The sequence below is a fragment of the Eulemur rufifrons genome, chromosome 1 (genome assembly GCF_041146395.1).
Source record: "Eulemur rufifrons isolate Redbay chromosome 1, OSU_ERuf_1, whole genome shotgun sequence".
Lineage (NCBI taxonomy): Eukaryota > Metazoa > Chordata > Mammalia > Primates > Lemuridae > Eulemur > Eulemur rufifrons.
Genome location: NC_090983.1, coordinates 23,958,479 through 24,102,657, shown reverse-complemented (window position 1 = coordinate 24,102,657; position 144,179 = coordinate 23,958,479). Strand labels below are relative to the sequence as shown.

General features: G+C 35.6%; 1 protein-coding gene across 1 annotated transcript; it reads left to right on the top strand.

Annotated features, from left to right (window-relative positions):
• Positions 1-24,802: 24,802 nt before the first annotated feature.
• CPS1 (carbamoyl-phosphate synthase 1) lies at positions 24,803-141,831 on the top strand. Its single transcript, XM_069482737.1, has 38 exons — positions 24,803-25,046; positions 40,676-40,785; positions 43,684-43,828; positions 44,341-44,430; positions 46,258-46,314; positions 48,871-48,963; positions 53,952-54,041; positions 55,739-55,867; positions 56,452-56,558; positions 57,426-57,564; positions 58,446-58,523; positions 60,092-60,190; positions 61,128-61,223; positions 64,520-64,709; positions 65,702-65,859; positions 70,833-70,961; positions 74,235-74,379; positions 75,891-76,101; positions 77,481-77,679; positions 81,096-81,272; positions 84,586-84,704; positions 103,010-103,151; positions 104,486-104,551; positions 105,000-105,063; positions 107,181-107,362; positions 112,180-112,374; positions 112,812-112,879; positions 114,723-114,798; positions 119,534-119,611; positions 122,061-122,168; positions 123,835-123,924; positions 125,682-125,852; positions 128,040-128,114; positions 130,668-130,766; positions 137,660-137,719; positions 138,519-138,631; positions 139,861-139,990; positions 140,725-141,831. The coding sequence occupies exons 1-38, from the start codon at positions 24,921-24,923 to the stop codon at positions 140,821-140,823; spliced, it is 4,503 nt and encodes a 1,500-aa protein (XP_069338838.1). The 5' UTR covers positions 24,803-24,920; the 3' UTR covers positions 140,824-141,831.
• The last annotated feature ends 2,348 nt before the right edge of the window (positions 141,832-144,179 follow it).

Genomic DNA, 144,179 nt, shown 5'->3' with positions numbered 1-144,179 from the left:
ACCCTAAATATAATTTTCTCGGTTATTTTCTGGAAAAATGTATGCTCCTACATTAAGTTAGCAGCTCAAGGTCCCTCAGTCAGTGAGACCAAGGTTTTCTGATTGATTCACAGGACAGCCTTCTAAGGATGCAGAGTTCCGTTAACTCTGAAAATCCCTCAATTCTTTGGCATTCTTATTTAGTTAGGTCTCTGATTAACATTACATTTCTGCATCATGGTTTTTATTTAGGGTCCTTGCAGTGAAAATTTAAGCATTTCATTAGTCTTGACTAGGTCACAAAGATCTGCGAGGCATTTTAAATAATTTTGAAGGGTTATAAGAGAGCTCCAAACTTTAACATGAGGCAACAAGGTCTGTACCATTGCCAGATTTCAAGAGAAAAGGTTAATTAGTCTTTGACCTTGGAGTCACTTGGAAGCAGAATATGTTACTTGGAAAGTATTAGATTAAAAATTATTCTGAAGAATGAAGAGAGAATCTGATCAAATACTAAATGAATGGGTTTATACTTAGCAGTCCTAAATTCTGAATTACTCTTTTGTTTTGAAATAGTCATACATAAATCTGAAGCAGCTGTAGATTTTTCTATTTCTTTACTGTATCCTGTTAGGACTAGGGTGGCACTAGAAAGGGAAACCTGTGCATAAGTAATAGCTATTATCTACGTCTGGCTTTTTAAATTGAAGTCTGTTAGGACAAGAAAGATAACCGAATGCTCTAGATTTTCATGTCGTAGTATATATCCTGATGCCCAAAGTTCTGAATTGTTCTATTAAATTGCTTAAGTTTAGTTTGAAAAGATTCATTTAAAACTTTGGTTTAGGAGGTAACCATTTCTAAATCAACATATGTGCTTACCAGTGAATTCAGTGCTTGTAAAACAGTTCTTATTTATGTTGGTGCCTTATGTATGTCTAGTCAGCAGTTCTACCAACCTGAGGGCTAACCCATGATCCAAATGGGAAGTTGTTTTTTTATTTTTGATAACACACAGTTCTCAGTTTTAGAGATCATACTCTGATTGTGATTGACAAAGTCTTCTAGGTTAAAGAGGTCCTCAAGAAGGTGATTCGGTAAGAATGTGGACAGTGGGTAACACCACGAGAATGAATGGCCATTTAACTTGGGAAATGTGGGGAGGAGCAATGGCGAGAGGAGAAGAAAGTCACTTTTCCAGTGTAAGATTTTCTTGGAGAGTAGTGTGACCATGAAGGACAGGGAACTGCCTTCTGGCGCGGCCTACCACCATCTTCCCCACGCTACGTCGCTACTTCACATGGATGAATCTTATGGACTCAAACAAGACCTTAAGCCATGGAAAAGGTTTCTGGCTCTCTAAAGGCTTAAATTTAGGTACAGTAAGAGGTTTGGAAAATGGAACTCTCTCATGAATAGAGGGTCTTGAGAGTGCAAAAATAATAACAACAATAAAAATTAGTGGCTAATAGTTCTTTGATACTATATGCTAGACACTGATGTAAGTACTATACCTGGAACTCACTCATTTATTCTTCACTACCACCTTATGACATAGATAATGTCATAATTCTAATTATATATCTGGGAAACTGAGGCACAGAGAAGGTAATTAGGCAATTTTCCCAAGTCCACACATTTAGTAAGTGGTGGAGCCAGGATATAAACCAGGTAATCGGGCTCCTGAGTCTGTGTTTTCAGCTAGAACCTTCACAAAGGAATGAGTTTCCTAAGACATATATGTACCAACTAAAGCTGTGCATGTCTAGATTCATAGGGCTGGAAGTGGTGGTAACAAGTTATATATCTGGCTCCACAAAATGGTAAAAATTCATTTATTTTCTGGAAATGAATCACTTTGAATATTTCCTAGCTTTGCAATTTAGAGGATTCTTGAGTTATCTCTCCACCTATTTCTGGAAGGAACCTGAAGGATCATGCACCAGACTGTGGCCTACCAAGGGGGATGAATCAAATGATCATTAATAAATACTGCAGGAGCAAGTCCATTTCAGAGTAATCGGAAATGATCCTTCGTTCCTCTTTCTCTTCAAAGGAAAGCTGGTGAGAAACAGGGAAACCAACCACTAGAGCTCTCTCTGCCCGGTTTAATCAGACAGTGAACTGTGAGATTAAGGCAGTGTCCTTAGCTGCCCTTTGTTTACTGCTCCTTGATTAGTCAAAGTGTGACTTGAGTGACAGAGCCACGTTGGATGTTCCTGCCACATGTTCTGATGAGTTAGCACTCTGCTGCTGCTGTCACACAGCTTCTTAAAAGAAGCGTTGAGATACCCTGTGGGGAAATAAGCAATGTTTCCACGGCAAAGAGACTGCTTGCGGAGGGGCTGCCCGCGGATGCACATGTTGCTCAGGCGTGCGGCCAGCCCTGTAGTGATTGATAGATACTCTGCTCCCTTCTGGTGTATCTTTACTTGTGCTGGGAAAGGGATGAAGGGCACCTTTGAAAGAGGAGGGACCGTAATAATCACTCTATCTTTCTTCTGCTTAATGCAGACTCACTCCGAAAAGATAAATGTCCACTCTTGTAACAGCTACCAAAAATCATTACTATATATTGCTGTGGGCCAGATTTGTACATTTCTAGGATTGTTCCACTGTGGCAGTTATTGACTTCGGTGGGTAGCATTGCTTGCATGTTTTTGTTAACTTAAAAGTATCTTAGAATCAATAGGCAGTAAGTTTCCAAGTGGTCTCGGTGGATCTGTTTTACATGGAAATACATAATTGAGAAAACATTGTAGTGGGTTTAAAATTTACAGTCATAGCTCAGGTGTATAGAAATGGAACTATTTTTCTATTACTGAACTTAGCTCAAGCCCCTGTTTGTTCAGTTGGCTGAAAAGTGTTACTCTTGTCCACTTCAACTTAATTTAGTCACTTCCAGTTTATGCAGCCGAATTCTAAGTTCTCTTCCTGGCCCCTTGTTTGACTACTTGTAGAGATGACCTAAGTTACTGGGTGGCTCATTCATAGTTCATCCTGGCATTGGGAGGAGTGTCTTATTTCTTGGGTCTTCCCCAGTCTTTGCTGGCTTCTGGTGAGGCATAACAGTTCTCTTCTAGCTCTTGGGCCTCATGTGCAGCATCTGGGCTGGATGTTCAGACTCCACACCTCATGCCCTGACTCTTGCCCTCTTCAGGTGACAGGCCTTCTGAGCAGTGTCTGTCTTTCCTCAGGGGTTGCTCAAGAAGTCATGGCTGCTTTCTGTGCAGAAAGTGGACTTCGACACTCTAGGAGTCTTTCTCTGGCTCATCTGTCTAAAATCTTCCCCAGCTATCTTGGTGGCCCTTGGTGCTGTGCTGAATGAGGAGTTTTCCTAAGAGCTTGCAGTGTTCCCTGGCTGTGCATTGAGAACAGGTTAGGCAACCACCATGTCTGTTTGCTACAATTTGCTCAACCCCTCTGCCCCTCCCCTCATTAAAGCCTTTTATCTACTTTTTAGTATTTAAAAAACTTCATGTTTCAACCCTTCTTTACGTTTTATACTATAAACACTATGCTGAGTCATTTAAGCTCTGTTTCATTGGAGCCCATAAATCCTTTTTCTCATAATAATACCTGAAAGCCTTGGTTTCCAGACTCAGGTCTTTGCTACTGGCTTTAAAAAAGCCAAATTTGTATAACAAAGCTGAGGAATAATAATTCGATTCTCTGTTATATTTACTCTCTCCTTTGGAAATAAGGATTGTTAGATTCAGCAGGTAGGATAGGAAACAGGAAGGACTCCTGGGGAAGACAAAAATCAGTTAATATTTCAGAAATATTATCCCAGCTATAACTTTTTCTTTTTATAGCATACACTTAAAAAAATTCAGTCTTTCCTCCTTTTTTCCTTCTCTATTCTTTGATAATGACATTGAAACTTCCTGATTATTGGGTGAAGTCCCATGCAACCACAGCTTAACTCTAGCTTTTCCAAGTCAGATTGCTGACCACCTATAGACCATCTAGAGTGGGCACTAACTGTGAGGGAGGTGCTGTTATGATCTTCATTCCTCAGATGGGGAAACTGAGTCGGAAAGATTATGTCCGGGTTTACTCAGCTAGGAAGTGACAAAGCTGGGATTCAAGCTCAGGTCTGTTGATGTCATACTGCCATTTCCAGTGCAAGTCTATTTCAGACTTAGACACCCATTAGCAAATCCATCCTAAATAGACTACATGAAGATTAAGTCCCTATGAAAATATTTCATGTGTATACAATTTTTAAAAACTCTATACAATTTTTAACTTTGAAAGAAAATCAGTTCTCTGGTTACTAATAAACTCAAAGTCTTTTTCTGGATCATTTTGAATATATATATATATATATTCCGACTTAAATAGTGTTTAAGTGCTTCTTTGGATTTAAACCCAGTGGATTGGCAATCCCAAATGAGCCAGTAGATCGTCAGAGAACATCGGAACTACAGATACCCACTGTGGGTATCTACTGCTATAACACTCTGTAGAGAACAATTTAATTTCCCTGACAGATCTTATATCCATTAAGAAGGAAGTGAGAGTAGGGAGAAAGAACATAAGAATAAATTGTTGGCTGGAAACCCTGACAAATTTTTAGATTACTTCTTAAACTAAAGTTAAATAGTACAAGATAAATAAACATGAAGAGAAAAAAGCCCATGTGGTGATTTCACTGTTTCACATGGTAGAAACATTAGCAGTTGAAAGTCTGTGACAAATTTATATCATATTCATGAATACACCAGAAACCCAGAAAGATATAAAGTTCACCCTTCCCTTCCTTAAAGATATCAGATGTATTTTAATAGGAATTTCTTAAACTTTTGTACTTTGAAATGCTGATAAGCTGCAGAAGGGTATTATATATTATCTAAAGATGAATTATCTGTTTTGGATTTCTACTTCCCCAAGTCATTGCCAGGTTCAGTTATAGTACATTGCTAAGGGGTTAATTTTCAAACCATTGAGTGGTGAGAAGGGCTAGTGATAAGAGGAGGGGGAAAAAACCCAATTATAATTGGTAAAACTCTTTCCATGTGTATTTTGTTGCTGTGTTCTTCTGCATTTGCTGTGTCTTCTGGCAGAATGACAATTCAGTCTGGTTGGAATGACAGGCACAGGGTTAGTAAAGACTTTATGCCCAGGATGGTGAGATCACCCTATCGTGAACTGCCATTCTCCTGCAGTGGTGTTCTGCCACACATAAATAACATAAATAACACCTGCCAGAACGGCCCTCTGAAGTGAGCACTGACATACCCAAATGTTTCTGAGGTGTTACAACAGGACTGTGCAGCTGCTGTTCAGTTGCAGTCTTAATCAAATATGATACCCTAATTCCAGGGTGGATGGATGTCTTAACCATCCGTTTGTAGTAAGCTACCACATTTCCCTGAAAAGTGTGCCATTTTATATGGAAATTATAAAATAGCAGTGATTATTTTAAGATCAGAGATGATGTGTTTCATCAGGTACTACTGATGATGCGCTTGTACTTAGTCTAGCCTCGAACAGAGACTAGTTTGTTATCCTACAAAACACGTGGTGTTTCCTCTTCCACACTCCTCCCCAGTGCTACTAATATTTTCAGGCTGAAAGAATAACACTGTATTAGAATCATAGGGTATATACAGTGTGATTATATATATGAGTTCTGTGCTATACAGACCAGGTACAACGCTAAAACTTAAATGTATAATTCTTAGTTAACTGCATTTTTCTAGTAATGAACAATGGATTCTCTTCCCATAAAATATGGATCCTTTGATCCTTCTGGCCTTGGTGATAGCAGCATCATTCATTATCTTTTCTATGTTAGCCATTTTTATTTGTGGCAGGATTTGAAATATGAATAGAGATTGTATAATTACATAGTGAAATTATCTTCAAAATTAATAAGGTGCCATTTTCAGATTTTCTATCTTGTCCCAAAATGTTATTCAAGTTTAAAAAGCCATTAGTACCTTTATAAGGGCCTATATTTCCTTTTGTAATAAAGCCTATGTCCTTATTTCTTTCAATATATATGCATATATGCACATAACTATAATACCACATCTATTTTTTATATTACCGACTGCACAATATAGCCCAAAATGGAAGTTCAATTTGTTTTTAGAGAAATCAGGAAAATCCAATTTTATAATAGGTGAACTTATTTATTAAAGCAAGATATACTTATGCATTTTAATTTCAATAATTTACTTCCCACTCTTATTTTCTAATAGAAATTATCTTGTTTACAGAAACTAGTTTTGTTTGTGTTAGTATTCTTGAGATAATGACATTTATCCCTATTTAATTACTATTGCATAATTAAAACTCAGTCCTTTGACATCCAGTGGGATTGTAGGGCTGCAGTGTGCAATTTATTAACTTTCAACATTATCCAGTACAGTTACTTACACTTTCTTATAATTTTTGTAATACAAGCGTATTGCAGATAAAGTAGAATATAAAAAATATTACATATCACCATACTTGAAGGCCACCATTTTTTACCATCATATATTTTATCAAGTTTTAGTAATATGAGTAGTATATTGCTATATTCTCAACGTGAAAAAACTAAAACACTACAAATAAGGTTGAAATCTTTTCCCTATGATAAAAAAAAGAATCATTCCCCCTACCAGAGGAGAAATTTATTACAAACTTGATAATATCCCTTTATACCTTTTTCTGGTCACAGATAAAAATGGTATAGTATTGGTTTGTGCATGTGCTTAATTAGTGTTATGCTGTGAATATTGTTCTATAAGTTGTTTTCCTCACTCGCCAGTATGCGTTAGAGTTCTTTCTATTCAGACTCCATCACTAATCATTAGGGGAACCTTAAGAAGATAATTTATGTGCCTCGGTTTTCTCATATGTGAAATGGTAGTAATAGAACCTGCCTTATAGGGCTGTTGAAGGATGACATAAGTTGATACCTGAAAAGCACTCAGGACAGAGACTGTTATATAGGACATGCTGTGTCAGGATTTGCTCTTATTTTCATTACATAGAGATCTGCCTTAACCTTTTAATCTGCTGCAAAATAGTCCACAAACTGGCATACTGCTCTTTGTTCAGTCATATCACTATTAATTACTTTGAAGCAAGGTTTGGAATTACCCATAGGAGGCTCAAATGTGGAAAGAAAATGCAACTGATTTTTTTTTTTAATGACTGATCTGATCTATTTCATCTATTTAAAACTGAACTTCAGTCTACTCTGGTGAATGTTGTCTTGAGTCCAATGCTGCAGTTCAAATACTCCCTTTAGGTAACTCTGCCCCTGGTTGGTTGACTTGGTCAGATGCTCAATTTTTCCGAATTCTGTCTGCTCGCCCTATTCCTCTTCAAGATGGCATCTGGTTGTTTGGCTTACATGATTTGGTGGCGGAGAAGGGTAGGGTGCTCAGACTGACGTAGTGTCCTTTGGACCTTCCCTGATATCTACAGAGGGGCTGAGCTGCTCTGCTATCTACGCTGGTCCCTGATGTAGTATTGTGTCCCATCTGTTCTTCGAGGTAATACTGGCTCTGGCCATTTGTCCCTGGTGTGAAATTATCTGTCTGCAGTGGTCTTTTCATTTTGACTCCCAAGACTCTTAATTCCTCTGGTATTCTCAGAACCTCTGTGTTGTCAATGTGAGGACTTGGGCCATTCTGGGTCCCCAGTTTATTTCCAGGCCCTGGAATGCCATGGGCTCTGTTTCAGAGGTGTATATATCTGCTGGCCTGCTGCTGTCATTTCTGCTACACCAATTCTTTACTTCCTTCAAGAGTGGTCCTGAGGCGAGGACTGGGAGTGGGAGTGGAAATAAAAGATGCTGATCTGACTCCTGTGTTTCCATTCTTCTTCCTACAACCCCTCTTAGAAGTGCTGGACTCGAGGCTGTCTACTTCTATGCCCCATCTCTTTCTACCTTTTACCTCAATGCCCAGCAATAATACTAGGAATGGTTGGCCTTATTGTGATGTGGAAGAATGCTATAAAATCTGAATCCTCTAGGTTGAGTTGTGACAAGTTAATAGCAATTTAAAATAAAAAAAAAAATGTCCTTTCTCCCTGGACAAATCTTGCTTTTTAGGACTGCTGTCTTATTGCAAAATCTCATTGGCATGACATAAAGATGAATATTAACTTTTTCTTTCACTTTGCATTCCTGTTGTAATAATCCTAAACCACCCTAAAACAAATAGGTGTGTTTGTGGAGAAGGTCGGTAAAGAGAATTTCAAAAGAGTAAAGAACATTAATACACTTAAATATTATTCCCACTGGTTCATTTATGCTGCAAGGAATATCTATCACTCTATATATGTATCTATCATTTTGTACACATTTTAGTATTTCTCTAAGTTACATACTGAGAAATGTAATTGTCACAGGGTATGCACATTTTACATTTTACTGTATAATGACAAATTGTGCTACAAACTGACTAGACCAATTTATACTCTTGCTATGAGTCATTGAGAGTATCGTTTGCTCACCAATGCCAGACACTTTACATAACTTATTCTATTTAAATTCTCTCAACAACCCTCCACAGCAAATGCTATTATTCCCATTTAATATATGAAGAAACTGAGGCTCAAAGAGTTAAAGCAACTTGCTCAAGATCACACAAATAGAAAGTGGCTAATTTGGGAACCTTTTCTAACAAAGCATAAGAAGCCTACTATTTTATTGTTCCATTCCAGAAATATGTCTCTATTTTGAGTTAAACTTTATAATATTGACTACTATTATTTTCTTCGCATTCTAGTTAATAATCTAGGATAAAACAGAAAATGATATTACAAATAGTGGACAAGTGATGCTGTTTCCTTAGTTAGCTCAAACACCTATTTAATCGTGGGGCAAATAGTTGGCCTTACATTTTTTTGACTCACAGTCATTAGTTACACAGGAAAAGAGGAACAACGCTCAGCTAGATGAAGGGCTGAGCATGCAAGCAGCTTTAGCACTAGGACTTGTGAGGCCTGAGGCATGGCCCCAGGACTGTGTCCAGAGGGAAACGTGTTCAGTCTGCATCACCTACTATTACCAGCATCTTTATTGAGGCTGATAGAAGCGAATTTCTCAGGTCAGAAAACAGAACTCTTTCAGCTGAGTTGTGATATTTAAAAAATTCTCTTTTTGAGTCTCTTGCCTGGCCAATCAAACTGTCCTCCCAGAACAAATTGCTGGGTAATGAAATGCAGACACTGTAGCGGGAGAGAGCTGTCCTATTTGCAGCACTGGCTTCAGCTCGAGGCACATCTCTGGCTGCTCCTTTCTATCTATAAGTTAAAGCAATGGCCTCGGCAAGCAGTACACTCTGTACAGCAGCTGCAACTCGTTATCGGCTTTGTCCAGAATAACAAACAGAACAAACACATTTTGCAAGGGCTTTTTCCCCCCTCTTATGTAGAGAAGGAGGAATTAAGCAATCAGTGAAATGCTGATTGATCAGTTGTGCTGACTTAGAGAGTCCAAGGCCACATTAGTACTATTAACCCCTGAAAAACAAAACCTAAAAAAATATTCCTAGGATTTTACTTAAACCAATATTTTTGGGATGTGAAGGTGTAGATTTTCCCAAAGGGAAAAATGGAAAAATATTTGTTGTGCTTCATTTAGTACACTTTATTCGTCCAGATTGCTTTGTAATGGAATGACGGTTAATTATTTTTCTAAAGATAATTCACGTTATTTGGCAGATGTTGGTTGACCTCAGAGTACCAGAGTTATGTGAACCAATTGGTGTGATGCAAAACAGCTTTACTAAACCATCCTCTTCCCGTGCCTCAGCTTTGACTTTAGCCACCAGCTCCTGTGGCCATATCAAGACCTCTCCTTACCAGAACTGTACCACCTTCAAAATTCAAACATCTTTCTTTCTGCCTAGCCCTATCCTTATTTTTTGACCTCATATACTCAAGTCTTCCCACTATAACAGTTCTCTGAGCATCCTTTTTTATCTAGCTTAAGATCCAGGGTCTACCATTATAATCATTTCCTTTCTAGATACCCTCAACTTCTACACCCCAATTGCTCACTAACTAGACTGGCAAAACTCAAACCTTTAATGGCCTATCCTCCATCAGCATTTATATACTTGAATATGGCTGGAGAAAATGACAAACATGGACATTCTGGTGTCACTATAAATTCATAGTCACTGATCTCAAATGTGAGTCTAATACTACTGGCTCTCCGGCTGTGGCACTCTAATGAGAGCATGATCCTACTCATCAAAGGAATTATTTTAAACTTTCCAATCTTGAGTTGAAAAATATGCGTCCTACTTTATTATAAAGTAGAAACCATCAAGTGGCCATGCTCTCGTCTTCACGCTACCATGTCAACAAACCTTCGGCAGGAGAAGCCATGTTTCATGCACCTACTCCTATCCTCCTGTTTCAAGGGTGCAAACATCCTCACTGCTATCAAAAATCAATCCTTTTCCATCTCTTTAGATCCCGTCTTGTCTCACTTTCTCAAAGTCTTCACTTTTTTATTATACTCTTTGTCATGCAAATTTACCTCCCCCTGTCACATAGAGCAGTCTCATCAGCCTACAAATATGCCCTAGTCATCTTTCATTTCAAAAATAAAAAAATAAATAAAAAACAAAAGACCAATAAACGAAACCCTTCCTGGCTTCACAGTCTCATCCAGTTTCTATCCTTTTATTTAACTGCTTTTCTTCTCATGTTTTCTTTACTTTTTAATGTCCTATTCAGTCTTTGATCCACTTCAATCTGACTTATACCTCCATCACTTGAATACATTAAATATGTGGTCTCAAGTAAATTCTAGCCTGGGCCTGACCCACAGGGAGGGATCTGGAGCACAAATCACATGGCACAGTTGTCTGCTTTCGAGATAAAGGAGTTCGGCCTTTCATGGCCCTATAAATACAGTAAGGAAACACGTCTCAACCAGGGAAAGTCTCTGGAAATGGTGTCAAGTATGAATGATTAGTCACCAGCACTCACAGTGGCTGTGAAATGGGAGCACTGACCTAGTAAATGGGACCTGGGCAGGGCACCCAAACAGGTGTACCACAGCTGGCTTCTTACGTGGACTCACCTTATATGCAGTGCGTCTCCATACAGTGATTAGCTTCATCTTTTTTGTAACATAAATAAAATTGTTTTACTTTCCATCCCTCAATGACTTCCTGTTGAACTAGGAATGACAAATCAGTGTCTTAACATGTCCTACCAACCCCTCCCTATAGGATCTGGGATATGATTGCCTCTCAGATCTCTCCTAGTAATACTCCCTGCCTTGTTCACCTTCCTTCTGCCCCGCTAGTCAGTTCCTGGAGGGTCCCATCGATTCCCAGTTCAAAGCCTTCACACATGACGTTCCTTCTGGCGGGGATGCTTTTCCTCCCACATTACCTGTTTAATTAATATGTATCAGTCACATCTCTGCTTCCTCAGACTGTCCCTAACCACCCAATCTAAATTTTGTTCCCCCCGGTTATTTTCAACAAAACAGCTCATCTTTCCCCTGCAGGATTTGTAATCATATATTGTAATGAAATTTGTAATTATATATTGTGAGATTGATTACTAAGCTGTCTTAATACACTGTTAAGCATCTCTCAAGCGGTATCATGAGGTTTGGGACCATGTCAGATCATTTCACCATTGCCTAATGGAGTACCTAGTATGTAATAAAACTCAACTTGTTGAATGAAAAAAATAAATAAATGGATAAATAATGAATACATTAGACATATGAAATTAGGGTGTCAGGAAAACAATCACCCTAATTTCCTAATCACCCTAATTTTCCTCTAAGTTATTTCTTAACAATTCTATGAAGGCTATTAACGTTGGGCCACTAGAGGTTTAATCAAATTGGTGTTCCTTTCGTGCTCCCTTCAGTGATCATAGGGCTTGATGGATATTCTCTCATTAACTCATACATATCTCTGCCATTTTTGTGGCATTGACTTGCCCAGTTTTTAGAGAAACTGGGAAGTAGGAAGATTAATTGACTTGGCTAAGGATAGAATGAGGTTGTGACAGAGCCAGGGAGAGCGTTTGCTTCTACTTCTTGACTAGCTTAGGAGGCTGCACAACTTGTTAGTAGTTAGAGAAAATATGCATATATTGGGAATAAATCCATGTCAGTAGGTTTGTATTACTGGAAACTTCCTTCTGAAATGTAATACTGTGACTATTCCTCCTCTACACATAGCACATTTGCTGAGAAACACCTTTAGGCCAAGAACTCTTTTCGTAACCATTAATCTTTCTCAATTTCCTTATGAGAAAATGAAGCACACAAAGGTTAAATAACTCAGCCACTGTAATTGAATGAATTCATGTCAAAACTCAGCTCTAGGGTTCCTAGTTGACTTGTATAAACATACAGCTATGTTTTTCATCCTCATTTGAAGAACATTTTTGTATGTTTAATATTAAAAACCCTTAATTCTGCTGATTGCTAAGATTTAAACCTATCAAAGGAAGATTAATAGGAACCAGGATGCTTTGTAGTCTTCTAGGGAAATATTTATATAACATTTTACTTAACTGTTTATATATTATTACTTATACATGTAAATATTACTTAAAATAGTTTTAAAGCCATAAATTATTTTCAACTAGATTGAATTAATTTTCCTTCTACAATTTTGAGAGTGTAGGTATTCCTTGAAGTAAAAAATTATATTTGGCTTGAAATACAAATGCAAATAAAATTTGCAGCATATTGTTACAGGTTAATTTAAACTGGGGTATGATATTTTGAAGTATAATATCTTAATCATGTAAAAGAATGGTTGTCATCTTTAATCTTAAAATGTATTTCGATATTTAAGACATGTATTTACTGAGTAAATATGTTGATTTGGGGGGATTTTTTAAAATTGAAGTGTCCAGTATATTTTTTCCCCTCATACTAATTCTAAGTCAGGTGATCTGACAAGGCCTCTAATCCTATTGGTATTATAGTATGACCTGTCTCCTGGACTTTGAAGCCATTTCTTTTCTTCAAAGGAGATAAGGAAAGGTGTCTTATCTTAGGTCTGGAAGAAACACGGAGCCCAGTATCAAGGTAGTGGAGTAGTTATTTTCCCAGACATAGTAAGGGTTTTCAAGCCTGAAGAAAAAGATTAATCTCCTTAAAAAAGGACTTTGCTAACTTGGGTCTGGACATGGCAATCCTCTTTCCAGCCATCCTGTCTATAAGCTTTAACAGTCAAAAGTTTGTTTGCTTTCATTTTTATGTGGCTCATCTTTTTTTAGCTGCTCATATTCAAGACTTGGAAAAGAAGTAACGGTGGTGAGCTGAGTAATTCATTGGATTCTGATGAGGAGCTCTTGAGAAATTTTATTATTCCTGAGTTTTAAACCCTTGTAACTTTAATATAACATTGGTATGAACTTTACTTTTTTCTCTGCATTTTAGTAATTATGGTATTCCTATTGAGTGTGATAGTAGCTATAGATCATATAATTTATAAATTATAGATTTACAATTTCATAATTTGGGGGAATTTTATTTATTTTAAAGCTCGCTATTTTTGTATTATGCCTTATATATTTGTAGCATTTAATGTTAATCTAAATTCATTTTAAAATGCATTTTATCATGTATTTATCTCTCATATGTTTTTAGAAAGCATTTGATTTTTAAAAAATACATTCGTGTGAGATTTCACAATTTATACTTTATCTTTGTATTTATATGTGTAGTGAATATTTACAATTTTATTCTAGCTAGTTTGTTCAGTGTTGATCACTAGACCTTTTAGCCAATATTGGCTGGCAAACATGTGTGATTCCTTTTGTTCTCTTGAGAAGTTGTTGGATTTGAAATGATTCCCAGAGGGCGGGTCAACTCCTTTGGGATATGAAAGGTGACATGGAGGCTTTTTATTTTGTAAAGTGCATTAATAAGTGATCACATTTCATCCCGGGAGAGGGGCTGGAGAGGAATATGAATTTGCCTGTTATGTTTGGGTCTTGTGGGTCTTGAGCTTCTTAGGTTTTCAGTTCTTTTTGTTATTCTTTATTGTTCAATCTTAAGAGAAGAAAATGTATGTTGTCTGTTTCCAAGAATAAACCTGAATGGCTTTTCAAGAGTGAACTTTTGTGGGGGCAAGTCTGTATTCCAGTTTTATTTTTATTCTCAGGATTTAGCGCCATGTTTGGCATGTAAAAGGCCTTCAATAAATGTTGATAGAAGGAACTGGAGAATTATTACTTATGGCCTATGAGAGGTCACAGTTATTACTATTTCTAATTTTTTGATATGAAACAGAGACAATGAAGAGACTAATTTAGGATCACACAACGTGAATGAGGCAGGAAAAAAGCCTACAGCTTTGGAGAAGTGAACATATTGTATTTTTAGCTTCACACTGTAGTCAATAAGCAGTGCATTTAATGATTTTAACCAGGAGAGTATCAGTGTGCGAAATAAGAGTATGTTAATAGCTTTAACTGTATGATACAAACGAGATGTACATATGTTCATTAAAAGAGTATGATTTCACATGGCTTTGAAAAATTGACAGGATATAGACAAATTGAGAATATTAATTTAATAAGTATTTGGCTTCAAATTTCTTCATCAGGTAAAATATTGTATCATTTTAGTTTGGCTTAGTGATTCACAATCTGTTCTTTTTTTAATTATTCCTCATAGTTTTCTCCATCAACTCCGTTTTATCAAGAGAAAACTTCAATAGACAGAAGTTGTATGGTCTTTGACACTATTGGCTGTATGTCAAGCCACTGTGCGATTCAGTTACATATTTTAAATGTATTGTTTTATAATCACACATTCCTCCTTGGACCCCTCTCTTATCTGCATGCCTTCTATCATGTCTTAAATAATTTTGCTGGTGAAATTTGTATGGCAGGATGAGGAAAAGAAGAGTAAGAATTAGTCAGAGACTGGGACTACTAAGATACCCTGGATTCTAGCCAGCTGCGTAGCTGAAGGGGGTGGAAGAACACCCCAGCACAACTGGACCTTCCCGTGGCCCTAGTTCGTGCCAGGACTTAGGTTTGACCTTCAGTGTTTAAGAGCCATCTCAGCCTGTTACTATCCCTGCCCCACACCATTGTGTTTGCCTGGAAGCTTAGCCAAAGAATTTGCATGCTTATAAATTCCCAGGACTGAAAATAGCTGTAAGAAATGGTGCTAAATGGACATATTTCCTGGGTTTATTTTGTTCAGTTAGTGTGATAAACTTTTATTTAAATGTAAACATTATTTTAAAAAGCACTTTTTAAAAGACTGATTTTCATTGAAATTGATTCTGGCCTCTAATCAGCGAGTTAGCTGCAAAGGCAATTTACAAAAATACAGACAATTCAGAATTTAATTTGGGGTTATTAAAAGTTAATTCCCGTATTTGAATTCTGTTTTTTTCAGTTCACTGTAATATTTCTATTTGTTTTTAAATATTATCAAGACATACTATCATACTGGGGATAAGAAAAAAATATTTTCAAGACAAATATTGGTATATCTTCACAACAAAGACATTTTTCATTTTTTTACCCTGTATATTAAGATGGAAACTAAAATGAAAGAATTATGTAGTCTAGTGGGTATCAGTTCTTTCTGTATAGTGTTCACAGAATGATCTTTGGAGGTGCTCTGATTTGCATGTGAATAAAATCTGCACTCCTGAAAGACCCTTAGTTGAAAGTATCAGTAACTTTCATTAGGTTTTAAGTCTTCTGACTTTATCATATAATAGAAAAATAAGAAAAAATTATGTCTTATTAAAAGGTCTTTTAAAGTATTTTTATTTGTCTTTTGTTAAAGGCTTATAAACTAATCTAATTTACCTAGAGAATGTACAATTCTATCTATTTGCAAATTTGGAGAAGAGGTACGTATATTTTTAAAAGAAGCCTTAGTTTCTGTTGAAAGTGGCAATATTTTATCACTGGGCCTTTGTGTTCCTATATTATAGCTCTGTTCTCTGAAAGTCCTGTATGTAGCTTTGTTTCAAATGTATGTGGCTTATAATAAGAGAAATGTTGATTAGTCAATCAAGTACAAATTAATTATTTTAATTAATGACAGAAAAACAGACATTTATGGACAAGTGTATTTTTGGGGTCAGAGTCTCCAATGATTTGAAGAACACCATTGCCATTTTTAGTACAAATATTCTAACCTGGAAAGTCTTTCTTTTTCCAAGTTGCATATTGGTGTGCTATCCAGAGTTACTAACGTAGTACTAATAATACTTCTATTGTGCAACTTTATTTCTCTCATTCACCTTACATTTTAGAATGTGTTTAATCAGCCTTTTCATAAGATTTTTATTATTACTGCTTGACCTCAACTTCTAATCTGTCCAATTAACTTTTAAAAACAAATTTTTGAAATCTTGGCATAGTTTTTAACTTTCTGATACTCAGTACTTTGCTTTTTTAGTTCACAAAGTTTTCAGAATGTTCTCTTAAATTAATCAATTCCCTAATCCAAGATCAATTAGCGACAACACTATGTATTTTCCTCTTCCTATCAGCTGAGAATGATCTTGATGAGGGCAAATATAGGTTAAAAATAAATGACATCAAATAAACAATACCAGAATAAAACATTTAATTCTTCAACCCTCAAAGGCATGTCAGCGATTGAAATCCAAGGATGCACTTTTTACTAATTGTTAGTAGTTTGTAGAGTTCAAAGATTAGGAGGTTGGCTTTTTTTTTTTTTCTTCTTCTTCTTCCTCCCCTTCCCCGTCTCCTTCTTGGTCTTCTTTGTTCCCCTTCTCCAGAGCATGAGTTTTCTCCAAAAATTTTAGCCTCTATAAAATAAGAAAAGGCACTCCTGCCCCTCTGTGACTCAACTCAGAAATCTACAAATCTGGAGGAAGAAATAGCTACGTGGTCCATTCACAGGGAATTGCAACAAAATTTTAGGAAGAGGGAACTGTTTGTAAAAGCAGTGGTCCTATTTCCAGGGAGGGTGGAAAACAGCTTCCTGGACCAAATTCCCCTGAGAATAGGAGGGCATGGAAGAAATCAGATTCAATATAACAAATGTACTATAAAAAGGGGGTGGAGTAGGAATGTGCGTAGGTGATTTGTTAACAAAAAATTCTCTACGTCATTCCAGCGTAAACTGCTGCCTCTTACTTCACGAAGTCGGTCACTTCAAGACAGGTTGCTCAACATTTGTGATCCTCAAAAGTGTTCAATTTAAAGGGAGTCCAGTACTGTCCTGGAACCTAATCTGGGTTACTCCCCCCATCCTCCCCATTGCCAGGGTTGCTCTTTAGAATCTTGCAAAATCTTTGTGTTTACTCTTGACAAAAGTTAAGAAAACAAGCCCATCAGGCATGTTTGTTCAGTTCAGCATGTTAAAAGATGGTTTTGTTGCAATGATTATTATTGTGCAAACGAGGCTGCTGATGAAAATTTTTTACTTTTTCTTAGAAGTATTTTACTATTTAGAGTGAACAATCGTCTAATGATTTAGTCATTCTATTTTGTAAAAATGTATGATGTAGGCATATTTAGGCCAAGTTTTACGAAAATGCTTCATCCATGATTAAGTGTAGGGTTTGATTTGTGTAATTGTTAGTTTCTTTACTACTTATTTCATCATTTACCAAATTATTTCTATTTGAAATGTAGTAATTGTTCAGAACTTAGGTTTCTGCACTGATGTCTACTGAACTCTTTAGATCTAGTATTAAGTAACTCAAATATAATGAAATGACCTTGGCTCACTTAGATATGTTTTTTTTATATCTATAAAACAAAGGAATTTAAAAAAGATTTCATCCAATCATATAAAACTATCTATATAATTTTTGTATTTTCTGTTTGATGAGAATTTAGACAATACATTTGATAGGTTTCTGATTTCCTTCAAAGACTCTTTCAGCAGAAAACAACTCCTATTTCCAGATATACAATGTCTGATATATGGAAACTACTCAATAAATACTTCTTGAATTGGTTATCCTTTTAGCAACTCTAGATTTTATTTCTGAACAATCATACATATTTAATGACATTAAATTACCCAGACTCTATGGTTTTGGAATAAGTAACTTCAAGCAATAGGGTACAAGGTAGAAAAATATAAAAAGTATCCTCTGATATTTTAGGTGAGTCCAGTTCGATCAGTTAGCCAGCTACAAATGTGGCTCCCGGGCCAATTAGTTCTGCTAGGTAGATCACTGAAAAATTGATAGTTTTATTTTTATTTAACCACCCTCCATTTTTATATTTTAAACACAATAATAAATCAGAGAAATTATGGTTACTTTCTCCTCTCTCATTGTTTGATTTTTACTGAAGTTGTTACATTTTACTCATTTTCAGGAATGTTATAAATATTTCTGAGCATCAGAAATCTAGCCTCTGGTACCTCTACACTCATATATTCTTCCTATCAAGTTGAATCTTGGCTAGCCCACTCTTTCCAAAGCATTTCATGCTGTTGCCTCTGTTTTTCCCAGATACAGCTGACCTGCTGGAAGAGGATGGATATTGGCTAAGAGTTGAGTTCTGGTCTCGGCTTTGCAATTTATTAGCTGTGTGATCCTGGACATGCCCCTTAATTCTCTGGGAATCACCACTATTATCGATAAAAGAGGGGTGGCATTAGCTACTTTCAGGGGTTGCTTTAAAGATTAGCAAATAAGGCATGCCAATGTCTAGCTCAGGAAATCAACAAATGTCAAGTACCTCAACTTCCAGACAGGATTATATTATCATCATTGGAGCCATTAAGATAGATTTATTTAAATACCTATTTGTACTTGATGACATAATAGCAAGTAGTGTATATATCTATATATTTTCCTATATAGATATAGACAATATGCTAATATATTATGGTTTTAAATTCCAATGTTTTAGCTTCTCTTGTAGGATCTCTCTCATTTATTACTTAAAAATTTCCTCTTTTTTATTTTTTTGACTTTTGGGAAGAGTGAAAGACTGCTCAAAAATGCTACATGACATGATTTTAAATTCAATAGTCATCTCATGGTCAAAATTCCATTTTTAGAATTTTAATTTAGTCAATATTTAACTTTCTGATGAACTTTGAGTTTCTTTTCTTAAATTCTACTCTAAATTCTACTTTCTATATATGGCTTTTATAATTACAGCTTACTATGAATAACTTTGGGCCTCTTGCTATGCTTTATGGTTGTTACATATGTTTTCTTGTTCATTTCCATATAATCAATCTTCCATAACTTTTATTTGCAGCTTGCTTTTCTTCCTCTTTTTGGATTAATTTACTCTTGATCTCAACTTTGCTTGAACTTTGTGTTTGACTGTCTTCAGTTTTCCAAGCTCACCGTGAATTCCGAATCAACTTTCTGAGGGATAGCCCACTCCTCTTCTCATCCCACAAATACACAAGAAGCTTGGTTAATTCACTGACTAATTCAGTCTGATGTCTTACATTGGTATGTACCTAATATTGGTCTAGAATATATGCTCCATGCTCTTGAATTAAGGTGGATTGCATCAAACATTTCTACTTGGTCTGCTAGTAATGTCCTTTTTAAGGGCAGTATGGCAAGATTCACTCTTTATAAATAGATGCTCCTAGTACTGACTAATCTCTTCTCTTTAAGGTGTTTTCAAATGGGGTCTTATAAATTATACCATTTTTTTTATTATCCTAAGACATAAATCACATGTGCCTTGAGTTGTAATGTGTGAAACCAATTTTACAAGGTCTCCTTTCCAGCTTCATTTTTCACTTTCTTTTATATCATTTCAACCTTTATGTTATCAAACGTTAGATTGATAAGGACATTCATCATAATTGGTTCCTCACTTTCTATTTCTCAAAATGCCAATTGGATCTTAATGAACATGTCTTACTTGATTGGATTTCCAAAGACATCTCGTTACTTAAAAACACCATCATCTAACAACCTGCTATCTGTCTATTGTCATTATCAATCATTGACATATTGGAAAAGGTTTTCAAACAACTTTAAGTCTCCTTCCTGGCCAAACTTTATTTGAGGAATCCTTCTACCAGCTTGTCCTACTTTCTATGATAGGAGAAAGTATGTGCCTTTTATTAATATGGGAACAACCCACACCATTTTCCCTCAAAATATAGCCTTCTTTGTCCATATCCTTACTTCTGACAGTGTTCCTTGATATGTTATTCAGGCTAACAAAAATCATAGAATAGAACTTAATTAGTTTGCCTTTTATATTCTATTTTCATGAATCCCTGCTCAAACACGAAACAATAGAAATTTCTTCAGGGAGCTGTTGCATCTTCTTTTACTCTGAATTTATTTTCTCTCCAGTCATACCTTGCTTCTTGCTTTAACTTACCGCTTAAAAAATAGACTTTATAGAATTATTGACAGTTCTTTTTTTATTTATTTATTTTTTTTTGAGACAGAGTCTCACTCTGTTGCCCAGGCTAGAGTGAGTGCCGTGGCGTTAGCCTAGCTCATAGCAACCTCAAACTCCTGAGCTCAAGCGATCCTCCTGTCTCAGCCTCCCGAGTAGCTGGGACTACAGGCATGCACCACCATGCCCGGCTAATTTTTTCTATATATATTTTTAGCTGTCCATATAATTCTTTCTATTTTTAGTAGAGATGGGGTCTCGCTCTTGCTCAGGCTGGTCTCGAACTCCTGAGCTCAAACGATCCGCCCACCTCGGCCTCCCAGAGTGCTAGGATTATAGGCGTGAGCCACCGCGCCCGGCCGCTTTTTTTATTTTTAAACTTCTTTATTTCCCCTTATGTTTACCTGACATAATTTTATTTGTTCCTGCTTAAATAATCATCACTGATCAGGCAGGAATCCAGCATATATGAATCCATTTGTTCATTCAATCATTTTTCCAGAAGCATCTCTTGCATGCTTGCTATATTGAAGACTTTTTGATAGATGTATCACTTTCTCAGAGTTGTTTCTGATTCATTGCCTAGGATGACATACTTCAAAAGGACAGTTGAAAATCTCTGTACCTTTGAAGAAGGAATCACTAACACCATTATATTTTCTTTGTTTCAAAATGTGAGGCCTTTATACTCCAGAATGTGCTGTTCTCATTTTTTTCAATTGGTAGCTGGGCTTCCTTGCTTATGTCAGTGGACTGTCCAAATGAAGGAGATACTTGAAATCAGTACATACACAAGCTGTCAATCATTATTGCTTCATGTTTCCTTTAAAGGAGTTTTTTTGATTATTAATACAAATTGATTAATGGGAAAAAAAGACGGAGACAGCAGTTGACAAAAGAAGAATAATGCTAATTAAAACATATGGAAGTGCTCAACCTCACCAGAGATTTAAAACTTAAATGAAAGCAAAATACCATTTTCTATACTAGTGCAAAGAAAAGATAATACCTAATGTTGGCGAGGATGTATTGAAAGGCGCATTTATGTATTGTAATTGGTATGTAGATGAGTAAGCTGTCTTGGAAAGAAATTTGTCAATATTGATCAAAAATGGCAATATTGATATACATTGTAGTAGTAATAGAAGCAATGAAATGGAATGTTTGCAGCCATTTCAATTAAGGTTTAAAAGGAACTTTGTAATAACATCAAACATACTTTTTATATACTGTTACCTCACAAAAGTGCAATGCAAGTTGATGACAGTTTTCAAAACTATGGTCTGTGCATAGACATAAATGCTAGAAGAATATAATGCACTAAAATATTAACAGAGGTTATGTTTGTGGGGTGGGTTATTATCTATTTTTCTGTATTTTACAAATTTCTTTAAATATCAAATGAAAATAAATACAACTTTAATACTTGATATGTTAACATTTTCGATATCAGATATGTCAATGACAAACTCATAAAATTAAGTACTCTGAGGCATTCTGAAGGCTAAATGATTCTATTTCTTTTAAAAAATGATAAATATTTGTATTAGTTAAGAATACTTTTCTTTGTCTCTCTGTATATTTATTCCAAAGTATGTCTATCATTCATACACATACACCACGCCCCCACACACAGACTCTACATATACACACATACATACATATTAATACAAATTCAAGGCATTTCCAATTTATGGAAGAAATAAAACACTTTCTCAGCATTAAATGTAAAGGTACTAGGATGTTTCTTACTCCATCAAAATTGAGAAGTGTTGAGTTTTTAATTTTCTACATGGGATTGTACAGAGGAAAATAGCCCGGTGTTGTAAACAGTGATAACTATGGTAAATGTATCAATAGAAAGGAGGGCTAAATCCATATCAAATATTTTGCTTTTCTGAGTGAGTGACACAAATTTAGAGGACCCTTAATGACCTGGCTCACAAAGAATGTATTTTCAAGTGCGCAGACGTCCCCAGACCCTGTGTGTGCACACACGTATGCCCGGCACTCTGCTCACTCGTGTGCAGAGAGCTTCTGTGTGGCGGAAAAAATCATTTCAAACTGAAAAACACTTTCTTTTAAAATGCTTTGGAAAAAAATGTCTTTCATAAAAGTGTAGTATTTCCACTAAATTTTTCTTACGTCTGATGTTAACGTTCTGTACCAACCAACTCTTACAGCCCCACTCCTTTGATCTATTCTAACATAAATGCCCTCGTTAATGTAGTATTTTTTTTCCAGTTCAGTTGTAGATTTCAGTTTATCTTGAAACTCAAATCTGACGCTACTCACTCTTATTTATTGGTCTTTCCAATCTCTAAGATAATTATGCAATCACAACAGATGGATTTTCCAAGTCTTTAATTCAGAATAATTAACCAAATTTTCCAAATCTCCTGCCCCCTCCCCCTTCATTCTAATGACTAAAAACACTGACCCTATCCTCCAGGCAGGACCCTTTACTGATAAAGGTGAAAGCCCGTTAAAACTCTCATGTCCATGTTTCTCTCTAGACTTTAGAGTCACAGAATTCTGTCTGAGAGTTGCTGAGGTCTCTCTGGAAAACCATGTACGCTTCATCAGGCTTTTCAGTCAACTGTTATAAATGGTGACAAAGTCTTTTCCTTTGTCAAGCTCTGGACTGCTCAGTACTCCCATTGTCATATTTAATTAAAACACAAAGAATGAAATATACTACAATGTTCATTGCATGGCACTTCTGGGTAACGGGACTATGGCTGATTTAAATTTATTTTGCATCTTAAAAATTTTCCATAATGAGTATATGTCATTTTTTTTTTTTTTAATTAAGGAAAGAAAACATGCTAAGCAGTGATTCTAAGTCCTCAATTCCTAAGTTGGGAGTTTTCCTTTTGCCAGCTTCATCCTCCTCCAATCCATTTCCTATCAGCTTTCTTTGACACAGATTTCACCTTTATTTCTTGTTCAAAATACTTCTGTGACTATCATGAACACCATTTATAGATAAGGCCAATCATTTTAAGGCACACAAAGTCTGCCGTGTTATGGTGCCTGCTCATATCCAGGCTGTTTTTTTTTTTTTTTTTAACATGCCCCATGATTTCATGCCTCTATGTTATTGCTCATGCCATCCCTTCTGTTTTTTTCCCTCCATCTGATTGACCTACTTCCATACTTCAGTATAATATGGTCCAACATATCCCATACTTAAGCTTTACTGAACATGCATAAGGAACTTGATCATCCTTTATTTATTTTTCTGCCCATTCATTTATTTTCCCATTGCATTTGGGCACACTTCCGTGGCATTAGTTATTTTATTAATTACCTATATATACTAGTATGAGACTATTTTGTTTAGCTTTCTATTACCAGGAACTGTGAACTAGTGGCCTCAGAGAATGTTTATACACGGATATATTAAGTAAGACAGAAGATTTAGCTTAAACTTTGTTCCTCTTAAAAAACAAAGCAAAGCAAAACAAAACAAAACAAAACACCCATCCCCACCTTCATTCCAGTACTGGTTCTAAATCAGTGATGTTTACAATCTCTCTGTCATTCTATGTAATCTCTTCCGTTATGGGAAGCCTTAGGAATGAGTCTGTACTGCCTATATTGCTAGGCCCCCTTTGTAAGGGTATCAAAAGATAATGCTGCAGTGAGTACTTCCTGTTCTACACAGACACAAGACTCAAGAGTGAGCTTCCACCAGCTGATATGACCCTTTGTCTGATTAAACATGTGATTGAAGGGTTAAGTGAATCAATTTTTCTCAGGTTAAAACATGAATGCTCAAGTTTTGAAAATTTTATATGTAATATTTTAATGACAAAAAGTCTTGACAAGAATAATTCTTATATTAAAATGAGTGTTTGGCTTTGTTTCATGTACTTTTTACAAATTTAAGAGACGTAAGAGGAATATAATAGACCACTTTCCTCCAGTTGTGTTTTATGTGATATTATTGATTGCTTTAAAATTTGGAACCCAGAACAATGCATTGGTTAGACTGTCACATGCTACTCTATTAACCCCCAAAATAATGTAGATAGATTTACTGCATATTTGTAGAGGAAAGTTTATTCTGATGTCCTTTTGACTATATGTGGTTTCCATTGTCTTCTTCCAAGCAGAGAATGGTGAGGGTTTAGGTTTCTTTGGGAATCCAAAAAATTTTTTTGAGGCAAATTGAGCAAAACATGTAACATAAGTAAAAGCCTTTGATCCTTGGCATTGTTAGAAAGTTGCTACTCTTCCAGGTAAGTGATATTCCTAAGGTTGTCCACTATGTCTAGGTCATTCTATTGAGCTGCATAAGCAATTCCTTTGATAGATGACAGGTTTTCTACAACACCAGCATTATTTCAGCAGGAGAAGGTAGTATTTGATGTGTTGCAATTTGTATGACAAGTCAATGGAACATGCCTGGACATTACCTCAGGAGGAGGGGTTCAGGGAAGGAGGGGCTGTGGCTGAAGACATTTAATGGCAGAATGAATGGAAATTCAAAGACCGCTGTGTAGTCAGCCTTAAACACTGACTGCACCCTTTAGCTTTCTTTCATATTAATTAATAATCTTATAACAAAACTCTCATAAAATATATATAATTTTATTTAATCTTAGTGACAAATCATCTTCAAAATGACGAGGATTTTGACAGCTTGCAAAGTGGTGAGGACACTGAAGACTGGTTTTGGCTTTACCAACGTGACTGCACACCAACCATGGAAATTTTCAAGACCTGGCATCAGACTTCTTTCTGTCAAGGTAATACCCATATTCATTGTTTCTGTTAAAATCTCATGGGGTGTGGTTTAGCTGTGAAGCAAAGGCTTTCCTTACAAAGCAAATACAGTTTTGAACATAGTTCTGAAGTGCTAATTTATCAATATTTGCTTTACTATAGAACCTACTGATTCAGCAAATGCTCATTTTTATCTTCTCCGAATAAAATTACAGTAATTTTTATCTAATGTAAAAAATGGTCACAACTCCTGTGAACATGTAAAATGTCCATGTACTGCTTAGAAAAGAAACATTTTTAAAAGCCATCATAACTCTTTCTGTGCTCAGACACTACTGCTGATAGTTTGGGTTCAAAACATGGAGTGGCTTAAACGTGTGTGAGCCACATCACAATATATAGTATGTTAAGCCCTTATTCTGTAAATAGGGCTTGCTGGAAAGTTTTCTCTTTTAAAATATTGTTTTAAAAATTTAGAAAATATATAATTGAGATATTTGCAGGTCATCATGCAGACACTGCTTTAGCTTTTCATTTTTCCTCTTAGCTTCTCTTTTAGAAGGCCATATTTGTTATTTTCCTTTGTAAATTAATACACTGAGGAAAATAGCAGTTGATAATTCTGTCCCTCCAAGTGTATCTATAACCAAAGGGGCAAGTCCAGAAAGGAACATCAATCGCCCTTCTCCTGCCCCCACCAATGAATTATGAAATTCCTGTGGGAACCTCTGTCCCTTCCTATGACTTTATGAAGACATTTATTACCAGGGAAATCTGAAAGTACTCCATGGGAACTTTGCCAATGAATATCATCTTTAGTGAATATACAGTTTAAGTAATCACAGTAGCTTTATAAATACTGCTTCTTTAGTAGTGAAAGCCGTAAAATGTGAAGTAGAAAAAAACTAAAACCTCTGTTGATGTAAAAATAGGCTCTAGGAGTTTTGAGTGTTCTGCTTATATTTTGTATGTTCACTGTGTTGACTAAAAATCTTCCAGGTGCTTCCACAACTTCTAGTGCCTAGATTGCTCAAGGCAGAATTCAGAGGGGTTTTAGCCCTGACACCTGCAGGGCTAAGCAATGCCACATATTCTTGTGGCCTCCAGGGATAAGCATGGGAAAGGGATAGGAGTAAAAGGAAAGGAAGAGAGATGGAGACACAGAGAAACAAGGGGAGGGGAGAAGAGGGAGGAGGAGGAGGAGGATGAGGAGGAGGGCAAGGTGGAGGAGGACGAGGAGGAGGAGGGAGAGAGTCTAAAGATCCCAGGAGAAAGGAGAGAATACATGCAGTAGCATCAGTGGCATGTTAATGACTTCAGCCTTTCACGTGGAGAAAATTCTAACAGGAGTATAATAATCTATCATTTTCAATTAAAAAATAAGTAGGAAAAACATTTTCTCGGATTTAGTTCAATTATAGCAAAAGAGCCAGAAAGGAGAACATTTAAAATCATCATCAAAGATATAGTAACTTGATATAAACTATGAGAGTGAATATTTGGTTTTAGTTTAGTGTTAGTAATACCTCAAGAGTACTCACGAATTAGCTCAGAGAGAATAAAACAGTAGTGAAAATAACATCGCCTATGGTTACATGTGCCTTCTAATACTTCAAAGTTGAGTCACTCAGAATATCTTTTTCTTCTCACTGAAGTAGGTGGGCAAGGATAAGTTTGTCTCCATCAGATACCAGAAACAGAGGAATTGAGTGACTGCTTAAAATGGCACAGACATGATTGAGATTAGAAGCCAGTTCTCCAAGATCACAATAAGTGCTCCATACAACACAACCACAACCACAACAAAATGGTCTAATTATGTGGACAGACCACTGGGAAAGCAGTTCTTTTAGCTCATGGTGACAGATCTGTTTCAAGGGTCTGCCACAGTGCACAGCTAAGAATGACAAATTTGTAGGAGGAATAAGCCATCATTTTATGGTGTAAAAGCCATTACTCACACACCATCATTATTGGCCAGAGTTTTGGAGGAATGCCAGGCACAAAAAATAGTTCTTGAACTTCACTATAGTGAATTAAAATTCCATAGAACAGTCCAAGGGGACTTGTGTTATTATTCACTTATTTTGAAGTAGTCCTCTATCTACTTTTCTTCCTGCCTTTACATTTAAAATTCAACTCTCTTAGAAATACATTTATTTATATTGCCCTGTAAATCAGGTTGTTTTTTCAAAGTCTTTGGATGTCCCTTTTCCTCTCTCCTTAGCAAAAGACAGAGAGGGTGGGTCTGATGCTAGCAGTGACGCACTTGTATTTTTTTTTTTTTTTTTTTTTTTTTGTGGCTTCCCTGCGTATTTGTTTGTGGCTAATATTTAAAAGAGTGTACCTTGCCAATAGACACAGTTACATTTCACTTATAGGAAAGAATTTCAAGGTGTTCTACTTTTAAAGGAAGTTGATATCAAGGGTATAAATGATCAACAACCATAAAATATGAAAGTTTTAGAGACCATAATCTTTTTCTATTAGTATTGAAAATGTTCAGTGCTCATCATTACATTCAGCCAGTTGTAACGGTATGGTGGAAAATACTCTGGATGGGGAATAAAAAGATCTGGATCCTAACCCCTGTTATGCATTTCTAAATGCTCTGACCTTGATCTAGTCACATATTCTCCCAACCTAAATTTTCCCATCTGTAGTGTGGAAATGATTACTGATTTACTTAAAGGATTATATGATCATCATACATGATTGGTGCTTAAAAACATGTAAACACTTTAAAGCAAAAACTGGATAGTTTAAAAAAATTCCTGTTATATATATTTTAGTAGAAGGACTTAGTAGAGGGTTAGATCAGGGAATCCTCATGTTTTCCAGGGACTACAAATTATTACAATGACAAGATATTTGATAAGAATTCTCACATATTTATAATGATGATTCTTTCACCTTTACCTTTGTATTAAACCTATTTCTAAGAAGATATTTACTATAATGAATCAAACCCAAGTACCATGAAACAAATAATCTTCTTTTAAGTATGGTAAATTCAATTCTAAAAGGCAGGATATGCACCATATCCTATTTCATTAATTAATTAATTAACATGGAAGCTCTACCATGGGAGTATCCAGGAAGAATAATAAATAGAAATAAGTGGATTATAAGTGGATCATGTCAGACTTTAAGAACTTACAGATATAAAAATTCTAAGTTCACAAGTCTTGGAAAATCACCAAGACTAAATAACTTTATTTTTACTTGCAAATGAATTTGGAAATCAAAGGTATTAAACTGAAAAGGTTAAGTTTTCTATGAATAGAAAAGTGTGCAAAAGGTACTGCTTCTAACATTAATCCACTCATTTTTAAAAATGATGACCTCTGTTATAATTAAGTCAAGAACCGAACAGTCCAACTGTCTTCTCTGGGACTTCAAATACCAATGAGCCCCAGGAATCATTAGTTTGTTTGAAAGACTTTCATTTTGCAAGATTTTATATTCTGATTTCAACATAGAAGTATCTATTTAGCTCAATCTTGAGGAGCTATTGTCATTTGATTAGAAATAAGCTACTACAAAATCTCCTATAATTAGAATCATTTAGTTATATTGTAGTAGCTTTGAAGACATTCACAGGAAATAGAATTCATTATCATATTGAAGCCTCTTTGTACGTATTAGGTAGGAGTAGGAATAGGGTTACCACGTACTTTTAAGAATAACTATTTTGTTAGACTTTTAGTACATATAGATACTTTTAGGGCTGGATTTCATCATGGTAGTTCAAGTTTTTGAAACGATAAATTGTGTTCCAGTACCAAATTAGCTATTGCAGAATTAGTTTGGATGATGGACCACTTTACATATTTTTGGTGCACAGTATTTCTCTAATTGGGAGGTGGCCTCTCTCTTGAACATTTTTGTTTATGTTCTCCATTTTTCATATCATCCTTTTTCTAAAACATAGACTCATTTGTTTGTCATCCAGAGTGCCTTGACATTTCTTGACATAAAACCCTTGAAAAAACTATAGGTCAAATGGCCTAGACTAGTGTGAAGGGTGTGCACAATTTAAGGAGACTCTCACTGTCGGGTCAGGCTGTGCCTCCCTCAGTGTTGTGTCCCAGGTGCCTCGCTCGCCTTACCCTAGTCGCAGCCCTGGGTCAGAAGCTAAGAATTTTGGCTAAGGAAATTGCCAAGAGATTAGCACTAGTCTTGATCTGTGCTGCCCTCTCCCTCACCTTCTCCCTCAAGTCCCAATTTGCCTATACTTAGCCAGACTTTCTGATGGTCTAGAGGTAAAATTAGGTCTTACTGCTATGGAAATGGAGAATATTCCTCTGCCCTTATGTCTCCATTAGACATATTCTTTATATTTCTGACTTGTTCAAAGACTGAGGGGTACCGTAGAAAGTTTTCAACATCTCCCATGCAGTGGTCATGGCAGAGGTCACTTCAGGGATTCAGGAGGAGTTTGCTGTGCTACAGTGACTGCCCTTGATCTGACTAATATTTCCTGGGCCTTGGCAATGACTGAGGCCTGACGAAAGCTGCACAGGCCAGGGTCCAACTTGGCTTTGGGCTCCTCAGCCCTAGTGAACTTTGGCTTACACTTGCTTTTCTTCCTGTGGTCTAAATGAGTTCATTTTTCTCATTTCTCCTAAAAATATTTTCAAGGCTATTCTATTTTCTTTTTCTTTTCTTTCAACTTATTAAATGCCATACATTCATCTTTTAAATTTCATAGGGAGGTTAATTGAATAATGTGAAATTCTTATAAAGGACTCATCAAGATTACTACTTCATTATAGAATTTTACTGAATAAGTTTCTTCTATAATGTAGAACTAAATATAAGACCATATTAATTTGTTACCAGAAAGTAAAAATTAGCTTAAAATATTATACATCCCTCCCAGATTCGGAACAACTTGCCACAGAGCAGATGCTCAGTAAGTGCTTATTAATAAACCTACACTTTGTGAACATATTTTGTAATGGAATTTTTATAAATGCTATATTTTATTTATAATGAGAAACATAATTAGAATAAAAATTACTCATGCATCTGGATCCTTTGTTTATAAGTGTCCAAAACATAGAAGTATTCAAGTAAGTTAACCTTGTGATTTTTTTTTTTTTCCCCTCAAGGTTGGCTTATGTTTAACCAAAGGCTGCTGACTTAATATTAACTTAGGATGTTGAAAGGCTATTAACTTAGAATGTTGTAAGCCTTAATTGATTACTGCTGTTACGGTACTTCAAAATCTTGACGTGTTAGGCCTTATAACTGCAGAGAAATCTCATTAAATATTTTAAAGACAAATTGTGCTGTAATCCTGAGTTTCAAATATCCATATTTTAATAGTATAACTCCAAGAATGAAAAATAAGATTTCATTTACTAATAAAGAACACGTTATGTATGGTTTTAACTTTTTACCATATCATCTACACAATAATTATCTGAAATAAATTCTGGCTTTAGTCTTCCTACTTTCCAAAGCTTAGTCCAGATTTATTTCTTAAGAGGATGAGTACTGGGGTGAACTAATAGCTAAGAAACATCAGGTAAGCCAGAAATCAAATATATTATATAGCTTTAGGCATTGGTGAAAGTGGAAATATACATGTGGGGCCTCTACTTGTCCTGATATGCAAATAATTTACATAGATAAATGATTCTATTGAATCAATACAGTCAGATTCCCAGAGTAAATCATTTTTATTTTCATTACTAGCTTGAGGGGATTATTGTCTCTATAATGGTTTTATTTTCTCTAAAACTTGTGTGGAATTTATTGCTGAATTAGCTTGAAGCTTTATATACAGAACATTTTACTGGTAAATTTTCCTACCCAGGAGAAGAAACACTGCCATTCTTCCCATTTCACAGATGTGTCAGTGCTGTAGTTCATGCAAGGACACATGTCTGCTTTTGTACACAGAATGAAATATACGTTGGCAAATCTGGTTAGAATTTTAATTAGGTCTTAAACACCCTATGGATCTTTTTAATTCAATGTTTTGTTATTGTGCTTATATATCTGAAGCCACAGTTGCTATTTAACCCGGCTTCAGAAAGTTCTGAATAATTTCTTCTGCTGTTATTTTATTCTTGACTCAAGAGTCATTTATACACTGAACTTATCTCAGTACAACTCAAATTTGATTTTTCCTTTCCTTTCCTTTTTTTGTTGTATTTTGAGAACAGGTAGTTTAAATCAAAGGATCAGTGAGGGTGTCTGCTTTATATGGCTGTCAGCAATTCTACAAATAGGACACTTTAGGGCAATGCTGTTTACAGTTGACATATTTCTTCCACTTCAACCAAAATATTGTCATGTGTTTGTAACAAAACATGCTGTTTTTCAGTTTTAAATTTATTTCTCATGTAGTCCTATAAGCTCCACATATGCAAAAGTTTAATGCAATTTAAGACTGCAAGAAAAGTCTCATTTTGACTTGTTTCCAGTCCTGAAATAAAGGATCCCAAGAAAACTGGTTCAAAGTAAAGCATCAATATCCTCAAAATTAGTTCAGAATGATGCTGGGTTGTAGAACAATAAATGAACAAGATGATGTTTAATAACATAATACTGAATGTGAAGGAAATTCCTAATAATCATAAACATTAGGCTATTTCAAAAACTATTATAGATTAAATGATAAATTATGTTTGAATTTTAACTGTTGTTTCCTAAGACTAAGCCCTGTAAGTCATCATTGCATAGCGCCAGGGACACATTTTCAGAGCTTTTTTAAGGGAAATGTAGCTGTGTGACTCCCATTAATAGTTTCATTGTTCTTATCCTGGAAATGCTTTGAAATGTCTACCCTTTCAAACTTGATCTCAAACTGAGAGTATTAAAGTGCAAAAAATTCCAGTCATTTATTTGTGTTTCCATAAAGCTGATCAGTCACCTTACTAGGAAATGAAAATAGACCCATAAATGTAACTTTACAATAAATTTTAATTTTGAAGAGAAATTAAAAGCCTTAGCTCTAAAGAGATGAGATGTTCAGAGAAATGTCAGATCTTGCAGTATCCTATTTTGTAATGTCATTAGAAAAATAAAATATTTTATCACATGGTGAAATAATACCAATGTCCACAGCAGACAAACCGACAAATAACTATGGAGAATTTATTAGACTTTCTATTTATAGGCAAGCCCCTTTAGCACAAATATATTTTCATTAAAAATTACTTACCACTAGTGAAAGAATCCCCAGGGTTTACAAATATTTAAAAAAAAAAGTCAGTTAAGAATGCCCATTATAAAAGTAATATAAGATGGGGATCATATAGATATTTTTGTAATTCAGTTTAATTTAGAGAAAGGAGTACTAAATAAAATTATAAAGTAAGAGATTATAAATAGCATAATTATACATATATAGAAAAATCTAGTTTTAATCCATTTAAATATTGTATATGGAAAGAATCTATAGTATTATGGATGTTCCTTCTATAAATTTTCAGATAAAAGTAACATTTAGTATTATTAGGTCATGAAGACTACTAATTTCAATCTTTCAATTTTTAAATTCATGTAAAGTAACAACGGAACACATGTTTTAACTACTTATTTTGTAACCTGACTGGCTCCCAGATTCACAATACCTGTGTGCTCCAGTTTGAAGTGTCCAACTGTGAGTAGAGACTAGTTTCAATGTATTTCTCTTGATAGCCATATTGGCTAAAATCATTGGCTTATTTTTTTTGGAACTGGTTTCTATGTTTTACAAACATAACTACTTGGATGGGAGAAGAGAAACATATAAACATAATTCTGAAGAGGTGGAGCTAATGTTACTAATTGCAGATACAATTTAAACATTGGTTGAAGGTCAATCATGAGATTTTTAGAAAATATAGAAATATCTCTCTCTCTCTCTCTCTCTTTCTCTGTGTGTGTGTGTATGTGTATGGATTTTATTTTACTCAGTTTCATGCTGAACTTGTGTTTAGTGGCCTAAATAAGGTGAATGTCCACATGTGGCGTCCACTCTTAAACACGGGGCAACTTAGAAGTAACATTCGTTTTGGCCTAAGGATCTTGGCTGACTTGGCTGTAGTGCCTATTATGAGTTAGATTCTTTGACAACAGACACTGAGATGGTGTTCCAAGAGCATGATGTTTATTAGGGATCAACTGCAGTGAAGCTTCCGGAAGTAGGATTGGGCAGAGAAATAAACTGTGGTACAGGTTTGACAAAGGCTTGGACAACCTGATAGGAAACTCTTGTCCATCAGAGTTTCCTGCACTGGGCCTGGGTCTTGGTATCCCGGCCTGATTCAGTCACCAGGTATAGAATATTCCAGGAAGGATGTGGAGCAAGACAGCTGTCTGCAGCTGAGATAGTTCCTGAGGAACTGACAGCAGGAGAAAGTCCACTCACCTCACTCCTCACAGCAGGGCAGCAAGTTCTTCCTGGAGGGGCCTGGGAGGTGGATCTCCTTATCTGTCGTAGCATCTATAGTCCTAACAGTCTTGAGAGCTTGAGAACTCACGGGCTTGCAATCTGTGTGAATAACTCTCAAAACCTGCTGGTTCTCCTCAGATTATAGAATATAATTAATGGCTTGACATTTCACTTTGACAATTTACAGATTTATAGATAGATAATTCTTGGTTGACCTGGGCCTGTTGTGGCTTATCCATGGCAATTTCAAATTAAAGTTCTTATAAATAAATTTAAGTAGAATTCATGATTGAATTGGTTTTTATCCCCACTTAAAAAAATTGGAAAGCAGAAATAGAAGCAAGATTAGAAAAAGAAAAAGAGGTAATAAATAAGTCAAGACTGACTGGGTTTAGAAATTGCTGCTCCTCCAATTGCTAGTGGAATGAGCTTCACTTCTCTAAGGCTCAGTTAGTTCAAGTGTAATATGGAGATCTTAACATTCCTACTTCATTGTTTTTTGTGAGGATTAGATGAGAAAATCCCTTAATGGCTTTAGGGACAGTGCCCAGCACATGTGTGCCAACTATTATTAATGTCATAGGGAGGAAATCAGGGTGGTGTTCTCAGTGACACAATGTGTTCCCAAATCCTATTTTTCCAACATAGCTTTATAAATCTATTTGAGATAAGAGGCCTTTTCCAGAATAGTAGAAATTTAGTATTCAAATCTAAATATTCAATTTATTTGTACAACTGCATATAGACTTTAATAAACATAGATAACTATATATGCAACCTGATTTATGTTCTAATAGGTTCTCATTAAAGTAATGCCAAAAGGTAGAATTAGGACGGTAACGGGCCATTCAACATCTACAAGACAATATTAAGAAATGTTAATGCTTTACTTTTTCTCAAAAAAGTGTTATTTCAGTTTTTTTTAAGGTGGTGCTTTAACATATAGGCTTACGCTGGAGAAAAACTGAAATATACCTTATCTTTAGTTACTATTTTCAAAATTAATTATATCAGTATTTATTGAATGTCAAGGATGTACCATCGTTATACATAAACCTCAACAATAGTAACAATAAAAATATAACACCCTCAGTTTTTTTTGGAAGGGGAAATACAGACTAGTTATTAGTTATAAAATATTTAGGAATTTGCTGTAGAAATGTGATATTGTAAGTACTGAGACCACATCAGCAAATTAAAACAAATTTATTACAGAAATACAGTAAAATTGGGCAAGTAGTTTAGATGAGAAATAAAAAAAGAGAATGATTGGGTTATGTATGCTGAATCCAGTTTTGTTCCTTTTCCCTAGTGATGGAGGATTAGAGTTCTAGATAATGTAGATAATTATTACTATCAATAATAGAAACAGTGAATGAGGAAACCTAAAGAATGAAATTTAGAAATCGTCTTCTAGACTCTTTTTCTGGAGATATTACCTATATGACACCTGGTTGGTATGTGAAAGCCCGAGGGTACTTGCTGGGCAATAGTTGTCACCCAGCCTTGATCAACTCATTCTTCACTTTCATCTTCTATCTTTTAGCATAAACAATATACAGGCAGAATATTTCTCTTTGCTTCCAAGAGGAGAAGGTGGAAAAATAATCAGAAACCAGTGGACATCAAAGAATTATGTTGTTATACCACAGTGTCAGCATTATAACATCCTAACATGACATACTAAACCATATTTCTGTGCATTCACCAAGTATGTAGTGATCACATTACTGTTAGAACAACAGTGGGCTATTTCTGTGGGGATGTGAAATTGAGTTAGGCATTGGGCTTTCTGTTCCAGAAGTCACAGTCTAGTAGGGTAGATGAATACCTTGAGCAATTAAAACAAATGGTGATACAGAATACACTGAATGCGGTGGGAGCACGGGAAAATCAGTGATGAATTCTGACTTGAGGGATCTTTGAGGACGTATCATGGGCATTAGAAGAATAATCAGTATGAAAACAGGCAACAAGGAAGATGCTTATTCACAAAAGACTGACAAAGAGAGGTGGGAAGTTTAATGTATTACATATAGAGAATGGGCCAGATAAGGGAACCTTGAATACTAATGCAGGAATTTGGAGATTAGTGTCATTCAATAAATGTTTAAGAAATGTAGCTTTGCCTGCACTAAATAGGATGGGTAGAAGTAGGGAGAGATTGGAGGCAAATGGAACAATTAGGAGGCAATAGTAAGTGATGATGGAGATTTTCTCTTGGGCAGTAGCACAACTTCATGTAATGTGCAGTTAATTCTAGAAGCAAATATGAGACTATTTTTTCATTGTTATTAATTGTTAGATACTGTGTGATGAGGTAGAGATATTTTTAATTGGAGTATTATTTTAGTTGCTTGGTTACTCAGCCTGTAGGACCAGATATGACTTGCAAGTTGTTGCTTCCAAGAGATGCTAGGAAAAGATGCTAAAGGGAGAGAGACTGAAATTCCAAGGAACTTAATGTTTGTAAAGACTAACCACTCCTGGAAAAATAATGAATTAGATAGCTACATTTTAAAAAATAGTTCAATCGAAAATAAGACAAAATGAATTAAGCATTTGAAACATGGTTAAAAGTAAAAATTATGTTAAGTATAATATGAAAAAAAGTGAATGTTTAATATTTTCAGTATTGAAATAATGGGGAGGATGGGAATGGGGTAGGAGAACATGTGCTTGTATTTTTCTCTGCTGTAACTTTTCCTCTTTTACCAACTTCATTATTTAATCATTTAGCAGTACTCTGCTAAACAATAGATTCTCTGACTAGAGTAATTTCACTGAAGTGTGAACAAAGCTTAACTGATTATTTACACTGTGCTAGGGACTGACGCAGGTTGGAGGCATGTTAGTGAATGAAACAGACCCGATACTCTGCCCACATGAAGTTCACTTTCTAGTGGTCTATGGCAGATAACAAATAAGACAGCAGATGGTGTGTTAGAAGAAAGAGCACACCAAGGAGATGGGGACAGAGGGGACTATTGTAATTTTAAACAAGAGGTCAAGGTAGGCCTTGCCAAAAAAATGGCATTTGAACAAAGATGAGGGAATCTTTAAATTTTGGCCTTTAAATTCAAAATTTGACAAGTTTCTTCATTGGAAATTTTTATTTTTTTATTGCTTAAAGCATGGATGGAAAAGAAAGGGCAAATTCTTTTATTAAAGATAAATCTCCCAAAAGAAAGGATAATATTTTATTTATCTTTGAATTTTTCAGGTGTTTTGGTGATGCTTCAGTGATAGTGTTGTCAAAGTTTTCTCTGTTTTATAACCCATGCACGTATCTAACCCTTTTATTAAATGAGGGGACTTAGGGACATTCATTCGTGTGTCTCCAAAGCCTAGAAAGGTGCTTGACACATGGTAGGAGCTCAATGATGTTTGTGCCTTGAATGTCTAAATGGTCTTATGGACATATATATTTTTATTAAACACATACAGATTGTGTCATGATAAGGTCCTTTATTTTATAAAACTCATATGTTCTTTTTGTTACTTTTCCTGACATTCTACAAGTGTTCATACTTCTCTTCATTAAGGTTTCCTTTATCCTTTCAGCTTTCAAAGTACCAAAGTGCTCTTGCTGGAGGCACTGAAATTATAATTTAATGTTCTAATCTAATTCCTAGACCATACACCTCTCTTCACTAGGACTGAGCCTACTGAAATATCTTATGATGGTAACAAAGTGATTTCTTTTGGATTCTTTGGAATGAAATAGCACTTGGGGAACTGCTAGCTAGAAGAAAGGATTCCAAATAATAGCTCTTTGTTCAGAGTTCCGCCATCAATTCACGGATAGGTCAATTGGCACTCATCATTTTAAACTCATCAGAGGCCACTGTAGTTAAGAGGAATATGAAGAGTACTACAGGCAATAAACAGAGGCCTTGTAACTACATAATGTGTAGTGGGAAAGAGGATTGGAAGATCTATAAAAACTGCCAAAAGAACCAAAAATATATTTAAAGGAGCAAAAAGACATATTGAACACAAGCTCAGGGACTATTTCAGGCAATGGTAATTGTCTCTTCAAATATATCTTTTTTTTTTTTTTTTTTTTTTGAGACAGAGTCTCACTCTGTTTCCCGGGCTAGAGTGCCATGGCATCAGCCTAGCTCACAGCAACTTCAAACTCCTGAGCTTAAGCGATCCTACTGCCTTAGCCTCCCAAGTAGCTGGGACTACAGGCATGCGCCACCATGCCCAGCTAATTTTTTTTTCTATATATATTTTTAGTTGGATAGATAATTTCTTTCTATTTTTAGTAGAGACGGGGTCTCGCTCTTGCTCAGGCTGGTCTCCAACTCCTGACCTCGAGCGATCCACCTGCCTCGGCCTCCCAGAGTGCTAGGATTACAGGCTTGAGCCACCGTGCCCGGCCTCAAATATATCTTTAAAAGACAGAAAGCAAAGTAGAAAACTAGTGCCATAGAAAGAGGAAGAAAAATACCAAACAAAATTATAGGAATAGCCTAACAAGAGCTGGATTTGCTTATGTTAATTTTTACCTTTCTTTAAGATAATTTGATAGTGTCTAATCCAGAGATCAGACAATTTGAAATTCTCAGGTGAGAAGAGGATAGAGAAAAGCAAAAGGAAAATGCACAGGTGATCTTTTCAGCAGGCATGGCTCAGAGTAGGGTAGATAAACTGGTATATAGGAGAACAATTGAAATTTGCAGTTCATACCTAAGTTTTGCCAACTATGTACACTTATTTTAGGTTGTATCAATGTTATATATGATTTTTTTTTTAAAGTTTCCACTTTTCGTTTCATGTGATTTTTTTTTAAAGTTTCCTCTTTTCCTTTCATTTTGTGAAAGCAGGTAGGTTACACATGACTTCCTCAAGAATAGAAAATAATCTTTCCAGTAGAAAATATTTTTTTGACGGTGAATTTTTATTACTTGGGCCAAGGGAATTTTACCTGGTGAACATGTCAGAGTTACCTGGGGGAGTTTCCCCACTAAACAGGTTCCCATTGAGACTCATCACCAGAGACATTTGAATAGCTCATAATAATCTTTGGAAATACACTGAATATTATTACTTCCTAAATCATCAACCTCTGTCTTGAGCTATGATTAGATAAAAAATAATTGACAAATTAAAACAAAACATAGAACCAGAATAGCATATTATGAGAAGTAACATGAAAAGTTGAGTCCTTGGACACAGAAGCAGAATTCAAGCTTATGTGTGAAACCCACCTGTAGTGTAGCAGTTTTGTCATCATTCGTGATGAAGAAATAAGTTATTGTGGTTTGCTTTGTGCTGAGTCATTCCAAAATCTTTTTAAAGTTAGTGGCTGTGAAGACAAACCACAACTATTTAAAGCTAAATATTAAGCTTGGGATTTCAAACACTGTTTCCAAGGCTATAGATAAAACTTTATCTCAAAGACAATTTGGTAACCAGGTAAAGGACAAAAGTCTTCAGTTAACCCTGTCCATGGATACACACAGACACACACACACTCTCTCTTTCTCTCTCTCTCACACACGTGCACACACACAAACACATAAAATGTGCAGTATAGTACTTTGTTCAATCTTTCTCGGAAATATTTACTTGAAATTCATGTTGTATCTTTGATTGAAACAGAACTAATAAAATTAACTGTTGAGAAAAAAATCTTAACCATATCCTATCAATTTTAATAAAAAACACTAAAATAGTTTTGTGTGTAAATGTAAATTAATATGTATGTACACGCACTACAAACAAGACTTAGGAACATAGTATATTGGTTTAAAGATAATCAAAATGATATTTTATATTGAAGAACAATCATTCTAATGGCAAGAAACTTGGGTGCTTTGGATCTAAAAGAGGCATTTTATTTCTACAGAGAAAATCATTGTAGAAAAGTAATGGGCTTTTTCCATTTTAATACTTGAAAAGTTGAAGGCATGTCATAAAGCTAGAGGAGCATAAAAATAAAGGTCTAGAAATCACTTATTGAGTTCCTGCTGCTTACCAAAAGTTGATATGCATGTGTGTGCAAGATGTACCTTTGTGGTGTCAAGGTACAATAGGATTAGACACTGTGGCCCCAGTCCTAAAACTGTAAGGAAAACAACGTAGAGAATTAGTATGTTTCTGTCTCTAATGACCGCACTTAAACTTTGCAGAAAACATAGTACAATGATCTCCCTTACTTCAACAAGCTCTGCTCTTGGTAAAACTTATTTCATCTATGTCTCTACTACCATACCATCATCAATCCTAAAAAATATTATACCAAATATTATCAAATCAATTTATTATTCAATTTTACTCAATTATTGCAGAGATATTTTTCTTTATAGTTTATTTTTTTAGCCATATTCCAATTAGTTTGTCCTATAGAGTTTCTTACAGAGTCTAAATTTTGCCTCTCCAGGTGACGTTTAACACATTTCTCTTTTTCCTGAATTCTATGGAAATTGAGAGTTAGATTTCAATTGTTTCCACAATAGAATATAGAGTATTTATGAGGAGTGGACGATCTGCTTCTTAGATAACATCCTCTAATTGTCCCTCTTCTTAGCCAAACATTTTTGCAGAAGTTGATTCAAAACTTCATATGGCAAAGTAGTGAAATTCAGAATGCCTGTAGTGTAAAGAGGGAAACAGACATGGATATAATCAACTCTAATAAAAAGAAAAATGCAATACACTTTTAGAGTGTTCCACAGTTTGCTTTTGTATCAGCATTAATAGAGTGTGAAAGTTTCAGCTTCTTCATGACCATAAAACTGGTGTGGTCAGGGCAGCCCTTGAGACAAGTCCATCAAACACGAGAGCTCTGTGGAACACAGTTTGATAGATAATCTCGAAGATTCCTTCTAGCTCTAAACCTCAGAGTGATGATGAGCTTTATGGTACAATTCATAATGTTTTTGCAAACTCATGAACTTTCCTTAAAGCTATGCTTAAACAAAGCTCGGGAATATTAAGGGGGGAAAAGATAGACACAAAACATTGCAGCTAAATTGAAGTATTTCTGGCTAGTCAACAACTCCCCAAGTAAGCTTAGAACAGACAATGTATCCACATGCTTCACTTCCTCTTTCAAGCAAAACAAAACACCTGCCAGTGACAAGAGTCATATATTTGAAGAAAGGGATAAGTGACAGGAGAGCAACTCCAAATTTGGGCAGTTTTGTTTCATTAAATGTACTGCTCATTTATTTAATATGTTTGGAATATTTTTTGTGTGTGTGTTTTGTATTTTGTATTCTGTTAATATTCATGTTTCTTTAGGCACAGACAGCACACATTGTCCTGGAAGATGGAACTAAGATGAAAGGTTACTCCTTTGGCCACCCATCCTCTGTTGCTGGTGAAGTGGTTTTTAATACTGGCCTGGGAGGGTGAGTAGTGCTTTTATTCCAAACCTTCGTTCTTCCTTTATGTAGAGAAATAACTGGGCAATCTTACTCATGGTGGGAGGTTGATATCACCACATCAAAATAAGAGATCAGGCCGGGAGGCGGTGGCTCACGCCTGTAATCCTAGTACTCTGGGAGGCCAAGGCGGGCGGATTGTTTGAGCCCAAGAGTTTAAGACCAGCCTGCGCAAGAGCGAGACCCCATCTTTACTAAAAAGAGAAAGAAATTATATGGACAACTAAAAACATATATATATAAAGTTAGCCGGGCATGGTGGCGCGTGCCTGTAGTCCCAGCTACTCTGGAGGCTGAGGCAGGAGGATCGCTTGAGCCCAGGAGTTTGAGGTTGCTGTGAGCTAGGCTGATGCCACAGCACTCTAGCCCGGGCAACAGAGTGAGACTCTGTCTCAAATTTTTTAAAAAAATATTAAAAATAAAAATATAAGAGATCAGGTACACGGCTTTAATATTTTTAGTAATTATCAAATGTGGCCCAACCTAGTATTTAAGATCTGCTAACAGATGTACAGCAACAAAGATGACAGTTGTTACAGAAATCACGTGGCTGGTTTTACCTAGTCAACAAATGTTTGTTTACCTGAGAACCAGGAGACTGAAGTTCTTGTTTTAATCCTAATGATAACTGATTATGTAACATTGAGAACATCACTTAATCTTTCTGAGTTCTGGTTTTTGCATATAAAAAGTGACGGGGCTGGATTAGATGGTAATTTACAGCTGGGGATTTAAAAAATTATATGCCTTAAAAACACATGACTAGATTATTTCAAGAGGTTTCTAATAGTGATTCAATCCTACTAAACTTCTATGAAATATTTGATAAATTCTTCAGGGAAATTTAACGTAGAGTCTTAATGACAATGGGGTGTTGGGTTAACTGATACTGAAGATATTGATCAACCAAACTTCCTTCATATTATTAATGTACGTTCTTCCCTAAACTCTTGCCTCTCTGTGTGAAATGAAGAATATTAGATGTTTTTAAAAATAGATCCACTGGTGAGAACATTAAATTACAGTGTATGGAACCCGTTTGCAAAGTTTTTCTTCACCAGGCAATTATTTAAGCTTTTCGACAGCACTAATTACTAGCTGTGTTAATATACCTGCCAACAAACAACTGTTTAATATAGATCACAATGATGGAGGGCACTAGAGTTTTCTTCTCTGTGATAGATTACGGGTAATAAATCTTGTCACATCACAAAAGTCAAACAGGACCTGATGGATTAATTTGCTTCCAACACTGCAGTTCTCTAGGACAAGCTGTATTTATTCATTTAGTGGAGAGTATTGTAAGCATATGTTTAAAGGGAATGGCCAGTTCTTTTATGAAGAGAAAGAAGAAAGGGAGTAAAATCAAATTAATTAAAGATTTTTTTTGATGTAGAAAAAGGCATTCATTTATAAGATTAGTGCACAGACCCTATTTTCCATTGAGAAATGCTGCTTTCATTCATTGCATGGCTCACTCAGTAAAGTGGTTGATAATTAAAGGGTTTATTTTGTTTTCTTTATCTTCAAGAAATGCATTTATATTGTGTGCAACCCTTGGTTAAAAAATTATCGGTTCCTGGTAGGTGAGAGACATCTGAGAAATTAGCTGACGGAGGCTGTGGATAAATACCACAGCACTTGAATTGCCCTAGGTATCGTGGAGCTGAAAGACTTAAATATTCTGTAGACAAAGTTAGTTCTGGTAGGAGTCAGTCTGGATGGGGTCGAAGAATTTATGGTTACTGCTGCCTGAGCTGAATGTTTTTGGTTTCAAGGTGGTCAATTCTGTCCCCCTTAGCATCTAAGTTCACTTTTAGTAGTGGTCCACAAAAAAGATTTGATTTAACTCATTCTACAGAAAGTCAAAATGGATGAAGGCAGGAAAAAAACTCCTCAATTGCAATGTATTCCAGTGCATGGAAAAGATGCAGATACCTCCTAGTATTTATGGGAATACTGTTTCTTAATATTAAGAATAAGAAATATGTATATATACACACATATATAACATTTTTATTTTTCTCCTCTTGTCCAAACTTTAAGATATAGCCCTCTTGCATGCCTCCGTAATTTCATATCAGTACTTTAAAAGAGTTATTGGCATCTTTTAATTTAGAACTCAGAAATGCTTCAGATCAAATTTTGTAAGATGATTTTTTTCTAAGTTGATCATAACTCCCAAACTTACATACTTCTAAAACTATTTTTAAAATCAACTTTATTGAGGTATTCTTTCATGTAAATTAACTCTCTTATTTTAAATGTTCCATGAGTTTGAATAAACACATATGCCCACATAACCATGACTGACACAATCATGATACTCCAGTATCCTAAAAGATATCTAAAAATACTTTTCAATTTTTAACAGTTAATATATTGGTGAAACTGACATCCCTCAACAGTAAATATGAGTTTGGGCACACAAATATCTTGTAGGCTAGGGGAATCTACAGAGTATTTGCTAACTTTAAATAGAGCTCCAATATTTAAAAAATTAAGACCCTATAAACATTTTTTAAAGAATTTAAAAATTTAAAGAAATTGAGAGAATAAAATTATGGGAGAATATACCTTATTACTTAAAAGCCATTTTTTTCATATCAGTCATATCATTTAATTTATATGAAAGAATAACTCCATAAAGTTGATTTTGAAAATACTTTAGCTTTCTATATTTAGATTTCCATATTGTCATAACATCTTCCTAAGTTTGTTAAAATCTTAAGACATGCTTGTTGGATTTTAACCTCATATTCTTCTCAATTTTCCAGGGTTCAATAATTCAGAGCATGGATATAGATCATAGTTTTGTAGTTACAGACACCTTTTGGTTGGTAATTTTTTGGTATGTTTACCCAGGTACCCTGAAGCTATTACTGACCCTGCATACAAGGGACAGATTCTCACAATGGCCAACCCTATTATTGGAAACGGTGGAGCCCCTAACGCTGCTGCACTGGATGAACTGGGACTTAGAAAATATTTGGAATCTGATGGAATCAAGGTAGTACCAGGGACGACTATCTAAAACTTCTCAGTTTGAGGGGGTATAGTTTACTTATTTTTAAGAATCTAGAATGGGCAAAGTTCCTTCATCAATATTATATTAATAGCATGTACCATTAAATTTATGTAGTTAACCTTATTCTTAGTTATATGAGAATAATCTTTAACTTGACATTGTTTTGAGTTTTATTTCTCAGGGCACTTTCAATTTTAATGCATTGGATGAAACTTGGCTTTATGTGGAAAAAAGTTGTTATAAGTCCAAATAACAATTATCTTATAAGAAATGGAGAGGAATTACCTTTTAAAAGGAGTTTAGTAATCAATTCTATATCAGTTATTTGCCTTTTAATCTTATACTATTTAGAGGATGAATAAAAGATTTTAAGTCTCATGTCAGTGGGTATAAAAAAGCTGTTTTAAAAATGGCACACTGACTCTCCAGACAAGTCACAAGAACTGGATAGTATTTTGTGGTCACCCCTTTAAAATGACTGCCCATCTTTCTAGGTTGCAGGTTTGTTGGTGCTGAATTATAGCAAAGACTACAATCACTGGCTGGCCACCAAGAGTCTAGGGCAATGGCTACAAGAAGAAAAGGTGAGAAAAAAGATAGGACATCCATCATCACTTCCAGACGAATGGTCGGGTCTGTGGGAAGTTGAGAAGGTGTATGTAGATTCAAAAGCGCCAAGGATATAGAGGAAGATCATGCAGTGTGGAATCTTTCTATTTCAGAGAGTGATTGTCTCTCACCATACACATGTCTGGACTCATCCTCCGTTAAATGCTGAGGACCACATATTTTCAGTTTATCCACTAGGTGGCACTCAAACATGCTTGGTAGCATTTCTCATTTGTGAAAGGGGGCAGAGAAAATTTTAGAATTTCTATTCTCTCAACTCAGAAGCCCCCCTCCACTGTTATCCAGGATCTAATTATGTTACTTGCTTCACGGGTTCTAGTGCCAGCTCTACTGTTAACTGGTCGTGCAACTCTGTTCAGTTCACATAATCGTTCCATACAACACTTTCATCAATTTTAATTCGTATGAATATAAGCAGATTACCCTAAGTTACTTTCAGCTTAAATACTATGAAATAATATAGGAAAAAAGTTATAAAACCTTATATTATACTTTCCTTACTTTAAATATTAATTTCTATTCAAATAAGAGGATTTGCCTTGTTTGAATGTTAGAAGCACTTAAAGGTAACCCACCCACTATATTTAGCTTCACCTCCAGTGCTGTGTAGCTGCTTTTGGTTCAACTACTGATAGGCCTGTAATTGATAGAATATTATTCTAAGGAAGCTCTGCCTTCCAGTGAGTGAATGAGTGTCTACCTATTCGGGCTAAATGTCTCTTTCTGAAAAATCAAGAAGTCTTGATCTGGGTGGCTTCCGAGGTCTCATTCTTTCTAAATTTTAGAAGGGAAAAGAATGCATCTATATCATGCTCTGGGGCATCACTATTTTCTTCTCAACGAATATCTGAATTTATCTTCATTACCAGACAGTTAATTCCTGTAAAGGTCATTCAGGAGACTTCTTTAAAAAAAAATTAAATGTTTCCTTTTTGTTATTTAGGGCACCTGGTATTATAGCTTCTTTCTGTCAGAACTAATGGTTTTAGTATGAGCCTAACCAATGGCTTGTTACTTTGGTTTTTAAATGTGCCTCGACTCTTCTTCCATGATCACAGGCATGTAGAGTAGAAAAAGGTCTGAGATAATAACCAGTTCACTTCCTTCTATTTACAGGTGAGAACAAACACATTCCTTAAACACCTTTCACATAATTGGTGGAAGAAAAGAAATTAGAACCTGTTTTCCTGATTCCTAACTTGTTACTCTTTTGTTATACCACATCTGTTTTTATCTAATCCAGTCAAAGAAACTAAAACAAATGGTGGTATTGCCTGATTGACTAATAGGATGAGCAAGTTTTAGTACAGCATGACTACTCTACAGGGCCCTTCAGAAAAGTGTGTGGAGTGCCTACTATGTGCCAGGAACATTTGGTTCAAAACACGGATTTGCATATTATTACTTATGAAGTTCATCGATTCCTATATGTATATATGTGCATATATATCATATATGTATTTACATATGTACCATATATATATGATTTTACTTATTTTACATCCTGGGTTAAAAGCAACAGAACTATAGCTGTAGATTGATGTTCAGAATTTCTCATTTTTTATTCTGAGAAAGGGCCTGGGTATTAAGAGTCCTGTGCCCAGCTGCAGCGGCAATTTACCGTGTTCTGACAACACAGTCACCCTGGGTCAGAGAAAAGAAAGAGTGGAGAAATTATTTACTGCTCAAGAAGATAGATGAGCCTAAGTTTGTAACTTGAAAACAAAATGCTGGATTTAATTTCTTCCAATTTCACTGTCACTACAATTTTTTTCTTATAGATTCCTGCAATTTATGGGGTGGACACAAGAATGCTGACTAAAATAATTCGGGATAAGGTATGATCATCATCTTTAGCCAAATCTATGTTTCTTCACATATTTCTTTTTTTCTCAGTGCCTGAGGGATCCATTAATATGTAAAGGGATGAATGGGGCCAGCTTCTGCTGTTTGGGTCTCTGTTATTCTGCTTTACTATTTCTGAGGTAATTTTCAAAACTGAATGCTTGATTAGCATGTTTGTAACTGAATGGACTTGAGATTAATTCACCCGGCAGTTTATTGAGTGCCCACTATGTGTTCGTTCTACCAGCAAGTCAAGGCATTTGTAATTCAGCTCATGTGACAAGACTTAAGTGAAACAAGTGAGAATAACTCAGTGCATAACAATTTTCCCTAAATTGAATGCTTACGTGCTGAAGAATGCAAACCAGAAAGTGTACGGTATTGGTGCCATCATTTGTTTCGTCCTCTTGGAAGAGTTATCTGTGAAATTAGTGAGTTACCCTTCATGAATGTGCCAAATGGGCCCTGCATGTGTTGCCTCAATTATATAGTCTTTCTTGAGACTATCCATGACCAAGGTGATAAAAGGAAAGGTTATCTTTTGCTTTCATATCTGATTGCTGCAACATCTGACCCCTCCTCTGAGAATAGCTCATCACCATCTGCTTGCTGCTTCTTGCTATAGGAGGTTGGCACTATTTGGTTTTTTTTTTTACATGAAACCTTTATATCCTTCATCAGAAAGAAATTTTACCTCACTAATGTTAACTAAATTCTTCAAATGCAAGTAAAGTTTCTCGTTGAATATTATTACATAAAAAAGAAAAAAGATAAATGATACAATTTGAAAGTATATATGTGAAAGAGATTCTTGAAGATAACCTGTTGTAGATTCCTTGTTAGAATATATCTTGACACAGCCTCTCTGGAAACAGAAAGAAATATCAGCTTTTGAAAATAAGAATATGGCCACATACCCATGCCCAGAGGGAATACAGGGAGAGTTTATACAATCATTCTATTCACCTCTGATTTTATTCTCTTCACCATGATTTTCCCAGGAAGAGATGTTAGCAAAATTATATATCCCAGGTAGATTCTTGTGTTTTCTTATCCTAATGATGTGTTCAAGCAGTAAACAATGATGAGGCTACCAGGATGGGAAGAGAATAAAATTGGGAAAATCTTTTCAGGCTGCAGAATTGGCAGGTTGAATAGAGTATAGTAAGGACTAATAAGTTAAGAAAACTCTTTACACGTGTCCTTCATGTGATGTGTTGAGTTTAAATGAACCTTCATTTTATCATAGGCAGTTAGGTTTTCAGAATTTGGCTGAATAGGTGATCACAGACTAGATAGTAGTATTGCTTCTTATATTTATTGGTTCATATTAAAAATTTATTAATATATTATTGGCTTTCATTTCTATTAATCTTAGGTAGAAAAGTAAGATTGTATTTCATTCAGCATATTTTAAGAAAAAAGGAAGGAGAACTGAAACCCAAATTTCAAAATTAGGGATCTATAAACATAGTCAAGGGATTATGTGACTTGGTTTCTAAAAGTAGATACAGACCACCATGAAATTTAGTAATCCAGTGTGGAAGGGAAAGGTGGTTTTTAGTTAGTTTTCCCAAACTTTGAGGCAACACTCTGGTTTTAATAATAGCACTAAAATAACCATCATACCTGCATGGTGTGCAGGCTCTTTCTAACTCTACCCGTCCCCAGGTGACTTCTTCCCCACAGACTAAGTTGAAAAGGGAAGTAAAGTCTTCCTTCTATTTCCTTCAATGCAATATTTCCTAGGAGAAGGGAAAATCAATGAACTATTTTAAACTTTTCTACTTCAATAAAATCTTGATTACTAAATATAGCGGGCCATTTCCCTAAATAGCTCAAAGTAGACTTACTTAACAAATAAGTAAATCTCACCATACAGCTAATGAAAAGAAGAAAACATTGCCATGTTCAAGCTAGCAGGGCTAATTTGTGAAAACTTCACAGAGGGTTAAAGAACATTCTTTGAAGTTCAGGCCCTTAAGGACACCTGGATATTAACATGTCTAAAGCAGTGAATATTTTCACTGAAGCTTCTAGAAGTTTATGACTTAAGTCGCAGTTCAACTTTTTTTGGTGAATTAATATTACTATCACAATGTAAGAAATTCTCATTCTATTCAATTTTTTTTTTGTAATTTTTAGATTTCTTATTTTCTTCTCCATAGTTTGTTTTTTCCACCTCTTTCATGAAATGTCTTCAGGTCACATGCACTAAGGCGTATAGGGGGACAATAAATACTCCAATTTGCACCAGTCTGGAGCCTTAGAGACACCAATTCTGTTGCTTTTTTGACTTTGCTTACAGCAGGCAACAGTCTCAGCCCTAGAAGAACTAATCGTATTTCCCAGAGTGTTTCTCAAAATGTATGTGCAAATTACTTAATCTTTCCAGTTTGAGAAGATGAAGATCTTCTGCTGATGGTTATGAGTAGTTATAAAGACATCTAAATCTTGGAGCAGCTGTTTCAAGTCCCTGTGAGTTTATCTTGTCAGCACCTTCATAGTTGCTTCCTTTTAACTGTCTAATTTGCTTTTTAATTTGATAGGGAACCATGCTTGGGAAGATTGAATTTGAAGGTCAGCCTGTGGATTTTGTGGATCCAAATAAACAGAATTTGATTGCTGAGGTTTCAACCAAGGTGAGAGATCTTCCTTTATATTTTGTAGTTTTACTTTATTCCCTTTAGACCTACATTTCTTATAATATCAAAATCTTCATTTAGGCTGAGTTCATCTTCCAGAAGCACTAGTGTTGAGGGAAAAGGGGGTCTCATAGCAGCTGAAATGTATATTACAAAATCAGCTCATTTAAAGTTAGTAAACTTTACTTGCAAGCTTAAATGGGAAACTTTATGCTCTGATTTAGAGGCTTTTTACTATTATTTTAGCCCCCCCTCCCCCATTTTTGGTCCCTCAGTTTAAGATTTTAACAATGTCAAATAAAGGGAAAACTGAACTGCCAAAGACAGGTGTAGCAATGATCAGAAGTCAGAACTAATAACCCGCCAGAGAGCCAAGAGAACTTTATAGAAATCAGACACAGTAATCAGAGTCTGGGGTCATTTTGTAAAGGGGAAAACATTTCTTTATACAATAAAGATTTATTGTATTATGGCTTAGTTCAAAAATTAATGTTCATAACATTGACTGAGTGATCTTAAAGTGAAATATTTGCTATTTATTTATAAAAAGGTATACAATACATTTTAGGAAGATGTCCATTGGTTTTGATTGAATACCTGTTAGTGTAGGTGTGGGAGAGTCTCTTGAGCCACAATCTCTGTACTTGGGAGCATAGTGCCTGCTGGAACAAGCAAGCCGGTAAATTGCCACGTGCAGAATCCTGTGATCAACGCTGCCCTTGGCGTGTGCATAGGGCGCTGCAAGGCCTGCATGGGGCCGCACTGAAATGGGATAGGTGCAGCAGAGAAGCCTCTGTGGAAGTCAGGCTTGCTCTGAGACACAACGAGCAGGTGGTAATAGTTAAGTAAATGGAGAACTAGGAGAACTGTGTTTCAGGCACAAGGAATGGCCTATGTTGAGAGGCACAGAAGTATAAAACAACATGGTGTGTTTGAAGAGTTATGTGTAGTTTAGTGTGGCTGAAACAAAGGGTTCACACATTTGGCCAAAGATGAGTGGAGATGGGCTGGGGCCAGCTCTAGAGGGTTTGTACCAATGGCTAATTAGCAATCCCAGAAACTACGGGGAACTTGTTCAGCATCATTTTGGAGCACAAAGTATACCTGAATAAAGGAGCAAGTAACTAGAAGGTTATTGTGGCTAATCAGGACAAAACTCATGGGAACCGGAACTGAGCTGTGATAGCGAGGCAAGACAGCAAGCGAAGTGGACTGGAGAAATGGGAGAAGGAGAGGCTGGATGGGACTAGGTAAAAGATCACCCTAGTTTCTCAGCTACGGTTTTAGCTAATTTGGAGCACAGTAATTACTTCATTAGATGTTTGAGATGTCTATGGGATTTTTCTGTGGAATTTTTTCTTAAAGAACAGTTTTTTTTGCACTTTGAAATTTAGAGGGTAGATTGCTACTTTCTGTTTTTACTCCCTAGAACAAGAGATAAAATGGGGTTTGCTTTACCTAGGGCTATGTATTTGGTTGCCATTGTGCTTTAAACGTGGAGGATTCATCCCATGGAAACCCATGTGGAGCCACTGCAATTGGCTGGCTCCACCTTGGGGTTCATTTTCACTACAGGAGAGATGGCTGGAAACTTCCTTTCCATCACCAGTGGGGTAACAAAGTCTCTCAGAGAAACTCGACTTTATACAAGAAGAAAGTGAATGTTATTTCTACAAAAGTGATTGAAGTTCTTGGAAGGATTATAAAAAGTACTTGTGGGCACAAAATTTGATTTTAAATAGATTTAATCACCACAACATTTTATTCCTAGATATAACAGACATTTAGTTTCTTGTCTAAAATAGTTCCTTGTTATCATGGTCCATGCAAAGTGGATGCTCGGGTTGTTATTAAGAAAAATACTGATAACCAATCTTTCTGAATACTCAGTTAATTCTCATAAAAAACTCCATTTCACAGCTGAGGAAAGTGAGGCTTAGCAAATAAATCTATTCAAAATCAAATGTAACTTGCCCGAGGTTAGCCTCAGTTGAAACTGAAGTGACTCTAGAATCTCTGCAGCTAACCTAATACTATTCTGCTTTTTATTTTGGTGATGGTTTGACTGAAAAGCTTCTAAAAAGTGCATTTCTTGGAGCCTGTTACCTGAGTTCAAGAAGCTTCCTCAAGATTCCCTGTGAACCTATTTCCTTCTTGACCCCACTTCTGGCAGAGTCTGACTCTGTTTGCATAATCTGCTCCTCTGCTGAGTTCTCTCTCCTCTCTCCTTCCCTTCTGTCCTGAAGAAGTCAGTTTAGAGGGTCAGCTCATTGTTCCTTTGTGCGGCCTTCCCTGACTCATGCCACCTTTGGATTCCGTGTTATTTAATACATTACTTCATTATAACAAGGATCAAATTGAATTTAACTCTTTGGAAGGATCATCTCTTTTATTTATCTGTGGTTAGCTGTTTGAGAGGAGAGGCCATGGTTTACTTATCTGAATTCCCAGTACTGTCTATAATACCTTTCACATAGTACATGCTCAATAAATATTGAATAAATAAAGAAATGAACAAAACCAGTAAACAGTAGTCAGATTTGGTGTTAAAGAAATTGCAGATTCTTTTTTCCCCTTCGAATCCTTTAGTCAGCGTTTCTGATGGTTCTATTATCTCCATTATTAATATATAAAATTATTACTAATAAACATTATGAGTTTTATTAATAATAATGATAATAAACAATATGTATTGAGTACTTATTAGGTACCAAGTACTCTTCTAAATGTTTTCTACTGATTAACTTATTCAATTCTCATAGTAATTTTATGGGATAGGGACTATTAGTAGCTGATTGGACCAACAAAGAAACTGAGGTACAGAGAGATTAAATACCTTTCTCAGTGTGAACAGGAATAGGATTTATAACTAGGAAGGTTTGATCTAGTGTCTACCTCCTAAACATCATCTCATACTACCTTTCAATGTATTGGAAATAATAATTATTAGTAACCATAGTCATACTATTGTGTAATAATATTCAAATAAGTTTATTTTACATTGTTGCATTCCATCTACATTTTACATTTGCAAAGTAAGGATTCAAGAATTTCTAATCAGAAGCGATAAAACATATGATGAGATTGTGTGTGAATGCACTAGAAAACTAACTCAGGTTGTGTAGAATATTCTACCTTCTATGTAACAAAACCTTCTCCTTGAGGGTCTTTAGAAAGAATGTTTCTCTCAGCCTTTCTGATACCTGTTCATCTGGGAAATGATTCATGTTGCAATATAGCACCAATCAGAATGGACATGGAGAACAACATTATAACATCTAATCATGGCATATGCAATAGTCATTTCTGATTTTTAGTTTTAAAATTTGTTCATTCAAATAACATAGGACTATTTTCCCTTTGTTTTTTACATATTTCCCAGTGAGGTGATTTAGTTTGAGATACCACATGATAGAGGACCATTTTCCCCTTCAGAAGGATAGAATGTTAGCATTGAGAACTCTCTTGGTGGTCAAACAAGGCTGAAAAACACTCCATAATATTTTCCTGTCTTGGCGAGTCAAAATGAAAATACATATGTTCAAGTGTTGGCGAGGTCTTGCTTAACTTCTGTCATTATGCATGGATAGTATTTAATGTGTTTGTGTAGAGATCAGCAAAAATGAACATTGTTGTGTTTTTATCTATATCACATCAAGGGAGAGATTGTAGTACTGAAAGCTGGTTCTGTTTCTTAATGTCAGTGCAATTAAATAATTTCATTATAGCTATGATAAAACGTGTGTTTGTATCTGGAGATTACATATATCTTATTAGTTTTGTTTGGCTATATGCCTTGGGAATGTTGATAACTTAATTCATTGTCTTATAATTGCAATTTTATGTAGTTACAACTAGATGGTAATATTGCTTTATTTTTATAGCGGAACCCTAAGGTTAAGAATAAATTTATACTTTTTCAAATTATCTGATGAGAGAGATTACCTGTAGCATTCATGGATCAGTTCAGCAATAATTCCCCCAGGTCATGGAAGGGCTAGAGCAGTTTTTCTTCAGAATAATAAGTAGGAGAAAAAAAAGATATACTTTTTATATTTTTTTTCCTCAAGTACAGGCTGAGGATTATGATTTCACATTCTATATAGACTTTGTGGAGAGGTAGATGTTTCAGTTAAAGTAAAATGTCCTTTTAAATATTCAGATCGCACCTGTCATCTAAAATCTTTGGCAAACTATGAAATCATCCTAAGTTCAGAATGTGCTAGCTAACTCTCAAAGCAGAAACCAGCGTGGGCGTCCAGCCTTCTAGGCTTTCTCTCTCTATTTCTATTATTTTTCCTTTTATAAGTTTGGGGGACTGCTTCTTGGGTAAATGCCTGTGAAAATGGATCTGCCTCCAAGCAGTGCTTCAGACGTAGATGATTATGATATGCTCTGGGATCCATTTGTGAAATCTACCATTTAAAGAAAAACAATTGCATGGCAGCCTAAAGGGACTAGTGGTCTATGCTAGCTTAGCAATTCCTGTGACTCTCATACCGACTTTATCCATTAGGTCCCATTGCATAAGCCTACTGTACACCTTTACCCCATCCGATCTTTATTGCAAATTGAGGACCAAGTGATATTTAAAGCATGATGTATCTCTCACCACATCTGTCTAGTGCTGAATCAGGCAATAATACTAGAAAATTCCATTGCTACTGGCTGTTAATGAGGCAAAACATAGGAAAGATGGTGCTTAATTATGGAAGCAACCAATTTCTTTGAGATCATTATTGTTACTGTAATCAACAGTTTGTATAAAACAGCAAAGTACTTTTTTTCTCACCAGAAAAGATACAGTCTTTGGCACTTGCTGTGCCTTTCTCACAAGTTGATTTTTAACTGTCAGTCACTCCCTAGTCATTAACAATCAATCTGTTACCAATCCAAGTGCAAAGCCTCCTCAGATGTATTTATGATCTTGGTCTGCTGCTCATAGCTGGGACTTCCCTCTCATTCTCTGGTTTTGAAAATGGCAGGATGTCAAGGTGTACGGTAAAGGAAACCCTACGAAAGTGGTAGCTGTGGACTGTGGGATCAAAAACAATGTAATCCGCCTACTAGTAAAGGTAAGTAATTTGTTCATCTCAAAGGTGAGGGTTTGTAATATTGTTAGTGTTCTGTCAATTTCCTCTGTCACAGAGAAAGAGATGCACAAGGGATCTATACTCTTCTTGTTGCTTTTTATCTACAAAATAGCACATTTATCCCTGTTCAAATTAGAGATATAGACTGCTATGTTTTAAAAAAAAAACCCTCAAGGACCATGAAAACATGAAAGAAAATGATGACTCTTCTTATCACTTACTGACTGACATCCTGAGACATGCCACATTCACTTTCTTTGGGGTTTAGATATGACTAAAAAGCTAGAGTCAGTCTGATAGCTTCTACGTTTATTATGTACCACATATTTGCAGGGATCATGTCCTGATACAGTACAAACTTTCACAGCACTTTATATTAACTCTTAGACAGTCAGTTAAAATTATACCTTAAAAATCCTTAAGAATTAACCACTTAAATTAACAATGTTTTCTTAAATATTGTTTTATTGGAATTTCTCCTTCTCCCCACTCCTTTCCCAATCTCTCTTGTCTCTTTCTGTGTCTCTGTCTCTCATTCTCTCTCCCTGTCCCTCTCTGTCACACACACACACACACACACACACACACACACTTGCATAACACCAAATTAGCATGAGTATGGGGGATTTTTCATTTCACCTCTTTGTCAGGAATGTCAGCAATATTCAAATCATGATTTCAAATTCTTGCCAATTTTATTAATAAAAATTTGCATGAACCCTTCAGTAGCAGAAGCTGTGGATGGCCTGTCCATATCCCATTCTTGTTTTACCATTTTAATTCGTGTTACCCATCTTGCCCATCTTCCAACTGCAAGTATCAATATCTCTGTGCCTGAGGTCTTTCTTTGGTTGGTTGGAGCCTGCTGGCAGGCAGGAAATGCCGTAGAACTAATGATCCCTGGAGTAGCCCCCAGCCAAAGACCAGAAAGAGTAAGTATATAAGTACCTTAGCTCCTTTGTCCACAGACTATCTCTAAGGTAAATATTCCACATTGGCTCTCAGAGTTCCTCAGTGGGCTTAAGTTCTAGTTGTCCATAGTGGGAACTACGTGATAATGGATACTTTATTGGAGTCTCTCATGATACCCTATTAGTATTCTTGGAAACACCTTCCAAATAAGCTTTTTTCTCTCAAATCCTTGTCTCGGGAAATGCTGCTGGGAAACCCTCAAAGATACCTTCGTATGTACTTTTATGTAGAAAAGTTCTAGTTTTTCTATTATAATACAAATATTATAGATAATATGAGAAAACCATAGGAAAGAAGGCTGATAAATTTGATTAGACTAGAAAAGACAAAACTGATAAAGGTGAGAAGTGCACCAACTTCAATTCCGAAGAAGATGAATTTACCTTTTTTTGCATCTTTCTATCCCATGGCTAGTGAAGGCAGCCTGTACTCCTGCAAGTCCAGCCAGGGACCCTGGAACCTCTCCTGAAGTGCAGGAGAGTGCATTATCTGTTTTTCAGCATCAAAGCTTTAATGGTTGCTCTGTTTACATCGCATAAAATACAATGAGCCACCCAAAGAATTTTTTGCTCAGCATTATTTATTTGAATTATGTAGTATTTTTTCCTTCCCTTTAAGGAGTGGTTAGTCACGAGAAAGTCCAGCAAAATAACACTTTGGCAAAGACACGTCCCATTAAATTCATCATTCTTGTGTTTCTTTTCCAGAGAGGAGCTGAAGTGCATTTAGTTCCCTGGAATCACGATTTCACCAACATGGAGTACGATGGGCTTTTGATCGCTGGAGGACCTGGGGATCCAGCTCTGGCACAACCACTAATTCAGAACGTCAAAAAGGTGTGATGACCTGGGGTCAGTGTGTATCCATGTGTGAAGTGGGGGGGGAGGGCTTCTGCTCTGAAATCTGAAAGAACTATAATACATTTGCTTATTTAGGTATTTGTCATTACTCATATTTGTGACCTCTGAAGCAGTGTCAGTATACATATTCTATAGGGAGACCAAGGAGGAGAGAATTCCAGAGGCAATAGAGCTTTTCTTCAGGCGAAGTAACTTTGGGCTTGAGTCCTTGAGTTAATAGAACTGGATTTCAATCTCCAAATGTATCTTTCCTTAAAATTGTAAAATGACAACTCGTGTTCCTCATTATGACTTTGGGGTCTATAAGACCTTCAAGTCTTTAAAGAAATATTAATTAGATTTAGTTTAGTCTGAGTGTTAAGTACATCTTATTGAATTCTAATGCTATAAATTTGTCAATTATGTCCTTACTTATATTTTCTTTTAATTCATTTTCATTTTAATGTTGTTCTCTTCACCTTGTTAATTAAGGAAAAAAGGGACTCTTCATTTTTATTCCTTCAGAGGCAACATTTCTTGGAAGCATACTATTTGGTTAATAAAAATTCTCCCTGATTTAGATTTTGGAGAGTGATCGCAAGGAGCCGTTGTTTGGAATCAGTACAGGAAATTTAATAACAGGATTGGCTGCTGGTGCCAAATCCTACAAGATGCCCATGGCCAACAGGTGAGGCAGTTACGCTTTTGTTTACAGTAAACCAGCTCCGAAATACTGTTAGTAACTAAACACAAAAGGCTTAGAGAATTTCCCTGCTGTTTCTTCAGAATGAATAGATAACCATTCTATTAAATGGTTCACAGTTGTTTGACTACCTGATACCACTTTTATTGCATTTTTGAAAGGCAGCCTTCTCTAACAATAACTTTGCTATAGTTTAAAGTTATTTTTCTTCCCTCGGCATAAATTGAGGTTATAATACTCAATCAAATGGTATTCCAAGGGAAACCGTTCTGATTTTAAGCTTGATTTCAGATCATTGTAACATTTTAAGAAGCTGGTGTGACTTAAGAACCAAGAAATCTTTAGATCCTCCCATTTTCACTTTTTTTGGTCTCTAACAATGTTAATTTATTTAACGTCAGGCTTTCTCCCGTGGCCCAGCCTCTACACAAAGTATAATTCAAAATGATTCAGGTCTGAGCAGTCATTTCTTTACTATTTCTCAGTAACTTTCCTCTGCCTTTAAAATTACTATTGCTCCCTTAAAGTAAGTAGCTTATATTTGTCTGTTTCTATTAAGCTAGCGAGCAGCTCTTTTTGCTGTGAGTGCAATGCCCCCTTTTCTAAAACCGATTATAGAAGTTTAATAGACCTGATATTTAACACACAACAAAGCTTCCTGAATTGATTTTTGTTGCTAAAATTATTGGGATTAACAATCTGTGACTTTTCTCACAGAGTGATTTTCACGAAGCAATTGAAACTTTTGAATTTTAATAGGCTTTCCTTGTTCACTACTTTACAGCTAATGCATTTATATTCTCCTCTTCACTTTTCCTTTTTCCCTATTCTTTTTCTCCTTTTTCTCTCCAGAGGGCAGAACCAGCCTGTTTTGAATATCACAAACAGACAGGCTTTCATTACTGCTCAGAACCATGGGTATGCTCTGGACAATACCCTCCCCGCTGGGTGGAAACCACTTTTTGTGAATGTCAACGATCAAACAAATGAGGTAAGTGCTGTCCATAAATCAGTTAAGCTGGTGATAAGAAGTGCAGGACTTTTTACAAAATTGATACCTAATAATTGTTCATACATATAGAGTACATGTGATATTTTGATACATGCATAAAATATGTAACAATCAAATCAGGGTTATTTAGGATATTCATCACCTCAAACATTTATCATTTCTTTGTGTTGGGAACAATTCAAATCTTCTCTTCTCACTATTTTGAAATATGTCATTCAGGGCTTTTAATACTCTGATACAAATACCTTTCTCTTGTTTATGTGAGATAATTTTGGGAGGGAGTGTTGAAGAACTGCTGTAGGTTATGTCCCATAGCCCTCTGCTTTGGAAAAGTCCTTTTTGTCTGTCTTCATCTCTCATCAGTTGACTCTTTAAGATTCACTCTTTGAGTCTTTAATCAACAATTGTCTTACACATTCACCATCTATGGGCTAGTGGTCCAAATCTTTCTGGGTCCAATCTAGGTAGATCTCTGAGACTGGCTTGGTACCAGAGTAGTCCTTGACAAGACCCTTGGAGAAGTAATTCAAAAGTTGAAGTTAATAGGAGGATTTGAGTTTATCCTGAAAATAGCCCAGAGGGTTTCCAAAGGATATAGACCAAATCTGTTGTTTTTTTATTTAAGGAAACCACATTTGGTTGACTTTTCATCGGCCCATTTTCTATTCTTAACAAAATGGTTAGATATGTATGTCCTTAAGATCTCCAATCATGTTAATAGTACTGTTAGATTTAAAAAAAATTTTATTAAGCATTTAACTCAGTTTTTCCTTTGAATTTTATTGCCCACTGAATAATACATAGCCACACTTGACATTCATTGTTACGAAGGAATTTCTTCCTGTTTCTTATTCCTTTAGGGGATTATGCATGAGAGCAAACCCTTCTTTGCTGTGCAGTTCCACCCAGAGGTCAGCCCAGGGCCCACAGACACTGAGGTATGTCAGAAAGATGGGGCTTCTTATATACTTAAAAAAAAATTAGAAATGTGTATATGTGAAAGTTCGAGAAATCGAAATAATCACCCCAGATGATCTTGGTATAGAACATTCAAGAAAAGTGCTTCGGTAACACACATTTTGTATTATAATTTCCCCATGAATATCACAGAGGAAATTTTTATCTTTTTTTAAAACTTAAAGTGGAAAAACTCTTAAACCCATAGTGATGCTATTTTTGTTTAAACCCATTATCATTCTAATATATTTAGTTCTGAAATTTACAATTGTTGTACTATGCAAATGAATTCCCTCTTGCTCTCTCTGGTTCTCATAACTGAAATGAAATTTTAATCCCCCATCTGTGACTTCACAGAAATCCCTATGGCAACTGGTTGTATAGCCACTAAGGGAAAATAAACAGCAGCAGGAGAAAGAGGGGCAGGGGTGTGGGGCAGGGAGAGGGTGTGCACGCACATGCATAGGATTCAGACAGCTTAAGAAAAGAACCATAAGAAATGCTTAGAGGAGTTTTGTTTTTAATCTAAGTGTTTTTACTTTTTTGTGTGAGCTCTCTCGGTTTAGTGTTCAAGCACATCTTTCTAAACAAGAACTCCCCGTGGCACCCACACAAATCTGGGAAGTCTGGTGTGACTCTAGCCTCCCACACCCGGGGGCCTCTAGTAGCAAATCTTCATTGTCAGAAGATACTTACTGTCAGAAAGGACATGTAGGTAAAATGAGGAGGAGAATAAGAGGCTTCCTTCTGTAAGCTTTGCTCTTTCATCCCTGAATTGCATTTTTAGATATTTGCATTTTGTTCTTATTTTAATTTTATCAGGATATATTGGTTCTTAAAAGCCAAAGTCAGCATAATATTACAACTCACAATGAAACTCATAAATAAAATTTAGTTACATATATCATCTAACACATGCTAGGTATTTTTTAAATTTAAAATTTAAACTGGCATTTATTAGTACTTCAGATTAGGAACATTGCAATTAAGATATGGGATAATATCCACTATCACGTAATTTTTTTTTTGTTGTTCCTGCCAAATAGTTGTGAAATGGATATCCTTTGTTGAAATTTGTCATGTCTAGTGAAACAACAGAGCAAATTCTTTGGTAAAGTTTAAGAATAATCTTAGAGATTTCTTTACAGCTGGTAGAAAAATACATTATTTCTAATTTTAGGATGCATAAGTGAAGTGATATAGCTTCAATTTTTTTTTGTCTAACTAGAATTTGATTTACAAGAGGAAAATGATACACAAGGGGCTGAAGACTTGACATTTTTAGGCGGCATCTGAAATTTTTAATAACTATTGAAAACTTCTTTTTTATAGGACTTCAAGTGAATAGTTAGCAATGTTTATTTGGTCTAATTCTTAGAGTAGTAAATATTTAGTTACTGGCAAAAAAGCAAAAAGTTACGTAGGCAAACTTATACTAAAATATTATTTGTTGCTTATCTGAAGTTCAAATTTACCTGGGCATCCTGTATTTGATCTGTAACCTTATGAGTTTTGAAGCTTCTAACTAGCTGGTTATATTTTTTTCTAGTACCTGTTTGATTCCTTTTTCTCACTGATAAAGAAGGGCAAAGGTACCACCATTACATCAGTTCTACCAAAGCCAGCCCTAGTTGCATCTCGGGTTGAGGTTAGTATATGTGGACTTGTTTTTGGTTTAATGCATTTCAGATTTTCTCCATCATGTGATAATTTTTTAAAAAGTGAATGATGTAAACCATATCAATGTCTATGAACGATGATTCATAATGTTGTAATCCACCATCATTTTGCAATTAATCATTTATTTGTTCTTGATGATGTTCACTGGGATATTCATATTTTGATTTAAAAAATATCTCTTAATGTCTACTTCTTCTTGAATATTTATAATAGCATAATTTAATACAGAATAGAGTTTGATTTAGTTTACAATTTGATATTTCCCATTACCCAAAAAGCCATAGCCCTATGTAAGCTTGAGATACAGTTCAGACTACAGGATCGTTATAAATGATAGAATAATTTTTGTTTCAACTAGAAGAGTTATCATTCAGCATCATGAACTGAATACTATCATTCAACCTCTAAAAAGCAAATGGATAAAGATTAATATAGCATAAGACTTAAATCCTCATTTATTTATGTATGTCAATGTGATAAAGTTTCTACCCATTTCCTTCATAGTTAAACTACACACATACATCCCATTATTATATAGAATTTACAAGGTTGTATGTATTAATATATTTAAAAATATATATACAAGTATACATATATATTTTTACATACACATATAAATATATTTATGTAGATATTTTTAGATATTTATATGTTTAAATAAAATTTAAACCTTTTCCAAAAATTTTTTAAAGTTTAAAAAACTTCATGAACTCTGGAAATTGCATTGAAATTAGAGATGTTTAAATTGTTAGTCTTATTCCTTATATACTATGTATTTTTCAAAACACTGTACCTTAAATCACCACATAAGCTCAGACAATATAGTTTTCTTCTCCATTCTTGGAAATGCCTTCTTTTCACCATTTTAGTAATAAAAGCAATGCCTTTTTTCTTATTGCTTATAGGTTTCCAAAGTCCTTATCCTAGGATCAGGAGGTCTCTCCATTGGTCAGGCAGGTGAATTTGATTACTCGGGATCTCAAGCTGTAAAAGCCATGAAGGTGAGAGAATCTGATCTTTGCTAGAATTAATATACTTCCTTTTAATGAGTCTAATTAGTATTTTATAATTTAGATTTATGACGTGACCTCCTTTCAAAGTCACTGTAATTATTTCCCTTAACTATTCCTTACACATCTTGAATTAAAGGAAGCTTGATCACAAACAAGATTTTCAACTTTCTCAAATATGCACACTTGCAAATTAAAGAGGTTAGACTGGTCTAAAATTATTTAAGTTACTGTCTACTTATACTGAAAACATATGAAGCCACATTAATTGATGTTGCTTATTCCTTTTGAGGAAGTGAGCTTTTCAAATATACTTGTCTTTTACATGAAAGATGGAATTTGGGCAGCCTTGGTGCTTTGCAGTACTTTAAGTGCACTACAAGATGCTTTAGGCATCTCTATGGTTGAAATGGGAAGCTCCAGGGGAGCAATGCATTTTCTTCAAGCTTTAGAAGCTATTACCTGTCACTAAGGTACCCAATTCCCTATCAGTGACTTGGAAAACAGGATGGTATGGCTGAATTTTCAAGTGGAAAAGAGGATTTGATAACCAAATTGGGAAGGGCATCCTCCCTGTTTCTTCAAATCCTCTCACAATCTCTCTAACCCTTATTGTAGTAAAACACAATAGAAAAATACTTTAGAAAAATTCCATTGTATATTTAAGGCAGTTCTCTTGAAGAGCTAACTTGGCCTCTCTTTGGTGTCCTTATTTCCCTGCATGGTCTCCATCATGGTGTCAATCAGAGGCAATGTGAACTCTCGGTGACCTTGCTTGCAGTGTAGCGCCATTGACCAGGGACCTGGCTAGGGGAGGGCGACATAGGAAGGAAGGCAGCAGGAGACTAGGGCAGCAAATGGGGAAAAACAGTCGGCCAAAAGTTTTTCTTTTCGGTAGTCTATATTCAAAGATTTTCACCTCACAGATGTTTATTGAAAAGAGGTAGAACACAGTCTCAATGACCTTACTCTTCTACCTGTTTGTTTTTATTTTTTTAATACTCTCCTCCATGCATGCGTGGGTGTACATACACCTGCACAGATTTTTTTCTGCATATTTACAAAATGATGCTTTACTCTTCATAATTGTATTACGGTTCAATTTCTCATTAGATAGATAATTGGAAGACATCCAGTGGTTTAGATTGGGTAGAACACAATCTGAGTGTATTCAGGGTTTAGAATCCATTCAACTAGTATATCCTATTTGGGAGTTTTACAAAGAATATTTTCATAGCTTATATTTTTATGGGTTTTACATCCATTGGGTAAAGTTATACGTTTTTAACTAAAGAATAGGAATTATTAGATCCTATTGTAAAAGAGGCTAGTAGAGATGAATTTATGAACTAAAAATATTAAATCGGTACATATATTATGAAAAAGGGAGAAATAATGCAAAATTAATTAAAAAGGTTTGAAATTATTTGTAAGTTTTAAAATAAATGAATACTCATCACATGCATGTATGGGATCCTTTCCTGTCTGATTTATTATGTAAAAATAGTCTTATTCATTGTATAGCACATTCAGAAAAATATGTAAATATACTTAAGTTTGTTGGTACTTTAGTAGTGAGACTTTCTGTAACTTCTGTTCATGATGTGTTCTTGGTTTGGACTCAATTATTTAAATTCCAACCCACATTCTAAATGCATTTGCTTATATATATGTGTCTTTCCAACATTTTGTTAATAATAACACTCTTCAAATCTTGAAAAATGACTCATATTGAGGAAAGGGCATAAGACTTGAGTCATAACACCTGGATTAGAGTCCTAATATTGCCACTGATCAGCTATATGACCTTTAGCAAGCCATTTAACCTACTGAATCTCAATTTCTTCATCTAAAAGGTAGAAATGTCTCTCCTAGTCTTGGTATAAAAATCAAATAAATTAATAAAAAGGTACATTACAAGCATTAAAGCACTATTTGAATTTAAAGTAACATGAAATAGATTTAATTTTTTATTCAGATCCTCCCCCAAGGACATGTAAGGGCTTTCAAGGATAATTTCGAGACTTTCATCTGAATATTTTGTTGATTTTTTAGAAGAATTTAAAATTGACATGCTAATCTATAAAATAGTAAAAACCATCTGGCCATATTTTATACTAATTATTTTGCTAAGTGTCACCCTCATGCTGGTTTATAAAACAATTATCCTTAGTAACCTATATAAAGAATTATTTTGAAGATCTCTCCAGATAGATGTAAGGTATGAGATAGGGCTATGAATACCTTTATACATATACACACTCACATACATGCACACACATGCATGGGTGCACGTACATATTTTAATTTTACGTTTTTGTCATATCATCTTTTTAAAATATGTATAGACACTTGTATAATGCTCTTTATTAAAACACTATAGCCGACATGAAAACCTATAAAAAAAAGGAAACCAACAAAAGCTCTCAGTGCTTGCAGCAAGATGGGAAGACATTATCCTGCATTTTAAACACACACTCAATGTTGTTCTCTGACAAATAATAGAAGGGGAAACAGCTTTCATGTTGCCTGTGGTTTTAGTTATATTTACTCATTTAAAAACTTTTGGAATATTTCTTTTAAAGTTGATTGAGCTATAAATTTCAGTAATATTTGTGGACCTCTAGACAAATGCTATAGAAACGGTTTCCAGCTTTGCTTGATAGCTCTAGTGGCAAGGAATTCAGGGAGAGCCTCATGAGGCAGCCAGTTCTTTTTTTTTTTTTTCTTTCTTTTTTTTTTTTTTTTTGAGACAGAGTCTCACTCTGTTGCCCAGGCTAGAGTGAGTGCCGTGGCGTTAGCCTAGCTCACAGCAACCTCAAACTCCTGAGCTCAAGCGATCCTCCTGTCTCAGCCTCCCGAGTAGCTGGGACTACAGGCATGCACCACCATGCCCGGCTAATTTTTTCTATATATATATTTTTAGCTGTCCATATAATTTCTTTCTATTTTTAGTAGAGATGGGGTCTCGCTCTTGCTCAGGCTGGTCTCGAACTCCTGAGCTCAAACGATCCGCCCACCTCGGCCTCCCAGAGTGCTAGGATTACAGGCGTGAGCCACCGCGCCCGGCCTGCCAGTTCTTTTTGAATAGTTTTATTTTCAAGAATTTCTTTCTTCCTTTTACCAAATGCTTGCCTTTAACTTGTATTCACTAGTCCTATTACTGATCTCCACAGCTCATAGAATGGCCTAAAACCTTGTTACCCAATAACCCTTTATTTGATTGTGGCCATTCTTTTCTTTTAGAGTCCATATATTCAGGTATTGGATGCTTTTGTTTCTTTCAGGAAGAAAATGTCAAAACTGTCCTGATGAACCCCAACATTGCATCAGTCCAGACCAATGAGGTGGGCTTAAAGCAAGCAGATGTTGTCTACTTTCTTCCCATCACCCCTCAGTTCGTCACAGAGGTTATCAAGGCAGAACGGCCAGATGGGTTAATTCTAGGCATGGGTGGCCAGACAGCTCTGAACTGTGGTGAGTTCTTTGAAGTTTAATTGCAGAGTTTTGACCCCTGCACCTATATGTAAGATATTTTATTCAAATCTATCTAAAAATTGTGCTCGGTGTGTTCATGAAACCTGTCCTCTAATATGTGAAGAAACAGTTGGCAAATAGCCACCTAAAAATGTCAGATGATGAATATTACCAGTTTATTTCACAGACTGAGAGACAAAGAAACCTTTTGATTTAATGCTTCAGAGTGGTCAAATAGGTTTCTTGGATTGTCCTCCTCTATACCAGGATATTGCTTTTCTCTGTTACCATTGAAGTCCTGAAAACTATTATGAATGAAAAAATGAGAATTAACATTGATTGCATGCTTTTATGTATCAGCCTTAAAGCATTTGCCTTTCACATATATTTTCATGATAACAGATCAGTCTCTCTATGATTTCTTCAAGCATCTGCAAAGTCTACTTCTCTGTTCTCTTTAAAATGCTCCAAATATTTGGAAGTAGATCATGAATGAGAATCTCTTTAGCTAGTTGGGACAATAATTTGCATGTCAAATATAAAAGACTCAGCCAAAGTTAGATGGCAACATAGTGAAAACACAAACAATTTTCTTGATTATTTTTTAACCCAGATAGATACCCATATCTTTGGGATTATTTAAATAATAGAATATTATAATAGGGATGTATTTTAGAAGGAAGGGAAGGGTACTGAAATTTTAAGCCTCAGTGTACTGCTATAATTTTTATTAATGACAATAAAAATGATTTGAAGAGGTGATAATATAAGTAATAGCATCAGTTAATATAAGTAATAGCATCAGTAACATATTTTGTTAGACTGTCTTCAAAATTTTTACTTTAATTTTTTTCCCTAAGTGCAATTCTATTGTAGACTATGGTGGGCTTAATTTTGGATTTTAAGATTAAAAGAAATATATTCAGGTCTCTATTAAAGAAGACACAAAATTTGAGATTTTAAAAACTAATTATATTTGGGTTCTTCTGTAGGAGTGGAGCTATTCAAGAGAGGTGTGCTCAAGGAGTATGGTGTGAAAGTCCTGGGAACTTCAGTTGAATCCATTATGGCCACAGAAGACAGGCAGCTGTTCTCAGACAAACTAAATGAGATTAATGAAAAGATTGCTCCAAGTTTTGCAGTGGAAACGGTAAGGATTCTTTGTTTTGAAGAAATGCGGCATTATTTGTCTTGGGTTATGGGGAGAATGATTTGTTATGCCTAATAATAATGCTTCAATTATTATACTTGCATACATTTTCTTCCAGAAATGTGTTAGACATTGTATATTAATTCAGAGACATTGTATATTAATTGCAGCATTCAATGCTGAAATGTTAAGAGTAGGTATTAGTAATTTTTTTTTCTGTGAAAAGAGAAACATAAGCCCAGAGATGAAGTGATTTCTCAGTGGTTAAAATACCAGTGAATCTCAGATCTCTTAAATTGAAACCAAGAACCATACCAACTTGCAGTACTAAAGTGATTTTTACCTTCTTTCTGGAATCAGTTTTGTGTATGTGAATGCCCTGCAAACAACACTGGATTTAAAACAATTTTGAAATGGAATAAACATTTTAGAATAAAGAGATCTAATCAGTAAAATTCATGACTGGGAAACCTGTGGCTTAGATATTTAAAGAGGAAAGATAGTTTTGTTTTTCTATTACTTTTCATCATATCTTATGCTTATCAATAGGCTATTGCCAATCACTAGAAAAAAAAAAACTCAACTTGCTATATATCTGTTTTGCCCTGACTTTATTTTATTTTTAAATTTTTTATTTTTAATTATTATGGGTACATTATAGTTGTTTACATTTATAGGATACATGTGATTTTTGATACAGGAATACAATGTGGATTAATAAAAGCAACAAGCTTGTGCTTTGAGGATATTACTCAAGAAGTCCTTGCCCAGACCAATGTCCTGAAGCATTTCTCCAATGTTTTCTTTTAGTAGTTTTGTAGTTCTAGGTTTTAGATTTAAGTCTTTAATCCATTTTGATTTGATTTTTGTATATGGCAAGAGATAAGGACCTATTTTCATTCTTCTGCATATGGATACCCAGTTTCCCTAGCACCATTTATTGAAAAGACTGTCCTTTCCCAAATGTATGTTCTCGACACCTTTGTCAAAGATAAGTTCACTATAGATGTGTGGATTTATTTCTGGTTTTTCTATTCTGTTCCATTAGTCTGTGTGTCTGTTTTTATGCCAGTACCATGCTGTTTTAGTTACTACATGTCTGTGGTATAATTTGAAGTCAGGTGATGTGATTCTTCCAGTTTTGTTCTTTTTGCTCAGTATAGCTTTGATTATTCTGGGTCTTTTGTGATTCCATATAAATTTTAGGATTTTTTTTTCTATTTCTTTGAAGAATGTCTTTGGCATTTTGATGGGGATTGCATTGAATCTGTAAATTGCTTTGGGTAGTATGGACATTTTAACTATTGATTCTTCTAATTCAGGAGCATGAAATATCTTTCCATTTTTTTGTGTCCTCTTCAATTTTTTTCATCAATGTTTTATAGTTTTCATTTTGGAGATTTTCACTTCTTTGGTTAAGTTTATTACTAGGTATTTTAATTTATTTGTAGCTATTATAAATAAGATTGCTTTCTTAGTTTCTTTTTCAGATTGTTTATTGTTGGAATACAATAATGCTACTAATTTTTGTATGTTGATTTTGTATCCTGGAACTTTACTGAATTCATTTATATGCTCTAATAGTTTTTTGTGGAGTCTTTATGTTTCTCTAGATATAAGATCATATCATCTGCAAACAAGGATAATTTGACGTCTTCTTTTCCAATTTGGATGCTCTTTATTTCTTTCTCTTGTCTGATTGCTCTAGCTAGAATTTCAGTACTATGTTGAATGACAGTGGTGAAAGTGGGCATCCTTGTCTTGTTCCAAATCTTAGTTTTCTCCATTCAGTATGACACTAGCTGTGAGTTTGTCATATATGACTTTTATCATGTTGAGGTAAGTTACTTCTGTACCCAGTTTTTTGAGAGTTTTTATCATGAAGAGATGTTGAAGTTTATCAAATGCTTCTTCAGCATCAATTGAAATGATCATGGTTTTTGTCCTTTGTTCTGTTATGATGTACCACATTGATTGATTTGCATATGTAGACCCATCCTTGCATCCCTCGGATGAATTCCAGTTGATCATAGTGAATAATATTTTTAATGTGTTGTTGAATTTAGTTTGGTAGTATTTTGTTGATGATTTTGCGTCTACATTCATCAGAAATATTGGCCTATAGTTTTTTTTGTTGTTGTTGTTGTTGTGTCTTTGGTTTTGCTGTCAGGGTGATACAAGCCTTTTTCTAGGTTTGGAAAGTTTTCTGTTATTATTCTTTGAATAAACTTTCTACCCTAATCTCTCTCTCAACTTCCTCTTTAAGGCCAATAACTCTTAGATTTGCCCTTTTGAGGCTATGTTCTAGATCTTGTAGGCATGCTTCATTCTCTTTTATTCTTTTTTCAAATAGCTTGTTGAAAGACTCTGATACATTTCTTAGTTTGTAAATTGAATTTTTCAGCTCCAGAAATTCTGCTCGAGTTTTTTAGAATTATTTTAATTTCTTTTCTTTTGCGGTTTTTTTTTTTTTTTTTATTTGAGAGTATCACAGGGGCAAAAATGCTTTGGTTACATAAATTGCCTTTGCACTGCCTGAGTAAATTTCTCTGACAAACTTCTGAATTCCTTCTCTGTGTTGTCTTGAAGCCATTGAGCTTCTTCAGGACAGCTATTTTGAATTTTTTGTCGAAAGATCATATATCTCCCTCACTCTTGGATTGGTCACTGATACCTTATTTAGTTCATTTGGTGAGTCATGTTTTCCTCGGTGTTCTTGATGCTTATGGATATTCATTGATGTCTGAGCATGAAGAGTTGGGTATTTATTTTAATATTCACAGTCTGGGCTTCTTTTGAACTCGTCCTTCTTGAGAAGTCTTTCCAGATGTTCAAAGGGAGTTGAGTGTCGTGACCTAAGTCTTTGGTCACTGCAGCTGTATCAGCACTGGGGGACCCCCAAGCCTGGTAACCCTGTGACTCTTGCAGATTCCTACTGGGATTGCCTCGGTGGGCTTGGGTAAGGTATGGGAGAATTACTGGATTACCAGGCAAAGTCTTGTACTTCTCTCCCTCTCTGTGCTGGGCTGGTAGAGTTGGGAGAGATGTGATGTGGCCCCTCTCCTGTGGTCATTGCAGCCAGGACTGTGCCAGGTTATACCTCAAGCCAGCCCAGTCTCACCCAAAGCTAGTGGCAACTGCTGTCTGGCTACCTCTGATGTTTTCAAAGCCTAAGAGCTCTTTAGTGAGCAGGTGGTCAATCCTGCCAGGACTGGGTCCTTCTTTCAGGGCAACATGTTTTCTTCTGGCCCAGGGTTGCTCTAGAAATGCCATCTAGGAACTAAGGCCAAGAATCAAGGTCTTTAGGAGTCTTTTTTGTACTTTATTTTACTGTGGCTGAGCTGGTACCCAAATTATGAAACAGAGCCCTCTAAACTCTTCCCCAAGTGGAAGAAGACTCTCCCTGAGCTACACTGCCTAGAATTGGGGGAGGGATGACACAGGCACTGGTATGGCTGCCACCTCTGTTGTTTCACTGGGTCACATGCACCCTAAGTCCACTGGTTCCAGACCAGCATGGCTGCAGAAATTACCCAAGGAAATTTATTACAGGCCCAGGCTGCTTTTTTTTTTTTTTTTTGCTGGTGGTGGGGCTAGCCAGAACTCAGGTTTCAGGGTAAGAGGACTTCCCTCTGGCCAGGGTGGTCTAAATGCTCCCTCTGTGGGCACCAGCATATTTCTGCCCTGTGCTGTGTTCCCCTATGACAGGGCGGGCCTGAGTTCCAATGTAATGACCATAATTACTTCACTCTCCTTTTCCCAGGCACACAGATTTTCTCTCTCCACTGGGCCCACCAGGGCGGCACTGCTGGGGTTTGCGGAAAGGGTGGCATAGGCAATGCAAGACTGTCTTTTCTGCCCTCCTCAGTGCCCTTTCCCTGATGTGATATTAAAGCCAGGTACTGTGATTACTCACCTGATTTTGGGTTCTTCTGAAGGTGCTTCCTTGCGTGGATAGTTGTTGAATTTGGTGTTCGTGTGGAAGGACAATCACTGGAGGTTTCTGTTTGGCCATTGTGCTCTGGCCCTTTCCCCCTGACTTTATTGTTTGCAGGCATATAGTTGGTGAAGCAGGGGTGCTAGAGGCAATTGTAAATGCAACTTCTCCATTGTAGAAATAAGCAAATCCTTAGGGATAGGCAGGTACTGCTGGGACAAGTAAAATTGGGTTATGTATGTTTTGGAAAAGAATCCTACCAAGTACATTCCGTGTTACAAAGCTGTCAATCAGGAATAATCCCAGGATAGCTCTGCTGAACACTTTGGGAAGCTCCTGCCATACCTTTATTCTTTCATTGCCAGATTTAATTATGTCCTTGCTTCCTCAGGATGAGAAACAGGCATATGGGAAAGGTGTAATTACATTCCCAATGGTAGTGTAATAATATTCCATGACAGAAAAATATAGCCACCATATGTTGTATTTTGTAAGTTAAAAAAAAAGATTCCAAGCTTCTGGGACTATTCTCAGACTAAGCTTAAAAAATGAAAAATCTCTTTCTATCCAATGTTCCTAATGGCTTATTGTGGTAATACCAAATTAACTTCAGCAGTAGAAAACCTTGTTTCATTAAAAGATAGACTTTTAAACTGAAGTTTAAAATTCAATAATTCAATATGGCTCCTGTTCTCAAATGAATGATGATTATTTCTGTTTTGGGCATGGTTCTATTTTTATAGAGAAGATAAAATTTTATAGAGAAGATAAAATTTGCCACAAAAGTGTATTTTTTAAAATCCTTCACTATATATATATTTTTTTCTTTTTTGGAAAAATCTCTCCTAGAATTTTACTTAACATTTGTATAACAGCACTTGTTTTTCAGAAAGAGATGAAGAAATAATTGAATATTTTTATACCCACTCTCCCCCCAAATAAATTGATTTACCTGAATTGCATGACTCTCTTGGTGTGATCTTTTCTGCTAGTGCGGTCAGCTTTTAAAATTTTGAGTCCTTGTTCTTGTTGACAGATAGAGGATGCGCTGAAGGCAGCAGATACCATTGGCTACCCGGTGATGATCCGTTCTGCCTACGCACTGGGCGGGTTGGGCTCAGGCCTCTGCCCAACCAGGGAGACCTTAATGGACCTTAGCACAAAGGTATGCATTTTCATAGACAATATTCTTTTATTTTAATTTAATTTAATTTAATTTTTTTTTTTTTGAGACAGAGTCTCGCTTTGTTGCCCGGGCTAGAGTGAGTGCCGTGGCATCAGCCTAGCTCATAGCAACCCCAAACTCCTGGGCTTAAGCGATCCTACTGCCTCAGCCTCCTGAGTAGCTGGGACTACAGGCATGCGCCACCATGCCCGGCTAATTTTTTCTATATATATTTTAGTTGGCCAGATAATTTCTTTCTATTTTTAGTAGAGACGGGGTCTCACTCTTGCTCAGGCTGGTCTCGAACTCCTGACCTTGAGCGATCCACCCGGCTCGGCCTCCCAGAGTGCTAGGATTACAGGCGTGAGCCACCGCGCCCGGCCTTTTTTAATTTTTTAATGCCCAGCTAATTTTTTCTATTTTTAGTAGAGATGGGGTCTTGTTCTTGCTCAGTCTGGTCTCGAACTCCTGAGCTCAAGCAATCTTCCCGCCTCGGCCTCCCAGAGTGCTAGGATTACAGGTGTGAGCCACCGCACCCAGCCACAGACAATATTCTTAACAACAAAAAGAACTGACTTAATATACCCTTTCAATTAGAGAAAGTTATGTAATAAAAAGATACTTGATCACTATTGACTAAATCATCATGCTTTCTAAATGTGTTGTCCAAAAGACAATGCTTTGAGAGGGAGGTGCAGTGCAACCATTTACACTGGGATGCAGTGACAAACCACACCGTTCTAGATAAACCAATGGTCATTTTATCTAAAACTCCGTCTTTATTGTACAATCCAGTGATATGAACTTAATACAACTCCATCTTCTTCTGCTCACATCCCACTCCAAAATATTTAAAAGCTAGAATATATTTTAGTGGTTAAGAAAAAAATAGAATATATTGTTCCATTTTTCCATTTTTTGGAAATAATGTGATGTGGATGATATCCAGTAAGTGGAAACAAAGTACACTGAGTAGTTTGGCTTTACCCAAAACTCAGTATATACAATATAAACCTCGCAGTATAATAAAAGAGTGAATTCTGCCAACTGCCATATACACATAAAAACAAAAGTGAGGTTTGAGTGTGTATAATTTATTTTTATCAAATCACTTTAAAATATTACTGAACACTTCTTGAGTATTAATGGAAAAATCTTGAGATAATTAAAATATGCTCCAAAAAATAAATTAGAGATTAAAACAGAAAATGTGCTCCAGGAAAACAGGGACTTTTGTCCCTCCTCTATTTCCACAGAATAGACCAGTACCTGGCAATACCAGGGACTCAATAATCACTTTGAATGAATGCACACATGTGCAGCCAAGAGACCTGTGTCACTTACATGGCAGTCATGGAAGCAAATTTGGCAGAATTATTGTGAGGGCTACTTTGGGGAGTGCTTAGTAAATAAATAGCCCAAGCACAGCTTATGGCTTTATCATTATTTTTTGAATTGAAACAAATGAGACTCTTGAATTCTTGACATTTTGAGAACATATACATGCAATTAAATATATTTAGAAAATTATTATGGCAGACATATGAACCACTTGGATTTCATTTTTCTAAAGTTGTGAAAATTACAAAAAAAAAAGAGGAGGCATCTAATATATATGTTTCTTGTTTCCATTTTGTACATTTAAATCATGTATTTAAGGCAAAATCATGTTTATGGAGATTTATAAAAGTTTATTTCCTCCAGCATATTAGGTGTTCCAAATGTTTCCAATCTCGCTATTACCACCAATAGTGGCAATGTGTGATTATTTGCTATTAAAAATATTTTTCACTGTATAAAAAAACCTTCTGAATATTGAATTTTTTATGTAAAAAAGTTTATAATGAACACAATTTTGGAATGAGATAGTTTTCAATTATTTGTATTGTGCTCAGATAATCAATAGGCCTTTGAATGGTTTTCCTTATTGAAAACTAGATTTTCCTTTGAGAATAATTAGTCATATGTTTATGTCCTAAGCTATCCCCTTATTCTCTTGAGGTTAGAATTAGCACCTTTAAAAGCTACATAACTCATCCAGGTCTCTAAGTTAACTTTTTACATAATATCTGAGACTTGAAAGAAAAAAAAAAAACAAAAAACAAACTGAGGAAACAGGTGAAGATGATCTCAATTTTCCTTGTACCCAAAAATCCATTCTACTTCATTAGAATGCAAAAAGCTTTCCCAGATTTATACCCTTTGTTGCCTAGATTTCTTCTTTTAGCAGGCAACCGGAATGGCAAATTAATCATTATTAAATTGTTAACATTGGCTACATAATTTCTTAACCACTTTGAGAACCTCATCGTGGGCAGCTGTGGGAACAAATGTGTCACATTTTCAATTTTGCATGTGCTGAAGCCTGTAATGATGACTGAGGTTAAAAAGAATAGTGTTGAGACCATTATAGGAAAACTTACATTGAGTTATTTTATTATACTGCCTACTAATAATTTGAAAAAATTCAAACTACTTTCCCTTTAGCTGCCATCCCAAATCAAATATATTATGAGACAAAAGAACATTTCTGTCTTGGATTATCAAGCACGACATGTCCTAAGGTTGGAGATAGCCTCTTCATATTTTGGGCTCAATATTCTACCTATTGTGGGTATTCTGTAAATATGCAATGATAATTACACTAATTCATATCTGTCTAATCAGGTATAGATGATATACGACTCAGAGTATTTAAGCACTTACACAGTGATTAACCATAATAATAGTCACATATGATTCTTCTAATTCCCAAGTTTTATATGCTATCTTGGCTAACAGTTTCTAAGCATCATCATCTCCTCTCTCCTCCTCATCAACATCAACTAACTTTTAGTGTGTGTGTCACTGTACAAAGCATCCTCAGCTATTTTAGAGAAAGCCAGAGTCTTTAGACTTATTTTTCCACATTTATTCGCACTTATCACATTTTCTGGTTTCACAGAAGCCTAGCTGCTGAAATAATTTCATTTCCCTCTGCCTGATTGCTCAATTATTTTCTCTTTTTCCTAAATTAGTTTGATTTAATGTCATATCAGCACTTTGAATGGCAAGGCTCAATAATGTAAATCAAGCACATTCACAGCAGGATGCTATTCCTAGTACCTCACTGATTTTCTGACACATTGTGCCTTCTGGAGCACAGGGGAGGATGGAGATTGGGTTTGAGGCTTCAGTGCTGACCATGATTTAAGTCAGGGCATTTTGCCAAATATCCTGGTTTAAGCCAGTGTCTTTTCTTACTCCTTGCTATCTTTTGTCACCAATTTTCAGGCCTTTGCTATGACCAACCAGATTCTGGTGGAGAAATCAGTGACAGGTTGGAAAGAAATAGAATATGAAGTGGTCCGAGATGCTGATGACAATTGTGTCACTGTCTGTAATATGGAAAATGTTGATGCCATGGGTGTTCATACAGGTAGGCAAAGAATCTCCAAGACATGAGCCTTCAGCTCATGTCTTTGATGGCCACAGCAATATTTATGAGGTTCTTTTCCTTAAATTATTCCTAGATGACAGACAGGTGATAACATTTTACATATGTATAGTATTTTACAGTATTGAAAATATTCTCACATTTTATTTGATATACACAAAAACCTATGAAGTAAGGCAGATATTATTATCCTGATTTCATTTGAGGAAAGAGTCAAATATAAGCGATATAGTGGAGGTAAAATCTATGGATTTTACCTATAAGACTTAGTGTTGACAAGTAAGAAGTGAACTTGAGAAGGCTTAAAGTAGATGGAGGTGTTAGTCACCAAGCGAATGAGAAAATAGGCACAGGTAATAGAAATAGATTTCTAAGGAAGATGAACTAGTTAGATGAGAGGGCAAAGAGGATGACTTAGGGTTGAGAAATGCTAAATTTGAGGTGTGGGCGGAATTCTCAAGAAGGGAGTTGAGAATGTGGAAATGGAATTCAGGAAAAGAGAATATAAAGTAAGTTGATACAGTGTCATTGGAAGTCATCTGTATAAAGGAAATAGTTGAAGCTGTAAAGCATAGACAAAGTATTCAAGGACATAGGTGTAGAAAGATGAGAGAATAGGCGCAAACTTTGAACCCTGGGAAACATTTAGATTTATAGAGCAGGAGAAAGAGAAAGGATTAGTGTTGAAAACAGAAGGGAGGAAAAGAGAGGAAGAAAACCAGAATAGTGCAGTATCAAGGAAGCCAGTGCAAGAACATATTTTGTGAAAGAGCTTTGTTTTTAGCAGCATCAAATGCTATGCAAGATCAGAATAATAATTTAATTTGGCTTTTTAGATGTCCAGGAGAACAATTTCATTGCGAAGTTAATTCTGTGAGCCCTATTGAAAGGAATTATATGGTAATGAGTGATAAGCAGAACTAGCAAACGTGCAAGAATCTTATGTCAAAGAATGAGAGAGATTTGTGTGATTGTCTGGCAATGTTGGGAGAGGGGCTTCTTGAGGCAGTAGAAACCTGAACATGTTTGAGAACAGAAGGGATGGAGACTAAAGACTACAAAATTGAAGATATAAAGGGCTATGACTGGCGAGGAGTGAGAATGAGAAGGTATGAGATATGGAAAACAGATGGATGAGCCAGTCTGGGTGAGGAGGAGACAATACACTATAGAAGGAAGAACTTGCTAGATAATTTGAGATGAAAAGAAGGGACGTTAAAGAAGTTAATGACAATCTAGTAAGTAGATGATTACAGCCTTGATAGCTAGATAGGCTTGGGAAAGGTTAAAGGGATGTGTCGGAGTAGTATGGACTAAACAAGAATCAGGGGGAATGCCTGATGTCTCATACATAGATATTACCTTAAAATAATTATTTTCCCTACAAACCCTCAGACTGCTCTGTGTCTTGTATCATGCAAGTAGATTGTTAAGTCATTGAAGTTGGTTATTTAAATATGCCATCAAATAATGAGTGCTGCTTGGATCTACAGGTGATTCAGTTGTTGTGGCCCCTGCCCAGACACTTTCCAATGCGGAGTTTCAGATGTTGAGACGTTCTTCAATCAATGTTGTCCGCCACTTGGGCATTGTGGGCGAATGCAACATCCAGTTTGCCCTTCATCCTACCTCAATGGAATACTGCATCATTGAAGTGAATGCCAGACTGTCCCGAAGCTCTGCCCTGGCTTCAAAGGCCACTGGGTAAGACCAGAACAATTGACCGTGGGTTTGCAGATTCTTCACAGATAGAAATGGAAAATTGATAGCAAGTGGAAAACTGTGCTGTATTTACAAATTATATTCACCATTTCTGTATGCTAGCTCCAAATCATTTATGGGACCCTAAGGACATGGTTATTAATGAGCTTGTTGCTAGATTGAGGCAAATGGTATTGCTAGCTGGCTTTGTTTGCTGGCTAATCATAAACTAATCAAAATCTGGGTGGTCAAAGCAGGCTGTGAAAAATCTGCTTCTTAATTGCACTTTGCAGATGTTGTTAATAGCGCAAATTAATCCTTAATTTTAGTCCTCAGCTGGCTTTTTCAGGTGTATAGCTCCATAGCAAATAGCTGACAAAAAATATAGTTCACTCAACCCAAGAATTCAATACAAATTACTTTTATTTTGGCAAAATTCCACAAGACTAAGCAATGTAGAATTTTTCTGCAGGTAAATGTTGCAACCAAATAAATAAATTTGCTGTTCATTTAACAACTGCTGGCAAGCATAATTGGAGGGGAAATTAATTAAAACTTTTTGCTTCTATTAATATATTTGGCATCTTGTTAAATTACATGGGATTTAAGTGAACAAAATATTTACTTCTATAGATTTTTAAATGTAGTTACACAGTACTGCATGGAGTGGTGGAAGGTGTGTTGCCCTATGTAGGAGTCACAAGACTTGAGTTCTTACTTGGTTCTTCCATTGACTGTGTGATTTTTGGGCACATCACTTACCATCTCTATCAGTTTCCTCATCTGTTAGATGGGGAGTTGTACTAAAGAACTCATATGTAATTCTATAGTTCTATGAATTGTTTTCTCAAATGAAATTTCCCAGAGTGTTAGTTTTTTAAGGAGCCCAAAGTTCAAAGATAATTTGGAGACAGAGCAAAGACCCAAACTTGCAAAGCCTAAATTTTCTGATCGTTACATACCCACTAGTACCAGCTAACTGCACTGCCCTCCTAGGTACAGATCTGTATACATTTTCTCAAAAGAATATTTGCAGATTCTCACCTTAGAGGAGGTTAAACACAAGTGGAAGTCAAACCTTATTTATTGAGGGAGCTATTGATTTGGGGTTGTAGAGGTAAAGATGGGAGTTGTAGCAATGCATATAATGCATGGAAAGTGAATTCTCCTGTGACCTATGCCTTTATGCTTTATATCATGACTCATATTATTTTATAAGTGGCCATTAAATATTCATAAGAACAGAGAATCAGATGTGTCTTAAACCTTGAAGTAGAATAATACCAGAATTTTTTAGAAAGACAAATTTATATTTTGGGTTGTTTTTTTAATACTTATTGCTCAAAGAAAAAACAAAAATAAATTTATGTCCTTCTTTATAGCTACCCATTGGCATTCATTGCTGCCAAGATTGCCTTAGGAATCCCACTTCCAGAAATCAAGAATGTTGTATCAGGGAAGACATCAGCCTGCTTTGAACCTAGCCTGGATTACATGGTCACCAAGATTCCTCGCTGGGATCTTGACCGTTTTCATGGAACATCTAGCCGAATTGGTAGCTCTATGAAAAGTGTAGGAGAGGTGAGTCCTTGGTTTATTCCTCTATTTTGTTCATGTTCTCAGTTAATTTTTAAAATTTTAAACACCGTTGAAAGTCTAAGTTTGCCTGGGCTACTGAGTTATTGATTGGAGAATATATAGGACTTACATTTCCTCTGTAGTGTTTTAACATCTGTCTATTTGACTGCTAGAATATTACATTTGTTAATATAAAACATGGCCATTTTGCTGTATTTAAAGACCTTTCTATTCAAACAGTGAAGTCACATATGTGGGTATATAATAGATACACATTTATGAAAACATATTTATATAAATATGACTGAGTTGTAATATGTTTTATAACCAAATAAAGTAAAATGATATTAAAGATGACATATTATACCAAAAAGACCACTGAACTGAGGTTAAGAATTCATCTTTAGTCCACTCATGAAAATCATGGCTTTAACCTCCTTGGACCTCATTTTCCACATCTATAAAGGCTGGACTACATGATCTCTCAAGGCCCTTCCAGCTCTAAAATTCTAAACTGATTTGAGCACAGTGGAATACTAAACCCTCTTTAATTATAAAAAGTTCTAAGCTTTTAGCATCTTCAGAAGATTTTTCATAATGTTCTATGTTATATTGTTTGAAATTAAAGTTAGCTTTTGATTATTCCACCTTCAAAGATGCAATGTTCTTCTGTGTGGGAAGAGAGAAAGGAATTCAGATCTCTGCCTCTGAGATTCACTCCCCTGCCTCCCTCCACCAAGGCCTCATCTCTTTCTGCATCCAGGAGGCTCGGCATAGTGGAAAGAGCTTGAGCCTTGCAATCAGGTGGACTTGGGTGTTACTCTTGGCACTGCCACTTACCAGCTAGAAACTCTCAGGCAAGACCCTGAGCCTCAGGATCCACACCGACAAAGTAGAGATGATAATGTCTATCTTGCAGGTTTCTTACAAGGTTCCGGATTAATAGTTGTAAAGTGTTTAGTAATGTCTTTTAAGGTAAATTCATAGTACACCTCCCCAATGACTGTAGTTCATCATTATTATTGTTCTTAAATTACTATCCATAAATATTGTGTAGGGGTAGCAGAAGTGTGCATGAACTTCAGTTTTTATCATCTATCTATCAATCTGTCTGTCTGAGTTTATCTCTGATTTCTATCTCTTTTGTGGCCAATATGGGAGCCTTTAGTCTACATCTATGTATCTAAGCTGGTTAGAATATGGAACCAAAGGCTGTTTTTCACATATTGTTCCCTGCTGTTCTTTATTTGTCTCATGACACATATTATAGCCTAAACTCAGACCAGCCATTTCAGAAATACGTGTCACTAATCACAGGAAATACAGCTTAAATCCATCATCCATGCAAGGAAAAAGAAAAAAAATAAAGACATTTTACTAGTTTATTATATTCACACTCAAAGGGCAGAATTACTACTATTTTGGTTTCTTAATTTCTAAGATATTAATGAAAGATTTTAGAGTAATGACAAATAATGAACCTTTGATCTTTTAAATTAAAATAACTTGCTAATTATAAAATACCAAGTAGTTTTTCCTCCTTCGTAGTTGTTTCAAATCTTTTTTTTTTTTTTTCTATCATGCTTTTTAGTGCACAAATGAATCAGAACTCAAATGCCACAAAAAGCTGTGCTGGTAGTGTTTCCACCAAATGAACAACTGTTATTTAGTTTATATTTCATGGGAAATATCCTTTTTCATAAATGTAAAATTTGTAGATCAAAGAACTTGAGAAAATTTTGTAATATTTTCTTTTGGGGCTTACTATCTGAGGGATTTTTCACTGTTAGTGAATATTTAACATCTTACATTTAGTTCAACTCAAGTCAGCAAACATTTCCTGAGTTCTTGCTACATGCAAGACACTGGGAGGATAAAAGAATGAATAAGTTGTAGATATTTGTGACACAGTGTCTGCAGTTGGTGAGTTCAGAATATATAAACTGAACAAATATAATATGAACTAATCTGAGGTAAATGTTGAAATTTAGTATTTATGTACAGATGCAATGAGAGTATGGTAGAATAGGGTCAAGGAAGGCCACGATTCCACAGGAAAATAGTAACATTTACACATAATGAAAGTAAATTTTAATAATGTATCGTATCCAAAAGCACAAATTTTGATCAAACACCTAAAGTTATGCATTCCTTTATTATGATATATATATATATATTTTCTTTTATGGAATGGATCCCATGTCCTTTAATGTAGAGTGTGCTTAAGAATAATAAAAATATAGGGAGAGTTTCTCATAGAACTAGTTATTTCATGGCCAAATTTTAAATATATAATACTTTAAATTGTATTAAATATCTCCAAAATATATTTTTTTAATTTTATAGCACCGTAAAATATCTGATTTCTGGCATTCTCCTCCATGTCTAGGCTAGGTAATCTATAAACATACTGTCTAACTCTTCAAGATGCTGCTATGACTTGCAAATTGCATATCTCAATTGGACTAACGTTTTGTTTATCCTTGCTCTTGTGAATCTTCCCTTATTTCTAATTAACTTTGGAACTGCATGAAAAGGTTATCTGTTTGGCTTTAGTGCTCTTTGAATATGTATCTTGTCACACAACTGACGGGAAGGTTTCCTAAACTGACATTAATGGGAATTTGAGTCTATTTGAGGAATCATGAAAGTTTACTGAAGGCAGCATTATGACTGTTATTATTCTAAATTGGATACCAAAAATGCATAGCAATCTGTTATTCCATGGAAAGATTCAAAGACAATGTTTATCCAGTGAAAATAACTGGGTAGGCTACAAGGTCAATTTAAGTTTAGTTCTGACTTGTAACTTGTCCAGACTAAATCAACACATGATTTTTCTAATTGATTAGTGTATAATCAGCTGTAGAGACTGCAGGAAGACACATTGAATTTGTCATGGGGAATTTAGTCTCCGCCTACATTTGAAATCCTAATCTATCAGCATTTGTTATGTTTCTCAAGTTTCGATTAATATTAATGCTTAGCTTTAAAAAAATGCCACCCTGTCTTGGATACTGACTGATACTCATTTAGAAATCATTCTGTTCTTGTGTTAATATATGTTTGGTTTCTATTTGCTTTCTGTTCTAAAGGAAGAGTCTATATGCTCAAACCACATATTCCTTACTTTAATACTATGGCCCAGAGCAAGTGCAGGTGATTTCCTCATCAATCTCAGCAAATACAGCTCAATTCCCTAAGTGGTAAAAGACTGACCTAATGTTAAGACTCATTACTCCAAAACCATGGAGAAAGGGAGAGAGGAAGAAAAAAGAAAACACCTAAAATTAGTAGTGTTCTGCTAGATTTTTTTGTTCTTAAGTCTTTTCTGAAAAACATTCTACATAGAGTTGTGTTACAAATTAAAAATATATAAGCTCTTTCTTTCAATATGAGATCTTAAATGTGTATTACAGGTCATGGCTATTGGTCGCACGTTTGAGGAGAGTTTCCAGAAGGCTTTACGGATGTGCCACCCGTCTATAGATGGTTTCACTCCCCGTCTCCCGATGAACAAAGAATGGCCGTCTAACCTAGACCTCAGAAGAGAGCTGGCTGACCCATCTAGCACCCGCATCTATGCCATCGCCAAGGTAACATGTCACAAGGGGCCCAGAACTATTATTTTTTTGCTTTCAAACATAGTCAGCCTAAAACTGAATCATAAAGTGGTCCTGAATTCAGGGATTTTTGGAAAAATTTAAATTCTCTTCTATAATATTAAACTGGAGACTTCTATGGATTTCATCAGCTTATTCTATATTTAATGTTAAATTATCCTTTTTTATTTGACTTTAAGCCTGGACATAAGGGCACATCGCAGTTTTAAAGGGTGATTAGGTAAATAAAATGTCCCTTTCTTTTAGTATGTATGGTATCAATAGTCTTAACTAGATTTGACAATATTGACTTGTCCATTCCTATTACCTTCATTATTTGTTCCTTGAAAATGTGTAAAATTTTATTTTAGGAAGGAAGATGCATATGATAGTGTCACTTAATATGTGCTACCCGAGACTCTAGAATAATCTTAATTTGATTATTTTTATGTGTTTAAACAACAGCAACAGACTATAAAGAACTTCCATGCTTATCGGATTTTCCATGTAATTATTTTATTGGTCTTACTTTTAGAAAAAAAAGGTCCCACATTTCTCACTTGTATCTACTATTTCCTTTTAATGCAAATTAAATGCCATATTAATCCCCTTTCATATTTACTGTGCTTAGAATTTTGAAGTTTCAGCTCATCTGATTTTATAAAAGGTGACTTGGGCAGCTGGAATCGGTCTGGTCAGAAATCCCTGAATGGCTTTTTGACATTTAAGGAAGCACAGGCATTAATCCTCCAACAGTATCAAACCACACTGGGTCTACAAAGCCCCGCTGACCATTTTATGTCTGTGTGTGAGTGTGTATGCGGGATGAGTTGATGTAAATAAGAATTTTCTCTTTAAATAGAGAATCTGTCTTTGTAATTTATCTGTGTTGCAACAGAAAAATGTTGTTAGTGATTTGGAACTCACTGCAACTTTTCTGTCCATATATTGAGAGTCCTGAAGAGAGAGAAAGGGTATTTCCTTTATTGAATCTTGTGGTTTCTAAATGCAAAGTATTTAAGTCCCATTGAAATTTTGGCAGATATTATTATCTCTTGATGGACATTTTTCAATGTTGAGTTTCATGGTAATTAACATTTTTCCATGGTGGTGGAGGGGATATAGCAGTGATAAGAGGTTATTTTAGAAAGCCATTTCACCTTATTTATTTACTGTTCCTATTTCAATCTTTTATTTAAAAATCAATCTGTGACATTCATATGTGTGTACATATGTATACATACATATATACATATACACATACATGTATATATAAATTCTTTTTCTCAGGAAAAGGACAGTAAATGGATTTTCCCCTTAAGTCTAGCAATCATGTTTCTGCCACTTTGAAGCAGATAAAAAAGGGAAGCATTTCCAAGTTCCCAGCTAGGCTGGAAACTCAAGCAAATCTCTCATTCTTTTCTAACAGACTTATAAAGGATGAGAATTCAGGAAAAACGTGTGGAGGTTCTTTCTTACACAGAGTACCCTGTGTACCAGCAAGAAGCACAGGGGCTGAGGTATAAATTATCGTCTGCTGGAGTGCTGGGAGAAGGAACTGATTTCTGTTTGTTAGAGGTCATCATTACTGTTCATATCCACAGCAACCAGGAACTTGGTGATTTTGACAAAGAGTATAAAGACCGTGGAGGGCTGAAGGGGAAAAAGAATGAAGGGAGTGTGTAAATCTTTGCTTGCTTTCATGATTCTTAGAAAAGGGCAACTTGCTCTAAGGTCTGATTTTTGCAGTAGTCTTATTTCAGAATGACTGGATCATCACCTCTTTTGATTTGGGGAGAATGCAGGGCATTATATCTTATTTTGGGAACATTAAAGTAACCTCAAACTTGTTTGGGGTCATTATAGACTTCATTACAGCTGCAGTGCTTGGTGATGAAGTCTTAAGACTGGCAGGATCATGCTTTTTGTTAGAAACTGTGGATGTCACCGTAGTTGTCCTTCCTCACTGTGAAATGACTACAGAATTCCAGGCCCTCCTTCACTGTGTGTGCTGGTGTGAAAACCTGTTTTGATCTGCCAAAGTATCAGTAGCTTCAGGTTCTATCCACCTCACAGTGTTGATGGCCGATAGCTAATTGTGCCTTTAATCACTTGGAAAATAAGATAGAATATTAAGTCCTTAGGAACCTGACTGTAATTACAGGGAGAATTAAACAAAAGAAACATAAATAGACTTAGGAAATGAACATGGCTTTGAGTATTTCCATTAAATGTCATCTTATTCTAGTCAACAAAATTATGAGCCATGATACATTTTAACACTTACAATCATGATCTCCTTGATACTAGAAATAAGAAAAAGCTAAGCTCCCTGGGTTGAAACATAACAGCAGAGTTAGTAGTTACATATATTTCATAAGGAGGTTTAAAAATATAGTGTGTCATTCTAAAATATTATATGTTGTTTTGGAATATTATCTGATTATTATTTCTCACTGGCTATATCTATATGCACACACATATATATCCATATACATATATAAAAGAATAAGAATTGACATCTTTTGAGTATGAAGGTTTCAGTCTTGAGAATTTATCTCTTCTTTCAGTTGCATTGTCTACTCAGCTCAATGACCCATAGTTGTAATTTTATTTTTGAGAAATTGCTAAAGTTAGCTTGAGGAAAAGCCTGAGCTGCCTATCAGAACAGAAGTTATTACTACATTGCTTTGGAATACATTAGGATTTTTTTTAAACGCCTGCCCTAGCACAAAAGTCATAGTAACTGATTCAAAATAATTTTCTGTTGAAAGTCCTCTGTGGGCAAATATTCTAGAGAAATAACACCAAGCCAGATTTGACCCATAAATTCTCACTGACTATTGTATGTTTGTGTGAATGTGGAGTGGGTGATAAAAATATGCTATTTACTAAAGGGTAACTATAAAAAATATAAGCTCAATGATCATTATATAGATTCTAGATTTTCTTACCACTTTGTCTTAATTGTAGTTTCAAGTTTCTCTTTCATTCCAAAGAGATGTATCAAATATAAGATATAATTGGTAACACGGTCAAATAAGAGGAGTGAGATAGAACCTGTTAGGGGTATTTTTCTGAGCACACACCACTCTGATAACTCAAGGCAAGTACCTCTTCTGTGTGCCATTTGTGGATGTAGTTGGCCCCGTCTTTAGGTTTATTGGAAGGACTGTAGATAATGTCAGTTTCATGTTTCATATTTCAGTTTATAGACACCAGTCCCAAAATAATTCAGAGGTATATGTTTTCAACCAAATATGACATTTATAGAATGTTTGCCAAAGAAAGTATCTTCTTTTGGCAGGCTTTGGAAGACAACATGTCCCTTGATGAGGTTGAGAAGCTCACATACATTGACAAGTGGTTTTTGTATAAGATGCGTGACATTTTAAACATGGAAAAGACACTGAAAGAGCTCAACAGGTAAGGCAGTCTTGCTCTGATTTACTCCAGATATTTTCTGTGCAATTTTGGAATAGTCTTCTTATCCTTAAGCGTTTGGCTAAAATTCTTCTTCAGTGACGTAAATAGTGACAATGTTGGAAAACAATAGCCATAGCCAGAAGACAAATGACAGTTTTTTAGATGTTTACCTGTTGGAAGGTATCTGTTAATTTTTTAAATTATTATATACCCCCACTCTTGCCATCAAATATAGTGATGATTTTATTAGGTCTTTTGAATTTGCAAAATTGGTATACATTTATAACACATTTATGAATGCATGTGTTATTTAATTACCAAATATTACCTAGACTTAAATTTTATTAATCATTAATTAAATGAATAGTATTCCTGTTTTTCATAAATTTTCTTCTAAGTTCTAAAGCCTATTTTTTCCTTTTAATATCAACCTATACATTGCTATATATTGATAAGAAAATGCATTCCTCTTGCATTCTACTGATATTTTTAACATTGGGACTTCCAGTTTAGCATACAAATAAGCTACATTCAAGTTTCTGTTAATAGACTCTTTACCTCTTACTAATTTACATTTTTATCTCCTTCATGGCCAATTATTTTTAAATTTCATTTCATGTTGAGAATATTCTGATAATGCCGTGCTTTAAAAATCTACTTTTTAAATTTCTAATGGGAAGACAGTTTTCTGGGGCACCTTAGGTTTATGAAATTATGGCTAGGTTTTAAACATGTATCTTTGATAAGAGGAACATTTATTACCAAATTAAGGAAGACAATATAGCCCTCTTTAGCTTCTTCCCTCCAGGAGAGCTCTGAAATATACTACTGTTAGAAAGAAGTCTCATCTACATGCCTAGGGATATGTTTAGAGTGGGAAAAAATTTTGTGTAAATTGTTCTCAAATGACTTGAGAAAATGTAGGAATTTTAACCACTTAAAATATTGATAAAGACAATGGAAGATCTCAAAGCCTGGGTTACTAAACTATTTAGCAAATGCAACATATAATTGGGTTGTTGTATTTGTCTAATCAACATACATACAAGCTGGGCAATAAAAAAATTGCTCTCTTTTTGAACAAAATAAGGTTATTTTTCCTCTATTTAATAATTTGCCATATCAAATGCTTTCTTCTGAAATTTGCGGATTTCTGTCTGACAAAGATGAAACTAGCTATAGTTGCTTGTAAATCATCCTTTCTGTGATCACATAAAATGAACAGTAGATAGCAAATAAGTTAGGAATTGAGCCTATACATTCATCTTAAAATTTTGCTGACTTAAATTTTCCTTTCTTGCTTTATGATGCCAGCAGAGCTTCCATGTTGAATTATAGTCTGTTCTACTGCTTTCAGTTTCAGGCAACTGATTTCAAACGCCTATGAACCCGCTCCAATTAAACCACATGAGGGTGCTAGAAACTTGCAGTATGCCAAACATACCAGTGGAAAGACCTGGGGTGGAAAATAGCAGATGTTATTGTGATTTAAATTTCCACTTGATATACGTTCTGATTTTTGGACAAATTCAATGTTTTAATTGAATAGTTCTTGTTACAACCAGAAGACAGGTTGAGATTCTAACTGAGCATAAACAGGGTATATTGATAGTGAAAAAGGTCTTCAGAGGATTAAAACTAGATGCACTCTTTCAGATCACTTATAATATCTTTCTAACTTGTACATTCTGTTACATTTATATGTTGATAATTTGATGTTTTTGGTCTCCATTTTCTGGCATAAATATATTTGTAAAATACTTTCTATTCATAATGATCTACACTAAAACTTTATATAAGGGTTTTAATAATTCAAAAGATTTTTAAAATTATATTTATAATTATCTATCTTATGTATAAGTTTGTTTTGATCCAGGGATGTTAAAGTGCCTATTGTATAGCAAAAGCTAAAGTAAACCTGGAATAGAACTCAGCAGGTGATCTGTGGCAATAGTAAACCTAAACCCTGAACTCATTATCTGAGTGTTACTTTACTGTTTACTTCATTTCTTTTTGGAGTGTCATTGATGTACACGTAACAATTTGATAATTATTGCTATTTAGGGGTGTTAGATAAATAACAAAAATAGATGACCACTGAAGCTTCCTGTCTCAATCACTCTATGGCACATAGGGATCTGAAGTTGAAAGGATATCAAAGCGGGTGGAATAAAAATGTGTAGACCTTGAGCTTCCTTGTTCTATTTTGATTATCCACAGCATTAGTCTGTGTAATAAAGTCCTCTGCTTTTTCTCAGCCTCTAAGTATCTGTGCAGGCTTAGTCATCAAGGTATGTCCTGCTCCAGCAGTAATAGTATCTCCCTATTAACGGTTGGCATTGCATAGCTGACTTACGTATTGCCAGTTTAGAGAAGGGTTGATATCAGTTGTTCTTTTTCACTTGCATGTATTTGTGGTTCACTTTGTTTGAAGATCTCAACTACTCCTGCTTTAGATGTAGGACCAGGAGGTAGCTATTTATTTGGTGTGAGTTGCAAAGACCCCAAAATTCTCCTGTCTCAACATATCTCTGGTGCCAACATACCTACTCCCTTTGCACTTGTCATATAGACATCTGGGGAATATAGGCAATGGGATCTCACTTGGGAGAAGAAAAGAAACTTTAAAGAGAGATAAAGTACAGAGTGCTAGACGTGGGGTATGTTTCATCTGGTTCCTTCCTTGTGCATTGGGAGCCAGAGAGATTGGAGTGTAGGGTGAAGCAGAGGCACGTTACCTCCCTCACTTCTCTAGCTTCATGTTCTTCCTCTTAATGCCTACTTCATAGTTTTGTTGTGAAGCTTAAATGATATAAGTATAAAGGACATCTAACACATGGTGAGTGCCCATGAAGATTTTTCCATCTTTTCTACTAAAAATCAAAATACTACTTGTTATAATAAAGGTTACTTCATGATTTTAGATATATGCATTTAAAGACTCATCTTCAGAGTCACAATTTGTATTTACTTATATATTTGGAATGTGTCATTTCTCAATTTTTTATGATGCATCATCGTTTATTTAATACCAGACCTATTTTTTTAAACAAGAAGCAATGATAGCTACTGAAACAAATGCTATTCTTATTAAACAATCAATAGCACTCCATTATGCTAATGAACAATATTCCTACTCTATAGTTGTTAATCAAGCTAAAGTTCTTCTAAAACCCAATAAACACATTCACTAGGAGAGGATGAGAATATCACTCAAATTGATAGCCAGTCTGTGACTTGTGTTTACATGTAGTCATCTGAAATGAAGTTCAGAATTTTACTCCCAAATGGAATATACCCACATATTTGATATATATAAGAATGTCCACAGATTGGGATGGAGGAAACAAAACAATGATTGTAATTAGATAGGCATTATGGAAATAACTGATGAGTTTTCCATGCCTACAAGAAAGTGGAAATTACAGTGAGAAATCCCCTTCCTTAAAGGGTGGAGATAAATATGTGTCATGCTGAGGATGATGTATGAAAGCCCAGCCTACTTGAGGATGATGAGACAAAGTGAACAGGTGTTGGAATAATTGACTCAGCATGTTGGCTCTGGGTGCTTGCCCCCATTAGAACTCAATTTTCCTTCTTCAATACATGAAAATAGCAATGGCAACCCTCTCAAGACTTCTGAAGCAATAGCCATTCTTACCAACTTAGGTGGTAACCATTATTTAGACAGCTTCAGCAAAAAAATTTTCCCTTTCTTATTTGAGTTCACTGACTTTCTCCTTTTTCTTTTAAATGTTTTATAGCAGCCCAAGGACATGCTAGGGAAGTTGACCATTGCAGGCAGCTCCCCAAATTTATAAGCTGGTGTAATGGCATTCATTGATCTAGGGTGATAACATATTTATAGTGGATTTCTTTAGGGTTTGAGCAGTTTCTTGTTACTCAATGTGATGTGGGTTATATCATGTAGGATTCTAATGCTTGTTATGCATTTGATTTGGAATTTAGATGTTTAATGGTCCCAAAATCTATTAACTTCACATTGCCCTCACCCTGCAAGGAATTTGAGAAGGTTAATTCTGTCCAAAATTTAGCAGAATCGTAACATGTGCATACTTTCTATCCATTGGCCTTCACTGTTGAGCTATCCAGACTTTAGTCTGTGTATTTTTCACACACTCATTTAGTCTGCCAACACTGACTGTTTCACATGTTATGTTCCTCTTGTATAGCATTTTCTTAAATATTCACTAAAAGAAAAATATATTATTCTGATCTATTAAAAATCACTTACCTATAGGCCTTTTCTCCATTAGTACATAAATTCAGTTTTGATCATGCAAAAGTATATGGCCTGGAGAGAGGAAGTGCAAGTACCATAAATCAAATAAATATGTCAAATGTCTTCATTAACTAGGTTCTGATTTAGCTGATTCCCTATGGTAAAAAAAAGAATGGATTTAGAACTCTTGTCTGTTAATACAGAAACTTGAATTTTGATTCAATTCAATAATTCTGAATGCATTTCAGGTGTAAGACAATCACCAAATGGGACTACAGATCAGGCACTGTTCTAAGGACATCATTTCAGTTAGTCTTTAGCACAGCATTAAGAAGTCAGTAATTATCCTAATTGTATTGATAGCAAACTGAGGCGCTGAGACATTCAGCAGCGTCCTCCGCATCACATACTAATAAATAGCAGAATTGAAGTCGAACCTAAACAGGATTCCAGAGCCTAGAATATTTGATATTTAACTCCTTATATTTCATATGTAAGTATTCAAGTGTGTACATATATATGTTTGTATATATATGTGTGTGTGTATAGATATAAATATAAACATAAACACATAAACATGTATATATTCACACACGCAAACGTATTTGTTTAGGAGTGTGGAAAGATGAATTAGGTAACATGTTAAAGAAATAAGATTACATATAATGGACACCTTCAGTATAATAACAGTAGCCAATAAAAGGGCGACAGTCCTATCACTGTAGAACTAGCACATATGACAAAGGTTTCAATTATATTAGTAATTAATAGACAAACGCAGGTACAAGGATCCCTCAGTTGAACCTCTATTGCTTAAGTAAGGAAGAAATTCAGCAATAATATTGCTTGTTTGTGAGCCAGAAGTATTTCAGGACTTTACACCTTAACCACTTTTATTTATAATATCAATTTAGATTAGCAATTTTAGATTGAAAGACAATCCTGATACTTTTCTTTAAAAAAGGAATAACGAACAGGCAAGAAAAAAATGTGAGAGTACTAATTACCAGTTTCTAGCATCTGCTTATCCTCTGCCTGTAACTCTTTTTAATTTTTTTATTTCCTTGTTTTGGTTTTGGACTTCTTTAGCTATTTCTGACTGACATATCCAGCTCCAGGATTTTATTATACCTGCCTAAATTGTATAATTTTACTCTTTTGCTGGGTAAAACTAAGTCGAATTAAGTTTTGAAGCCTTCCTTCCAGTAATTAGCTTTAAGAAGACAGCCAGCCACTGCTTGTGCTATACCATGTTAAATCACCAAATGGAAGGTTTTCCGCCATTTATGATGATTGCTTATTCTTTTGCATTCCATTCATTTTGGGCAATTTTCCTGGAATGGTCCATTTTTCTCTCTGGTTTTTATATACAATGCTGCTATTTATGTTAACAACGTTGCAGATGACTGCTTAAAAAGAATCTGTTTTCATTCATTTTAGATGTTCAAAAGTAGGGTATATAACCATTGTGAGACAATTTATATGTTATAAGATTTAGAGTTCTCCATTAGTTGTTGACATAAACTTAATTTACTATGGGTTTATGTACAAATTATCCAGAAATTGCTTTTTTCCTATATTGAATAGACTTCATGTGGGTTTGCTTTTTTTTCTATTCTAATTCTGATAATTAATATTCTCTTCCCCTTTCACTGCTCCTTACTGCTATGGTCATTGTGGTAAAAAAAGAATAAAGTGCACTTTTGAAGGGCCCAATATGCATCTGAACATCACTATGTTCAATGTGATAAACTATGTCCGTTGGTGAGTGCTGAAAAATCATAGATGTGCCTATTGCTTAGGAAAACTACCTAGGACAAGCCTGGTGAGTTCCACTTGGGCATTCAAGTGCTAAATTGAGCTCAGTAAAGTTGGCCATTTCCCTGCAGCCACAAACTTCTGGCAGATGTAATAATGCAGGTGTCACCTTAGCTGGAACACTCCCTTTGAATGTCCTCTCCTACACATGCTAGTGTCTATTGACTTTTTATTTAACTTGCTCACGAGGCATGGCAAAATCAGACAAGCACATTTTGTGCTTATATTTGATTGAAGTTTCTGGGGGAAAAGTGTCACCTAAGAGTTGTTAGATATAAGAAAGAGAAGGGTCAGGACTTTACTTTCTGTTGATAATTTATACTTTCTGGTAGAAAAAAATTAACTTCAGTTTTAAAATATTAAATACAGAAGTAATTTAGGGAAAATATAACTCTAAAACATAATTACCTGTTATAATTTTTATAATACTTCACTCTGATATATGTTTGTGAAACCATTTATTATTTTGGATATAGAAATGGGAATGGAGCTGGTTGGACACATTATGGAACCCACTGATTTGATTTGCAGAAAGTGGTCATATCCTGTTCTATCATTACAACTCACACTATATTTCTAAGTCTCAGTTTTGACCTAGTTAAAAAAAAATACTCCCTATTTTACTGGGCAGCCATGCAGCTAGCTGAATATATAATATACTATGTATGAAATAACTAATTTTAGAGGAAAACAATTTGACCAGTTATTATATATTGCCATTCTATGGTTTTAATCTTCATACTCTAAGCCACTTACATAGTAAACCTCTTCAAAAATACTAGAAATTGGGACATATATAAACTAATTTTTTTTTTCTCTGTAGATGAGGGGTATTACAGGATGGGAAATTCCATGCCTCAGTGAACTAATGCTAAAAATACATTTTATTTTTAATTTTCTTTTATGTTCCATATGATAGAATATTTTAGGTGATATCATAGATTTGATAACACTTCATTATTTTTTAACTAATGATTTATTGAATTAGATACAATATAAAATTTTACATCAAATATTTACTCTTTTGAGAACACTCATTTATTATTTAGTATTTTCATATTTTTGACAAATAATCGTGCATTTTTGAAAGTGTGAGGGAGTGCTTATGATTCTAGCATGGGCAAGATAAATGTTTTGCTTAAAAGGTTTTCATAGTGATATTCAGATTATTCATAAAATGCATGTTATACATTTCTGTATATTAATTTTTATGTTTGATAGTTCCAAAAAGTTTAAGTTGATTTAAAGTATACTTAACATATACTTAGAATGTGTGCATATTCTATTGATAGCCAATAATTAATAGATTATGCATATGTCAACATCTCTGATCTCAACATAATGGGTTATATATTTACTTGATGACATTTTTCCTTATTGGGAGCTGTTATTAGATCAAGTGGTATTTGTTCATCTATTCGGTCATTAATATTTATTAGGTACCTACATTGTGCAAGGCATTATACTAGTTCCAGCGTCATTTGTTGATGAATTATTGTTAGTCTTTAACCTGCTGTCAATGAGTTTATAATCTATACTAATAGTTATACATAGACAGGATGCAATAACAGACATTTAAAATGCAGAAACATGAATCCATGAAAGTTTAATGGAGGTTAAAAGCAAAAGTTCTGAGACTTTTGCACATGTTATCTCATATAAATCTCAATGTAAGTGTTCCTATAAAGTATGTAACCCTATCCCATATTATACCAAAGAAATGATGACTCAGACTGGTTAAGTAAATGCTGCAAGGTTTCACAGGTAGTACATGTTGAAGCCAGAATTTGAGTTCAGGATTTTGAGTCCAAAGACAGCATTCTTTCCTTCACTGTATCCCACTGTCATGGGAGCCAAAGGAAGAGAGAATTTTAGAAATAATAATAAAATCGGAAGACACTTTAAACAGTATCACATGGTTTAGGGAGAAAAGAGAGGAAGAGAATTGAATAAATCTTTCACATTTGATGTTGAAGAGGTGGGTGTGGAAGCTAGAATATAAGGACCAAATGTATAGTGAGAAAGAAGTAGCTAAAGGTATGAATTATACCCAGGAAATGACAAATTTTGTTTGCTTTTATTTTATGATATTTGTGTTATTTTTCATAAAAGTGAGAATCTTACTATAAAGAATGAGATAGTCTAAGAAAAGGAATTAAGGTGGATAATATCCACCTATTTATTCATTGCATATAATAGTTGGAACCACATAGTTTCATGTCATTGCTCTGTAATTATTACATATATGCTAGTATCATCCCCCAATTAACATATATTTCATTAATTCAAATACCAAATATCATAATGTCTTATACCTTTATTATAGGCCTTTCTTAGTAAGAACTTTTGTTAATTTGTATGAGTGCAGAATAGAGCTCACTATTCTAAGGTATAACATCAATTCTGAAACAGATACATATGGATTCCAATTTTTTATTTATCATATCTTTTCTTGGGAATTGGCATACAATGCCTGGCATAAACACTCATCAATATTTGTATGATAATATACTAGTTAAATAAAGAAGGAAGCGTTCTTTGTAGAAAGTGAAAATAAGAATTTCTCAGTCATGGCAAAGGAGGTGGAATTGTAGTGGAGGAAAATGCATTATAATTCCTGGTTGCTCAAAGCAACCCACAAAATTATTAATTGGAAAATACATAATTCAATATACAAACGGTGTGGGAAAACATTGTAAATCAGCATCTCTAGGTTTTAATCTTTTTAGGTGGTTATGTATCTACTAATTAGCTAGGAAGGCTCTGAATAAACATTTTCAATAATAGAGAATTTATCTAATTGTTTTGTATTGTCAGAGATTATATACAGGTAGGCATTACAATATTTATAGGTACATTGTGAAATCTCTATTGCCTATTGAGAACTAGCCGGCATTTTTATACTGTTGATTTAAAAAATTATACATGTTTTCAAATTTGTGCATTTTTGAAAAGTTTTTGTGAGAAGTATTCGTAAATATTTACAATTCTAGTGAAATATATGATTTCATTAAGCAGCAAAGAAGGTTAAGGCAAAAAATATATACTTAAGTATTTATAATACAGAGATCTATATTTCTCTGGTGACCCTGAAGTGCATTTCTATTATAATACGGGTGAAACATATCACTATTCTATTTTTGTGGATGGTGAAACTGAGTCACACGAGGTGTGTGTTATACTTCATGTCACACCAGTCAGAGGAAAGCAAGCAATCTAGCCCAGGGCTTCTGCTTTTGGTTTTAATCACTAACCCTTTTCTAAAGCTTCTTTTTAGAGATATGACTTTTAAATCAGACAGCTGGAGATCACTTCCTCCTCAGCTGTCAAGTTGTGAGCTGCCTGTCTTCCTGCCTGCGTTGTTGACCCCACTTAGAGCAGAAGCATTGTGAGGAACGTGCCCTTTTCCAGAACTCTAGGGGGACAACAGGGGGAGCCTGGCAGGGAGAAAGCCCCGGCAAGTCACCTTTAAAAGATGTCAACAGAATTTTCAAGGGTACGGAGACCTAGGATAAAGATTTTCTTTTTAAATTTTGCTCTATTAATAATAAAAAACTGCATATATATTTATATGTACACAAATATTTTTCTTTAAAGTGCAAATGCCATGTCTTCCATGTTCATGCAGGTGTGAGTCAAACAACTCTTGAGTGTAGAATGGAAATTAAATTTACGCAAAATAGGCTGCCAGAGCTATAGCTGCAGAAGCTAGAGAATCAGTCACTGACCCCCAGAATTTTTTCGCCTGCTGATTCATGCCTGAAATGCTTTTATGGGGGCAGAAAGCCTCTGAGTCTGACCTTGGAGGTGAAGAGTGATTCTATCTCAAGGAGTGTAAGGCAGGGGAGCGTTTCCCTGAGAGCATATTCTCTTCAGGAGATCAATTTTGACTTGCAGGGAGTAAAAGGTATGGTGGCCCTCATCACCTCAAGGTGTGGGAACAGAAATAAGAGAGGGAAGAGGAGAAGAGAACTGAGGTGTTGGGCCAAATTTAGGTGACTTGCCAGTTTTGTTCTGCTAAACTCTTTCTCCTGCTTCTTCCTCTTCTTCCTCTTTTTCCTCCTTTCTTTGTTTCTTTTTCTCCCTTTCTTCCTTTTCTTCCAGCCTTTGCATCTATGAAGCACTTACTACCTGCTTGTTGTTGTGCTGAACACTTGACACATTTATCATTTCATCTGATTGGTGGTTTTTTTCTCAGGATAGTTGGAGCCTGACCCTAGGTTTTGGCTGATGACATTTGCCTATCACAGGTGGAAATAGGCATTTTGGCACTATTTGCCTAGGTAAATATGATGATACTGTGAGGGCCATCACACCAAAATCCACATGGTAGTATCAGTCGTTCCTACTACCTCCCACCCATACACTACTACCCATTCTTTAGCTTGAGGAGTGAGTTACTTAAGTTGTTCTTTGAGTATATAGTTATTAGTGTCAAGTAGATGAGAGTTTTTTTTATCATGGGTATTAATGTGCATTTATACATCTTCTTCTGAAAAACCCCGGGCGATAAAGGTATTTGATTTCCATTTAGGTAGTAAGCTTACTATCAACATAGATCGAATGTGAAATGTCTCCAGGAATTTAATTCTAGAATTTTCCAACATCCTCCTAAAAATGGCTTCTCATTTTCCTCCTTTCTAAAAAAGGCTTATATTTTCTTATTTAAGTACTAGAAAAATATTTAGTCAAAATTATTCCCATTTATATTTCATTTTGCAAGAAAAATAATTATGCTTCAGTTAAGTAATTTACTTTAATAAGGTTCTAAGTAATAGTTTCCAGAGGTCATGTAAAGTTTGTATTGGAAGTTATACATCTGTTGCTCGGGACAACGTATGTGATGTTTGGAAAACTACTCTGTGGAAACACGATGATTTAAACAAAGATGGTGGAGAAATTTTAAAATATAGGACTTTCAAATACATTCCTTTGTGAAATAGAAAATTGTAAAACATTGCAGAGTGCTCATTCAATCTCAATTTTCTACTAAGGTTTTATAAAGTATTTCTTTTTATCTGTTAGATTTAAATTCTGTACACATAAAACAAGCCTATATTCATGAGAAAAATCCAGGGTTTTGCAACTGAATACATCAACTTTCTTTTGGGAAAAGTGTACATTAGCTAGATTTAAAGTTACAAGTCAATGTATTAATCAGAAATACCAGAAGTAATATTTCGTAGTATAGACTTTGCCCGTAGTTCCATCTGATCAGGTCAAAGCCATTTGATTAGGAGCAGTGTGCCTTTAATGTAACAGAACACTTTCTTATACACTGATTGACGTGTCTTACTACTTTGGTTAGGTGTTTTCCATTTGTTTTTCATCTTTATCAAATCAAGGGCAGAAAAAGATAGTCACAGCATTTTAAACTAAGAATCACAGATAAATAAAATGTGATTTATTCAGGCTAAAAAATTACAATTAACTCAACCTATATTAGACTATTTTCCTAATTATCATTTCTTGGTATTTATAGAGCATAATTATGATATTATATTCAATAGTAGATGTGTGGTTTTACCAGATTGAAGGTATTATCACAATATTTCTGGGATATTAGGGTCATTAAAGATTGGTAAAACATCAACATAGGATTTAGGAAATTAAAAACTACCTACTGAAAAATATCTAAAGCACCCGTTTCTCATAAGGTTTTTTTTCGTTTTGATTCTGTTGTTAGCCTTTAAAGGCAAAATACAGTTTTAAGTATGCCATCTGTTGAAAACCAATACTTGTAATATTTTAGCATTATTGTGATAGTGATAAGAGGGCTCAGATCTTATTAGATAATTTTCATGATGCCATGCTGTCCACATGAACATTGAATCTAGGTATTATTGTCCTGTACATGAGTGATAAAGATCAAGGTCTTCTTTAATTCCTTCAAAGACCTCATTGCTATACAGAAACAAGTCATGGTGCTCTCAAAGATTAAGAGAAAATCATAGTATTTACCCAATTTCCTGTGTTTTTATCCTTTGCTTTTCTAAATGCTACTCTTGTTTTTGAAAAATATCTTGCATTTCTCTTAAGGAAATAGGTAACAACCTGTCTCTTTCAAAGAAAAGAGAAGACAAATAACTTCTCCACTGATGGCATTATTGTGATTGTAGCATGGTCTTGAACCTGTGAAATACGAAAATAATCAGTGAAGCAGTTAAAACTTTCAAAGGAGATGATGGTGAGGGGTCGCAAGGCAGAGCACGTATATCTTACTCAGTTCTCTGTTCTTATTAAAGCAGGTGTCATTACTAAGCATCAGACTGAGTGTTTTCCTCTGCTTCTGTCTTTGGGGAGAATTTTTTTTAAAGAGGATAATAATAAAATTGCAAGCCCATCCCATAATTGTAGGCCAGGTGGAGTGCTCATTTTCACATTAGAGCTTGTGCAATCTGGAGGGAAATTTGTTTTGTATTACACGTGAGTTGGTGGATCAGATAAAAGCCAGTCAAGTGGAAGAGAGGACTGTGTGAAGTGCGCGGCTCCCCTGGTAATTAGAATGCTGCAGGCGTTCCTCCAGTCGCCTAATAGATTTCCCCAGCTCCTCTGTGCCAGGTGAAAATTTCCTCATTAAGGAAAATTTATTCCATTTCCTTTTATCATTTATTATTGAAGAGTAAGTGTGAGTGGAGGAAGTTCCAGAGATGACAGGGTAGAATTTTAAACAACAACAACAAAATCTACACTGCAAGTCGAAGAGAGAGAGGAGAAAGGCTTGTACTGTTTATAAACCAGAGAACACACCAGAGACTTCCCACCATAGAGGCTGAGCCATGCTGTCTCACCATTAAAGATTATGGCAGAGTGTGTAAAAGTCTGATGGTCTGGTTTTAAGACATTTTTTCCCCTCTAAAATTCCAAACTATCATTTTGTGCTGCTGAGTAGAAAGAAACGGAAGATTATGAAAAGGCCAGCAACACAGCCATTTGATGTGTTGTTATATTGTTTAGAGCCTATTATGCAATGATGAAAGTCTAACCTTTTGAAAAGTTTGCCCTTGAACTCTCAAAGCAAGGCAAGCTGGTAGGGGAAAGACAAGTTGTATAGAGAGCATATTTTAGAGGATACAGTTCTGAAATATGGATTTAATGTGTACATGTTCAAAACATAAAATACTAGCATACACAAATACACATCAAATAACAGAAAGCTTATTACACATATTTTTAAATTGTGTGCTCCATTCAACTGATCACATTTCTAACTTGTTATAATCCTCCCTTGATTTACAATATAATATAAATGGAGTATTTGCTATTGAGGGTCCAAAAAGCAGTTTGGAGGTATATATTCGGCATTTGTATTTCTTTTAAGTAATTATTCTGTTTTGAGTTTGTTCTAAATTAAGGTTTTCAATTTTCCTTTGGAAAAATAAAACTGTTATAGCTCCATTTCTAAGATAAGCTTTTACCTAGTTTGATTTAAAAAAACAAAACCAAAAACTCACTATCATGGAAGTATTTTTTAGCAGGCAAAATGGAGGTAGCCCAGTACGGGCAGAGAACGATGAGAAGCATGTGTCTGAATCTCCTCATTGTTAAATGAGCTTTATGCTCACTTAAGATTATTCCTCTTGTATTTGACTCTGAGGAGGCTTAACCTTATCTAAATCACTGGCCCAAAGCTAATGAATCGTGTCTTCAAACTGTCTCTTTTTAAAATTTTATTATAACGGGGCACAATATAAAATTTTGTATCAGAACAAGTTAGGAATCAAGTCAATTTTCTTCTGTGTGTAGTGACATGTCGGCCAACCTTGTGTTATACAGAAGCAGAGGAGAGAACAAGTGAGGAAAATGCCGGGCGTCAGCCTGCTCCCTGTCTTGGAATTAGGAGTACCCTGCAGACTTAGGCAGCACTGACCGTGGGAGGGGATCGAATTTGTCTGTGCCTTTGTAATTGCCATAGTGGGTGAGAACCAACATGTCTTTCTCAGCAAGGAGGATTGCTAAATGGTTTGCACGAGATCACGAACATGTCTAAAGAGTAGAAATTAATAACCAGAGAGACCATGAATAAAATGGTATCAAAAATATATCACTTTGAACATCCTATGATCACGCCTACCCAATAATTTGCAATCAAGTTAAAGTAGATGGATATACTAATATGCTATTCCAATGTAATACATTCTAATTTTCAAAGCATTTAAAAATATCATATCATGGTATTGATCTAGTTATTTGAAAATTGGGCAAAGGTTAAAGAAGCAGTTTTTGGCTCACCAGGAAAATGTTCTAAGAATCAGTTACCGAGCTTAAAATATGTACTGTTCATGTCTAGCTTGATAACCTCTGTTTCAAAATTCTCGTCTGGTATGATTTGAAGGTGTGCCTATGTAGAAATATAATAGTTTTCACCCCATTCTGAAGTATCATTCACAATCATTATTTCGTGTTACTGTTGCTCTTCTCCAACATCCCCTTTAGTCAGAGCTCTCTGCGGTGGGGGATGTTATGCGGGGCAGTAACAATTGAGCTAATCTTAGTGACAGATAGCTTTTTTTCCCCACTTAAGCTGAGCACAAAATTAATTTATTTCAGCTTTTATGCACAAGGCCAATTCTATCATTCAGCCTTTCTTTTTCTTTTCTCATTCTTTCTTTCTTTTTTATTTCTTTGCTAATAAGATTCCATGTTATTAACGCTTGGTGAGTAGAGGAGGAAGACTTTGTATATTTGCTAGAGATGCCCATATATTCTATTGAACTCTTGTGAAAGAAAATGAGAAAAAATTATGCATATTTCAGTAATAGAAAAACTGCATTGCTGAATGTATATAAAACAAATGCAAATTTATTGCATCCCTAATAGAAATGTGAGAAATCTAAATGGCTTCTTTTTTGTTTAATACCATTATTTATAATTTTCATTTAAAACAATGTAGCAACCTTTGAAGAAATGACTGATATTCCACATAAGAAGGAATAAAAATAAACACCAAAAAAACCCCACAACAACAAAAAAATAGAGAAACATAACCAAAAAAGCTAAAGATAAATACATAAATTCTGCTTATCTTTGGACTTGAAGAACTTGCATTTGTGGTGCTGTGAGTCTATGGTATTAATTACAGATGTGATGGCTCTTTTCCAAGCATGTTTCTTAAGTGTGTCTGGACCACTGTTTTTCAGTGTTAGGATTTTAGTCACTTAAGTTAAAGTTGTTACTGTTCTAATTTAGAAAAACAGCTTATTTGTCAAGCACTTCCACTTGGAGACTAAATGCATACTTGCACATAAACAAATGAGCAATTGGTTTAGGAGTATATTCTTGGCAAGGAAAGAGAAAACATGTTTCTAAAACAAATAGCAACAACAACAAAAGTTCTTCCTTTTTTTTTTATGCAAAATTAAAGGTAATCATAAACGAATGTGTTTCAAAGGCCCTCAGAGACTGAGAAGTCATCTCTGGGGTAAAGCCTTTCCAGAGTTACCCACCCCCTCCCCTGAGCCACACCTGCGTCTTGTATACATTTCTCTCACAGCACCTCTCATGGTGTAGACACATTAATGGCTCTTTGTCTGCCCCAGAATATACTCTGACCTCCTTGAATGTGATATTTTATCTCCCCATTATTAATGTAGATAGCACAGGCCTGATACACAGCACATATTCACACACTGGTGAAAGAATGACGGTGAATGTTGCTCTACTCTCACGGTCCAGTTTCCTACTCACTCTTTCCGACTACAAATCCTCAGTGTGTTTCCTGTGCCTGCCATGTCCATTGTTGCTCTCAAATTATTGCAAATACAGTTGCACTCGCCTATAGTACATCTGTCAACTCCTTCATCTGTATAAAGTTGAACTTTACAGCTCTGTTCTCGTCCCGCTACTGCCGTAGTGTTTCTCAAGTACAACTTCTTATGCTGTTGTCTTTCTCTGACCTCACATCGCACCACATAGCTTATCCCTCCATAAAAGTTTGGAATCACTTTCTATCCTCCATTGCTCAAACATGGTTTTGTGTTGTCTCAAGCAGCACTGTCCATTAGAAATGTCTGTGATGATGAAATATTCTATAATATAACCTGCACTACCCAACACAGGAGCCACTGGCCACGTGTGGCTGTTGAGCACTTGAAATGTGGCTAGGGTGACTGTAGATCTAAATGGTTAGTTTTTAAAAATTTTAATTAATTAACCTTTAAATTTAAATAACCACACATGGCTAGGGGGCTACCATATTGGACAGCACGATTCTAGATCACGTAGCAAAGGGCGTGGCACACATTCTAAGTCAGTTAATAACACTTATTATCAGGTTGGGTTCAAGAAGTTGACAGGAAAATGTGTTACCATGAGGGAATGCTTATCAAATACTTGGGAAAATTAAAATTCAAAATAGGAATAAAAAGAGAAGGAATTAAATTCATTGGGAGAATTAACACACTGATTTGAGACAGAAGGGAATTTAGGTGCAATAGATAAAGCAGATAGACTAGGAAGAGCTGTAGCTGCAAAAATCCAAACTAATATTGATACCAGAAAGCCAGAGAAATAGCCATGATATATATCAGCTTAACTCTCCTCTAAATTCAGAATATGTGTCAATTACATAAAGAAGATTAAAGATTAGAATGAATGAAATGCAATAGATTTTATGTAATTACATTTTATTAACAGGATTTCATGAAAATGTTTTATTTAGTACAAGTTAGATCTTTTGACAACACACTGTTATATTTTAATCTCATTGTATTGACTACCAAATTGTTATAATTGAATTTTATTGTATTGACGATTGCTTGAAATAGCTGGCCCACAAGTATTTTGTAAAGATGCTTTTACAGTAGTATTTCATTCTTCTGTCCCTTAGCTCTTTACAGATTATTTTTGTGTGCATTTTGAAATCTAATTATGAGCTGATTTCAATCATTTCTTTGTCTTTTCTGTAAAATAAAAATACTAGAGAGTTAGTTTCCTTCATTTATATTTCTTCTTTATATGCATAATTTATATTTATAATCATTTTATATAAATCATATTTATACATTTATTATTTATATTTAGCCTTCATTTATTTATATTCATAAATATTTATTGAATGCTATCTATGGGCCAGATAATGTGCTACGATTTAAGAATAATCTAGTAAATGAACCGAATGTATTCTTTGCCCTCATGGGATGTAAATGTAAGCAGGAAAAAGTCTGATTGGTGAAGAAAAGTTAAGAGCCATTAAAGATATTAAGTGATGATGATATGCTAAATTGTATCATCCATGGCTCCAAATAAAAGAGGCAGTTTAAACCATGGGGAGATCAGTGCAGATGAGAACAAACTGAGAGGCTGGGCTTTAGGTGAACTTGGAAGGATTTTTTTTGTGGGGGGGAACTTTAATAAAAATTTGACAGGTAAAAGGAATGCCAAAGGTGTTACAGGTGAAAGAAACAACATGAATGAAGTCTATACTATGGACATGAGACAAATCTAGCTTGAGTGAAAAATAATTATAAAACCACAAGACAATCTTCCCAACATAGGCAGGTGTGTGATATTAGTTCAGAGAGGCAATTTATGGAGAGGCTATCCATATCCTGATGCATGTTGGGACACCCAGATGAAGACGATTCTCAAAGAGCATGTGCATAAAGACCTGGAGCACAGCCCTGGAGAAGAGGACGTGGATTTGGGAGTTATCAACCAGCCTTGCTTCTGGAGCCCATGACGGTGGCTAAATTTAGAGAAGGAGAGAAGGTAGCCAGACTAAAGGAGATAACAGAGGGTATAGCCTTGGGGGGGGGAGGGGAAAAAACAGCAAAATGTTGTTGTGAGTAATCAAGCAGGGTGAGAAGCAACTTAATAGAAGCCAGAGGAGGTATCTTTAAACAATGGAACATCAAAAGGGTCATATGATGACAGGTTGAAGAAAATGAATATTGAGAAAGGGCTCATGGATTTAGAGAAGGAGGTCCCTGATAATTACTGAACAAGAAAATTTATTTACAACAGTAAATGCAAAAGTCATTTTTTAAAGAAATAGGCAGGGAATAGGGTGCCTAGGCTGTAAAAGCAGCAGATCACAGAGAAGGTCAGCTTTGCAAATATAGAAGACTTCATAGAGGATAAAAGATGTAGTGGGTTATTTATTTGTGTATTTTTAAAAGACAAGGGCATCTAAACATATTTGAAGGTGGAAAATAAGGAGCCTTTGGTCATTTTGAGATTGAACACGCCACTGCTCTTTATGGTTTGATCTAATCTTGAATCTGTCTTTTCTGTTAAATTCTAGTGAGTCCATTACAGAAGAAACCCTCAAAAAGGCAAAGGAGATCGGATTCTCAGACAAGCAGATTTCAAAATGCCTAGGGCTGACAGAGGCCCAGACAAGGGAGCTGAGGTTAAAGAAAAACATCCACCCTTGGGTTAAACAGGTAAAGGAATTTCCCCTTTCCCCCCAGAATGTCTGTGGTGAAATGTAGGCACCAACTCAAAAAGCCATTCAATAAAAAGAGGAGTGGGATTAGAAAGTGACTCAGCTTGTACAATTGATGCCCATGATGTCACTAATTTTATTCAGCCCAGGACTGATTTATACCTAAAAGGGAAAGGATGAAGGGACACTGGGATGTAAAGATGAGTGTACCTAATTTTCTTGGCCTAAATGAAAAAAATAATAAATCAAAATGACCTTTCTTCTGCTTTTTGACCTGTGGCCAAATATATATGTAAAAAGAGAAATCCTTAGTGTAATAGAAGGACTTCAAATATCCTAGCATGGTGGCTGACTTTCTTGGAAAGAATAGTTATCTCCATTGGCACTAACTTTTTACGGGGTAATACTTTATTTTAAGTGTCCCATCATTATGGTTCATTTAGTATTCATTGTGATAGGGCTGGGCATAATGAGTTCATCTAGTATTCATGACAATCACACATGAACATTCATAGGTGTGCCTTGTGTTTTTTTTTTTGTGGGGGGAGGGGGGTCCTTTAATGGAAAAGATGTCTTGGCTTAAAGTACCACCAGCTGGTTTTTGTCCTTTAAAATCATTGACTTTTCTCTGCATGCTCAGGGGCACATGCATGCCCTTAGGTCTCCAGCTTGATGCTAAATATTTTCTACTTAGCAATTATTATCTTTCTTCCTCTCACCTGCCTTACACCAGTTTGCCCTGCTGGCCCCAGATTCTTGCTCACTAAGCTGAGCAACTGGCCCTAGAGAGATGAATTGATTTCCAAATATGTTCAATGAGATCCTGTTCTCTGTGCCCCACCCGCCCTCCCTCCATGCTTCATGGTATTTGTGTCATTTCATTGCTCAGTGCCATAGGTAACTTAGATGTTATGCATTAATCTGCAAACCGATGACATCCTTACATATAGGTCATTTTGCTCTGATTTTGCATTTCGCACACAGCTGCTTTAGACTGCTGACTGGGTAGGTCCTCCTGGTAACTAGCTGACTACAGGACCACTTTGTCGTGTTCATGAGAGGTACTACTGTAGTAATCCAGTGATGCTCCAGGGTATGTGTGGCTATTTATTAACCAAATGGTAGCTAGATCACATCATTAATTTTTCTCTCTCATTTTCAGAATTAGAAAGCAATTAGAATGTACATACCTTTTCCTGTGTTCATATTTGACAGTAATAGGCATTAAAGGATTATAAATAGAACACAAAAAAACCCCCACAGTCTTGAAAAATATTAGAGAAAGGAATAAAATCTTTATTTATTTGCTTATTTATTTATTTTCTCTTGCAGATTGATACACTGGCTGCAGAATACCCATCAGTAACAAACTACCTCTATGTTACCTACAGTGGTCAGGTAGGAACTTCCAAACTGCCATACCCAGAGAGATCTCAATTTAGTAGATGGTGCACATTAGGGAATATATATTTTTCGTATCTTTGGTTATCAAGTTAATAGAAATGGCATCATGTGAGTCAGATGCAATGATGTGTTTCTATACTTAGTCTTTTAAGAACTGTCTTAAGATAATGAAACCAAACAAGTGAAAAGATGATAAGGACCATGATTGCATGAGCATAGAATTATGCTATGTTTTCATGACTAATTTACAAATATTGAGCTAGATCTCTTTTTTAAAAATAAGTAGATCTTGTATAACATTTTATACTCATCGGTTCCCAGAGACTAATAGGGGATGTATGTGAACAAGAGGAATGAGAAGAAAGACACACTGAAATATGGGAAAAATAGTTTAATTAAATGGAATAATAACATAATATTTTCCACATTTTTCTGCCCTCAGGAGCATGATATCAATTTTGATGACCATGGAATGATGGTGCTGGGCTGTGGCCCATATCACATTGGTAAAGTGAAAACTTACATTTACATAGAACTTTACAATTTATATAGAACTCTTCACACATGTTAATTCTGTTATTCCAAGAACTATGTCAAATGCCATTATAATCAATGTTTTACAAATTAGAAAACTATGGTTCAGAGAGATAAAACCCAGACATATATAGCTATTTAGTGGTAAAGTGACATTCAAATCAGGTCCCAACTACAAATTTCACCTCCTCTCAATTCACCATGTTATTCCTTTATCATTTTCAACCTCATTAACTGAATTGAGCCTTTCACTGAGTTTGGGGAATGGATTAAACTTTGACTTTTTCTCTTCTAACATAATTTTTCATGAGGATCTACGTTTGCTCAAGGACTTTATGCATAGCCAGAAATTACATTGCAGAAACAACCTCTGACCTATGAATTTTGCTTATATCAAATGCAAAGATCTTGTCATGTTGGTGCGTGGGTAGAGCATTATATAATATAATATAAACATACTTACCAGAGATTAGGATGTTCCCCCTTGTCAATTAGATATTTAATAACCACTCAAGATCTATTACAATTGCAAGATATTTAAATGGACAGTGATCATTTAAACAAGTCAACAAGTGTGTTTAGTATTTAGTCTCTGCAAGGCATTCTAATATGGAACTGATAAAATATATGATTTGAATGTTTGTAGTCTTATTCTGCTACTTTAAGCATAGTTTATTTTAGTTTTTGCAATTAACTAAGTGCTTCAGGATATGCTAGTTTACCAATCTTTGGCCAAACCTTAAAGTAGGCCAAAGGTGTTATATTAATATCTTTACCATTTTAGTTATTGTCTTAGTCCATTTGTGCTGCTGTAACAAAATACCTGATATTGGGTAATTTGTAAGGAATAGAAATTTATTTCTCACAGTTCTAGGGGCTGGGAAGTCCAAGATCAAGCTGCTGGGAGGTTCAGTTGTCTAGTGAGAGTTAGGTTTCTGCTTTTAAGATAGTGCCTCAAACTCTGCATCCTCCAGAGGGAAGGAATGCTATGTCCTCACGTGGCAGAAGGTGAAGGGCATAAAGGGAGCAAACTTTCTCCACTAAGCCCTGTTATAATGGCATTAATCTTTTCATGAAGGCTCTGCCCTCACAACCCAAACACCTCCTAAAAGGCCCCACCTCCTAGCACTGTTTCACTGAGGATTAAGTTTCTAACACATGAATTTTGGGGATCACATTTAGACCATAGTGGTTATCTATGGCTAAATATCCTGAATACCTTCACCAGTATCTACTCTTCTTCTCTCTGGACCATTTTTCCTTCCTTTTTCAAATTTTACCTATTTATACAATAATTTTGCATTACATTAGGATTCAGAGAGAGCTGATAATTAAGTGTATATTTACTTGACAGTGAGAATTAACATGGCACTATATTTGGTTAATAAATTTTGACAAGAATTTTTTGGAGACAATCTCCTAATGCAAAGAATTAGTATTATTACAAGTTATAGACTTCCAGTTTTATGGCTTTAGTAGAGGTGATATTTTGAGGCATTTAAGTCATTATTATACTTTAAATTTCTTTATAGAAGGTCACTTACTTTGCATGGGGTGGCCTAGCCAAGACTGAAAGGATATACTTGGAAAGGATAGGACTTTTCAATCAATCATGGCATGTCAGAGCCACAAGACACCTCAGGGATCACTGTACTTAGCTCTCAGACACCAGATTAAGTACAAAGATTGAAACAAGAACTCAAGTATTGTGATTACTGGATTAACTATTTTTATGTATTGAGGTCAGTATGTTCACTTTGAATTTCTTTTCAGTAAATAAGGATTATCTTTATCATTAAAATTATCTCCCATTAACACTGAGGTTCTGAATGCTTCATATATGGATATTACCTATTGCACAATGTAGCATATAAAACTAGCCAACATTTCATTGCTGTTTTCTCTGATTTCCTACTGTTAATATAGTATGCATCATGGATCTGAAATTTATATTTTGGAGTTAGTTTTAAAAATTGAATCGCAAGGAATTATCTTCCCTAGCTTGGACTGACTGCTGATATATTTATGCCTCTCTTTATCTTGTAACTTTAAGCTTCTCTCCCTTTTCCCAATCTTATTGTCTCTGCAGGTAGCAGTGTGGAATTTGATTGGTGTGCTGTCTCCAGTATCCGCACACTGCGTCAACTTGGCAAGAAGACAGTGGTGGTGAATTGCAACCCTGAGACTGTGAGCACAGACTTTGATGAGTGTGACAAATTGTACTTTGAAGAGTTGTCTTTGGAGAGAATACTAGACATCTACCATCAGGAGGTAAAAAAAGAAAAACAAAAAAAAAAAAGAAAGAAAAAAAGAAGATATATGCAGTGCACACTTTATATATGTGTATATGTAGATTTACATTGTAATTCCCCTTAGGAGAAAGAGCTGCCAGTGTCTTCCATTGCCTAATTTTGTAGTGAAACTCTAAAAAAAAAAATCACTCCAGACTTTTTGAGGCCCTGGCACAGAGTGATTGTTTTTCATGTAACATTCACTTTTTCTTTCTAAGCTTTCCATATTCAAAACTCTACTTGGTATTATAACATGTGCCAGCCACATGTTAACTAGTACAAGATGGCCCCTCATAAATATTTTGCAGAGTGATTTAATTGGTCATTTAGTCATATAATAAACAGCCTCTTTCTAGTTCATGTGATATGGTTTAATGATGAACGGTTCCCAGAAGAGTCAATTGTTCACACAAGACCAATTAATTCCTTGCTCCATCAGATGAAGCTATTAACCTTCAGTTTAAGATCAGTGAGTCTATTCTGAATTTTGAATGATTTTGGTTTCTTTATAGCCTTCACTTAAGTTGCTCCTCCATTCCCACTCCAATACTATTAAGTGCAACTTGACTGTGGATTCATAATCTGGAGAACAAGTTAAATTATCTTACACTTAAAAAAATACTTCTTCTGGAAAAGAACACAATCACTTCCTGTTTTAAATTTCTTTTTAATAAATGGAAACTTTTAAAGGCATTAAAGAGAAACATAGCAACTTTTATAAATAACACCTGGAAAATTTCAGAGTATTGTCCATTAGTTTTGTTTTTGATGTCATTACAGTTAATTCCTTACCACAGAGAATCATCCCTGTGTTTAAAACGTGGTCACTTAGAGAAAAAAAAAAGTGCTGAATTGGAACCACAATACTTAAATTCTAGTTTTGACTTGAAGACTCATTGACTTTGCAAGTTAAAAGCATGTTACTTGCAGGTACTGTGCAGTTAACACGGAATTTATGATTGAAGTCACATTGTAAAGTATAAAGTATAGTACTACAACAATGTGATGATTTTACCATTACAGAGAAAAAATAGACAAATTTAGGATGGATGTATTAATATAATCATAGATATCTATTTGAGCCTAGCCTACTAATCTTTCAATATAATTCCATTAGGTACAATATACGTTATTTTTAGTTCTCCCTTTGACATGAGTTTTCTAATGACTCCTTAATATTCATTTCATATAGATAGGTGGAAATCAAAATAAATGCATTCTACAAACATTTTTTGAGCATCTTATAGATGCCAGGTTCAACATGATAACTCTAAAAAACACGATGCTACCTTCAAGACATTAACGATAACACTGAGATTCGTGGTATAAATATGTGAAAAATCAAAGGCTCATTTTAAAAATATTAAAAAGCATTACAGGCAATAGCAACAGGCATTTTACACATAATTATTTTCCTGAAAAATGGTTTAAGGGGAGATTAGAAATGTCTATAAATGGTTTTGGATACATTTATACATGGCTAATAATAAGATTCTTTTACTGTAACTGAAGTCAGTATGATAGAAATAGGTTGGCCCTTCTTTAAAATGAAATGGCATTTAAAAGTATAGTGTTACTATATATTATGAAGTAATTTAAAATGTCATGTTGAAGAAACATGAGAATATGATGTATATACTTATACATAGACAATGGTACTTCTGTAACAAATCTTTAGTTAAATGAATGAAATAATGACAGACATTAATTAGTGATAGGCAAAACTCATTAAAGAATGTATGACTCTAGACAAAATTGGGGTTCATTTCTAGCATTTAGTTTAATTATAATTGAATATGATCCTAAGATTCTGCCCAAAATGTAACATATCTTTTACTAAAATGTAAATTACTAAAACATAAAGCATGATCCTTCTCATTGGCAGATGTATAAATAGTGGAATTTTGTAAATTGGAGATAATCCATCAAATTGTAAAAATCAGAGGCATTTTTAATGAGGAAAATACTATTTCTGTCAGTAAGATAAATTCTCTCACATGACATTTTGTGTATATTAATAATATCATGCTTAATTTGTTCATAAAAATAAGGACCGACCAAAGTGACTAGTGTCTAGGAGAAGTTAAGATATTCTCATAAATTTTAAGTATTTCTTTTAAATATTTTACTGTTGAAAATAAATTTCTGGTGTGATTGCAACTTGGGTATTGTTTTGGAAATATTCTGGTGGTGTGTTAGCTTAGTGATATCAGGTTTAAAAAATTAGAAAACTAAGATGGGTAAAAAAGATACAAACAAATCTAGGTAGGATCAATGGAACTTTGGGAGCCTAATTGTTGATTTTAAGCATAAGTATTTTAGAAATCTGTGAAACAATATTTGAACTTTAGAATGTTTTATTTCAGTAGATTACTTGAAATTATTTAGGAAGAAGTGATTATTATAAAGATGATTTACCTGTGTGGGATACCAAGTTCTGTCCCTGTGTCCCTACAAATTGGGGCCAATTTATGACTGAATTCTTTCATGAAAATGTGCTACATTCACTTCACCGTACAAATATGTTCTCGTACTGAATTCCTTTTGCTGTATGGGTAAAACCTGCACGACACCATCACAGTGTTACTCTAAAACATTCCTGTGGACATGATTTGTCTTCCCAGTGATGGTTTCTGACTCTGGAGGTCAAGGATGAGAATTTGGTTTTGTGCTGAAAGTTTTTCTGTCTGCCACTTTTCTGAAAGAATGTTTTAGAAATAGCTTTTCTTTTATACTCTAACATTAACCACCTCCAAAACCAGCCGGAAAAGTAGAGTCAGTTTAAGATTCAAATATTTGGTAAATTACTTGAGCATAGCTGCTTTAAAATCTATAGAAGAGAGTTCACATACATGCTCTGTAGCTGTATTTGCTAGGTAAGAGATACGGGCATGTCACTTTACTTTCATTGAGCCTCAGTTTCTTTAGCTGTAAAATCAGGATAATAATAATCACTTCGGGAGGATATTGTAAAGATCAAAACAGTCCAAGAGACATAGTAGAGTCCTCAATAAAGAGTCATAAAGAATAACAGCTATTATTTTATGTTGTTTTGAAAGTTGTTAATTTCTTGAAAAAGAGAAATCAATTTTATAGAGCCGTTTTGAAAAATATTGATGTATTTATTAATTAAGGCCTTTTTTATTCAACTTTAAGCTCCTATTTAATTCAATTGACTCCAACTTGTGCTCATAAGTTGCTATTTCTTTCTTAATTTTTAAAAATTACTTTGAAATCTTTCACCATGAGACTTTTTGTACACATTTAATTGAAGAATTTGTTTTTCAGCCTCAAAAACAACACTGTTAATAAACCAAAAATAATGAGAACATAAAAATTTGATTATGGTAAAGAGAATAATTCTTTTTAAAGGTTTTGTAAAAATGTCTATTGAACATATTTTGAAATGATGATAAAAGTAGCTTAAGTATACTTATAAATATGCAGCACAGTGGGTTATTAATTTCAATACTGTTTACAATGCCTTTAAGCACTCAATTGCAGGGTGTTTGTTTAGGAAGTACTATAATTGCTCTCATCAGAGAGAAATTAGCTTCATCACTTATAAGAGCATTTCAGAATGATTTTAAGTAATGACAAAATACATTTGGCACATACATATCACTTCAGCAATTCTACTAATATCCATTAGTGGGTCATTAGGGCAAACACAAATTATGTAAAGCTCAATGGCCTATCAGATAATATAACATTTTTGATATTTTAATTACATCTTTTTTTAATACACTGACAACATATAGGAGCTTTAATGTTTATTATCTTATTTAACCTACATGGCAACCTTGTGAAGTAGGCAGGTATTATCCTAATTTTATAGACAAAAAGACTAAACTTGGGTGGGGGGGATGGTACCCAGAGGGAACCTCGCCAGGAAGGGACATAAAACTGTAAACCCAATTCCCTACCGCCTCACACTGGTTCATCCTGACCACTACAACACCAGTCTTGAGAAACTTTGAGATTTGATAGGTTAATTCCTTTTCATCTTGAAGTTTTGACTGCTAATAGGAGATTTGGTTTTAAGTAAGGAAATCTTATACAACTCAAACATTCGAATTAAGGCTAAAGATTCTGGCACAGCTTGTAAAGCAAGTACTAAATAGTAAGGAAATAGGAATTAAAATCAGTGACTGGGTACTGTAGACATGTGGCAAGGTTGCAGCAAAGGAGAGAGGATGGTGGATTAGGTCATCAAAGTGGTAGGTGAGATTTACAATGGACTTTAGTTAAGGGGTGGCTAGAGGTTAGACCAGCTAGAGGAGAGGAGAAAGGAAACAACAGCTAGGGAAGTAGAGAGTTTGCTAGTGGGAGAGTACGGGTAATGGGTAGTCTTCCTGAGGCTGAGAAAGGTGATGATAAGTGCTAGGGTGGAGGAGTACAGTAGAGGTGAGTGTTGGAAGGAGATTATCTGTATCAATTTAGGAAACTACTACAGTAGTGCAGGCATTATTTAATAATTGATTATAGTATAGAGTATGTTGTGAAAATTCATTGGTTTTTGTTTTCCAATTGCCACACATGCCAATGTTACAAATGACAGTCATGTTTAGTTGTGTGGAAGTCTTGCATTGATTTTAATATCTAAGCACCTGGGAAGTCAAAACTAAGTATGTTTCTTTCTTTGTGAAATAATTTAATATTATCCATTGATAGCAGAGATGAGAATATCACAATCCAGTTAAGCATTACTAGTAAGAAAATGGAGGCAATATCAGCACAGTTGTCCATTCACGATAAAGTTACTCCAATGGTTGATATTGTATATGTCTTTTCTAGGCATGTGGTGGCTGCATCATATCAGTCGGGGGCCAGATTCCAAACAACCTGGCAGTCCCTCTGTATAAGAATGGTGTCAAGATCATGGGCACAAGTCCATTGCAGATCGACAGGGCTGAGGATCGGTCCATCTTCTCAGCTGTCTTGGATGAGCTGAAGGTGGCTCAGGCACCATGGAAAGCTGTTAATACTTTGGTAAGGAGAGAAACAAGTGTCTTTTCTCAATGTTCTTTTGTGAAGAGTTGTAACCTGAATGTTAACTATTGGAGGTGTTAACTACAGGGCAGATAGGATGTACCATGCTTAGTAAATTTACTTTAAAGTTGCTGTATTTCCATGATTGCAGTTAAAGGCTGATTATAAATTGATAGCAGTATTCTCATTAAGATTCAGACCATGGAAAGAGGTTCAAACTATTTTTGAACTAGATTTGATATTTAGAATCAGAGGCTAGAAATTTTATGTATTTTGATGTCCAATACACATTTTAATGGTGTCTTTTGAGAAAAAGAATAAAAAGTTGAGTTGCCACTTGACCTAACAATACTGTCCTTCAATTTTATTGCATATTTTAAATTATTCATACTTTTATCTGTTTGTTTAAATATTATCTAATTGTTTCTATTAATTAGAATGAAGCACTGGAATTTGCAAAGTCTGTGGGCTACCCCTGCTTGTTGAGACCTTCCTATGTTTTGAGGTAATACTGTATATTGTTTTCCAAAACAATGATTTGAAAATTGGGAGATAAAGAAGTGCCTGCTATATGCTGTTAGCACTAGGCTTCTATGTGTAGTAATTTGTGAAACCCACTGACAATCCCCAAATCATCACATCCAGTTTGAAGACCAATGCACGAACCTTCAGCTTAATGCTTTTCCTTCAGGAATTGGCAATAGGAAGAGACTACAGTCCTACAGCTAGAAGCATAGCTTAAGGAATCTCCTTGCCAAACTAAGGGAAGGTTACTTTACATTAAAGAATATTAAAGAACAAGCCAATTAAACACAAACACACATGCACACAAATTGGGATATGTCCCACCAGTGTCTGTTTTCTGATACCCAGAAATGACAGCTTCTCTTTGACTATTTTCAGCACCTTTGGATATTGCCTTTGTTTTGAAATTTTGAGTTTTTGAGATCAGATTTTTTTAATAGATGAATTATAATGATGGAGAGCAGGAACAGTGAGGATCTTTTATATTAAACTTTGAAACTGACTTCTATCATAAAAGGTGAAGTTGTGAATTATCACTTATTCTCTTCAGATGTTACCACATGTAAGGAACTACTTCACTGAACAGGGGATAATAAGAGAAACACAATTTGCTGTGCACAATTTGAAAGTGTAAATGGCATTTGAGATGGGAATCCTTTAAAAAAATGAAAAATTTCAAATGAGGTGGAAAACTTTCCTTTCTATTTAAATGACATTTTTTTGTAAACCACAGTCTAATGATACTACTTCTTTGAGAAATTAATGTAAATTAATTTAAACAACATGCACACATTTGAGGAAGTATTGAAAAAATGCTTTGACTACTGAACTTCCTTTCTCATTTTTGCAATTTATAATCTTTGTTCCAGTTTCCTATACTTTGAATTATCAGTGTTTTTGCATTAGCCGTCCTCTCGTAACAGATAAAGCAATGAAAGCTCTTTATGCAGAAATCTGTAACAGAATGATAAATGCATGAGGTGATGGATATGTTAATTAGCTTGATTGAATCTTTCTATAAGGTATACATAGATCAAAACATCACATTGTACCCCATACATATACGCAATTATTATCTGTTAATTAAAAATAAATTTTTAAAAATCAAAAAAGACAAATTTATAATAGAGTAGAAAAGGTAGAGAAAATGCAACTTTTTAAAAGCAAAGGGAAAGTAACATTTTTCTCTTATTTCTTCCCTTCCTCTTACTACTCCTCTTTTCCTAAACCTCCCATTCCAATTTGAAAATGTCAAAATTCAGAGAAAATTGATTTCAGATAGCATTATTTCCCATGCAGTTAAAAGGAAGGACACCGTAGAAAAAGTTTCAGTTAAATATTGTATATTATATTTGCAAGTGTTACTAAAAAATTGGTTCTTTTGTAATCTGGTTAAGGTAGTAGAATAAAATGCTTTCACAATGTACTAGTGGGTTAAGATTAACTGTTGCTAGTTAATTCAGAAGAAACAAGGTTAGAGAAATTATTTTCTGGACTAACTCCTGTTAAGGTCTAAGAATTACTTGGAAGCAGTGGAATGCTAAAACTAAACCAGAAAGGGCAAACCTTGGAGAAGAACAATCTCTAGAGCTACCAGTCTGCTCTTCTCTTCAGGCATTATTACAGGTCTCACCTTCTTTCTCTATCCTCAACTTCGGTGACTGTATATTTGAGTCAGTTGTCCTGGTGATTAAATGGAGTAAAGTCTCAATTGAACAAGGCATCTTCCTATTCAGCCCAGACGGGAACTAGAGGTTCTGAGAATCATTCGAGTCTAGCATGCTAGTATGAAACTGACCTGTCTTCTTTTTCTCTTTTCCCAGTGGGTCTGCCATGAATGTGGTATTCTCTGAGGATGAAATGAAAAAGTTCCTAGAGGAGGCCACTAGAGTCTCTCAGGTAGTGTCCAATTTCTTCTTAGTGACTTTTACCTCTTCTGTTAATTGCTACCTTATTTTGTATGCCATTTTTCTTTCACACAATGTTGTTAGGATAAGTATTCCCCCCACCTTCTATCTACTAGTCTCCTACATACGACAATGAGAAAACTCAAAAACATTAAATTATCATTAGATTTGTAGGATTAGTAGAAGATGGAGACCTGTGCCTATTAGATCAAAATAGAGATTTGTATGTTTTTAGACTCCAGGAATCTAAAAGGATAAGCATTCTTGTTCTCCCCATGGGTTAGATACTGGTCAAGCTATTCCTGGGATTCCCAGCCTCAAGGGCTGCTCAACCATGCTCACCACTAACCAGTGAAAGCTTCCCGATTTTTAATTTTTATACTTGGGAACTTTGCCTTAGTCAAAAATGCAACTTTAATAATAAGTTGCCTCATTCAACTGTTTCTTTTTTTTTTTCTGTTTTCATTTTGGCACACTCCATTTGTGAGTTAATAAAAGTGTTTATAATTTTGTAGTGACTCAACCTCCTTCCTCCACTGCCCCCAGCTTTTACTTTCTCCTTCAGTGTTACCTCAGTGTGATCCATTTAAGATTTACCCAGTGGGGTTATTGATCTGTGGTCTTTGTAATGTAGAGGATAAAAGTAATGTTTTCCTTTTAAAAGCTTTCAAAAGCTAGTTGGAGTAGTGGAAAAAAAAAAAAAAGAACAACTCGTAGAGAAGAGTTTGATGTTAGGCAAGTGGAGTTTGGAAGGGTGAAATCAGAGGTATCTCACAGAGGAATAAAGAGCGTGGACTGATCCTGCACACAGGAAGCAGGGTCCTCTCCCGTATGAGAGTGGCTCCCCAAGGGTGTCTGGGGGGTGAACAGAGTAGATAAAGATAAAGAGTGAGAAGAGGCAAAGAGTATGAAAAAAAGAAAACTAAGTGGATTTTGAATTCATGTTTGTGGGAATGTCAGATAACTGAAGAGGGAATCTTTCTAATGGGCCAGTTTTCATGAGTACACTCTGGAGGGAGTTGCTGGCTGTCCTCTCCTCTACCCTATTCCCTGTGAGGGGTCCTGCCATGCCCCCCTTGTGAGGAGCCAGCAACTGTACCCTGCTAGTCTCATGTGAGTCATGAGGCATGTATGTCCTCTCTTTTCTGCCTGGAACACTAGACCTCATAGGACCTCTACTCGGTAGAAGATTTTGAAAAATATATACTTTTTCTGGTAGCATATGGACAGAACCCATATGGGACCAAAGGTTAATAATAGAGATGTTCTGATTAAATACTTTCTGGTTCAATTCTCCTCATGAAATTACAGCAGAATCTGGGGTGCTCAATTCAATGAATTTAGAGTAAAAGCAGCCCCTATAAATCATTCCTGTTTATATATGTTCATTCCTATATAGCATCTGCTATATAATGGCATTGTTCTCAGTATCAGGGTTATATTCATGAAAAGAAAGACACAGTCTCTGCTCTCACAGAGGACTTTTATTGCTAGGGACAACAGACATCAAATAATTACAATTGAGTATTATGAGCAATGAGCATTGCAGTAGAGAAAACTCGGGATGCTAAGGGAGACTGTAAAAGTCTTTAGGGTCCAGTCCCTGAGGAAGGGACTTTTAAATTGATGTCTGATGGTTGATTCTGGGTTAACTGGGTGAAAGGCTTACATTGTGGGTGTGAGTAGGACGAAAGGAACAGCACCTGCAAAGACCTGAAGGTGAGAAAAAGCATGGGGTTTCTAGAAACTGATAAAGCATCCGGTATATGGCTAGGACACCAAACACAGTGTTGATTATAATGATGGCAGATAGGTAGGGTAGACAGGGGACAGATAATGGAGACACTGTCAGTCATTACAATGAGTTTGGATTTTAGTTCTATTTTCTATTTTAGAAAAATTAGCGTGCTATAATGCAGAGAGAGTGAATTATGGGGAGAGACTGAATTCATGGAAAGAAGTTAGTGAGCTGTGCTGTGGCTCAGGGTAGAATGACAGTGCCTTGGATCAGAGTAATGACACAAAAGATGAAGAGAACTATTGAGGATGTGCATTGAAAGGAATTAGTGAGCGGATGGAGGTGGAGGGTGAAAGAGGATACAGGATGACTCCTGCATTTTTGCCTTGGACAACTGGATGGATGGTGGGGCCATTTATTGAGATATGGAACACTGGAGAAAGAGAACATTCTAGAGAGTGGGATCATATATTTAATTTTCAACCTTTTGAATGTGAACTGCCTGTGAGGAATCCAAGTGGAGATGATTTGAAGGCAGAGGGTTTTATAGATTTGGAACTGAGAGTCAAAAATCATGCCTAGAGATAGAGATGTAAATACAGATTTTGAAATAAATAGCGTCTCACTTGAATTAAAGCTTTGAGAATGGAAGCAGTCACTGAGGGAGAGAGTGTAGAAGATGAGGAAGAGCTAAGACAGACACTAGAGGAATACTGGCGTTGAAGGACTGGCTGGAAAAGAAAGAACCATGAAAGAGCCTGAGAAAGAAGCATGGAAATGTAGTTCATGGATTCCAAAGGAAGAAAGTGTTTTAAGAATGTCTAATGCTGCTAAAGATTGAAATATATTAAGAGCTTTTTCTTCTTAAACATAGTAAGGACCGTTTCATAGATTTGTTCAGTTGGCCAGGAGGGTGGATGCTGTTGTTGTCCCACCTGCGTTCCTTTATCTGGGGGAGCAGCCATCCCCCAACTGCTGGGATAGCTGATGACACCCTTTAATTGAACTCTTTTCTGGATAACTCTTCCCAGTCAAATGGGAGCCTCACTGAGCAGGAGGCGAGATCCCTCATCCCACCTCCACCCTGAAACCCTAGACAGTGACTGACTTCTGCCTCAGCATGGGACTTAGCTCTGCGGTGCCGGTCGTGCTGCAGAGCTCCCTGGGGCAAGGCTGAATCCAGGATCCACCGAGACCACAATGTACTGGCCTTTTCCTGCTGCCCCATCCTGCTTTTCTAACTCCCACAATAAATCACTTGAACAAGAATCCCCATCTCAGTCTTGGCCAGAGAACCTAAGACAGCTAGGAAACTTTACCTTTTTTGGAATTGTGCTGTTCCCATCATGATATAGAAAGAAAACCTCCACATAGTCTCATCGAAGTTCTAGTAGGCCAACTGTAGGAAACATCTGATATTTAAAAAATAGGGGACAGAGATGGAGAGAAATTTTTTTTTTTTTTTGGCTACCAAATAGTTGCCTGCACAATAGGCTTTTGAAGAGAAGTAAGTGTGCAAATTTACCTCATTTAATAATAAATTTTAAAAAGAGAGAATCTTTTTAACAGCATAAAACATTGTTTACTTTACCACAAAATTCAATTCTATTTAAAGTGTTCTGTTGAAGGAGATAGGATATGTTAAATTTAACACATGTGTACAAGATAATAAATTTTATGATAGTGTCCAGAAAGGGTTTATGTTCAGGGGAAGATGAGATGTTCAGAGAAGGCTTCAGGAAGGAGGTGGCATCTGACCTAGGCCTTGTAGGACGAGTTGAGATTTGAGAGAGGAAGCTGAGGAGGAAAGGTACAGAGAACATAAGGGGAAGAGGGGCACAGAGGTACATGAGTGCAGGGCTTGGTAAGAAAACAAGTGGCCTGGGTTGCTGGTACCAAGGGCACAGAGGAGAAAGTATTTAAACCTGCAGATCTTCAGTCAACCTCTTCATTTAGTCTGGAAAAAAGCAAGTGGTGGTCAGGTTGTAGAGTGCATCCCAACCCTGTCATGGAGTAACTGAGTGTGGAAAGTACTTTAAGAGTGGCTGGGTGCAGTGGCTCATGCCTCTAATCCCAGCACTTTGGGAGGTCCAGGTGGGAGGATCTCTTGAGGTCAGGAGTTCCAAACCAGCCTGGGCACCACAGCAAGACCCTCATCTATAAAAAATATTTAAAAAAAAAATTCACTGAGTGTGGTGGCACATACCTGTAGTCCTAGATACTTGGGAGGCTGAGGTGGGAGGATCACTTGAGCCCAGAAGGATGAGGTTACAGTGAGCTATGATTGGGCCATTGTACTCTAGTCTGGGCAACAGAGCAACCCTGTGTTTAAAAAATAGAATATAAAATAATAAAGAATGGCAAGGGATCTGAAACAGCCAAGGAAGAAAGAACATTTTAAGAGTAATTAAGAAAAATGATTGTACAAATGTCATACTCTAGAAGGTGGTATAAGGCAAATCAATTTCAGGCAAAGGATTTCATCTTCTGCCTGATAAAACTGAAACAAAATACTGCTTTTCTTCTAAGTTATTTCACAATTCTCGTATAGAAAACTGATTTAGGAAGTAGTAGTGCTTGGAACAGGTGAGGGTAGGAAGAGAGAAAGAATCTGAAACAATAATAATGTATAATCATAGAAAAAATAGAGAAATATTCTTGATTCTGGTAGCAGAGGAGGAAGCCACATTCTGCTTCCTTCTTAGCACCCTCTTTTCTCTAAATAGCCTAGACACCTATGTCTGGGATTTCCGCACTCATGTTCAGTTTGTTGAGCATTCAAAGTTGGAGAAAGACCCCCTGCCTGACTGTAAGCAGAGAATGACCTTGTTCTTACAACATAGATTGGCTAATGAGTTTATGTAGTATGTTTAGCCTTGAGGTTTTTTTGCAAGTATTGCCCTGATATTTACTTAAGGCATGTGACTCATTTGACATTATACACACAATTTTAGCTAAATATTCTGCTCTCTGTTTTCCTTGGTGACAGGAGCACCCAGTGGTGCTGACAAAATTTATTGAGGGGGCCCGGGAAGTAGAAATGGATGCTGTCGGCAAAGACGGAAGGGTAAGTTGTTTATTCCCACCTCCCCTATCCCTGCCTTCCCATTAGTTTTTTTTTTTTTTTTTCCTTTAGCAATCTTGAAACATTTGCAGGTTAGAATTCATGAATTCTACAAAACAGGTCTCCACTAACAGTGGAGATGCTGCTTAGTAAAAAAAAAACCAAAAAAAAAAAAAACCATCAAATTCCATGACACTTCAGTGTGTGTCATGGGTTTCATGTTTCCTGTGTTTCATACTGTTAGGATTTCTCTTTGATGGTATTTGAAATTAATTATCATCCTGTACTCATCATTCTTTTTGAATAGACTTTCTCTCATTTTCTTTTGTCTGTAGTTTTCCTTTCATGTTTCAATGGATATTATAAAAACATCCAATACTTTTCTTTCTGAAGTTCCTAATAGAATCCCTGGTTTTTCTGCTTTCTTCATTTCCCACCCTCCCCACTTTTTATCAGGTTAATAAAGGCAAACCAAACAGAGGAGATTGGGTAAGGATAATAACATAAAATTGGCTTCCCATATCACATCTTGTATTGCTAATACAAGGAATGCCTTCAACTTCAGGGAGAAATCAAAACGTGAAGAATGTTTTACTTTAGTTTGCTAGTTGTGTTAATAAGGCATTTGTGATTTATCTTGAAATAATAGAAAGTTATGTTTTAGGGAGTCCATGCCATTTTATTTGCTTTAAGGAAAGATGAAAAGTTAGCCTTCATCTTTTGCTTTTCAAATACTTCAAAACACTACTGAAGATGTTAAAGGTTCTTTTCTTTTTTTTTTTCCTTACAGATTAGCAGTTCAGTATAGGTTTTTTTTTTTTTTAAATTGCAATGGTGTCTACTTTACCACAGAATCATATAATCTTGAGTTGAATCCCCCTTTGGAGATAATTTATTGTAGCCCCCCACCCAAGAGACAGGAATTTTATTTACAGCACCCCTAGAAGGTGGTCATGTGTTTTCTTTTAAACTCTTTGGTGATACAAAGCACAAAATATTCTAAGATTATGTATTGTGATTTTTTTTTTTTATATCTCAGATATTCTCTATCTTGAAATAAGGTCTGCTTCCCTGGAACTCTCATCCCTGCCGCCTTCCTGAGTTTCAGAGCATGAGTTTAATCTCTCCCTTCTTTCAACATTTTGAGTATTTAAAGATTGAGATATAAAATAAGAGGAATGTGATTGTACCTATATGGAAGTTGAGAATGTAAGACTGGTCTAGAGACATTCATATGTTTTCCAATATTGTGCTGTGAGGTAATGCTGGTCTATGGGCCTGATTTGGTCTAGCTTGCCAGAATGTGCACTTGCCCTAAGCTGCTCTCAGACACTGACCATTGCACATCATCCTGTGTGCTCCCTTTTCAAAGTGTTCCAGGTTATTCAGGTAGTTTTTAAACTGTCATATTCAGAAATGGGCATAGAATTTCAGATACGGTATGACTATTCCAGAGCTCAGTGGGATGATTGCCTCTCCTTTTCTAGGCACTGTGCAAAAATAAAAAAGAGCTCTTATGATACATCAAGTATCATCCTAGATACTTTATATGTTCTCTTTTATCCTTATAAACACTCAATGAGACACACTCTCCGAGACAGTAACCATTGTTATTTGCTTCTTATTAGAAAAAGATGCTAAGCAGGTAAAGCACCTTGCCCAGGTCACAGAGCTCATCAGTAACAGCAGAAGGATGGAGACCCAAATGTCACTGTTTTAAGTCATTTATAAATCCAATAAGCAAATCTTCTACATAATTTATTTAAGTCTTTTACAGCCACCCAATTCTTCTACCTCCCTTTCAGCTTCATCATTTCCCAAGGACACACGTGTTATAAACATATAGGTTATAGTGATTGAAACCATAGACTTTGGAATCTGACAGATAAGCTTCAAAATACCAGCTCAGTCACGTACTGGTCACATACACTTGGGTTATTTATTCTTGCATTGCTTTCGTTTCCTTCTAAAGGAGGATAAGAATATTTTCCTCTTGCCTCCTTCCTCTCTCAAACTTCAATTTAAAGATCTCTTGATCAGGTCCTCATATCTTCTTTCTAGTCCACCTAAGTTATACCATTTACCCAGCTAGATATTCACACTTCTCCCATCTTCTGTTCTTTTCATGTGTCTAAACGATAAAAACACCTGCAATGCCTCCCAAATGCTGCGACTTCCTACTCTGTTTTTAAAAGTAATACGAATTGGTTTAGTTTTCTTCTTTGCCTATCATTTATACCCGTACCAATCAGCCACCCTCAGCTGCCCCTAGAGGGGATCTGTCACTGCACAGGGAGGTCTGTGTGCGGCTCTTTCTACGGCTGTCATCAGAAACTTAGCAAAGGGGCTGGTCCATGCTTGGAGCATCTGTTAGGATGAAAGGGGAGGGTGAGGGAGTAACTTCACTGAGGTAGGTGCCTGACAACTCTTTTTAAAATCTTTTTTTGGCCAGGTTATCTCTCATGCCATCTCTGAACATGTGGAAGACGCAGGCGTCCACTCAGGAGATGCCACTCTGATGCTGCCCACACAAACCATCAGCCAAGGAGCCATTGAAAAGGTCATCATTTATAAATAAAAGTAGAAAGGAAAAAGCAAAAGATGAGAAGAAAACCTTGGTTTAAAAAAAAAAAACACAAAACAAAACTAGGTAGCAATGGAAAACATGCCACAGGTTAAATTTAATGATGGGGAGATCTTCCTTGCTCTGAGTCAGCTGGGTATTTTAAAGATAACAATGTCCTTCATGGCGTTTTAGAGCCCATTTGATTGTAGGCTAGCGCAGTCGTTCTCAAACTTTAGTGTGCATCGAATCCACCCGCAGAGCTTGCTAAACTGCAGGTTGCTGGGTTCCACCCTGAATTTCTTATTTCATGGTTTGGGTGGGGGGCAGAATTTGCATTTTTAACAAGTTGTAAAGCAGTGCTGTTGCTACTGGTCTGAGGAGGACATTTGGAGAACTGCTGCTGCAGGGAATTCTTATGTTTGAGAGCCATTTGGAAGTGAGCCACATATAGAACCATGTTTCTTAGGAGTGGTGCAGCAGAAACTTGTGAACTTTCTGGAACCTCTGGTTCCCTCCGTCCCCACCCTTACCTTTACCTCCTACCAGCATTTTCCGATGTGTCTCTTTTGACCCCTCTTTGAAAGCCACTCCTTTAAAGAACTTCTCATGAATGATGACTCTGCTTCAGTATGTAATATGCATTGCTAGGTGTGTACTCAGAGCCTATCATCTTAAGTAACTCTTGAAAAGGTCCCATTAGTTTTCAGGTATCTTGGGTCAGGCTTCGCTTTTTTGGTGAGCTTTTCCAGCAAATTTTCCTTCAGAGTCCATGCAGATCTGTCTGTCTGGTTGTACGTTGGGCTGTACATTTTCCAGAACAAAGGCTTACTTTGTTCTGGAACATGGAGGTAGCAGGATACTTTGTAATAGCAGCCCCATAAGAAGAAAAAAAGTTCACCATTTCAAATGTACTTTGGTTTCTCATGTCAGGATAAATGACCTCTAGAATTCAGATTTGTCCAAATTTCTCAGACCTCACTATGCCAAGACTCCACTTCCTTATATACCCAATGAAGTTTCTGAACCACTCTCGTGAGTGTAATGAACGAGGAGCTCTTGCTTATTGTAATCAGTGCCCCCTCTTGGCATAGGAACCTTCTGGCCCTGGTTGGATACAGGGATTCCTATATGTGACATGCAGGGCCTCCCTGCAGGGAAATGCCGTTTCCTTCCGAACATAATATCTACCCTTGTAGAGTCCAGAGCAACAGAAAAGCAACATGAAAGAAATCTCTGTGGTCTCTTTTCAGTACCATGTAATTTCAGGGCCTGTACCTCTCAGCAGGTAGGTCATTAGATTGATAGAGAGTTTGGACTGCAGTTTCTGGTGCTGAAGTGACAAAGGATTCCATTTAAATCTCAAAGTAAAGCCACGTAATGTAATTATAGGTAGATGGGGCATTTGTTAGAGAGAGAACCCTGTAAAATTATTTGTTCTTTTCCCTACTACTCTGTTGTGACTATTTATGATATTACATATTATTTTTTTGTTAATAGAAGCCTAATAGTGCATCCCATTATTATTATAATGATAATAAATGTAGATGTAGCTCTCTGTAAGGAGAAATTAAATCTAAATTTAAGGTGCTGTGCTTTTTTTCTATTTGTTTTTTAACTAAGGTATGTTCTTTAGCACTATGTCATTGTCTTTTTGATCTAGGTGAAGGATGCTACACGAAAGATTGCAAAAGCTTTTGCCATCTCTGGCCCATTCAACGTCCAGTTTCTTGTCAAAGGAAACGATGTCTTGGTAAGAGATGCCAAGGTGCTTGAGAGAACACCACTGCTGTGTTAGGTCATGTTGGTTTGTGTCCCTACGGTAATTTCCTCTGTGAATACCAGCCACAGAGCAACTGAGACCCCTGCAGCTGTTTGTGTTTGCGTGTGGAATGTTGCATAGCATATAATGTCTGCATTGATTGAAGACACAGGCCCCTTGGGGGCACGGATATGTCAGTCACAGCTTTGTAAAGTCCTCTGATCTGATCCACTGGAAAGAAGATGACTGTATGCCATCCACAGGGTAGCATAGACAGATACATTAGCAGTGAATATCATAAAGTAAACTGAATGTGTAGAGTTGTCATAAATTATGTGCACTGAAGTTCTGCTTTACTCCTTGCTCAGAGAAGATATCATTCGCAAAAAAAAAAATGTTAAATCAACTAGGTTAGTCCTAATTAGTCTACTTAATTTAACTAATCAGTAACTGCCTTAGTCTATTCTGTCTTGCTATAACAGAATACCTGATGCTGGGCAATTTGTAAGGAAAAAGTTTATTTGGCTCACCATTCTGGCGGCTAGAAAGTCCAAGACTGAGAAGCTGCATGTGGTACGGGTCTCATGCTGCTTCCACGCATGGCAGAAAGTAGAAGGGGAACAGACGTGTGCAGAGAGATCACAGAGCAAGAGAGGAAGTGAGAGAGGGAAACCGAGGAAGCCAGACCCTTAACAGCCCACTCTTGTGGGAATTAATCCATCCTTGAGAGAGTGAGAACTCATTGGAGGGCATTAATCTGTTCATGAGGAATCCACCTGCTTAACCCAACCACTTCCTACTAGGCCTGAGCTCCCAATACTGCCACATTGGGAATCAAATTTCAACATGATTTTTGGTGGGGACAAACCAGATCCAAACCATAGCAGTAACCAACATTGATTCACCGCCTGCTATGCGGTTATATGGTGGCTTCAAAGATGTATAAAGCACAGTCTCTTTAAACTTATAAAGAGTTTATAGAGATCTTAAACTCTTTTAATTTAGTGAGTACTGGGAAGATCTTATAATTTAGTGAGCACTGGGAAGAAGATGAATTTGTAGATAACTATAACATAGAGTATAATAGCTGTTAGATGAGATATACAAATAAAATGGTGTTGAAATTATAGAACAAAGAGAGAATATTTGCTAGTGTATGTGCACATGTGTGCAGGAACACGTGTTTGAGGATCATATGCCATGTCTGGGGTGGATCATAAAAGACTTCAGGGAAGATTTTGTATTGTGAACTGGACCTTAAATGATGGCTGAGATTTTGACAAGTTAAGGACAGTACGGAGGTTATTATGCATAGATAGAACATCATCTATTTTTGGACACAGTGAATAGTTCAGTTGAGTGAGATCATTTTTCTAGGCAAATAGTGGAAGGTGAACTCAGGAAGTAAGATTGGGGCCAGGAAAGTGGCATAAGATAAAATAGAGAGGTATAGTGAAGCCAGAGGATAGAAGGCCTTCAGGGACTAGACTTTAATCTCCTGCCAGTGGAAATCCAGAGAAGGATTTCAGGAGGGGTGTGGCATCATCTGAGCCCTGCATTAATCTAAATCTGTCAGCAGTGTGTGGGGATGGAATTGGGGAAGGGGATGAAAAAATGTCAGGGTTCAAAGATACTGAAATTAAACCAGTTAGACAAAGTCCCAGCAGTGGGGTCGAAAAAGGCAGGATTAGCAAAACAAGAGCCGGTCTCCAGTTAATCCTCTTTCTCCCTGAATTTTATCTCTTCAGGTGATTGAATGCAACCTGAGAGCTTCTCGATCCTTCCCCTTTGTTTCTAAGACTCTCGGGGTAGACTTCATTGATGTGGCCACCAAGGTGATGATTGGAGAGAACATTGAAGAAAAACCTCTTCCAACATTGGAGCATCCCATAATTCCTGCTGACTATGTTGCAATTAAGGTAATACTTTCAAAAAATCTATTAGTCATTCTATGAGTTCCAATGAAATTAAAAGAACAATTTGTCATCAAAAATCTTGCTCCTTTAAAAATCTTCTAACTAAAGTGCCAGACTCAGGATTTATGTTTCCTTTCAATAATGCAATGCAGTTGCACTACAGGCAACTTTATGTAAACTGTTGTGCATTTCAAACTTTCAAAAAATCATCTAGAATTGCATAACTTCAAAACCAAATAGCCGAGTGAATTATAAACTATGCTTATGCAGTTGACACAATGGTGCCAGTTTAGGTGGTAAGCAGAAGTCCTGGATATAATTGACTAGGATAAGGCTTGAATTTTGCCAAGTCTTCAGGAATGCATGACTCTTGTAAAAGTGGCTACCCTGTGGGGTTTAATTCTTACCATGCTGACCACCTTTACTTAGTCCGTATTTTCTTTGATGGCATATTTTTTCCATTTGAAAAATTGAGATAGCAGTTGCTGTTTACAGTGGTGCTGTGAGAGCAAGGAAATTGATGGCACCTCATGAAAAATGAGCAGGAAAATTTAAAGTTATTCACCAGTGTTCTCTATGTATGTATATTTTTAATAATACCTTAATAATGAAGCCATTGTACTCCTCTAGATGCCTCAGTATGATTGTGCACAGAATATTTATAATTATGACATTTAACTACTTTGCTGGACAGGCATGAATATTAGTGGGATATATATAAATATATTTGAATTTCCTTAGATGAAATGCACAATGAAATTAATTTATATTATGTGATATATTTATGTGACATTGACATATTTTCATTGCCTACAGAAGGTTCCTGTTCCTATATGTACTAGTGACCTCAACCATAATTGTGTTACAGATGAGAATCTGACTTCTGATTTTTCTAATGGGAGCTTTAGGTTGAAGCTATGAATCAAAAAATATTTATTGATCTTGTTTAACAATTTAGGATGCCTCAAATTTTATAGTGCATTGAGATAGAATGTCACTTTTCATGTTGGGGAAAGGGTAGCATTTTATTCCTAGAGACTATAACACAAACATTGTAAAAGCTTTTAGTAGAGAAAGAGAGAGTGAGAGAGAGGAGAATTTTTTGTTTGAGACCAACAGGTGGTAGGCACTGAAAAATATTTTTTCACTACAGATTATATATATGAATTTAAAATTCATGTTTCTTTGTTCATAGTTATAGGAATATATGCCTCTATTTCTTCTGATAGATTAATATATGAATATACAAACATAATTTCAAACTAAAAATAATATTGATCAATAGATATGCATTTTTAGATGCACTGTATCTTCCAACTTCTTTTCTAGTTATCATTGTATATGAATTGAGTTTTGTTCAAATTACTTATTCATTGTCAATTGTAATAGTCCTGGTAAAGGGTCAGTGGATATCAACAGATGGGGAAATAGGAAAGCTGAAGAGCAAGAATGTATAATAACTTGACTAAGATAACCCAGTGAAATAACCCCAAGCCAGAATTCCCATCGTAACTTATGTGCCAGAATCAATGAAGGAATAGTCTAGACCAGATAAAAGAACATATGCATGCAACAAGAATTCAGTTTTTAGTAAATTGTACCAATAAAATAAATGAAAAGGAGGCACTTGTATGTTCCAGTTCATATAAAAGTTCTCTACAAAAGTGTTTCCAAGCAGAATGTTTTTCAAAGCTTTTAAAAGGTGTCAACAACAGTTTAATGTCTCAGAAGTTGGCTTACAGACAGCCTGTTCTGGCAAGGTGGCTTGTTGCAAGTTTGAATGATCAGAACAAGAAGAGGAATGTTTCAAAAGCCTATCAAGGAAAAAAAAAATGTGTTTGAACTCTGTGTCTGGGTAGACCAATGCCCAGTAGACTTTGTTTGAAATCACTCCAATAAGAATACACATAGGCTAGATAGGAACATTGGTCTAGACTGGTCGCACAGGCCCTATTTACAGAAATAACTTGTGATTATTTAACCTAAGTTTTTGGCCAAGAGCTCAAGAAATGCTTGGAACAGAGTTTTAAAGCTATTTTTCAAGTCATGTGCTTAAACCAAAGAGATTTTTTACATGTCTACCATACCCTAAATGAATCCCCAGAGAGATGATTTGCTAAATATATTAATTCTCTCTTATTCATTTATACCTTTCCCTCACATATTTTTCCTCCCTGCTTTTTATGACAGGCTCCAATGTTTTCCTGGCCCCGGTTGAGGGATGCTGACCCTATTCTGAGATGTGAGATGGCTTCCACTGGAGAGGTAACTAGTTAATGATCGTGAACGCTTTCATTAAATCTACTTTGAAATCTATGGTTTTATGATCTGAATATAGTAAAATAATTAAGGTAGTAAGTAGTAAGGAGAACACAAATTTCTGTTATCCATGTAAGTCCCAAAGGACTTAAGAATTTTGAATAAAAAATATCTTTTACTGTCTTTTGGAATAGAGTCTAAGTTCTCACCTCTATTTCAACATGGGCATATAATACATATGTCCCTAATTCATTTCCACATGAGAACATCTTTTTGATATTTCTTTAGATATCTAAGTAAATATCTTCTGTGTCTTTCTTTTTATTTTAAGGTTCTCAGGTCTCTCTGTAACAGCACCTCATCCCCACCTTGCTACTGTGAAATCAGATCATTGAATTTTTACTAGCAATATGTAGAATGACAGCATTAGAAAGATCATAAACCTAAATATTGTGGAATCTTCAGATACATGGAAAATCCCAGGACCGCTTTTAAAGCAACCTTATCCTCTTGGGGATTATCTAAGAGCTATAATGGGACTGGCCACTGGATGTCCCTCTTCACTTGTGTTGAGATTGTGTCAGCTGGAGGTTTCTTTAAGAATGTGAAATGTGTTTCTTGTAGAGAGCTGTCAGATTCTAGAAAGTTCTCTACATGTCAGTGTCAGGACATTTTATGAATCAGCTAGCCCTTGACAGACTTACTAGATACAACCTTCAGATTCTCATCAGTGCACATCGGAGTGGCAACATCAGACTGTGAGGCATCATTGTTTCCTCTTGGTATTAAGGAAAACCTGAAAGGGGAAAATATTTAATTGCAACAAATACGTGATGTTTTATATGGTTGCCTGGTTACGAGCAAGATCTGTGATGAGAAGCCAAGTTTGACAAGAAGGCAGGCAGTGAGGAATAAATGGCTATCCTGTTTGTATTTGGACTCTTTGAGTGGGGACTCTTAGCCTCTTTGTTGCAGGTTCATCTTGATCCCAAGGTAACTAGTAGCGGTGCTGATTTCAGCTGGCCCAGGCTTCAGATCAGAGAGAGATCTATTTTCACCTATGCTTTTTTCTCTAGTATGGCAAATTTGTTTCCAGTGCTTATGTTCATTGTGCCTCCATATACACATTATTAGAGTTGTTGAAATATAAAAATATGAAAGAATTAGAAATTTAGCTCCCCCTTTGTTACATGTTTCTAAAGTACAAAGAGATTCTTCTTCCATTATTTAAGAGTCATATTTCCAAATATCATGAAGTGTAATGTTACAAGGTCTGTTTTATAACTGACATCTGAATAACTCCTCTAGCTTAGTAAAAACTCAATTATGCTTCCAAGAGACATTTTCAGTGTCCAAATGGCTTGTCGTAGCATTAAGTAAACCTCTAGCTCCTGATTGAGGTAAAGGGAATTTTATTTTCCTAGTGGTAAAGTGGGGATGTCAGTGCTAATCTTCACTAGAACATTTGCCTCCTTTCTCTGGTTTCACAGAAAATTGCTGAAACGTCTGGGTTGTTGCATCTGCATTTTTGATGGGATTGCCCAATTCCTTTCAGTAGAATTTGAGACTATTAATGTAGGTTAAACTTACTTGAGGTAGTGGGCCAGTACTTGACTGAGTAAAATGTTCACTGGAGTGAAAAACAGCATGTATTGGTGGTCAACTGAAGGTTATAGTCTTGAAAACTTCCCTTGCATGGAAAGGGAGTCATTTGCTTGAAGAATGAATTTAGCCATCAGTGTTATTTACTCTAATGGTGGTTCTGTACCTGTGCCAAATGATGATGTTCGTGGCAGAGTTGACGCCCATCATGTTCAAATATAGCACTTGTTCTATAGTTATGGTGGCGATTTGATTTGTAGTTATATTGTAGCACAATTTCCCTAGGTGAAGCTTCTGTATACTCTAACATTACTGTATCTATTAGTTTGGAGTCATTTTTTTTTCCACATATGGTATGGTATTCAGGACCAGTAGCGGAGTATTTTGGTTCATTTTATGAAAATGATTTTAAAAAAGAACAAGTTCCTTTGAGATTTTCATGGAATTATTTAATTTCTCAGAAGGCATTCTCATAAGCTGTAAAAATGACTCCAAACCAATGATGTGCAGTTATGCATTTCTGCTACTGACCCGTGAATTCAGGCACTGCTGCAGAGTCTGTACAACATATACTGTTATTTAAACAGTAAGTCATATTAACATTTGGAAACTCACCACGTTATGGACCAGAAGCTGTGATTTGTATCCAAATAACTCACAGTAGAATCCAGTTATGTTGCTCCATTGAGTGTTGTTGGATAGAGAAAGAATTGCTTATTCATTCATTATGTTTAATTAAAAACATAAGATACATCTGCCCTGGCCAGTCTTTTAATCCCTGGATTCAGATTGCATGGTCTTTGGGCAACATTAATCAAATCTACAGAAGGAGTCTATGAGTAAAGTGTTTTCCATTTGTGTGTGTGTGTGTGTGTGTGTGTATGTGTGTGTATTGGTAAGGGTGATTGACTTCTCTATTACCTTCTCTATTTTATTTTTTTATTTATTCCTAAACAGGTGGCTTGCTTTGGTGAAGGAATTCACACAGCCTTCCTAAAGGCGATGCTTTCCACAGGATTTAAGATACCCCAGAAAGGCATCCTGATAGGAATTCAGGTAAGTGGTATGTCGCTGTGTGCATGCCCATAGTCGTACACTGTGCGTGGTGAGGTGGGGCAGGGACATTAATTGTGGTATAGAAGAGGGCTTATGCTCTACTTTACGGCAATTTATAGAAAGCATGGACATTTGTTCCCTGATTTTTTCCTTCTCCTGTTATAGCAACCAATGCAAAAATTAAAATAAAATAAATAAAGACAGAAAGACAAAATCTCTAGTGAAGGGGTATTTGTTCTAAATCGGATTCAGGATGCCTTAAAAAAGGAATCTCTCCTATTCTTTGGTTACGTCTTTTCTAAATGTTTTGCTCTTAGCTCTTCCTCTTTAGCCGCTGAACATAGGCTTCCAATAAGGTTGGGTCTCACCTTCTCTTTCTGTGTTTCTCCCTTGACTTTCTCCTTTGCAAACTCATCCACATTTACAGTATCTACTCTCCTATCTATAACTACCATCTTTCAATCTTTATCCTCAGCCATCCCATATTTCCAATAAGCTGCTGAATACCTCTATCTGGATGTCTCAAATCCAACATTTCTCAAACTAAAGTCATAGGTGTTCTCTCCTGACCACTGCTCCTACCTTACTTCCTTTCATTCATTCAGTTCTTCACATTTCAGTATCTAGTCAATGCCAAGGATTCAAAGTTGCAGATATGAGCATTATTTGAGAAATTTCCTCAACTTAACACTCTAGGTTGAAAGTTTATGAAGGGTAATGACTTAACATGTCTAAAAAAGTCAGTTTATCCCATAGTATATTGTGGAAGTTCTTGAAATAGTTGTATTTGTTAATCTCTCTAGGTCAAGGTAGGGTGAGATAACTATAAATGAATATCTTTATATAATGAATAAGGCATTATTGGTTTATATTGCAAGTCAAATGTAAATCTTAGGGCAAACTGATAGACAGGAAACTTCTATTACTGTTTGGAATGATTATTGCAAGAGTGTGTAAACCATTCTGTTTACAACTTTCCTGGAAAAATACTAGCTGTTTTTTAACTGGTTATTCACTTTTATCTGAGATTAGTAATTCCTGGGTTCTATAAAAACAATGGATGGTCTTATATAATACCCCTGCTGTGCATTTAATAAGCTCAAACCCTGCATGTTACATAAAAATCAATAAAAATATAATTAGAGCAGTACTAGGTATTCTCAAACCAGTGTGTGATTATTATAGATGCTGTCTCATTAGGGTGTCTTAATATTAGCAAATTAGACTCTGGAGACTGGACAGGTAGTGGCTTTGGAGAAGTTTCTGCAAAGAGTAACTTGGGATTTTGCTTTACAAAGGTGCTAGAAGGGCAATGGTGAACAGTTAGAGCAGAGGCTAACAAGATGACTTGCAATTGTGAAGCTTAATGGCAGTTTAGAGAGAAATCACACCGTATGAGAGACTCATCACATTATAAATGGGTATTAAGTGTTATTAAGTCTCAACTATGAGAATATTTGCCCAACTTCCAGTTATGGCTTAAAGTTTAATGTGAGTCCTGGGGGCATTCAGAGGAGACCATGCCCTTACTCCACATCTTCACATCTAATCATAATAGTGCTAACATTTTAAAATGCCAGTCTAAGAAGGCAGTGATGTATAAAATTGTGCTTGTTTGGTTCCAGTGCTGCAGGGAAATGTGAAGCAAAAATTAATTTGATCCCTCTGAAGTATTTGTGTAATTTTGGCATTAGGGAACAGAATTTTGCTTTGTAGGAAAAAGAAAAGGGTTTTGTAAGAAAAAAAAGAGTTTTCTTAAAGCAATGAAGTCCATTGAAGTTCTACCTTTCCATGCATTCTTTTTTAAATAAATCAATGTTCCAGCAGCTACATGATTGTTGCAAAGAACTTTCTGCACATGAGAGCATTATGTTAGAGATTTATATATATATTCTTATATACATAAAAACAGTTAAAAATATTTTAGAAGAAATAGTTAATAAAATTATACTTGAGACAATATTTACAACTGTACTAAAATTGATTGGCAGGGCCCTAAGCCTCCAGAGATGGACAAGAACCATTTTCTGACTTATTTTATGTGGGAGACAAGAAAAACCTGCCATCACCAACAGTTAATGTATAGTCTCTCCATGACTATACGGAGGACTTTCATTCATAGTGATTTGTTAAAATGCTTAGTCTGATAAATTAAACTGAAAATTATTACAGAAAATACTAACTTGAGAGTTAATAGCTGTAACAATGACTGGACTTCTTAGAATGGGACCAAATCTAATCTCAACTTTTTACTTAAGCATCATAGTGACTGCAGATAAAGTAATTAGGGTTCCATATTTTAGGGTGTATTGTACTTTTAAAAAATCATTTTATTTAGTGGGATCCTACTTGGTCAGAACTCATATAAAGTCAGACTGAAAAGACTAAAATATTACTGTCAATATATAAATGGGGGTTAGGACTAATAAATCCAACGGAAGGCATCTAGTTGAGAGTGAGTTATGTAATGAAGCTCTAAGAGAGAAAGCTCAAAATTACATTTTGATATCTTAGGGTAGTCATTTATTTAGTATAAAATTGTGTAGACTTTACTCACGGAAGAGCCCTGGTAGGCAGCATTGTTGCAGTTAAATTGCTTTATTGTTCCTTCATGTATAAATGGGGAAGATGGTCAGTATCTGTCACATTTATTTGAGGTAAAAATTTTTTGTCTTCATCTCCCCACCCTGACCTGAATTCTTCATGAGCAGAAACACTTAATGAACGTACCTTGACTCATTAATTTTGCACAACAGATTGTAAGAGAAATCGGAGGAACAGAGAAATATGGGGTAGAGAAAACTCTGAGTTTTTCTTATTGTTGGAAGCTTAATACACATTTAAAATAAGTATTTATTATTATGAGGTTTCAACCACTTCTCAGTATTTAACAAGTAGATGGTGTGTGCCGGCCTGTGTGTGTGGGCGTGCACGTGCATGCTTGCTATAGGACAGTCTGCCTAATTTTTTATTTCTCTTCTTTCCTACCCTCCTTTTTTATACATACAGACTCTCTGTTTCTGCCCTTCCAAAGTTAAATCCTATGGGTCAAAGTACCTGGGAAGTTTGAAATATTCATAACATCAATCTTGTGTAACTAGGACGTAGGTGAAAAAAGAATCAAGATTTAGATTTTGTCAAAGAATCCTTGTCAACGTAACTATTACAAGTACTGCTTCTCTACTGAGAGACTTTCCATATACCAAGGCATTTCTAATATAAGAAAGGCATAATGCAGATTTATGTGGCAACAAAATCATCTTTGATTTTCCTGTAATATTTTCAGCCACCTTTCATCGTATTAGGATTTATTTTTGGTTGCTATGAGTAGAGCAATCTGCCTTGTTTTGAAGTTTTCTGGAATACCCTTTAACAATAAATGATTGACTCTAGAGTAGATCAAGAGCACTCACTGTTGTTTTCCCCACTGATTGGGCTATTCAGTGATGCTTGTGGAGTGGCAAGCACCAACCTGACATCTGTGCCTCGGCATTGCTCGGAAACACAAAGCAAGCATTTTATTTGAAAAGACAACTCCAAGTGACATGAATAACCTTTTATCTTCAATACAGAATCATTAGGAACAACCATAGAGTTGTCAATCCAGACGTCCCTGTAGAATCCACAGGCATCACATAGTATTAACTTGGTTTTTTTTTTTGCACCCAGAAGTTGAATTAATGTGAAAATGATCATTGAGGAAATATATATATATATATATATATATATGTGTGTGTGTTCCGCTTTTAAAGGATTTTCTTTCTTATAAACATTCCCAAGAAAATAAATCAGCTTGCACTTTTCACCTTTTAGTAACAAACGGTTTCTTACACAGGTATTTTCAATCAGCTTTTAAATCTGAGGCTACTCAGATGCAAGCTGACAGCTGTAATTTCTTTTTGTAGAGAGGCTGTTTTATGTGTCACAAGTGTTCAATACACGTTTGATAGAAGTTTATAATGTGCCTATGGAAGCCAACACCCCGGACCAGAAGGCAGAGTGGTTCCCCGGCTGGGAGCTGCCAATACTGTCATGTTGGATATTTATCTTTTCCACTTGGGGGACAACACTGAAACAGCTCCATAATGAGGTTCTGCCTGGTGTCTACAGGTCTTAGAGGACTTGCTGACTTATTTTACTTTAAAATGGCAAAGGAAAAAAATTGCATTCTAGTACTCTTCCCTAGAGACTTTTTCACTGTGACTTTGGCCAAGGTTATTACGTCTTGACCTCAAATTACAAGACGAGTGAAGGATAGTCCTCCTATCTGCTATTCCCTCCCATTCCTAAACAGGTGTGCAAAGAATCTCCTGGCGGGTTTGTGAAACTGTGAATTGCTGGGATTCACTCCCAGAGTTCCTGATTCAATAGATTTGAAGTGAGGCCCAAATGTTTATAATTTAACAAGTTGCCACGTGTTGCTGATGCTACTCACCCAGGGACCACAATTTGAGAACCACTGAAACTTGAGAAATGGTATTTTAGAAACCTGCCTGAAAGTTATGTTATCATTTGCTATTGTCATTACATATATCATCAGTGACTCTTTGCTAGGAGAGAGTTTAAGAGATTGAGGATGGTTAGTTAAGTGCATGATCAATGCATCAATTAGTCAATAAGTATTTGTTGGACAGCTTTATGTTGAGCCTTCTAATGTGATTTGGTACTTATGTCTGTTCTGTGTTTAGCAGAAGGGCATGATGTAATGTTCCATATTGGGGGATTTAACAAAATTAAGAAGTTTGTTTCGAACACTTCATGTGTATTTGTTATATATTAAGGAACCTTAAAACAAGAAGAAAATCTAGTATGTCACCTAATTTAGCCCTTTGCTTTCCAAGAAAAATCAAACTTGAACAATTGTCTTAGTCTTCTGCTTAACTTATTCTTAAAGAGACTGCCACATACCTCATTAAATTGTCTTAATGTCACTAAGAGTTGTTCTCTGTTTTTTCACTTGTTTATTTTATTTTTTATGTCTAGCCATGAGCTTCTTGTACCTAAGCTCATTTCTTCCTGTTTTTCCTAAGTGGAAGTGGAAAGCTACTATCCTGGGCATGGTTACAATTCACAGTACAGAAGGCTGTCGTGAATAACCCCTGAGCCTGCCTTAGCTGAGATTCATCCAGTTGCATTTATCTTTTCTATTTGCCAATAGCTTCCTCTCATAAAACTGCAGTTCTGGGATTCAGAGGGCCAGAATATAAAAGAATTTTATATTTGAACATAGTCTTTGGGGTCTTTTCCCAGGATTTAGGTCTGTTCTCAGAAAGCCTCTGCAAGTAAATATTAGGAGGTTTTATGGGCTAAACATTATCAGAATTGTGAAAGATCTTGTATGTTTTGTTATCTCAGATCTTCTAGTTTCTGACTCTGAAATAGAATCATATTTATGATTTTTCAACCACCACTAATATGGTTTCTAAGTAGATTATAAGACCTTTACTGAAGTAACCAACTTACATCATCTGTTTAAAAACTTTTTACAAGGGAAACCAACAAAAATGTTCCCATTTAAAGAAGAATGGATGGATATGCTTTTAACTGTATACAATTTTAAATACTCCATTTAGCTCAGTTACTCAGACACTCATGAAGTCAAGATTAGAGTTTGAGCTTTGTGTAGGTCACTTAGCTTTGTTTTCTTTTATCCTGACCACTGCCTTGCAGATACTAGCTCTTGGTCACAGCTTGTATGCTCAGAAGTAGAGAACTTCTGACAGCATTGGGGAAGGGGTCCAGGGAAGGCAGGGCCTGGAAACTGCACCGATCCAGCCAGGGTTCTAGGAAGGACACAGCAATGGACTATAGAACATATCTGAACAGTGTGGTGGAACGTTAGGGAAGTTTTGTGCAAATGAAATGCATACAGATGAAGAAGTTGGTTTGGGTTGTTAAGTGTAATAGGAACCCCGGCTTGGAAACTAGAATGTAGGGGCAAGAATCTAGTCTCTAGGAGACTGGAAAAAACAATTATTTTAATGGTAATTAATATTTATTGATACCTATAAATGAGCCAGTAACTGCCCTAAATTATAGTACTAACAGTTAAGTAGTGCTAACTTCTAAATTAGCTGGTTGAATACTCATGATAAAGCAAGTACTGTTACCACTGCCATTTAACATAGGAGGAAACTGCATCACAGAGAGGTTACAATATTCAAGGTCAGACAGTTTAATAAATTGTGGAGCCGCAAGAAGTAGAAACACTATTATCATCATTACTGTTTTAAAAATGAAGACGCAAAGGCTCAAGACATTAACTTTTCTGAGTGCACACTACTAGTGAATGGTAAATCCAGGATTTGAAATAGAGCTTAGTGTCTCCGGAGCTTATTCTTTAACCAGAACCTTTAAGTGCCTCAGAATAAATGCAAAAGTGAGTTCCAAAAGATTGAGTTATTGTGAGGACTTGTGTACAAGCTACCAGGACAGTGACCCAGTTATTGAAGGGCAGTACAAAACTGGAACTCAGCAATCGGAGCAGGCTGAACAGGCAAAACAGACAGCAGGGTTAACTTGGTGCTGGGCGCCTAACCTAGGTGTGTTTTAAAGTCTTCCTGACCAGGAAAAGGATCCAAGCAGGACTAGAGTGGATCTGGACTTCCAGACAGATACTAACTGGATTAAATACAGAATGAAGGGAGTTGGGGGCCAGGTGAAAAGCAAAGAGGAAGACAATGTGGGTGAAATTTCATCTCTATTGGAATATAACTAAGAACTCATACTCACTATAGAAGGATAAAAGGATAAAACTTGTCATCTTTGAATTTAAAGCACCTGGCAACATATGGCATTGTCCTTTATGATGACACCAGAGAATACCATATTGCATATGACTAAGTAAAGAGCATATATATCTAGAAAATGAATTTTGTTAAATTTCTTTTCAGCAATCATTCCGTCCAAAATTCCTTGGTGTGGCTGAACAATTACAGAATGAAGGTTTCAAGGTATGTTATATTATTTTTTAAAAGTTGTTTTCTGTCAGCATTGAAATCTGTTCACAAAACAAAATATTGCAGAAATGTGGAAAAGAAATAGCCCGAAATATGTCCTTTTAACCTGAAAGGTTTAACTAACATGGTAGTTTCAAAACTTAAATAGAGTGAAATAATAAGAAAGGCTAGATTTAAGTTTTAACAAAATTGCCACAAACTCAGTAGAAGTTGCCACATAAAAAGTTAGCATATTTGGCTCAAACATAGTTGGGACAAAGTTCCAATGTATTTCTATATATTTTTCCATTTTTCTGTTTCCATATAAGGTCATAGTTTCCATCTGTTACACTTACAGGTAAAACTTCTTTGCAATGAACATGTCCACACAAAGCCTGGTTCAGTGTAATAAAATTATTCCCAAGGCCCAGGGTGGGCCTGTGGCCATGGGGCTTTTTTGATCTGATAACAGTGAACTATTAGCCATAAATCATTCTGAGAAAGTATTATGAAATTTCTGAGATGTTATTATTAAATTGAAAATTATTATTAAACTACTATTAAATGTGATTGTTAAAATGCAAAAGCAATTATATCAAGGTTCCTTAATTTTTCCTCACTGCAAATACTTAAAAAATATTTGAAGTGTCCACACCTGTGGATTCTGAGTCCAAGTCTTTACCCATAGCACCATATTACTTCTCATATTACTAGTTTCTTCGTTATGTTTTGAATGACATGTGTGTTCCAGCAGGTTCCAAAAAAACAATGAATTATTGTGATATGGTAACCAACTTTTCTATTTTACATGCAGCTCTTTGCCACGGAAGCCACATCAGACTGGCTCAATGCCAACAATGTTCCTGCCACCCCAGTGGCTTGGCCATCTCAGGAAGGACAGAATCCCAGCCTCTCTTCCATCAGAAAGTAAGAACTAGGCAGACTGTTTTCTGAGATAATTTAGAGGATTAGCTTTGAGAACTAGTCCATGAATATTTCACCTTACTTAATTGCAAGTCTTTTAAAAGTTTCTTAGTGAACTAATTTAAAAATAAATAACTTTTATGGATGATAGAAATTCATTTTATCCAAGTGTCCCTTTCTATTACTATAGAAAACAATGTCATATGTATACATGGTGCTATGTAACATCTTTCAAAATACTTCTTAGTAAGGACGCTTGTCCTGATGGAAACAAGTGAGGGCATGGAGACTGTAATGCAGCACTTTATATTTCATGTCAAACTTATATCATGTATGTATATGTATATCAAATGTAGGATTGATCAGCCTCATTTCACTGAGGTTGTGTATCAATGGATCAGTCAATTTATTGAGCGCTTGTTACCTGCAGGAAACTATATTAAGCGCTATGATGATGTCATCCATTGGATTACCTAATTGGCCATTTCTTGATCAGGTTGCTTATTATGCCTTAGACTATGTCATCATTACATTTTTGTAAGACACATTATTTCAGAAGATTGTGTGAGCCTTCAGGAATGCATTGCATCAACACTCACAGATCTATGTGGCTTAAGTGCATCAGAGATAATTCTTGGTTGTTTCAGGATATTACAGCCTATGAAATGGCTACATCATACCAAATTCTATGCAATATATTATTTGTTAGGGCTTTTAAAAAGTCAATATATAAATCATTATCAAATTAATAAAAGAATGGCGTTGTGTTCAGACCTTAGCAGGCTTCCATGGAGACTATAACTATTTGCTTAGGGCTTTGTAAAACAATAATTATGACAACTTAGCAGGCAGCAGCTTTAGTGTGTGGATGGGAACACAGGGGTGGAAAGGCCTTCAATGCTGGGGGGATCATCTCTTTGTAAATAATAAATAAATATCTATCAAATTATTCTTACAATAGACAGATAACATTTTGAAGAGGAAACCAACCTTTGCATTCTATTAATTAGACTTGCACCAATATTCTTTCAAGAACATAATAAAAAATGATAATCCCCAAATACGTATAATTTGAACATCAATTTAGGAACAGAGGAGGGCAGGTGGCAGTCAACTCAGTATGCCATTGACTTGGATGGCTAAGAGAGCAATTTATGTTAGTAGTTTTAAAACTAATTATAAAATATACATTGTCATCTGTAAGTTTTTATTTATTTTGTTTATTCTTCCAGATTGATTAAAGATGGCAGCATTGACCTGGTGATCAACCTCCCTAATAACAACACTAAGTTTGTCCATGATAATTACGTGATTCGGAGGACAGCTGTTGACAGTGGAGTCCCTCTCCTCACTAATTTTCAGGTAAGTTCTTCTCCTTACATGTAGGCTGCATGAGGTTTTATGCCTGTGCCTCCTTTAAGAGTGTTAATCAATATATACACATCACTCTTTGCCCCTTCTTGTAAAATTAAGAATAGAGAGGAATTTTTAATTGAATCTAACATTATAGTGTTATTGTGCCAGGTCATGGCCTAACTGGGACAGTTGGTGATCAAGCAACCGAGATAATCAAAAGCCACAGACTCTCATTACCCATACAATTATCCTTTGAATAAAAAGTGGTAGCATGGCATGGGGTAAAGACACAAACTGTATTGATTGTTTCTAAATGAAAGCCACCACATAAAAGCAACAGGTTAATGATAATTGAAGGTCCAGTTATAGTACAAGTGCTTTTCCAATTCACAGAAACTGATTGCATGAGGTATGTTCACTTTTACTTGAACATGACTCACTGAATTTATCACAGACAGAAACAGATTCGAGATTCATCAACTTTCTACTCATGATAAGTTTTTTTTTTTTTTTTTTTTTAATCCTGAGTCAGGTTAATCCCTATGGGGGGAGAAATAAGCTTATTCATGGTGAGGTCTGAGATATAGAGAAAGTTTCCATTAAATAAACATTTTTCTGCCTTTTATCCCATGTCCCTTTGAAAATTAGGGGCAGACACTTGTGACTTTTCACTGCTGGTTCATTAAACATTCACTTTCGTCTCATGTGGGGTGCTAAGATTCCTACCATTATATTTTCAGGTGACCAAACTTTTTGCTGAAGCTATACAGAAATCTCGCACCGTGGACTCCAAGAGTCTTTTCCACTACAGGCAATACAGTGCTGGAAAAGCAGCGTAGAGAACCAGACACCCCAGTCGCATTCTTAAATCAATCTGAGCCACCTTTATCTAAAGGAACCTATTTCCGACTTTGTTTCCCAGAGATGAATATTGATATCAAACTTGATTTCAGTTTACTGTTATGCCTTAATATTCTGTATCTTTCACAATTAAATTGTCAGTCCCTTCTTCAAACCCTTACTTAGAATCCTTTCCGCGTTACTTGTTCCTTATGAGAATTCATCCATTTACTAATACCTTATTTTTGGAGGACTAGTCTTACCTACACGCTATTCGCAGCTAACATTTTATGGTGCTGATTAATGATGATCAAGGTAGGAAAAGTTGCTGTTCTAACTTCTGAAATCTCTCCATACTTTACAGACACTACTGTTATTGTGTTTTTACATAGTATATGCCACACTCAGGACACTTTAACAGGGCAGAATACTATAAAAATTTGACAGAATGAAATTATAGATTTAATTTATGAACCTCTCCATCATGATGTTTGTGTATTGCTTCATTTTGATAATTATTCTTACCTAATATTCTGGCTAATCCAGGAATATTAGTATCCCTTCCCATGATCCTGAAGTTGAGAAATGTGACAGAGGTCTTTAGGGTATAGATTTCTTTAAAGAATACTGGTTTGCAACTTTGTTTTTTGAAGTTTATCAGCAGATGATAGACAATGCTGAGGTAGTTTTGTTCTTGTTGTTTTTTTTTTTTTTTCCATTGGATTTTAACCTGGGCCAAATGAAATCTTCAGATTTGTGCCACTCACCCTCTCCCCCAATTTTGGAATAACTTGGAAGTCATGTTCATTCCCTTCAGATAATGGATTCTGTTGATCTCCTGGGTCACACATTTGTAATGAATTCCACTCAGTGTAAGCACAAGGACACCATTCCTTCTACAAACAAGAAAAGTCCTTCCTTCGGGGCAGTTTTTGTCACTTTTAAATGTTTTGTGTTACTACAAGTGCTCTAATTGTGAACTTTTAAATAAAATACTATTGAGATAATGCAGTTGTATTCTTGCATTTATTTATTCATTTATTTTATATCAATATACAAAAATCAGTTCACTTTTATGAAGAAACAGGATTTGGGGCCAGGATTGCATTGCTAATTTATTTTTTTCTATTTAAACCCATATAGGGTATAAATAAAGTTAAAAATAATGAGGATTTGGCTGTTACATTTTTAATCTTCTTTTTCTTATCCCTCCTCTGCTTATAAGTCTCACTGTAAAATTTATTGTGTGGTTATGTGGTTACATACCACCTTTGACCAGGGTCCTTTCTAATGTATAAGTACAACCACATACTGACTAAAGACTGCCACAAATATATAATAAAGTAAACTTAAGTAAATGTCCTGTATAACTCAGAAAAGCAACTCAACCCAATCAGAGGCTGATGCATATCATCTGATGGAGATAGCACCACTGGGCACAGTGATGCCAAGATTTACCACCTCGACTGTGGCTTTGTGAAGGTCCTAAGATAGTGATGCCACCACAGCTTTTATTTCTTCCCTCTTGCCCCACTGTCATTTGATGACCACTTTGTATAGATCTATATGAAAGTTGTTAAAATTCATTTTCTCCTCCTCTCCTCTTTGTTGCCACTGTGGTTGAGAACTCATAATTGTGTAATCTCCTAATTGTGTAATCCCCAATCACTCATTCATTCACCTGAAAATACTTAATGAGTTTCTGCACTGTTTTATGAAGACTATACCACCATCTCTCTGTTACTACACTACTTATCACCAGCACCAGCACCAGCACCACCAACCACCACAATAACGAACATTATGGAACACCTACTATGTCTTAGGCCGTTTTAAGAACTTTGCATGAATTAACCCACCTAATCCCCCAAATATCCCTGTGAGCAGGTGTTGTTATCTCCATATTATCAGTAAAAAAACTTAGGCACACAGAAGTTAAGTAACATGCTCAAGGTCACACAAAATGCAGTCTCAGTTCTTTTGTATCTTATATTCTGGTAAAAATAGATGTGTAAAAAGAAATAATTTCTCAGAGTGAAGAAAATACTTCACTTGTCTGCAGAGACCAGGGAAGGGCATTCAGAGGAGATGGCTTCATGTATTGAACAATGTTGTAGTTCCCAAGGAAAAGCAGAGGAGCATGCATTTAAAGAAATTACAGGATATTTGGCATGACTGGAGGTTAGGGTATGTGTAGAGAGGAAAGGCTAGTGGCTGAAGTTGAATCTGGATTCTCTTAGTTACACATGTTTAGACCAGATGAAAGTTTTAAAATTTTATTTTGAAATAATTTTGTACTTAAAAAATTTTCAAAAATAAAATTACCCAGATTTACCTATTGGTAATATTTTACTTTAATTTCTTTATCAATCATCTATCTACAATCTGTCTAAACACACACATGCATATGTGTACACACTCACAAAGCAAGATAAAAATTACACCTTGACTAAAAGTGAGCAGGCTGCTAGTGACCAATTTAGAAATATAACTCAATATTTGAAATGAACAGAACTGTTTGCTGAAACTACTAAAAACTTGAATCAATAGTTAATTTATGTATTGTGAGAATTTAATAAAGGTTCCTACTTTTTATATTAATTTGAACAGGCTATTTGTAAAATAAAGTGAAATTTTAAGAGTAATAGTAACAAACAACATTGTTTCTAAATAAACTGTCTTTGTTGGTAAAATAAAGTCTTTAGAAAAACCACATTCTCTCCATGGTGCTGAAAATGGATCACATTAAATTTTTGTTTTGTTGCCTTTCTGTTTTCTAATGTTCCAAACTTTTAAAAAAGACTTAAATACAAATAATACGTTCAAGACCTTTGGTTGGAGGAAAGAAATGCAAGAAAGTAGAAACACTTGTGTTCAAATTTGGCAATTTGGTTTCCTTTTGAAACATTTTCATTCTTTCATATAAACAGGTTAACACATTTTTAAATGTCTAAATCCGTTATATATCACAAGTGCAGACAACACAGGGACTGTGTCTGTAGAGCTGAATAGTAAATTGAAGTAGCCTTTTCCAGACTGAGAATTTAATAGGAGGCAAGAACAATGGGCTCTGCTGGGTGGGGAGAACAGGAGCTCAGCCAGCTTGTGAAATGAGGAGGAAGAAAGAATGATCCATTTACAGATTTAGGATTTTACAGCTTTGGAAAGGTACGTGTAATATTTTAACTGTACTTCTGTCAAAATTTCCCCTTAAACAGCATTCCTACTGGAAACTTTTAAAAACAACTACAACACTCATTTATCTCAACAGCTGCAGGTACTTGAACCTCAGCCTCTGCAGTGTCCACAGCCTCTTGAACAATGAACGTAGAAATTATCAGAGAAACAAACCATG

Excerpts from the sequence above, each read along its gene's own strand:
- CPS1 (XM_069482737.1), top strand. The coding sequence starts at position 24,921 with ATGACGAGGATTTTGACAGCTTGCAAAGTGGTGAGGACACTGAAGACT. Across the intron at positions 76,102-77,480 it reads CTGGCTTCAAAGGCCACTGG|CTACCCATTGGCATTCATTG; the intron begins GTAAGACCAGAA and ends CCTTCTTTATAG. Across the intron at positions 104,552-104,999 it reads ATGTTACCTACAGTGGTCAG|GAGCATGATATCAATTTTGA; the intron begins GTAGGAACTTCC and ends TTCTGCCCTCAG.